Source organism: Halichoeres trimaculatus, unplaced genomic scaffold, assembly GCF_033239565.1.
Source record: "Halichoeres trimaculatus isolate MK-OKI-2021-1 unplaced genomic scaffold, fHalTri1.1 fHalTri1_scaffold_10, whole genome shotgun sequence".
NCBI classification, from domain to species: Eukaryota; Metazoa; Chordata; class Actinopteri; order Labriformes; family Labridae; genus Halichoeres; species Halichoeres trimaculatus.
In genome coordinates, this window is record NW_027437187.1 from 36787048 (window position 1) to 36910012 (window position 122965).

Here is a 122965-nt window from a genome sequence, read left to right on the forward strand (position 1 = left end):
CCTCCTACCAAAATAAAAACCATTCCGAATCTCAACCTTTCTAGAAACTTATGTTGAAAAAATGTCTCAATTGAAATATAAGAGTAATCTTATTATAGGTGCGGTGATTCAACAGTTTATCAAATGTAAATGTTTTACACCTCCTTTATATTTGATGGAAATAACTAATATAGTAATACTTTCTCCGGAATAATTTCTAAAAACCTGCAAAATTTTGTGAAAGGCAACACAAATATATTTTCTGATTAGGCGGAAACCTACCCAACTTGGCAACACCGATCGCCACTAAACCAACCTACGTGGCTTGTAAAGCAACCCTTGAGATAAAAAGTCACCGCCTATTGGTTACTGCTCCATGAGAGCTCGTTTCTGATTGGTGTAGAAACCCAAACAGCCAGTTCGCTGTGCTCGTTAGCTTGTGCTAACGGTTTGTCAGTGCTACCAGTCTGATGATCAACAGGTTGGTGTTTGACTGAATATACTTCAATTAGCACTAATTACACACAAATTAAAGATGCTTACCTCTTCGCGTAGCTCTCATGTGCTGATCTTTGTAGCGTGGCGTAATTTGTTTCCAGCTCAGCTTTGATTGGAGAGTTGCTAATTAGCTCTAAGTTAGCAGGGTTAACTTTGTGTCATTAGTCTGGAGTTTCCTTTAAAACACACAGTTTGAAGGACACCCGTGTTGTGTCTTGGAGTTTCAGTTTCAAAGCTGCGGCTTCACTCCTGGATCCTCTTGTGTGTGTGTGTGTGTGTATAATCCAGTTTGAATGTGGCGGTTTGTATCGTTTGTGAGGTGACGACGTGGGAGGCGCAGCACGGAGCCAACTAACGTAAACGATGCTAACGGCGTCACTGAGGCTAACGGCGATGAATAATAAAACAGAATTTATGAATGGTTCACTCTTAACTAAATAAATTAATCTTCTTGTGACATAAATGATCAAAATGCCGCCATATTTAATTGATTTAACCTTTGTAGATCAAATAATATCGTAGTCTCCGTATGATTTTTCCGTTAGCATACCGTTCATACAGTCAGTTTCCATGGTAACAAGCCACAAGCTACACCACTCGCTACAAAACAGTCATATAAACATCTCAAAGCAGCGTCAATGGACAGAGACACCCCGTGTAGCATGTTTTATTAAGTTTTTCCATATTAAAGACACGCTAATAGTCTTCATCCAGCTTCACCAGGCTCTGAATAACCTTGTAGAGGACGACCTCTTGTCAGGTACAGTCAACTAAATGTGGAAGCTTAGTTAGCCGTTGTTAGCTTCGTTAGCTGTGTTTCAACCGTTAGACTTCACGTTGAAGTAATTTCCTGGATGCTAACTGGTGTTAAAATGACCCTACTAGATGCAATTGTTGCTTCGCTGTGTGTTCCCTGAGCTGTCTTTCTGTGATTAACTGTACAGGGATGTATTTGTGATGCAGAGACAGATACATGTATATTTGGAGCATCGCTGCAGGGTTGCCCGCACGCTTTTATAGGCTCCTAATCCGCTTTCAACCTGTTATTTATAGGGATGGAAGAGCTGCCTGCTGTGATCCTCCAGCACCAGACGACTGTCAGGTAGTGACGGTGCAAGAGCAATGCTGAGCTGTCCTATACAATGAAGAAGATATTCAGCTTTACTAAGAAGAAGAAGCACCCCTCCGGCACCCCTGACAACGGGAGTGTGCTGTCTGCTGGATATGAGCTGAAGGACAAGGACCTCGGGAAGGTTCATAAAGCTGCCTCAGTGGGTGACTTGGCAAAGTTGAAGCAGCTCGCAAAGAAGAATGACATCAATCAGCTCGACAAGGAGAACAGGTAGGTGGCATTGAGGCATTATCATCCTCTGATCACCTTTTTATCTTCATGTTTCATCAACTATTCCAAGGATACAATTTTGACACCTATAAATTGTCCCTGCATTTCAACCCTCATAGCACACAGTACCTTTTGTTTAAAGTGCGTGACACCCTAGTGTTTTTAACTACTTGAGTTTCAAAGAAGCATCAAGTTACCACATACAATTAGTTTGACTCAGGAGTAACTGACCAGTGGAAGTGGAGTGCATGAGACATTTGCACAACTGTGCAGCACGGGTAAAAGATAACTGCTGACCTGCCCTTCCCAAAGACTTAGAGAGTGATAAATGCCTGTATAATTTCTCCTCTGGATTATTGTAATTCTTTGCACACAGGCTTAAAGCAATTGTCTATTCAGCACCTGCAAGTTTTACCCTTAAATAATAAGATCTGTGATGGTTTTGCACTACCATACTTTCTGGATCTTCTGAGTATTCAAGTCAAACACTCAGGTCCACAACATTGATATCCTGACACATTATTGGTTTTAATATTTATTTACAATCTTAAGTTTTTTACGGAAGCGTATTGCATTCACTTGAAGGAAAAAAACAACTCGGGTTTTTCAGAGTAATTTACTCTTTGTTTTTTTTATTGTGGTAATGAATTTTGTTTTTCTGATTAATATTTTTTATTGGTTTGTTTTTTGTTATAATTATTTCTGTTTTATGAGTATTTTTTTTCTGTTTTCAGATTACTTTTTTCCTGTTTTTATGAGTAATTTTTTCTGTTTTCAGATTACTTTTTTCCTGTTTTTATGAGTAATTTTTTCCTGAAGTATCGAGATACTTAGAAATCCCGCGAGAACATCAACCTGCTGTTTTTCGTGGTAAATTTTTCCTCCTGTTTTTAGGAGTATTTTTTTTTCTTGAAGTATCGAGCTACTTCTAAATCCCGTGAGAACCTCCAACCTGCAGACGGCTCCCGTGACGACTTTCTATCGCCTTTCCAATGTAGAAGCAATGCATTTTTTTAATGCCACATCTTCGTCTATTCCTTAAGTATTACATTGAACAATAGGCTTATATGAAATATAAGGATAAAGTTGAAAACATAACAAGGGTATCATACCCTGTGTGTGGCTAATACCTTACCTTTATTGTCCTGGTACAGACAGGTAGAAAGTTAAGGATAAGGCATATATGTGCCGAACAGGATCTCTGATCTGTGCGGGACACAGGAGCCACCACACATCCACAGGAGTCATCTGCAGGTTGGAGGTTCTCACTGGATTTCGAAGAAGCTCGATACTTTAGAAAAAAATTACTCCTAAAAACAGGAGGAAAAAATTACCACAAAAAAACAGCAGGTTGAGGTTTCTCGTGGGATTTCTAAGTATCTCGATACTTCAGGAAAAAATCAACTCAGAAAAACAGAAAAAAAGTAACCTGAAAACAGAAAAAAAAATTACTCATAAAAACAGAAATAATTATAACAAAAAACAAACCAATAAAAAACACTATCAATCAGAAAAATAAAATTAATCACCACAAAAAATTACTCGTCAAAACAGAAATAACTATAACAGAAAACAAACCAAAAAAAAATATTAATGAGACAAACAAAATTGATTACCACAAAAAATTACTCATAAAAGCAGAAATAATTATAACAAAAAAACAAACCAATACAAAAATATTAATCAGAAAAACAAAATTAATTACCACAAAAATCAAACCAAAGAATAAATTACTCTGACAAACCTGAGTTTTTTTTTTTTTTCTTCAAGTGAAAGCAATATGCTTCTGTAGTTTTTAAAGGTAGGGTCTACACAAATTTTAACATTCAAACTGGGCTCCTCCTCCTCCTCCTCTTTGGATCAACACACTGATGCTCACTAGCAACCACCTGTAGCATCGCATTTCTACAAGGGACAGACTCGAGAGCCGTGCACCTGACTTGGCATGCTAGCACAAGCTAATTTGCTAATTTGATATTTGACTCAAACCTGGTTAGCAGGAAGCTAACTTGTGTCGCTCTTCGTCCTGTGCTGCTCTCCAAGTTCCCGAAAGCGAGTTAAAGTATATTCATCCTCGTTAAGAGAATGCTTTATTTGTTTGGCATGTCATTTCACTTTAGTTGTGTTTTTCTTCCTTCGTGCTACGTCTGCTGTCGTAGCCGCTCTGATTAGCATCTTCCACTTGCTATCATCACACAAAGTCACTTGCACACTGGGCGTGCTGTTATTGGCTAAGGTAACCACGCTTATCTCTGCCCAGAAACATCCCTGAAACGTCCTGACACAACCAAAACATCAACATCCAGGCAGAGGAGGAGGTTGAAGCAAACACAGACACTGACACAGACGCTGACACACATGTACAGAGGCCCAGAGGAGACGACTGAGCAGAATTATTCCTGTGAAAGTTGACTTTTAAGTTTTGGGAAAATCCATTAAGTATGCTGTATAAATGAAGCAGAGTTGATTTTTTAAGGTAGCTAAAGAAGCTAAAACTGCAGTTGAGTCATTTAAATCTTATATTCCTTTAGATTTATCATTTTCTGACTGCAGGTGTAATTTATGAAGTAAGAATATTGCCTCCTCATGAAAAACTGTCTTCTACTCCGACAGGACGGCGCTTCATATCGCCTGCGCCAGCGGCCACGTTGACGTGGTGCAGTTCCTTGTGGAAAGCAAAGCCAAGCTTAACCTATGTGACAATCAAAACAGATCCGCCTTGATGAAGGTAATCCTCTGTCACCAACACACAACAAAATAATTCTTTATTGATGAAATGATCACAGTTTGCGTTCACATTGATCCTCCATGGTTTCAGGCGGTGCAGGGCCAGCATGAGCGCTGTGTGAGCACGCTGCTGGAGAATCACGCTGAGCCTAACCTGGTGGATATCAACGGAAACACAGCCCTGCATCTGGCAGCAAATATACCGTCTATATCTACAGCTGTCCTGCTGCTGGAGCATGAAGCTGACATCAATGCACAAAATAAGGTGATTCTGTTTTTATCCTCACATTTCTAATGCAGCTTCACAGCTCTGGGTACAGACTTTTTGAAAGAACATGACTTTATATTGTTTTGGTTCTGGTTTCAAGGTTTAAGGTAGCTTTAAAAATGTGATTTGCCGTTGATGAGTCAGCCTTAATTTAACAGTAACGAACAGTCAGCACGAGAAAATGTGACAAAGTGACAGTGCTCAGAAATGAAAAGGTGACTCCAAGAAAGAAATGAGAAATAAACAATCAAAAGAAAGAAAAGAAAAGACATAAAATCAACAGTCAGTCAATAAAAATAAAGTTTAACATGTCAGTAATAAAAGCAAGATCAAGACAAATGAGAAAAGGAGATCAACAAGTGAATGATGAATTAAAGAGAACTTGTTTTATTACTTAAAAGTCCCTGTGAGGAGTTTTAAAGTGATCTTGAGAAAATTCTTCCTAAAACACGAGCTGAAGGCTGGAAAAAAAAAGCTAAAGGCTAAAACAGAAACAAAATGGCTAAAACACAAGCTAAAGGTTAAAACAAGAGCTAAAGACTAGAACACAAGCTAAAGGCTAAATCGCAAGCTAAAAGTTGAAACATAACTAAAGGTTAAAACATGAGCTAATGGCTGAAACATGAGCTACAGCCTTAATATGAGCATAAGCTAAGGGCTCAAACACAAGCTAAATGCTGAAACATGAGCTAAAGGCAAAAACACAAGCTTAAGGCTAAAACAATAGCACAAGCTAAAGGCTAAAACATGAGCTAAAGGCAAAAACACAAGCTTAAGGCTAAAAAATTAGCACAAGCTAAAGGCTAAAACATGAGCATGAGCTAAAGGCAAAACCCCAAACTTAAGGCTAAAGGCTAAAACATGTGCTATAGCTAAAGGCAAAAACACAAGCTAAATAGCTGAAACACAAGCTAAATGGTTGAAAAACAAGCTAAATGCTACAACACAAGCTAAAGGTTAAAACACGAGCTAAAGACTAGTTAAGGTTAGACAAGTTAAAGGCTGAATCACAAGCTAAAGGCTGAAACACAACTAAAGGTTAACACAAAAGCTTAAGGCTAAAACATGAGCATGAGATAAAGGTTACAACACGAGTTAAAGGTTAAAACATGAGCATGAGATTAAGGCTAAAACACAAGCTAAATGCTAAAACATTAGCTAACGGCAAAAACACAAGGGTAAGGCTTAAACATGAGCATGAGCTAAAGGCTAAAACATAAGCATGAGGTGAAGGCTAAAACATGAGCACGAGCTAAAGGCTAAAACATGAGCAAGAGGTTATGGCTCAAACATGAGCTAAAGGCTAAAACCTAAGCATGAGCTAAAGGCAATAACACAAGCTTAAGGCTAAAACATGAGCACGAGCCAAAGGCTAAAACATGAGCATAAGGTTAAGGCTGAAACATGAGCACGAGCTAAAGGCTAAAACATGAGCATAAGGTTAAGGCTGAAACATGAGCACGAGCTAAAGGCTAAAACATGAGCATAAGGTTAAGGCTGAAACATGAGCTAAAGGCTAAAACATGAACAAGATCTGAAGGCTAAAACATGAGCTAACAGCTAAGACACAGTCTGAATTTAATAAATTACTTCTCAAAGCTGGTTTAATGTGACCAGTGGTGCAGAGTTTTTTTTTGGCTTTAATGGGGGAGTAGGATTTCAGAGTGTTGAGGTTTTTTAAAACCAGGTGATTTCATTTTCAGGAGGGCTTCATCCCGCTGACTGTAGCAGTCCGTGAGGATCACCTTGAGATGGCTGAGTTCCTCCTGAAAGAGGGAGCAGAAGTGAACGCAGTCGACCGAGACCAAAGGTCAGTTTGTGTTTCATGATCTTTAAAAATCTGAATTTGTTATCTGAAGTTTGTCACGCAGCTTGTATGTCCGTTTCCTTCAGGTCCCTGCTGATGATTGCTGCTGGAAACGGACAAATCAATATGCTACGGCTGCTTCTGCGGTTTAACGCCGACATCACACTAAAAGATACCAAAGGATGGTCAGCTGACGACTACGCAGGGATGAACGGGCACCACCCGTAAGCTTTGCTCTTTATCTGTTCACCCACCTGATAAGTCCTGAAAAATGTAGTAATACAGGATTTTAAAGGACACAATGCCGCCTGCATGCTTCAGAAAATCAACAAGTCATGTATACCATGAAGTAGGACGTTTTTCTGGACTTTTTATGTGAATGTACCTCAGATTAAATCTAATAGGATTAATTTTACTAAAACAAGACGTCCTCACTTGCTTAGAGTCCAGTCTTTGCTGTGTGCTCCTGTCAGATTTGCACACCTGAAACTGCAGGGGAAGGTCAGGTAAGGTCATGATCTAAAGGTTAAGTCTTCTTACACTGCCTGTTTTTACCTCCTGGTAGCTGCTCCCTCCTGATCAACGAGCACAGCACCCACAGGAGCGACGGAGCCTCCCTGTCGTTTCAGGGTCCGACCAAAAAGAAGAAGAAAGCCGTACTGGGCAGCCCCTCTCAGGACTTCGAAGCAGGCTTTTCCCTGGGAGGACCAGCCATGGACAAAGACGGTAAGGGTTGGAGCTCATCAGAGGGAAAACAGAAAATATTTGTGTCTGTTCTTTATTGACTGTGACTGTTTTATTCACTCCTCATGCTTTTCCACTCGGCTGGATCTAGCACATGGAGGAGATGAAGCAGGGGGAGGTATTACTCTGTTTTGGTGTAAAAGTTGAGAGTGATGTCAAATTAGATCAAGTAAATTCAGTTGTTGGATCGTCTTTTATCCAAGATGAAATCAGTTTTATCTTTTAATGACTTCGAGGGAGCAATTCATGCTTTTATATCTTCACAGTTGGTCAGTAACGCTGTCTTATCAGGCCTGTCTTACACGCTTACAGTCAGTCCAAAATGCTGCTGCTATTTTTTTTTTTGCGGTTACACGAAAAAATGACCACATCAACCCAATCATGGCGTCCTCTTCATGTTAAACTCACTTTAAGATCCCTGTCGTCCCAAAAACCCTGAGGCGATGAAAACATCTGTGCAGTGGCTCCAAAGATGTGAAACTATCTGCCTCTGGAAATAAAAACATCCCCCGCCCTACAGACTTTGAAATTATGTCTCAAAACACATTTTTATTTTTTGGCTTTTAATTCAGTACAACGAAGGATAAAGGCCATGAAAAAATAAATAAAAAATAAATAAATAAAGTAATTTTACAAGGAAAAAATTCATTCATTCATCTAGTCTGAAAAACTTGAGATTGCAGACGTTTCATTTGAACTAGAGCTGCTCTTTTAGAGGAAAGCACGCCTGTAGCTCTCCGTCTAAGTCGCTGTGATTGCAGAGAGGTGTGGATTTGTAAAATTAATGTTCCATTCACGAGTTATTAAACTGGAAAAGATGAATCTGTAAATTCCTTTCCAACTTTACTGGAGTCAAAGCCGCAGGTCGTTACAGGCTGTGAAAAGGTAGCCACGAAATACCAGCCTAACATCGTCGTACACTGGAAAATACTGAAATCTTATCAAGTGTATTTGTCTTATTTTTGTTGAAAAAGTCTTTTTAGACTTAATCTGAGCCACATTCACTTGACCAATCCAGAAAAATGTCTCATTTCAAGTTATTTAAAGACTAAAATGTGGCCTGAATTGCTGTAACTAGTTAGATTGTTAAAAACTAGAGAAAAGTTTCTTGCGCTAAGACATTATTCTGGTTCCAAGCAAATTTTCAAGCAAATTTCTCTGTACCATTGGGAGATTGTTTTAACTTGTTAAAGACCTTTGTCTTTAAATAACTTGAATCAAGACTTTTTTCTGGACTGCTCAGGTGAATGTGGCTCATATCGAGTGTGATAAGACAATTTTTACTTGAAATAAGATAAAAACACTTGATAAGATCTCATTTTTTTGCAGTTAAAGTATTTTACTTCTAATAATGCTGATGTGTCAAAAGATGAAATAATTCCTAATTTGTAAAACCTTTACTAAAGTCTGACTTCATAAGAAGCTCAGGCGCTCTCCTGATTAGGGATGGGTACCTTTCTCGTGTGAAACAATAAGGTACCGTTGACTACTGGCAATTGGTACCAGTACTCAACGGTACAAATTTTTGGTACTTTTTTGTGTTTATTTGCAAAAAAAAATTCAATTTGTTTAATGATATATGTTATTTTGTTTTTAAATTTGACATATTAATTCTTTAATATATAACTTTGCAATGCTGTATTCATGTCCAGCATGGAAAATCTCCTACTCTTTAACTCCCTCACAGTCACAAGGATGCATTTAGGTACCTAAACATGGTACCTTTTGATTTTGTGAATTGGTACCTGGTACTTTAGACAGATTTTGGTGGGTACCTATAAAAGTACCTAACTCAGTACCCATCCCTACTCCTGAAAGCCTGTAGCGAAAAAGTTATTTCTGTGAGTTTATTCCTGTGAAATAACTTATGATCTATTTTTCTTTTAACTTTTTTTTTCATGGTCCTACTCCTCCGTTGTAACTCAGCATGAGAGTTGTGTGATCTCTGTTCTTTTATTCTCTTGACCCCTGTGTTTTCATGGCTCTGATTTGTTTTGATGTGTTTTTTTTATTTCATTCAGTTTTTTTAATGTTCTGCAGCGCTTTGGTAAACTTGATTGTTTGTAAAATGTGCCGTATAAATAAAGTGGATTAGATTTTTGAGTCCATCTGACTCCATTTCCATCTGACGTTTTTTTTTCTTTTTTGCAGATTTTGAGGATAACTCTCAGTCTGAGTCTCTGAGCCAGTGAGCACACGTTTCTCCTCAAACATCATCGTCTCACTTTAAAAACCCACAGTCATTCAGCTAAACCACATTTCTTCTTCTTCTTCTTCTTCTTCTTCTTCTTCTTCTTCTTCTTCTTCTTCTTCTTCTTCTTCTTCTTCTTCTTCTTCTTCTTCTGACAGAGTTTCTAAAAGTGCTGGGGATGGATGGCTTTCATCAGAAGATGAGGATGATGAGTCCGCTTTGATTGAAAAGGTTCGTGGAGCGTTTTCCCAGCGTGTGATTGTCCCGTCGTGTCGTTCTGGTCCTGATGGGATCTGCTCTCTTTCAGAAACCACAGAAGGTGAACCTCAGGAAGCTGATGGCGTCAGAGCGGGTAGACGGTACAGAAACTCCTCCAACTTTTTTCATCTCTTTCACAGTTTGTGTGTTTTGTGTTAGTAACCTTTTGTCCCTGCCCGCCTTTAGCGTCTGCGCTGCCTGACAGATCCCTGAGCGGCTCCGAATCAGAGCCTGAGAATAGAGTCCAGAGAATCCTCCCGCAGACCTTACCTCCAGGCAGAGCTCCACAGCACCCAGTAGACCCCTCTCCTGTCCCCTTCCTGTCCAAAGCCCCCCAGATGAGCTCCACCCCCCTGCAGAGCTGTAGACAGGTAAAGCATCTCACCTGCTCGTCTAAGTCTCCTCCTTCTTTCCCTCTTTTCAACCCTTTAACGAGCAGAGCAGCCGTCAGGGAGCGCCAGAAGATCTGACCCCGACTCAGAGGAAGAGGAGGAGGAAGAAGATGAGGAAGAAGATTATGATGATGAAGAAGAGGAGGAAGAAGAAGAAGAAGAAGAGGAAGAGGAAGAAGAAGAAGAAGAAGAGGAGGAGGAGGACGAAAGTGAAGAAGAGGATGAAGAAGAAGAGGAAGAAGAAGACAACGATGACTCTGTTGAGGCAGACTCCACTGAGTCTGAAGCAAAACCCTCCGTTAGCGACGCCCTCAAGATCATCGACCCGGACGCAGGCGAGGACGTTCAGGATTCAGAAAAAGACGCCGACGCTCCAGCTGAAACAAACAGCTACGCCATACCAGCCACTCTGAACGTCACAGAGGACTGCGTCGTGTCCGCCATCAGGGTGGAGTCCAAACTCTCCGACGAAGATGACAGCCTCGGGAAAGAGAACACGCAGCCGCTCGTCCATGACGTGAATCCTGATTCAACAGATCGCTCCGTTAAAGAGGAAGAGCCAGAGGGAGAGGACGCCAAAGACGACGACGACGACTCCTGGATCGATGAAGACAACAGCGGGGAAACCGTGTGGAACGACACAGAGGACGAGGAGGATCACAAAGGGCGCAACACCGTCCTCGCCAAGCGGATGGAACCGCCGCCTGCAGACGAGGAAGAAAACACAGAAGGCTCCGTGAAGGAAGTCGAAGACGGGAAACGAAGATCCTCGTGGGGCTCGTCTTTGGAGGAGAGCGACGGGGAAGAAGAAAAACAGCGAGATCAGACGTCAGATTTACCGCAGACGCCACCTCACCGTGATGAAGATGGCATAAACAACTCCTGGGATTCTTCGTCACCCAAATGTGTCTCACCTCAGACGGTGGCGGATAAACCTCCGCCGCCCTCGGGGTTAACGCCAACACACACTCCTCGGTCCAGAAGCAGACTCAGTGTGACGCCGAGGGAAGAGTCAGACTGGGACTCTGCGTCAGAAAACACCCAACAGCCTCCAGACGCTGAAACGAAGACGCAGACAGAGTCAGAGGAGGAGCAGGGCCCTGACAGGGACAACCCGTCCCCCGCCGCGGCGCCAGAGCCAAAGGATGAGGAAACCACCGGAAAACAAACACCAGACGACGAGGAACTGGAACCAGCCAGAGAGACGCCACACGGAGAAGAACAAGAAGACTCAGAGAGTGAGAAAGACGATGACGATAACTGGGATGATGACGATAAGGGCAGCCAATCAGAAAAGCAGGAAGTGGAGATTGTCTCTGAAACACATCTCACCACCCACTCCAGTTCACCGTCTCCAAAGTTCAGAGAAACCAGTGGACCAGGTCCTGCAGAGGACCAGGAGAAGGATCCTCAGACTGTTCCTGACACAGACGGTGACATCAACAGGAAAACGCCGCAGGACGCAAACAAAGACGACGAAATCAGCGAGGACTCCGACAGCATGGACGCCAAGCTGCAGTACGATTTCGCCACCGCGACCGTGCAGAAGTCTGAGGACGAACACGGCGCCCACCTCATCGCTTACGTTCCTCTGGAGAGTAAAACCCAGGAGGAGGTGGAAGAGTCACATGACGGCCTCAGCAAAGACCCGTTAATGGAGGTCTCAGTCCCTCCCTCTAAAGATGGCGACGCTGCTGGTCAGGCGCCTGATTCTGACAGGAGCGCACTGTCAGATGAAGATAATGATGATGATGATGATGGTGTTGGCTCAGCTGATGTAGGGATTGTTGAAGAGCAGGTCGACCAGGTAAAAAACGAGTCAGATTCTTTGACCTTGGACGTTGTTTATGTTACGCGTCATTTTGACCCATACCATGTCAATCCACTCCCAACAGTCAATAAACGGGTAAAACCAAAAACAAATGTTTTTTAGATTACACTGCAAATAATGGAATTCTATCAAGTGTTTTTGTCTTATTTTCAGCAGAATGTATTTTTTTACTTAATATGTCCCACATTCACCTGACCAGTCCAGAAAAATGTCTTATTCAAGATACTAAGACAAAATGAGGGCTGAAAATTTACAAGTTTAAAGTTAAATTTTGAGCTAACTCCTTTTGTTCCATTGCTGATTTTTTTTTATTTGTTACAAGCATTTCAGACCTCAGTTTTTACTGCAGACATTTTTCTAGACTGATCAGTTAAATGTGGCTAAAACTGAGTATAAAAAGACATTTTTTACTTAAAATAATACAAAAACGCTTGATAAGATTTTAGGGTTTTTTTTGCAGTGTACAATACATTTTTAATCCTAACACTTTATTTAATTGGAATTTAAATTTTTTTCCCTTTTTTAGAAAAAATTGTTTTTTTCACTAAGCTCAATCTATTTTCTCTGAGCTACAGTGTTCTCCACATGATAGATACACTGCAAAAAACTGAAATCTTATTGAGTGTTTGAGGGTTTGTCATTCAAAAACCGCTTGAGAAACAACAAATTCCTGCATAAATTTTGTAAAGCAGGGTCCACTCTGTCATCTGAGTGAATTTCAAGCCGATACCATTTATGGCCGGGGAGTAGATAACTTTTGTTTCTGGCCCAAAATTTGGCCAGATTTATTTTGAAAGGCAAATTGCCGGCTTCCTGTTTCAGATAGGTCAGGGGTGTCTGTATATAATTTGTGCGGCTCTATGACACAAGCATTTTGACGTTAGTGTGATCCCTCTGTGACATTCCCACTGCCATTGAGGGCTGTTTAAGTGTGCCTAGGTGGCGCTATAGAGCACATTTTGGTAAGATGGGGTCAATTTTTGTATCATATTAGGTGTGCGGACAGAATAATAAGAAAGAAACAGAGCAAAGTGTCCTCTCCCTCTGGCAAGGACCCTAACAACTGGGCAAGGAAACTTCATTTTGGAACTTACCCGTATTAAAATGTCTGAGAAAACAGAAAAAAGTCAAACTGACCCTTAACGTAATACGAGGGTTAAGTTGTGTAACCTGGCCAACTCTTCCTCCACCTGTCATCGTCTCTCATGAGTCCTCAGAGTACGGCCCAGGAGCAGAAACAAGGTTTAAAGTACGAGATCATAAGGATGATGCCGTGATTTTGTTTGTGTTCAGCAGAAAGAAGAGTCCACTGATGATGAGGATGAGAATGAAGAGGAGGAGGAGGAGGAGGAAGACGAAGGTGAAACATCCGATAGAAACGATCAACCTGAGAGGAGCGGAGAGTCACCTGAAGCTACGTTACCCGTACCAGAGACGAACGGCTCTCAGATTAAGAAAAGAGGTAAAGCATCGCTCTCTCTGCACACCTGAGCGTTCACATCGTGCCGCTGAAACGGCGAGTTTAACAAGATAACAAGATCTGAGACTCATCCGGATAAGCGCCGTGTGGTGGCACGAGGCCGCTCAGAGGTGTTCGATGTAAGACGGATCAAAGGATCAGTTCCTGGTTTCGTTGTGTGAGGATGTTTTCTGCCAACAGGAAAATCAAACAAACCACATCAGAGACACAAAATTAACAGAGTTTGGTCAGTTTGTTCGTGTTCGTGATAGTGCCACCTCAAAGTAAGCAGGAAGAAAAGACTCCAACTCAAGGCAAAGAATCGCCCATAAGACTATTATATTTTAAAGTATAATTTTTACTTTATATGATGGAAAAAATGAAAGGCAGGAAGTAAAATCTTATCAGTATCATCCTCTGAACGTAATCTCTGCAGCTCCCTCTGCTTCTTTCACGTTAATAAATCTCCTCCTGTTTGAACAGATTTCCTCTCGGAGCTCGGTCTGGAGAAGGAGGACGAAGAGCCCAACTCCTGGGACTCTGAGGTACATTAGAGACCTACAGTAGAATCTGCTTTGGGCTTAGATGATGGTGGCAGAAGTCCTGACGGGTGTTTGTGTTTCAGTCCCGCTCTGAAAGTCCTCAAAAGCTTCACGAAGAGAAAGGAAGCGCACACTCTCTGGATCCAGAGGAGACGTCTGCTGTCAGAGAAGAAAGTAAAGACGGTGGGTTGGTTTTCTTTTTAGCCCAAAGGTTTCAAATCATTCCACGCACCATTTCATGCTGCAGGATATTCACACAAGATCATTTTCAACAACTTTCCTTTGTAGACCTGTTTTATACTCCCTCTTTCTTAAGAGGGGACTTTAGGACTGCAGAGCTAGATCCCCCGAGGAGTGTAGGCAGGCTGAGAGGCAGCCAGGAGAAGGGTATGGATGTCCTGATTTACAGAGATTGGCCCTCATTTATCAATCCTGCACAGGAATTGTCACAGATTTGGGTGTAGAAACAAGCTTACAGCAACGTTTACATGTGATTCATGAAGCGTGTGCTCCAGATCCAATCACAGTGTACGCATTTCATTCATTTCTTTCTTCTTCCTCTTTGAGCCATAATTTGACCCCTAAACATGCTCTAAAACTCACTAAAATCAGCGCACAACTCACATTCAGCCAAAAATTCAATGTTATACAAAAATTGACCCCAGCGTACCAATGTTTGCTCTCTAGTGCCACCTAGGCACACTAAAACAGCTCTCATGGGCAATAGGAATGTCATAGAGAGATAAAACCGACATCAAAATGTTTGTCTCATTGACACACACAAATTCAAATACCCCAGACCTTTCCTATAAAGGAAGCTGGCAATTTGCCTTTCAAATAAAATCTGGCCAGAAACAAAAGTTATCTCCTCCTAGGCCATAAATGGTATTGGCTTGAAATTCTCTGAGATGACAGAGTGGACCCTGCTATACAAAACCTCTGTATGAATTTGTTGTTTCTCAAACAGTGTTTGAGTGACGATCCCTCAAAGTCGGTGAACAAGAAGCACTTTAAGCCCCCCCCCTCCCAATTAGAATGAATGGGAGAGGAGGATCCAGCTCCACACAAGCTGCATCATTAAGCCTCTACACAAAAAAGTTAAAGTGATACAGCTCTAGAAATTACATGGATGGATTCCTGACAAAATTTGCTTCAAGAACATCTGATTTCAGAGAGATTTGGTCAAAATTGTGGAAGCTATGAGATGTTTCAAAACTTCAGTCAGTCTCTCTCCTGTGAGGGCAGCAGTTGGTGATGATGTCACTCACTGGTTGAGAGTTCCGTGCAGCTGGTCATGTGACTCACTGAAGGCGGGAAAATGGAATGTGTTTCACACACACATTATATAGGGATGAAACCTTGACAGTGGAGGTGAAAGCAACTATCTAAATATTTCTCTCTGAACCTCTGTTAGCCTGTCTGAGAATGCTCAACCCTCCGCCCACGTTCAGGTTGATAAATACCGATCTGTGTGTGGGTATTAGCGAACACCCATTTTATATACATACATACGCAGGTTTGATAACTGAGGGCCGCTCAGAGCAGCATGTTAACTTTAATCTAACTGAATGGATCATCACCATAAAGACTGCATGGAGCACAAACTGCCTGCTGCTGCTCAGGCTCAGCTGTCCTGGTTCCTGCAGGTTTGGGCTCAGCATGTGTCGGGATTCCTGCACATCGTCTGCATCCTTTGGCTCCATAACAACGAGCTCGTCAGCATGGCAGCGCATCGTACAAAGTCACATCCAGCTTGATCTAAAAATACTTGTTTCTGAATCATCACAAACATATTTTGTCTCTTGCAGCTGCTGTGGAGGAGGAGGAAGCTGTGCACAAAGAGGTAAACTCGTAAATTTAAACTTAAAGTAAAAGATTCAGTCCTCACATATGTGTGAATAAAATCAGAAACGTTTCCCTTTCTATCAGACGGAGAAAACAAAATGGGAACCTCTGAGCGTCCTGAGCAAACTTCAGAGTGATAAAGAGCAAACGACAGGTAAACTGAGACACCTGGCTCCTCAAATTTAACAGCAATAAGAAGAAAAACTGTTTGAACTTTTATTTAACTTTGTGTTTCTTTAAAGACCTGATGGAGGAGCTCGGGCTGGGGGACGTGGATGATTTGGAAGGTACGATCCTTCTTGCACTTAGAGATTTAAACCCTGACGTCAGTCTTGTTTACATTCTCAGGAGCTAAAGTTTTGTTTTGTGCTGCTAATGAAAGTTTTCTACATGCACACTGACTTTGAAACCTTTTGCATTTCTATCATCTGCATTTTGAAGCTCACAGAGCAGGTCAGTGAACGGTGACGCTGGTTAGCTGAGGGCAGCCCGTAGCTGTAGTTTCTCCGTAGCTCAAACAGCTCCTGTGATGAATTAGCTCATAGCTTCATAGACGGACGCAGCAGCGTATTATCTTATCGATCTAAACAGCTCATCTCGCTGACACAGACGCGTCAGACTGGGACTCTGCCAGCACCACCAGTAAGAGAACCCTGCCCGGACGCAGAATGGCCTCCCCGGGCCTCGAGGAGTTCCCAGAATGCTCGGTGAAAGAGGAGGATGAAGACGAGGCTCCAGCAGCTCTCCTGACCCCCAGCAGGACAGAGCCGGACACACCGCCTCAACCTGTGCCTCATCCCCAGCCCAGAGCCAGGAGGATGGTGCTGCAGAAACCGGAGAGTGAAGACGGTAAGACGGTGACGTCTCTTTGTTTTATTAACACACCTGTACAGTTACACCTGAGCCCTCTGTCACAGCGCGTTTCTTTTTCTTTCCATAACTCAGAGTCAGATTGGGAACAGGACAATGAGGCGTCTTCTCCGGTCGACAATCAGCTGCAGACGGTAGCTGAGCTTCAGCCCACAGTTACACCAGGTAGGGCTCACGTTCTCCAAGAAGTCTGCAGACGTTTCTGTGCTCTCGACCAGTGTTTCCCAAAGTGGGGTCCCAGGATCAGTTCTCAAATGATCGTGACATGTTCGATTCTTTCATATGTTTTGGGGTGCCAATTGTTTTTAAATTGCGGTTCTTCAAGTTTTTCCCATTTTTGTGATTACTAGTTTGCTTTATTAACAACCAAACAACATGAAAAACTTGAATGACAATGATTATGATGATGTCTATAAACTAGATCTGGAACCATATTTTCCCCCAAAAATGCTCTTCACATATGAATCATTTTTTAGGTTTTATTCAGGGCATCTGACATCTCAACTTTATCATACTTTTGAAACCACAGCTCATTGTTTTTCAGATGCTCTTTTGGGCTTTCAGTCTTTAAATGAACGGGCTTTCTGCTCCACATGCGCAGGAACGCGCTATCGCGTGTTTGCCCCTCAGCTTGTCAAAATAGTCTAGCATCCAGACTCGGGCAATTCGTGCAGCGTTTGGTGTGGCCGCACCATTAGAATACAGAATCTCTAGAATGGAATGATGCTTTCATGTCTGGCAGTTTGTTTGTTGTAAAGTTACCATGGTAACGGAACCCTACAGCTGCAGGTTACTTCCTGGAGGGGCGGGGTAAACCCAAGCTCATTTGCATTTTCTGTTCCAGAGGATGAAACAGCTCTGAAATAGAGGGATTTTCATCAGGCCTGGATTAATGATCATACTGTTTTTTGGGGGGAAAAAATGCCACATACATAAGTGTAATATTTCTTTAAGTAAAAGGCAAAAAAAATAGAAGACGAAATAATATTACTGCAGTTAATTTTTATTTAAAATTTTGAATAAATGTTTAAATGTTTAGATTTACATGTAAATGAGCAAAACAAAGCTTCAGAAGTTTTTGAGTTTTCCTCAAAGTTTACAAAACAAATCACTTGGAAAGTATAAATGCAGCCTGATTGTATTGTTCCACAATGCTACGAACTAACATTGAGCTTATCATTGAGATAAGAGGGGGTGTTTGGAAAAATGTCTAACCTGAAAGGGATCTGTGGTCTTAAGAAGTCTGAGAACCCCTGCTGTCCTTTCCCTCCCCAGCCTCCCCTGAGCTCTCTGCGGCCGTCACTGACAGAAGGAGCGATAAAGAGTCTGACGAGCAACCTGAGAAGGTAAGAAACCCCCAGAGTCCTGCTTTCATCCTGATATTCTGGTTCCCTTATGATATTTAGTTCTCCATCATGACAGCAGGCTGCGAGCTGCACTGGTGGAAGGAAAACTTGAGCATTAAAATCTTTAGAAAGAGGTTTTTAAACGGATCCCCTGATCTGCAGCAGGGTCAGATCTGTTTGGTGTCAGAGTGAAACATTTTCCTCAAACACTGGAAGTGCAGCTCGCTGTTTTATTCATTCACTTTAAGATGGAAATGTTGAGCATTTGTCTCTTAATCAAAGTCCCAAATTGTCTTTTTTGCATTGTCTTGTCTGTCTTGTCGTCCATTCATGCCATCGTAGGAGAAAGAGTCAGTAGATTCATGTGGGTTAGATCTAGACCGCCCATCGGGCCTCGTGGGCCCTGATGGCCGTAGGGATCAGAGCGGTCCTGAAGCCAGCGAGGACGTCCCGTGGGAGAAACGTTACGAGAAGCTCTGGGTGGAAGTGGAGAAAAGAGAAGTGAAATCCACCTTTAAGAACGTCGCTCACGAGCTGAAGGAGAAGTTTGGAGAGCTGCTGAAATCCAGATCAGAGGACGACACTGAAGACAGAGAGAGAACAGCTGATTCCTCTTCAAGTGACGAAGACGACGGAGAAGTCATCGTGCGCCCGACAGCCAGAGCGAGGAGCACCGTCCTCCTCACCATCCCCGAGCAGAGGGAGTCCGGTCTGGAGGACTCTGTGACCCCCAGCGAGAGCAGCGTGTGTCAGGATGACGCTCAGGAGGGTTTCAGGTCTCCTTCACCGCAGAGAGAAAACACCAGCACAGCTTCTCCTGCTGCTCACAACGGAGAAATATCTCTGATTGAAAAACCACACCTGGAGCATATCTGTGATGAAGGCCGTGCTCATCATAAAGACGCCAACACCAGTCTCAGGGAGGAGTCAGAGGAGCGCAGACGCTCGGCGTGGATCCCTGGAGTGTCTGATGAAGAGCTGGAGGACGACGTAGAGAGATTTAAACTGGAGGTAGGGATGCTGAAGGATGTTTTCCTGGATTTGGAGAAAGGAAAGGCCCAGCTCCAGAAAGAGGTAGAGGATGGCCGCTCCTCAAACAGTCTCTCAGACCGCCTCGCTTTCTCTTTCCTTCGTCCATGTCCTGAGTTTCACCTCTCCTCATCGTGTGTCTGAAGGGCCCAAACTGACCCGTCATCACCTCATGTCTGTGTCTATGGTTTGAGTAGAGGAAGCTGCTCGTGCATGTTCCTGTGTGTTTTTAACAAACTGTGAAGACACTTAAAGTCCAGCCTTGGCGTTGATTTGTCGTGATGAAAGTTGTTCCTGTGGTGTACGAGTCGTGACGTGTCGTTGCTGATGCATGAAGTTTGCTCGTTTCTTTGTGTTGACTTGTGTTTCGGGTGTTGTGGTGTGACGTGTGTGTATAAAAAGCCTTCTTTGTCCTTCAAAGAAGTGCTGTGGTGTTGATTTTTCAGTTATTGCTGTGTGTTTTCTAAGAACTGAACTTTACAGGAGGAAAGTTTTATATTGGGGCCAGCCTTTTGAGGTTTTGAAGGTCTGTTCACTAAAACTGGAATCTGAGCAAGTGTTTCTTATTCCTTGTAGACTTACAAGAAATACTAGACTTGGTCTAACAATGGGCCATAATTAACAGCAGGTTAAAGTCTCTATGATAACTCCACGCCATCTGACGAAGTTTAGTAGAGAGAAGAGAGATCTGTGTTTTTCTCTGCTGAAAACGATTTCTGTGATTAATGTTGTAGTGATGGTGGACACTGGAGCCTAACTGTCAGACAGAAAAAGGACAGAAGAGACAAAGAAAGAGAAACGGGAGAGAGATGGAGCACAAGCTAAAGGCTAAAAAGACAGGCCAAAGGCTCAAACATGAGCTAACGGCTAAAAAATACAGACTAAAGGCTAAAATGTGAGCTAAAGGCTAAAATGTGAGCTAAAGGCTAAAACATTAGCCAATGGCTAAAACTCAGAGCCAAAGGCCAAAATGCTAACTAAAAGCCAAAGACAGGCTTAAAGTTAAAACAGGTGCTAAAGGCTAAAAAATGAGCTAAAAGCTGAAAATTACAGACTAAAGGTTAAAACATGAACCAACAGCTAAAACTCAGAGCCAAAGGCCAAAACACCAGCTAAAGGCTTAATTTTTGGGCTTAAGGTTAAAACAGGAGCCAAAGGCTAAAAACACAAGATAAACGCTAAAACATAATGTAAAGGCTAAAAAAAACAGACAAAGGCCTGAAAACAAGCAAAATCAAAACATGAGCTGAAAGCTAAAAAAAAAAAAAAACAGGCAAAAGGCTAAGACAGGAGCTAAAAGCTAAAACAAGAGCTGAAGGCTAACAAGCATAAGCTAAAGGCCTAAAAACCCAGACTTAAGGCTAAAGGCTTAACTTTTGGCTAAGGGCTAAAAACACAAAGTAAAGGCCAAACATGTGCTAACAGCTAAGAATTACTGACTAAAGGCTAAAACATGAGTCAATGGCTAAAACTCGGAGCCAAAGGCCAAAACCTCAACTGAAGGCTAAAATATGGGCTTGAAGTTAAAACAGGTGCCAAAGGCTAAAAACACAGGCTTAAGGCTGAAACATGAGCTAAAGGCTAAAAAACAGGCGAAAGGCCCAATCAGGAGCTAGCAGCTAAAACAAGAGCTAAAGACTTAAAACAAGAGCTAAAAGCCAAACACAAGCTAAAGGCTAAAACCCAGGTTAACCTGTTAATGTTGGCTCCAACCCACAGTCAGCAGTTATTCTGCAGTGGTCTGTTCAAACTTGAGAGTCTATCAATAAAATGAAGAGCCAGGTTACGTTAGCTCTGCTTGGTGAGGTTGGAGTTGGTAGATGAGCTCTGGTAGGACAGAACCAGGATTCACTAACGTTACACGTTACAGACACGTCTCAGAGCACCGGGCTGTGAGTAGAGAGAAAACCGGCTGCTAAACTACGCTACAAACTGATAAAGTTAACTTGTTGTCACTTTTTGCAGTTTAAAGAAAGAAACAGTGTACATTTTGCTCTATAACCATAGAGAACAAGAAATGTTTTTAGAGTAAGAACTTAAAGTTTAGCTGATCTAGCTCACCATTCAAACCATCAGAGCTTATTTTGGATCCACATCATTATTTAAGCGTTTATCCCTTTTTTAGAAACGACTCCACAACGAGCACTGGTGCATCCTTCTCATTAAGTTAAAAATACCACGTCACAAAGAGTAACCACACTCAGGTGTTAGGTCTCCACAGGGAGGGGAGACTCTAAATTATGCATGAAGACGTCGACAAGTCTCTGCTCCATCACGCATCTTAAAAGGCTGGCCCCAAACTCTGTCAGGTGAAAATGATGCCTCAGATGCTTGTTTCACATTTCTAACCCTTTTTTCTTTCAGGCTGTCAAAGAGACCACAGAGACCGCCATGGAGGTGGAGCAGAAATCCACTTCGTCCTGGGACTCAGGAGGAGCAGCCCTGGAAGAGTCGAGGACTGAGAAACCTGAGAGCAGGTTGGGATCCCTGTCGAGTCCGGTCGGAGCTTTACCTCCAGAGCAGCAGCCTGAGACTATCAAGAGGTTTGTGCAGTTTTATAAACGCAGAGCTGAGGCAGGAAACTTTGAAAATGTTTTGGTTTTTGTCTGTATGAGTTCCCTGAATCAGAGACACACTCACCTCAGAGAGATCAGCCTCCATGTCTCAGAGATTTCAGATGACGGGGTCAGAAACTCCTCCAGGGCTCCAACATGTATTGCTCTCCATAGCTCCAACAGGGCGCCGCTGCAGCTCCGTCTCCAGCAGACCGTCAGTAGCATCAGACAGGAAGGGGAGGCTGTAGAGGAGACCGTACAGCTGGAGCTGGTCAGGGGGGCCCGGCACTGCAGAGCCCCTCGGACCAGAGCCCCTCAGACCAAAGCCCATGTTAACGGGGACCCTCCCTCAGTGTTTGATGATAGCACTTTAAGTGAAGTGTCGGACGATGAAGAAAGGTATATATGCAGTATGCCGCTTCCTCTTCCCTCTCTGTCGCTAACGTCACTAACCAAAGGTGTGTTCAGACTGAAGCAGAGATACAAACAGCACTGTAGAAGAAAAGATCTCAAGATTTATACCAATGAAACATAAAATTAAGTTCTTCAAGTGAGGAGCTTGACGAGAAAATGTGGCAGAGGCCGTGCAGTAACTCCGACGGTTAGAATTCACTACAGAAACTGGAATTCAATCAAGTGTTTTTGTCTTATTCTAGTAAAAATGTGTTTATAAGACTTAATGGAAGAATCTTTTCATTACTTGTTAGTAAACACAACATTTAAACTAGGCTCCTCCTCCTTGGCTCAGGGCCAGCAGCAGCACACACCCACAGCCTCTGACTGTGACTACGTAAACACACCCACTAGCCCAGCAACCACCTGTAGCTTCGTGTTTCTACATGGGAGAGACTCGAGAGCCGTGCACCTGACTTAACATGTCAGCACAAGCAAACCACAGGTATTTGACAAATACCTGGTCAGCAGACAGCTAACTCACATTGCTCTCCAAGTTCCTGAAAGGGAGTGAAAGTTGAGCCAAACTTCACCCTCGTTTAGGAAAAACTTTACCTGTTTGGAGTTTTTTTTCTTCCTTCGTGCTGCGTCCGCTATCATAGCTGCTCTGATTGGCTTCTTCCACTCGCTAATCAACACGCAAAGTCACTTCACGCTGTGATTGGCTGATGTAACCATGTTTACTCTCGGCCCAGAAACATCCCAAAACACCAACATGCAGGCAGAGGAGGGGGTCGAGGCAGACACTGACACTGACACACATATATAGAGGCCCAGAGGAGACGATTTAGCAGGATTTTTTAGAAAAATTCTGCAGACTGTACCGTTAATATGAGCCATATTCATCTGGAAAGTTTTAAAATTTTGTGTGTTTATAAATCATTACGCTCAAATCCAGAGGTTCCCAAACTTTTCAGCCAAGAGCCTCCAAAAATGGTATTGCATGTTTTGGCCTTTAGCTCTTGTTTTTAGCCTTTATCTTTTAGCTCCTGTTTTGGCCTTTAGCTTTTATTTTAGCTTTTAGCTCCTGTTTTAGCTCCTGTTTTAGCCTTTAGCACCTGTTTTCCCATGTAGCACATATTTTAGCCTTTGGCTCGTGTTTTGGCTTTTAGCTCTGCGTTTTAGTCTGTTTTTAGCTAGCGAGGAGCCCACTCTAGAGAAGTCTAACCTCATGTTCACCTCGATTTAGAGACACCCCAGCCAGAGCCAATCACAGCCACAGTGCAGAGAGCCCCCCGCTGAGTAAATAAGACTCTTTACAAACAATCCAGGCCTCATTTTAGAGTTCTAACATTTTGAAATCAGTCATTGTTTTTGATCCGTCAGTAGTGAATAGTGTGCTGAGTTAGGTAGTCTGTAGTTCTGAGTACAATCCATGTAAAATCAAATGGTTTCATGTTTAGGTACCTAAACTAGGGATGGGTACCTTTCACATTTGAAACAATACGGTTCCAATGCCTGGTACCTGGCAATTGGTACCAGTACTCAACAGTACCAATTTACAGTACTTTTTGTGTTTATGTGGTAAAATATATCAATGATTTTAATAATAAAACATAAAAATGTTTCAACTTGACATATTTATTCTTCAGTATATAAACTTATGATGCTGTGTTCATGTCCAGCATGGAAAATCTCCTACTCTTCCACTCCCTCACAGTCACAAGGATGCATTTAAGCCGCGTTTCCACCGAGCAGTCCGGGTCGGTTCGTCTCGGTACGGTGCGCTTTTAGCGGCGTTTCCACAGACTCATCCCAGGACGGATCCCTAAAAACCGAGACGAGCCGTCCCACTTTTTTGGGACCCTTTCGTATGGGTGCCAGACTGAACCGGTCCGCTCTCGGGAGGTGGAGCAACACACTGCAGACGGTTGATTGGTCAAAAGAATCGTCACTTACCCCGACAGCGGCTGCATTTCTCCTGGCGGCTCACAGACTTCTCTGAAACGAAGCTTGATTGCACTTTGTAACAGAGAGTTACATGAAAATCACAGAGAGGACAAAATGCTGCATGTCTTCCATCCGTGCTCTTTGTTTACTGTGTCGCGTTTTCTTTTTTGTTGGATTTAATTGCGGGGTAAGCTGCTACAGCGTCGCGCTATTGTTTACCAGCTGCGGCTTCCGGCATGCGGCTTACACGCTGCCCACCACGAGAGGACACAGTTTGCTGTGGAAACGCAAACGGGATGAGACTTAACTGTCCCAAACCATCCCAAACCGTACTGAACCGACCCGGACTGCTTGGTGGAAACGCAGCTTTAGATACCTTAACATGGTACCTTTTGGTTTTACGTGAATCGGTACCCAGTACTTTCGACAGAATTTGTTTCAGAATTCAGGACCCATCTCTAACCTGAACACATCATTGTGACTGTAGGCGAGTAGGAGATTTTCCATGCTGGACATAAACACAACATCACAAGTTTATATATTGAAGAATAAATATGTTAAATTGAAAAACTTTGAGGTTTTATTATCAAAAAAATAATATTTCTTGCTATATAAACACAATAAAGAACTGAAAATTGGTCCCATTGTATCGTTTAAAATGTGAAAACATCCATCCCTAATCGTCAGGTGAATGTGGCTCATGTTTAGTCCAAATAGGCAATTTATTATAAAAATAAGACTTGAACACTTGATTTGATTTCAGTTTTGGGAGTGTAGAGACCTCCAAAGTTTTCCAAAAAATTAAACTTTCTTTCCCATGAAGGTTAATTATTATGCGGCTTTATATTTTTACTTGAAATAAAACAAAAAACACTTCCAGTTTTCCTGCAACCTGAGTGCTAAAATCAGCTTGACTGAATCACCATGAGCGTTGTCTCTCCGTTCAGTCTGAACAGACCTCTCCTGTCTGGGTGGTGGGAATGATTAGGATGTGTTTTCCTTTCCCTGACTAACCACTGATACCCCCAAACTACAACCATATACTGCATTATACCGTCACACCTCAGCTCAGTGTTAACGACTGAAGATCCCTGCTCATGCTCTCCCTCTGTTCCTGGACTCAGGTTGTCGCCTGGAGGGAAACAGAAGAACCAGGTAAACCCTGATCTCTGATGAAAGTTTGAAGTTCAGGACGATGAAGCTCGATTTGAAGACTTCTCTTTGTTTTCACGCTCAGATCCCCGAAGACGCAGAAATGGCCGAAGACTTCGACGACCTCACTCAGTCATCAGACACGGCCACAGACGACATCGACTCCCCCACCTCAGGATACCGACACGCGTCGCTCCTCATCCAGAAGCTGGACTCGGCTACTCTGGGTCAGACCGCGCTTCCTGTCTCTTCTTATTTTCCTTTTTCCATCGCGTATAAACTCTCCCTGTCGTCCCCCACAGACTCCAGGAGCATGGTGAAGCTGCAGAACATATTCCACGAGTACGAGCGCTCCATCCAGAAGGCCAGGAGTCGACACGGCTACCTGACCGACAAGGTGAGCCAGCTGGAGATGGAGAGGGCGGAGCTAAAGAGCTCTCTGGAGGAAGTCAAAGACGTGAAGTCTGCTCTGGAGCGCAACCAGCTGGAGCTGCAGAACGAAGTCACAAACATCAAGTGAGACGTTTTTACTCCTTAAAGCTCCATCCACACGACGGTAACATCTCGTTTTTTAACACACGCTGACGTTTCTCTGTCCCGTGTTCCAGATTTCAGCTAAAGCAGGAGCAGGAGAATCGCCGTAACGCCAACATGATGTTCAACAGCTCCAAAGACAAGCTGAGGAGGACGGAGGAGCAGCACCAGCTGGAGGTTCAGGAGAGACAGAAAGTGGAGCTGACTCTGAGGAACCTGGAGCTGGAGATGAGGACGCTGGTCAACAACATGAAGCAGGTCGGTCCTCTTCGTTTCCCTGTCTTAACGATGTTTTTTCTGAGGAGCAGAGCGTGAAGGATGTGCCAGAGTTTCTCCTCCAACGCCAAACAGCTGATCGATATCACTTTCACTCTTTTGGATGTGAAGCAGCAAACTGAAATCTTACCAAGTGTTTTTGTCTCATTTAAAGTTAAAAAGGCTTTTTAGTCTTTATATGAGCCACATTCACCTGACTAATCCAGAAAAATGTCTTATTTTAAGTTATTTAAAGACAAAATGAGGAACAAGAGAAAAGTTTCTCATATGTAAAAATTTATTCTTGTTTTAGGCAAATTTTTTTTCTTGTTCCATTGGAGGATTTTTTACTTGTTAAAGAAATCCAGACCTCATTTTGTCTTTAAACAACTTGAAATAAGACATTTTTCTGAGCTGGTCAGGTGAATGTGGCTCATATCGAGTACAATAAGTCAATATTTCCTGAAAATAAGACAGAAACACTTGATAAGATTTCAGTTTTTTACAGGGTGATAGCACTTTGTATTCAGTGTGAGCTCTGGTGACTGGTGATGGATATCGAGTTAGGTAATTCTATAGGTACCGACCAAATTCTGTCAAAGGTACCAGGCACCGATTCACATGAAATCAAAAGGTACCATGTTTAGGTCCCTAAATGCATCCTTGTGACTGTGAGGGAGTGGAAGAGTTGGAGATTTTCCATGCTGGACACGAACACAGCATTACAAGGATATATTGAAGAATGACTATGTTAAATTGAAAAAAAAAAGTATTTTATATGATATTTTTTGACCACTATAGCACAGAAAGTACCGAAAATTGGTACCGTTGAGTACCGGTACCGATTGACAGGTACCAGGTGTAGGTACCAAATCTTTTCAGATGTGAAAGGTACCCATCCCTACTGGTGACGGCGGTAAGACAGCCGTGGATAAAAGCGCGCCTGAGCGTTGCCAACTTAGCAACTTTGTTGCTATATTTAGAGATTTGTCAGATTTCTCTGGCGATTTTTTTCTTTTTGGCGTTTAGTGAGGACGTCCCGATTCGATCACGGGATCAGAATCGGGGCTGATCACATCATTTTTAAACGATCGGAGATCTGGGGACAGGGAATCAGAAAAAGCCTGGGGCCTAAGTTCTTATTTTTAATTAAAATGTGTATAATAGCACATCATCATTCATTTTAGAACAGAACTTTATTTGTCATTATAACAAGTACAACGAAATTGCAAACCAGAGATTGCAACCTTATTGTCACACACAGATAATCTTGTGGTGCACCACTGAGAAACCTTATTTTTATTTTGTTGATCCAATGCTGCACCAAGTGGAGAAAAAAAAAGATGTATCCATGTTGGCTAGAATGATGTCTCTTCATCCTGGCAGACTACCTGCGTTTGTTTATATTCGGCACGCCGCGGCGAGCGCCTCGTAGCCAGCTGTGGCTCTGCAGCGGAGGTAGCGCCGTTATACGACACGATGAGAACTAGAGCCTTATTTAGTGGTGTTTTTGTGTGTAAGTAACGCACTGAAAATTCTCTAAATAAAGCGTGAATGCAGACTGATATCAGATTTTTTCGGTGGGAGTCCGTTTATTTGTGTTTTTGGTCAAGTAAAATATGGCCCCGTCTGAGTGCAGAGGAAACCTGCAGAGGAGCAGGGAGGGGGTGTTTGGTGCGAGCGCTCTGGGCTTCTGCTGCACAAAAACACTGCTGTAGGGGTAATTTCTGCCCTAAACCTTGTGATAGGACCCAACTTGTTCCATCCCAGAGTATCACTTTAATGATAACAGATTTTTCGACTTCTGATCAGATTTTTTCATGACATGTATCGCTGATCCAATACCGATCCCTTTCTCTGATAAACCCTGTACTCTGATGGGTGATTCTGTTGTATGTGAGGAATGATATTTGGTGTATTAAACTAAGCCCTGTTGGTACCTTCTCGAGGAACACTAACTTTATAAATGTTGCAGACGCTGTTTTACCATCGTAGAGAAGTAGTCCCACACAGCGGACATGTTTGCAACATGGTTTGATTTACAGCAGCCGTAAAGTGTGACGGTGCTGAAAACACGTAACGAAATCCGATGCTATCAGATCCTTCAAAAACAGACATATCGATACAGACCAGTGAATCGGATCATGACATCCCTACTATACCTCACATGAAAAAGAAAACTTAACAGTGGATTATCATCGAATATGGTAATCTGGGCTGTTAAAAACATCAACAGTGTACACAGAAATAAACCAAACCGAACCGATCTGTGTGTAACTGATGTTTTTTACTGTCTCTTCGTCCACATCCAGCTGGAGGAGGACCGCAGTGAGACCCAGAGACTGCTGGATCAGGAGCGGAGTGCCCGGACGCTGCAGGAGAATCTGCTCAACAGTCACCTCCGTAAGCAGCAGGAGATCGAGGACGAGAACAGGAGGAACATCAGCAAGAGCAGCGAGGTAATCCAGATGTTCAGCAGAAACAGGCTGTTAGGAAGTCAGAGTTGGAGAGCAGAGAGCCCAACGTGTCTTCTCTGGTTTCCGTAGGCGCTGTCTCAGCTCACCGAGGCCAGCGACAGAGAAAAAGAGCTCCACCAGCAGACGGCGGCCTTACAGGAGCAGCTGACCCTCCTCAGAGCCGAGCTGGAGAGCTCCCAGGCCAGCAGCAGCCTCAAAGAGAGCCACCTGGTGGAGGAAAACGAGACCCTGAAGGAGCAGCTGGAGGACGCTCGCCGAGACCTCAAACTGAACGGCGAAGCCCTGACGCAGACGGTCTACAACTGCAACAACCAGGTGACCACGCTGAAGTCCGAGCTCGCCATGACGGCGGCACGCTTCGAAAACGAGCAGCAGACACGTAAAACTTTGGAGACGGAGCTGGAGTCGGTTCGGTCTCGCCTGGCCGGAGCCGTGAAGGAGACGGAGCTGCGTTTGGCGGCTCACACGGAGACGGAGAGAGCTCTGCTGCGGGAGAAGGAGGAGCATCAGCGCCTCAGAGACAAACTCACAGGTTAGTGATGAATCAGCCGCCGTTTGAGCGTCCGCTGATCCAGGTGTCTATGTTGGTTTAACCCTTTACCTAAAACACCTCAGACTGGCTCTGGTCTGTGTGTGCAGCGGCTTTGGCTTCTGTTTAATGGCATTAGCAGCTCTTTGTTGCCTCTGTTAAGTAGATTATTGTCTCTCTGAAGGAGTAACAGGATTACAGAGAAACTGCCGGAAGAATAACCTGGCCACTTTAAGGGCGAGACGAGAGCTGAACCAAGACGTAAACGTAGAACAACGGAGATGATTAATCCTCAAAAAGTCAAACAAATGATATAAAAACCCTGCAGATTGTGCTCTTTCAACCATAGTTCATCAGATTTTACTTTCTAAAGACTTAGCATGTTAGCTTTCTGCTAACCATGGGTATTTGACACACACCTGGTTAGCAGAAGGCTAACTCACATCGCTCTTCATCCCCTGCTGCTCTCCAAGCTCCTGAAAGTTCCTGAAAGTCGAGCCAAGCTACATCCCCGTTTAGGAAAAAGCTTTTTCTGTTTGGAGTTTTTCTTCCTTTATGCTACGTCCGCTATCGAAGCCACTCATGCTAGCTTCTTCCACTTGTTACTATCATCACACAGAGTCACTTGCGCACTGGGCGCTCTGTGATTGGCTGATGTAACCATGCCTACTCTCTGCCCAGAAACATCCTGATACAACCAAAACATCAGCATCCAGGCAGAGGAGGGTGTTGAGGCAGACACAGACACTGACACACATGCTTAGCAGCCCAGAGCAGACAATTGAGCAGAATTATTCCTGTAAAAGTTGACTTATTATTTTTTTAGGAAAATCCTTCAGACTCTACCTTTAAAGCGTTTATTTATAGAGGATGAAAAATGGCCAAATAACGTCAAGTAAATAAGTTCAAATTCTTTTTTTCAACAACACAATACTCATGTTTTACATCATCAATCAACATTAGGTGGAATAAGGGTCGTAGCACTGAGTCCAATTTATTTTTTGGATGGCTTTTTTGGATCTGTAACCCGAAAAAAAAAAACTGAATCCGATACTTTTATTTTTCTATTAATTGCAAAAAGTCACACAAATGTTTTGCCGTGATCATGAAAACATGGTAAACATGACATGGGGTTAAATTTATTTTTTTATGTGCGTCGATTTTCGATAAAACAACAGACTCAGTGCGTGAAAAGCTTACCTCACACTCTGATGAAATACCGTACCGTATTTAGGTTTAGGGCAATTCTAGGTGTAATAGAAACATAGCAAGTGAAGACAGACTTGAACCCTTTGTTTCCTCACTTTGAACTTAAATTTTTAACTTTTTTTTCCATAAACAAGCCTTTTTTAAATCCAGTTCCTGCTAGAGGTGTGAAAAAATGTCCATACAGCAATATATGGTGATACCTTGACCGCTGATACGGTATCTTTTTTCAACTCCTAATAATGATTTTTTTTAATGTAAAAATTTAAATCTACATCAGTTTAGCCGAGTTGAACGTAAAATATATCCAGCGCCATCCACTGCAGTAGATGGCGCTGAAGAGCAACTCCGCTGCATGTTGCTACGACCTTTATTCCACCAATTGTTAATTTCTGAAGTAAAACATTAGTATTGTATTGTTAAAAAAAAAAGAATATGAACTTATTTACTTGACGTTATTTGGCCATTTTTCGTCTTCTGTAAATAAATGCTTTAAAATGCTTTGTTTTGGTTGTATCAGGAAGTTTCTGGGCGGAGAGTAGGCGTGGTTACATCAGCCAATCACAGAGCGCCCAGTGCACACATGACTTTGCGGGTTGATAGCGAGTGTAATAAATATAATCTCAAAGTATAATTGAAATATTTTATTTCTAAGCTTGATGATGTGGTTTTTGTTGGAAAGAGCAACTTATTTTTGTCAGACATCAACGTTAAAGTGTACTTTCAGGTCAGTTGGTTTAAAATCACTTAAAATTTCATTTTTTACAGTGTAGTAGACTGAAAAAAATCACATTTATTGTAACTTTTTTTTGTACAGGATCAGACTTTTTAAGAGGAACATTGGTAAAACCAGTTGACATTTATCAGTTTCACCAACTGACCATGTCTTTCACTCAACCATTTCTTTACTTTAGTTTGATGCCACAGGAGTTTATGTGACAAACTTGTTGCACTTTATGTTTTCAAGTTAAGAGCATCCATGTTTCAAAAACAATAAAATAGAAAAGTTGTTTTTAAAAAAGTTTTGACTTAATTTGTCCTTTCAATTTGAGTAATGTTGTGATATTTAAAATAATCATGTCTATATTTTCTTCATTAACGCGTTTGATTCCTCTAAAGTCGGCCTGTAACTCCTGAACTGTGTCTCCAGGTGAAGCAGCGAGCCAGCGTGAAGCCGTCAGCAGCCTCTCCCAGAAGTTATCCAAAGCCGAGTCCCGAGCCAACAGCCTGGAGAACGAGGTGCACAGAGCCTCCCTGCAGCTGACGGAGAAAGGCCTCCTCCTGGACGTCCTGCAGCGGGAGAAGGACCAGGCCTCCGAGCGCGTCAGGGAGCTGGAGACCACCCTGCAGGCCGAGCGGGAGCTGGTCAGCCGCGCCGGAGCACGCCAGGAGGCCACGCAGGAGCGGCTGGCCCAGGCTCAGAGCGAAGGCATGTTACTGAGGCAGCAGCTGGAGGAAAGCCAGAACAAAGGCGTCGCCAAGGAGCGGGCGGTGACGGACGCTCAGGAGCGCTTCAGCGACATCCTGTCCAAGCTGCGCGCCGACTGCGAGGAGCGGGTCCAGCTGGTGGAGGAGAGGAACAAGGAGCTGGCTGCCAAAGCTGCTGATCTACGAGACCAGATCTACAAGTTAGAGGAGGAGAAGAACGAAAGAGAGGTAAGAAGAGCTTTATTTCACCTCCCCAAACCGAGGATCTCCTCTCACGTCTGGTTTCTGACTCAGGCCGGGCTCAGGCAGCTGCAGCAGGAGCTCGCTGACTCCCTCAAGAGGTTATCCATGAGCGAGGCGTCCCTGGAGGTCAACACACGGTACCGCAGCGACCTGGAGGAGGAGAAGACGCGGCTGCTCAAAGACCTGGAGAGGCTGAAGGGAAAGGTAAAGGCAGGGAGCAGTGCCCCCCTGTGGAGATCCACCCTCATCACATCCCTGGTACCTGAACATGTCTGATGGTGGTTTCTCTCTGTGCGTCTGCAGCTGGAGGACAGCGAGGAGCGCTACGTGCAGGCGGAGAGGCAGATCCACTCTCTGAAGAGCGGTCTGGATGAAAAGGGAAAGGAGCTGAGCACGGCTGCTCAGAAACTGCAGGAGGCGCTGTCTGCCTCAGCAGCCTCTGAGTCTACCATCAAACAGCTGGAGGACGCTGTGCAGAGGTATTCACACACACTGATCACACACCAACCCTGAAAGATGATCTGTTCATCATGTTTGGTTGGCAATTATCTGTCGGCTACTCACAGATGAATCAGAGACTTTAGATTTTTAATGAAGCCAGAGCCCCAAAAACCCCAAGAATGCACCGTGCAGATACAAAACTTCACCAGAATCAGAGACATGAACAGAGCAGAGACAGACGACTAAGGAGAAGCTCGTCTACAACATCAGCTGCGTTTCTATTACACCTAGAAGTGCACAAAACCTAAATATCACAGTAAAAAATAATTTGGAAACAGCAAAATTTTGGTTTGACCAGTGAATAAAAGCATCATCATCAGTGCAGCATCCAGACGGACGCTACGTCTTACTTTGCTCAAGTTTAGATCAATTCTAGTCATTATGAAAACTCCAGCAAGGCTCAGTCGTTCTTTAGAGAAACTTTAAAAATACTGCCTTTCATTTTGCCAATAGTTGTAATGAAGACGTAGCTACTGAGAGTCCTGTGGTGATTTCCTCTTAGCGTGGATGTTGACGGGCACATCAAGTCCATTTCTGCACTCACTTGTCAATCAACCAACCGTTCAACCCAAGGAAGACTTAGGACCGCCCCTCATTTGAATAACATTTGCTTCTGTGATTCATGCTGACAGAGCCTGTCAATATGACAAAAAATAAGAGCAGATTGCTTTTTTTTAATGATTCATTGATATTTGATTCTATTAAAGATTTATTTTTGTATTTTTTACACATTTACTTTTCTATTTATTTTTGATTTTTGATTCATTTTTTATTTTTGTATTATTTTTAATTAAATTTATATATTTATGTATATTTTTTTACTTGTTTATCTTTTTGTATTTAATTTTTGAAGTTTAGTTTCTATTTTTGTGTTTTTATTTTTTTATTTTCACTTTCGTTTATTTTCAATTTTGGCACTTTTGGTCCTCCATAGAAAATATATTGTACAGACTAATTCCAATCTTCCTCAATTTTAAACAGGGTTAAATCAGAGAAAATCAATTCAAGTCTTTCTTTCTTTCATCTTCTTTCTCTCTCTCTCTTTCTTTCTGTCTTTCTTTCTTTTTCTTTTTTCTCCCTTTTTTCTCTTTTTTCTCTTTCTTCATTTTTCTTTCTTCTTTTTCTTTCTCTTTCTCCCTCTTTCTTTCCTTTTTCTTTCTTTCTCACTCTTTCTTTCTGTCTTTCTCTCACTTTCTTTCTTTCTTTCTTTCTCTCCTGTCTTTTTTTCTTTCTTTTCCTTTTGTGTTTTTCTTTCTTTCTTTCTTTCTTTCTTTCTTTCTTTCTTTCTTTCTTTCTTTCTTTCTCCGTCTTTCCTTTTTTCTTTCTTTTCCTTTTGTGATTTTCTTTCCTCCTTCCTTTCTTTCTTTCTTTTATTTTGAATGTTTTATAGTTTTTGAATGTTGTTACACTGCATGAAGACATAAATGAGTTACATCAGCCTGTAGCCATAGTTGTCCTGAAATATAGACTTAACATATGTATTAAGATTAAGTATTTAGATTTATATTTAACTTTGAGGTTTTGATTTTATTTCGTTTTTGATTTAACATTCAGATGTAGATTTAATATTCAGATTTAAATGTAAGATTTAGGTTTAGATTTTTTTTTTTACTGAGAAAAATGAGAGAAAGGTGACAGGAGCAAAAACCACCCAGAAACTGCCTGGGATTCTGATGTGTTCCTATATCTTCACTAACGCGTGTGTGTGCGTGTGTGACTGTGTGCGTGTGTGACTGTGTGCGTGTGCGTGCGTGTGTGCATGTGTGCGTGTGTGTGATCACATCAGGCTGGAGATCGAGAACGCCCGTCTTGAAGCCGCTGCGAAGCAACAATCCAATAAGATCGACGCTCTTCAGAAAGGAGCTCATGAAGCTACCATGGTGAGTCCAGTGACATCACTTCCTGTAGTTATTTATCTGACACAGGAAGCTTGTTATTTTACAGTTGTGCTTTAAACAAAAGTCTCTTTTTAGACAGTTTTTAAGGTGTCTGATCTTTTTGCAGCTCTCTGACTGCTCACCTGAAGGAGGGGTCTGTATTTAAACTAGGTGTAGCTTCTCTGTGTGGAGTAAATCTGATGAATCAACCTTTCTATGGATTAGTGGAATAGATTCACTCCGTTTTAGACTCGTGGGCTTTTTATAAACACTGTTAGAGCAGGAACTCATGCAAACAGAAGTGGAAGTAATCTCTCTGAGTTTTCACTGCAAAAACTGGAATCTAACAGGTGTTTACGTCTTCTCTCAGTGAAAATTATCTTATTAGACTTAAAATGAGCCACAGTCTGTGGGACAAACACCTGCTTTGGTTCCAGTTTCTGCAGTGGGTTTCCTCTTGGGTCTGATTCTGGTGGTTTTGGGTCTTTCCTCCTTTAGTCCAGAGCTGCATGCTGCATGTCTCTCTGGGTTTGAGTCTCTCTGGGTTTAAGTCTCTCTGGGTTTAAGTCTCTCTGGGTTTAGGTCTCTCTGGGTTTAAGTCTCTCTGGGTTTAAGTCTCTCTGGGTTTAAGTCTCTCTGGGTTAAGGTCTCTCTGGGTTTAAGTCTCTCTGGGTTTAGGTCTCTCTGGGTTTAGGTCTCTCTGGGTTTAAGTCTCTCTGGGTTTAGGTCTCTCTGGGTTTAAGTCTCTCTGGGTTTAAGTCGCTGTCTCAGCTCTGACAGATAAAACAGCAGAACAATCACCTGAAACTTGTCTGTGTCTGGTTTCTGTAGGTCAGGACTCATTTGGAAGACTTGGTTACAAACCTCCAAAGCAGTAAGATGACTTTGGAAGACCAACTCAATAGAGAGGTTGGTGGCTTTTTATTTCTCTGTTTCCTCATTTAGAAACTCAGATTACTCCAACTGTCAGGGAGCAGCGAGGTCTTATGTGTTTAAGAAGCTAACCAGATAACAGAGGTAGCACATCAGCCAAGTTAGTTTTTTTATTTACTCGTTTTTTAGACAGTACAATGAGACTTTGCTAAAGTCAGTTAAACAAAAATCACATTTTCAGATTGTGAAGTTTGTGGTCAAAGACCTGCTGCAGTTTCAAATGTTTCTACCTGAGTGTTAAAAACCTGAACCCATTTTCAGACAGTAATTTAAGGCTGAAGCAGCTCTTAGTGACGTCATTCTTAAAAAATTATATTTTTTTTCTATGAATGGAGCCTAACTATCAGACAGGGAAACAACAGAAGGACAGAGAAAGCTAAACAGGGGAGGGATAGAGCACAAGCTAAAGGCTAAAAAATGAGCTAAAACATGATCTAAAAGCTTAAACATGAGCTAAAGTCTATAGCACAGGCTAAAAGCTACAACACGGGCTAAAACAAAAGCTATAAGCTAAAACACGAGCTTAAGGTCAAAACATGAGCCAAAGGCTACAAGGTGAGCTAAAATATGAGCTAAAGTCAATGCACAAGCTAAGGGCTGAAACACAAGCTAACGGCTTAAACATGAGCCAGAGGCTAAAACACAAGCTTAAGGCTAATTCACAAGCTAAATGCTAATACACTAGCGAAAAGCTAGGGCACAAGCTAAAGGCTGAAACACAAGCTAAAGGCTTAAACATGGACTAAAAGTTGAAACACAAGCTTAAAGTCAAAATACATGTTTAAGGCTAAAAAAAAAACAGAATGGCTTAAACATGTGCTAAAACTATATAACAGGCTAAAGGCTGAATCATAAGCTAAAAGCTCAAACATGTGCCAAAGGCTAAAACACAAGCTTAAGGCTAATTCACAATAAAATTTTTCAGGCAGGAGCTTAAATTTTAGCTAATGGCTAAAATGTGGGCTAAAGGCTGAAAATATGCTGAAGGCTAAAACACAAGCAAATGGCTAAAACACAGGCTAAAGGCTGAATGTGGGCTAAAAAACTCAAATTGAGCTAATTGCTTTAATTCAAGCTAAGGCCAAAACATGGACTAAAAATTCAAACACAAGCTAGAGGTTAAAACACATGTTAAAGGCTTAAAAAAAAACAGAAAGGCTAAAACATGGGCAAAAACACAAGCTAAAAGCTGAAACACAAGCTAAAGGCTAAAACATGAGCTTAAAACTATATAACAGGCTAAAGGCTGAATCATAAGCTAAAAGCTCAAACATGAGCCAAAGGCTAAAACACAAGCTTAAGGCTAATTCACAATAAAATTTTTCAGGCAGAAGCTTAAATTTTAGCTAATGGCTAAAATGTGGGCTAAAGGCTGAAAATATGCTGAAGGTTAAAACACAAGCAAATGGCTAAAACACAGGCTAAAGACTAGAATGTGGGCTAAAGGATGAAAATTGAGCTAACTGCTAAAACTCAAGCTAAGGCTAAAAGGTGGACTAAAAGTTCGAACACAAGCTAGAGGTTAAAACACACATTAGAGGCCAAACAAATAAACAAAAGGCTGAAACATGGGCTAAAACACAAGCTAAAAGCTAAAACCCAAGCTAAAGGCTAATACACAGGCGAAAGGCTAAAACACAAGCTAAAGGCTAAACCCAGGTTAATGTGTTAGTGCTAATGTTTCCTCCAACCCACAGTCAGCAGTTATTCTGCAGTGGTCTGTTCAAACTTGAGAGTCTATCAATAAAATGAAGAGCCAGGTTACGTTAGCTCTGCTTGGTGAGGTTGGAGTTGGTAGATGAGCTCTGGTAGGACAGAACCAGGATTCACTAACGTTACACTTTACAGACACGTCTCAGAGCACCGGGCTGTGAGGAGAGAGAAATATAGCAGCTGCTAAACTACGCTACAAACTGACAAAGCGTGTGTGACTCTGGACCAAAAGGTGGCGCTGCAGTCTGGTTCAAACAGATTATCTCTACATATGAGAATAAAAAAAAACAGCTTCTGAAATTTGATTGTTGACTTAAATGTTGACCGGTCTGTGTGTGTCTCAGGTGCAGAAGCAGAGCATGCTGTCTCACACAGCTCAGGACTCTCAGGCTCTTTGGGAGGAGGAGCTGAAGAGCCGCTCCAAGCTGGGTCTGCGTCTGGCAGAGCTGGAGAAGGAGAAAGGAGAACTGAGCAGTCAGGTGATCAGAGCGAGGCGCTCATGGGGCTGACCCTCAGGATGGCGAACACGGCGAGCAGCGAGCGTCTAAAGATCTGTTTTTCTGTTCCAGATGGAGACGGAGAAGAAGAAAGCTAAGAGGGTGATGGAGCAGAAGAAGGCTGTGGACACCCGTCTGGACCAGGAGATGAAGAGAAACACAGAGCTTCAAAAAGAAATGTACAGGTGACTTCTGACCTCCTCCTCCTCGTGCACTCCTCACCCACGGCAGACCTCCCTCCGTCTGTAGAGACCAGCAGGATCCAGTAGAGCGCAGTCCTTCCTGGCTTCTGTGGCACCAGTCGGATTCTGTTTTTGAGGAAGTTTGTGTTTGTGCTTTAAGTTTTTCCTGTAATGTTTGTTCCTCTGTGTTTAAGGTTACGTACGTTACTGAAGACGGCGAAGAAGAGGATGCGTGATCAGGACGCAGGGCGAGCAGAGTTCGGCTCTCCCATGAGCAGCCTGAGGATGGACCAGAGCCGACAATCTGAGGGGTTTGGGCGGATGAAGGAGAAGGTTTGTAGCTCCTGAAGCTGAAACCGTTCTGCAGCTCCTCAGGTGTTAAACCACTCCTCCATCTTCCCCAGGTGGAGGACCTGCAGGTGCAGCTGGAGAAGGAGCAGTCGCGCCGCAGCCAGCTGGAGAGGCTGAACGGGGAGCTGAAGGACCAGCTGTCCTCCATGAAGAGTCTGAACCACAGCAGCGACCAGCAGGAGAGGAGCAAGAGGCAGCTGGAGGAGGAGGTGCTGGACCTGAGGCGCCGCATGGAGGCCGCGCAGATGGAGCAGAGCCACGCCGAGCAGTACCGCCGCGACGCAGAGGACCGGGCCCGTCAGGAGATCCAGCAGAAACTGGAGCAGGTCAACCTGTTCCTGCAGGTGAGGAGGAGCCACAGCGCCCCCTGCGTGTTGGAAACCAAAGGCGCTCGTATTCAGGACGTTACGGTAACCTAACATTTGTGTCCCAGTCTCAGGCGGCGTCACAGGAAGCTCTGGACCAGATCAAAGCAGCCAACGAGGCCAACCTGCGCTCCCAGCTGGAGCAGAAGATCCGGGAGCTGGAGGTGGAGCTGGGCCGGGCCCGGACCACGCACCACGACAGCATCACCCAGAGAGACTCCACCCGCACCGAGCTGGAGCGCTACCGACAGCTGCACGCCGAGGAGCTGCGCCAGCGCAAGTCCCTGACCGCCAAACTGGAACGGTGAGCTCCTGCTGCAAAGCGTCTTCAGGTTTCCGTCCCGGTCTCTGTGGTCTGTTCTGGTCCTGGTCACAGACCTGTGTCTCCTCCTCAGGGCCAACAGTCGTCTGGCTGAAGCCAACTCCAAGCTGCTGAGCGAGCGCAGCCGCTCCCTGATCAGCAGCAGCATCGCCAACGGGAGCCTGGCGGGGCCCTCGCTGGACGTGGGCTCTCTGGGCTCCCCCCTGAACAGGAGCCTGGGCCTGGGTCTGTCCTTCCTCAGCCCGGTCTCTGAGGCACAGAACAGCAGCGTGGAGGACTACCTCGCCAAGGTGTGTGCCGTCAGAGAGCTCTTCAGTTTCCTGTTACCTGTGGGCTGCTGTCATCATGTCGTTCTCGTGTCGTGTCTTTGATTTTAGAAAATCAGCTAAAACAGAAACATGAGACTTCACTTTTGAACCTCCCTGTCTCTCTGATAACCTGCTCATCGGTCTTTCCTCCTAACCTGTCTCTTCTATTTCTCGCTCTTTTAGCTTCTAGCTCAAAAGTCTGTCTCTCACCTGTCCTCTCTTCAGCCAGGCTCCTAACAGGTGTGTAGACGTGTTCAGCTCCTGCTGTTTCTCTGCTCACACGCAAACTGTGAGGTTCAGGGTCAGGCTGTGAGGAAACACACGTGGTAGATTACAAACCGTCCTGTAGGTGAACAGGAAGAGGAGATTAACTTTCAAATCTCTGATTCAGTGAAGCCTGAAGTTTATAACTCAGAAAAACCTAAGGGGTTTGAACGGTGAATATACTCATCAAAATTACAATCTGACTGAAAAAAATGACACGTTTCTGAGTGAAAACGTACAAAATAAGCCAAAATTAAAAGGATAAAACTGTCAAACTGTAATTTAACGAGCAGCAGCAGAAAACAAAAAGAGCTCAGAGTTTGCATCATGAGGTTTCTTATGGAGTAGTGAGAGTGCCAAATTACAAAAATAAATCTATAAAAGAATAAATGAATAAATTATATAGGAATTATAAAAGAATAAATAAAAAATGAATTAATAAATAAATTATATAAGAATCCACAAAAGAAAAGGCTAATAAAAACAGAAATATAAAGAAAAAAAATAGAAAAGTGCTTAATAAATAAATAAATAAGTAAATGAAGAAAGAAAGAAAGAAAGAAAGTAGCTATATGAAGTGATATTAATCAAAGATTAAAGCCTTAAAATAAAAGGCTAATTAAAGTATAAATATAAAGACAAATAAATAAAAGTATTTAAATCACATTATAATATCACTTTAAAAGTGAAGGAAATATGCGCAGTTATGCAGTTATTCTTTTATAGATTATTATATATTTATTTATTTATTCATTTTTTATTATTCTTTTATAGATTATTATGTTCTTTATTAATTTTTTTTAAATTATTTTATAGATTCTTATATATTTTTTATTGATTCATTTTTATTATTCTTTTATAGATTATTATATTCTTTTTTTTTTTTTTTTAATTCTGTTATAGATTCTTATATATTTTTTTATTGATTCATTTTTATTATTCTTTTATAGATTATTTTATACTTTATTAATTCATTTTTTTATTATTTTATAGATTCTTATATAATTTATTTATTAAATTATTTTTCCTTCAGTTTTTTATTCATTCATAGATTATATTTTTTATTAATGTATTTATTCTTTTATAGATTTAATTATTTATTTATTTTCTTCTTTTATAGATTGATTGTTGTAATTTGGCACTCTCACTACTCCATAGTTTCTGCTTTAACTTCTGTTTTTGCTAAACCCTCATTCCCTCCTTCAGGCTCTGCTCCTGCTCCCTGTCTTTTTAAGAACTGGTGATGCTGAGGTTCTAGAATGTTCATCGTGTCAAAGACAGAGAGCATTCTGCCCTGATGATGTTGAGGTTCTAGAATGTTCATCGTGTCAAAGACAGAGAGCATTCTGCCCTGATGATGTCACAACCCAGCAGCAGCCTCCAGTCTAAAGGCATTTTCACACTGAGTCTGTTTTTTTTTGTCCCAAACTTGTGCATGTTAAAAAATAAATATGTCAGTCATGTTTGCACACTTTCTCCAAAACTTTTGTCCGTCATTATTTTTTCAGAACAGGTTTGATTTTTCACGTCTTTTTCTCATCCGCCCAGCTCGTTTCCTGGGTAGTTTGACTCTTCAGAGACACCGTAGGCCACTTGTAACATCGCATATTAACATTTTCTGTCATATTTTCTCTTTGTGTGTGCACGCCGCTCATACCTCAAACATACAGACAGTCTCTGCTCAGGATCAGTTTCTTGATGATTCCATTTTTCTCATACTGCGAATTTTTGCAATTAATACAAAAATAAACGCATCGGATTCAGTGAGCAAGGTGTCTGTGCGTGAAGTTTTTTTTTAGGATTACGGATCCAAAAAATGCATCGAAAAAAAACAGACTCGGTGTGCAAAGACCTTAAGAATATAAAGCAATGCTGAAGAGCTAAAACCTGCTGTTTCTCCACTGCCCTCTTGTGGCTGGCTCTGGAAGTACAGGAAGTCACAAACACATCAAGCCAAAAAAAAAAAAAAAGGTTTCCACAGCATAAACAAACATATATATATAGCCTTGACTACATTATTCTACAAAAAGAAAAAAAATGCCACACTAACTAAGGTTTTCTCTTCCGTTTACTAAATTCTTGTGTTGTACGTTGTTTGGAAAAGCGTCAGCTAAATTAAACTGAAGAACCATAAAATAACAATAAAAAAGAACATCTCTCGTCTGAATTGCTAATTTCACTATGAGCACACTGTATGGCACATGTCAAACTCAAAGCCGCTGGATGTTTTTGTATTTTCTCATGATGTTAAAAACCTGCAGAGGTTTACACTAAAGCAGTTTGTGCATGTTTAGCATGTCCTGCTGCTCTTTCACCAACTCCTCCTCTTTATTTCCTCATGTTAAAGTGTAAAAAGTTTGTTTCCATCCCGTGTTTGTGGTGAAAACATCCTGTGTCTGACTCCTTGAGTCTGTTTTTTAAAGGTGGGGTTGGCAGCTTGTAGAGCTTTTCTCTGTGGTGTTAAATGTGGGTCAGACACCCAGAGAAAGTTGCCTCCCTTTCTTTAAAATCTGCAGCCCTGATTCTCTAAGAGTTGGGATGCTGAAATCAGAATTTAACGGTTTGGAAGTCGTATTAAGTTTATATTTAATGTTCAAACTAAAAAATTGGAAAGCGAGTCATGTTTTTCGAACTCCCAGCTCTTACAGAGTGACAGGATTTGTATTAAGGCTGTGATTTTTAAAGCTGAAGCTTTTTTATGTCGTTATCCAGATCTCTCCTGTGACTGAAGCTTCTCCTGTTTTCCTCCAGATGCAGAGCGAGCTGGAAAGAAGCATTTCTAAAGAACTCAACAGCGGTGAGTCTGAGCTGAAACGAGGGTCAGAGCTCCTTCAGTCAGACACCTGTAGCTGTCAGACCATCACTGTGTTTGAGCCTTTAGCTTATGTTTTAGCCTGTAATCCATATTAAAGCCTTTAGCTAGTATTTCAGCTTTGTGTCATGTTTTAGCCCTTAGCTCATGTTCTAGCCTTTAGCTCGTGTTTTAGCTGTCACTCATGTTTTAGCTTGTAATCCATATTAAAGCCTTTAGCTAGTGTTTCAGCCTTGTGTCATGCTTTAGCCTTTGGCTCATGTTCTAGCCCTTAGCTCATGTTCTAGCCTTTAGCTCATGTTTGAGCCTTTAGCTTGTGTTTTAGCTGAGCTCATGTTTTAGCCTTTAGCTAGTGTTTTAGCCTTAACCCTGTATGTAAACCTTTGTTTTAGCCTTTAGCCTGTGATTTAGCCTTTAGCCTGTGTTTTACCTTCTAGCTTGTGTTTTACCCTTTAGCTTGTGTTTTACCTTCTAGCTTGTGTTTTACCCTTTAGCTAGTGTTTTAGCCTTAACCCTGTATGTAAACCTTTGTTTTAGCCTTTAGCCTGTGATTTAGCCTTTAGCCTGTGTTTTACCTTCTAGCTTGTGTTTTACCCTTTAGCTTGTGTTTTACCTTCTAGCTTGTGTTTTACCCTTTAGCTTGTTTTTTAGCCTTTAACTCGTGTTTTAGCCATAGCTCATGTTTTAGCATGTAGCTCTTGTTTTAGCCTTAAGCTTGTATGTAAACCTTTGTTTTAGCCTTTAGCCTGTAGTTTAGTCTTTGGCCTATAATTTAGCCTTTAGCCTGTGTTTTACCTTTTAGCTTGTGTTTTACCCTTTAGCTTGTGTTTTAGCCCTTAGCTTATGTTTTAGCCTGTAATCCATATTGTAGCCTTCAGCTTATGTGTCAGCCTTTAGCTTAAGTTTTAGCCTTTAGCTTGTATGTTGACCTTTGATTTAGCCTTTAGCCTGTAATTTAGCCTTTGGCCTGTAATTTAGCCTTTAGCCTGTGTTTTACCCTTTAGCTTGTGTTTTAGACTTAAACTCTTGTTAAAGCCTTTTAGCCTGTGTTTTAGTCTCCAGATTATATGCTAGCCTTTAGCCTGTGTTTCAGCCTTTAGCTCATGTTTTAGACTTTTGCCTGTTATCTTGTGTTTTAGTTTTTAGTTTTTTTGCACTTTTTTAAGCCTTTTGCCACTGTTAGCCTTTAGCCTTGTTTGAGCCTTAAGCTCCTCTCTGAGTCTTTACTTCATATGTTAGCCTTTTGACCATGTTTTAGCCTTTAGCCTGTGTTTCAGCCTTTTCTTAATGTTTAAGCCCATGTTTTAGCTTTTACCTTTTTTGAGCCTTTGGCCTGTATCATAACATTGAACTCATGTTTTAGCCTTTTCCTTTTTTAAGCCTTAAGCCTGTGTTTTAGCCTTTAGCTTCCCAAACAAATCAAAAGAACTTCACAGTGTTGACTTTGAGCTGAACAGGCTGTCAGAGCTCCTCCTGTCAGACGTCTGTAGCTGTCAGACCATAACTGCGCCTCCTCTTCCTCTCTCCTTCAGCCACAGCCGAGCTCTACGTCTCCTCGGCCGGGTCGGCCTCCAGAGCGGAGCTGGACCCGCTCAGCACAGCCACGCAGCAGTACTTAGAAGTCCTGAAGAAGAACAACATGATCTGAGTCCCCTGCTGTGTTTTTAGCCATATCAGAATAATTCACAGAGGAGGAGTGTTTAACACACCACACACCCAGCTCTGTGTGTGTTCACTCCTTTATAAACAGACACAATGCACGTTGCACTTAACCACTCAGGACGGTTGTTCCTATGTTTCATTATCCATGAGAGAGCCTCTAAAGTGTTTGTTGGTACTGGTTCTGTTCTGTATAATCTGGGTTTAATCCGTGGATGTGGGTGTTACTCTGAGCTGACTCTAAGTATTCGACGACTGCGTCATGACCAGCGTTTCTGAGATATCATGTTTGATACGTGCCATCCAATGGTGCAATATGCGTCCTGGTGTAGTTTGGAGTTTTGTGTTTATATTGATTTTATTTATTCCTTTTTTATTGAGCGTGATATACTTGAATAAGACGAGCTGGAGCCCTCCCCGGCTACACAAACAGGGTTAACCACATTTATACGTCCATCACCCAGCTCACGGCCGGCTTGTTTTTAGGGCCAGTCAATCATAAACACTACTTTAATGTTGCTATCAAACATACTCTGTGTAGAAACATGCTGTATATGAACTGTGACGCCTGTACATTACAGAAGACTCTAAAGTTATGAATAAAACTGAAAAACCCTGAAACAGACGTCTGTGTGTGTCCATGAGAAACACCTAAACACATCCTGTTTGTCTTTGTTTACATCTCTTCTTTAGATAATAGTTGCCAATTTTTTTACTTTCTTTACTCGGCAACATAAAGAGGCAAAGTGATAAATGAAACCTCTCTAAGGTGAGTCAACTTTTTCCCAGATCCAGCTCCACGAGGTATTTATCAACAGTTAGGTAGAGCTACACTTTGAAACCTGACAACAAGCTAACTTTGTAAGTTTGTAGCGTAGTTTAGCAGCTGCTATATTTCTCTCTCCTCACAGCCCGGTGCTCTGAGACGTGTCTGTAACGTGTAACGTTAGTGAATCCTGGTTCTGTCCTACCAGAGCTCATCTACCAACTCCAACCTCACCAAGCAGAGCTAACGTAACCTCACTCTTCATTTTATTCATAGACTCTCAAGTTTGAACAGACCACTGCAGAATAACTGCTGACTGTGGGTTGGAGGCTACATTAGCACAAACTCATTAACCTGGGCTTTAGCCTTTAGCTTGTGTTTTAGCCTTTAGCCTGTGTTTTTGCCTCTAGTTCATGTCTTAGCCTCTATCTCATGTTTTAGCCGTTAGCTCATGTTTTAGCTCACATTTAGGTCTTTGGCTCATGTTTTATCCTTTCTGGGGGTTTTTTATGCCTCAAACATGTTTGAACCTTAAGCTTGTGTTCTGGTGTCTAGCTTGTGTTAGCTTTTAGCACTTATGTTTGCCAATAGCGTGTGTCTTAGCCTTTATCTTGTGTTTCAGACTTTAGCTTGTTCATAAGCCTAAAGCTTGTCTTTTAGTTTTTAGCTCAATTTTAAGCCTTTATGTTGTGTTTTAGCCTTAAACTCATGTATTAGCCTTTAGCCTGTGTTTCAGCCTATAGCTTGTATTTTAGCCTTAAGCTCATGTTTTAGCATTCAGCCTGTGTTTTAGCTCATATTTAAGCATATTTAAGTAGTATTTTAGCTTTTCTGTTTTTTTAAGCCTTTAGCTTGTGTTTTAGCCTTTAGCTTGTGTTCTAGCATCTAGCTTGTGTTAGCTTTCAGCTCTTATGTTTGCCTTTAGCTCATGTGTTAGCCTTTAGCCTGTGTTTCAGCCATTAGCTTGTGTTTTAGCTATTATGTTGTGTTTAACCTCTAGCATGTGTTCTCTACTTTGGCTCTGTTAAAGCCTATACTTCAGCCTTTAGCCTGTTTTTAATATTTAAGCCTGTTTTTTTTTTTTTGTTTTTTTTTAGTCTTTAGCTAGTGTTTGAGCCTTTACCTCATGTTTTAGCTTTCAACCTGTGTTTTATGTTTTGCCTGTGTTTTAGTTCATGTTTTAGCCTTTTGCTAGTGTTTTATCTTTAAGCCTGTGTTCAAGCTCATATTTAAGCCTTTAGCTGGGGTTTTAGCCTTTCTATTTTTTTAGCCTTTAGTGTGTTTTTAACCTTTAGCTTGTGTTCTAGCGCCTAGCTTGTGTTAGCTTTTGGCTGTTATGTTTGGCTATAATGTGTGTCTTAGCCTTTAGCCTGTGTTTCAGCCTTAACCTCATGCTTTAGCTTTCAGCCTGTGTTTTAGCTCATGTTTCAGTCTTTCTGGGGTTTTTTAAGCCTTTAATGTTTGTTTTAACCTTTAGCTTGAGTTCTAGCCTCTAGCTTGTGTTAGCTTTTAACTCTTATGTTTGCCTATAGCTTAAGCTCATGTTTTAGCCTTTAGCTGTGTTTTAGCCTTTAGCTTGAGTTCTATCTCTCTCCTGTGTATCTTTCTCCTGCTCTTCTGTCCTTTTTCTGTCTGACAGTTAGGCTCCAGTGTCCACCATCACTACTAAATTAATCACAGAAATCGTTTTCAGCAGAGAAAAACACAGATCTCTCTTCTCTTTGCTAAACCCAATCAGGAAGCTAAGAAGTAGCATTTAGGAATAACCTGTATCGATGCTGATAATCTCATTTTAAAGTGTGGATTAGGATCAGTCGTGGTTTAATGGTTTTTGCTCAAACATAAACTCACATAATCAGAGACATAAAGACACAAACGTGATGAAGAGCGTTGATAGAAGGTTTTCTCTTTCTCTCAGCAGCTGTTTGCAGACTTCAGGTCCCATTAAAGGTGAGCTTTATTAGAGATAAAAATGAGTCTTTGGATCAATATTTGATACAGAGCTGTTTTTAACCCTTCCCTCATTATCTGTGTTTTGATGTCCTCCTCTTCCTCCTCCTCCTCCTCCTCCTCCCAGACTTGATGAAGCTGCTGTGGAGAGCGATCCCCTGGCTTATTGAAATGAGTGGATGTGTTTCTCCCCCCACTCCTGGGCTGTCTCTGCTGCCTTTGATCCGTCCTCTCTGCGTCAGCCTCAGACTGAACACATCCACATTTATTTTTGTTTTCTCTTCAGGAGACGGGCGCGTCTGACAGACTGACTATTAGCTGTTATTATTTCTCTTCACACGCTGCATGTAAACCTGCTTTTGATTGAGGAGGTTACAACCGGTGGTGGTAAAGCTTTGCAGGCAGGCGAGGAACACAAATAGACAGACGGAGAAGAAAAAGGTTTGTTTTTGAAAAGCAGCTAATGTTTAAAACAAAGCGCACCCCACTGGGTCACCCTCCATCACTGGTGCCCAGCCGTCTCATCTCCGGCTGCCAGCAGCACGAAAACAAGGCGTCAGTCTCCAACCCCACGCCGCCTCACATGATGAGGCTGTCATGGTAACGCTCCATTAAACCTATAAATCTTTATGTAGTTAAACAAACACGTCAACACGTCTCTCAAACTTTGATGGTGCTGCAGAAATGTTTGACTCTCTCCTGCTCCTGTTCGGCCCGCTGTTCGGCCCGCTGTTCGGCCCACTGTTCGGCCCGCTGTAGGCCGCCAGTCAGGATGTTGATCTCACAATAAGAGTCTTTAAAGAGGTGGTGTTATAGTTAGATTTCATCTTTCCCAATCAAATATAACCTTAAAACGCTGGATGCAACAATTAAAAAATATTACTGAAATAAAGAATAGTTATTTTTCTTCCAGAGGGTATTGATGGTTAAAGACTCTGACACTAAATAAAATCCTGTGTTAACATTTAGTTGAACTAAATCTTCATCCCATCTGTCAATAAAGCCTGCCACCGCTCTACTTCACCTCCTACAACATCAACAGCCCACCAACTTTCCATGCACCTGTGGCTAACCTCAAGTTTTACAGCCCTGGGAAGATAACTACATCTACAAAAAGACTCATCTGGAAGAAAATACAGATTTTAATTCTGTGTGGATTCATTTAACTGACAACGTACTGGATTAATATACATGCTTTATATGTGGCAAAACATGAGCAAAAAAAAAAAAAAAAGAGTTGAGCAACATTATCAGTATATCCTTTGAAATTCAATAATTGTTTGAAAGTTTTGGATTCTTTTAAAATTTATTAAGTTTCATGTTTTTTATGAATTCTTTTTGCAATTTTTTAAATTTCAAAACCAACAAAAGTTGATAATTACAGTTTTTGGCATATTCTTCTAATTAAAAAATCTGAATATATAAAAAATTCCGTAATTTTTTTTTCAAATCTTCAAAGCTCCAAAAAATATTTGAAACTTTTGCAAGTTTTTTGAATTTCTTATTTTTATTTTTATTTTCATTATTTTTTTACATTTTCTACATTTTTCCATCATTTTTTTTATTTAATTTTTTTTCAACATTTGCAAGAAAAAAAAAGGATTGAAAAAATATTTGCATATTTATTAAAATAATATTTCAGATAACTTTTCATATTTAAGAATTATTTCAAATTTAAGAAATGATTAAAAATGTATTTAATTTTTTTTCTTTTTTTTTTATTTGAAAATTGTTCAAAAATGTTGTGTAGTTGTGTTTCAAATTATTGTTAGGTTTTTGCAAATTATTTTGAAATTTTTGCAATTTCTTTTAATTTTAATTTTTTACTTTTAAGATTTAAATAATTTTTCCAAATTTTTGGAAGATTTTGCAAGTTATTTGAATTCCCTTTTTAGAAAAAAAAAAAAAAAAAAAAAAAAAGAAGTGCAAATTTCTGAAATTCCAATGATTTTATGATATTTTGAAGATTTTTGAAACTTCAAAACTTTTGGAATTTTTGCAAGTCTTTGGACATCTTTTAAATTCTATTTTGTTAAATTTTGCAAACTTTTGAAATTTCATAAATTTCGCAAAAATTATATCTAAAACATATTTAATTTTGAGTAATTTTTTTTTGATGTAAGTAAAAACGGGCGGTTTCCCTCACTAATGGCTGGACATGCTTTACAGGCCCAGGTCGTTTCACCAGATCCTGGTTCTTTTGGCGCTGCAGGCAGGAGCCAGGGTTGGCTGTGGAAACACAAACAGGATCAGACTTTCCTGATCTGATCCGTACCAAACTGAGCTGATCCAAACTGGACCACCCTGGCTTCAGAGACCGGTTTAAGGCCCTGGAGGAGCTGCTGGTGTAGCCTGTCGCTGGTAGCGTGTAGCATGTAGCATGTGTTTGTGCTTGAGGTGGATCTCTGCTGAGGGGAAGTCGGGAACAAATTGAGGGGGACAAGTGGGACAAACCTGCGTGTTTATTTGTTGCCGTATGCTCGCCGCGCTCTAAATTGGACGTCAGCGCTGTTTCTCGTCAGCAGCACAGTCCGATCGTGTCGTGGGCAAAGGAGACGCTTACATTTCATTTACGCTCTAACGTGATTTAATGGAGCCTCTCTCGGCTCGGCCGGACAGATTGACAGCGTCGCCGCCGTCGTCGTTATCAACGCTTTGTTTTATTTTTGGCTGTTTACTCTGCCTCTCTGCTGTCAGCTCATGCCGCTACTTTAAAGGAGGCCGCTCAGATATCTGGAGCTGTGCAGACAATCAGCTTCCTTTCATCTTCTAAGTGCTCCTCATGACAAACAGAAACAGAGATTGGAGAGGGAGATGACACGTTTCCTGTCGCCCCGTTCCTCAGCTGCAAAGAGCGGCGCAGAGAGGAGTCAGACCTGCAATCTGACGACACGAGAACCCAAAGAGAAGACGACCTGCGGGGTCAGGGCGTGTTGGGTCAGAGTCATTAAACGCAGCTGATTGTTCAGACAAAAGACGTCGTTTCTGTGGGAGGAAACTTTGGAGGCGCCGCGGCTGGTTTGAGTTTATGTTTTGATGTGTTGAAGGAAAAAACAGAGGAGCCTCAAACGGCTTCAGTTTGAATCAGTCTGAGGATCCACACGAGAAAAGGAAATAAAACAACTTCCTTTATCTTTTCATATGAGGCTGAAGAATCTTATCCAATCAAAAAACACGAAAAACACAACCAAAGTGAAACGAAACGCCAAACAGATCAACCTTTTTTCAGAGTCTCTCTGTGGATCGTATAGAGTTAGGTAATTCATTCACCATTTGGGAACGACAGAGGAGAAGAGTCTGGCTAGTGATTTGGAGCCACGCTGGGCAGATCTGGTCCAAGCCTCCATGGGGCCCTAAGCAGTTTGGGGCTCTTTATACTTAATACCAGTTCTTTATACCAATCACTGCCTTTCTTTGGAGGCTTTTATGTCTTTAATTGGATCGTAGAGAGGACAGTGGATAGAGCGGGAAACAGGGAGGGAGTGGAGGGATGCAGGAAAGGTCATCTGCTCTCCTTAACAACTGCTCTTGGGAGCCCCCTGGTGGCCATGGGGCTCTAAGCAGGCGCTCAGTGCACTTACGCCTGGCTCGGCTCAATATGTCGATCTGGCGTCTGCACAGTGTTTTATTTTGAAAATCAACTGGATGTTGTAATCTTGTTTTGGTGATCGACTTCCTGTCCAGCTCAGGCTGCTCTGCTGTTGTTACTCGGGCATATATCAGGATCAAAGATTTTTAAGATTGGTTTAAATATCAGATTTTTAAAAAAATTTTTGTTTATCTTTAAAATAGAGAAATAGATGAATAACACAGTATTTTGAATTTTTATGACCCAGAATGTATTTTTTTACTGCAGAAAACTGAGCCAGTCTTTTTTTCCCATCTTCATGGATTTCATATACACTGTCTTAGATTTATACAAGAATCTTAAAAAAGGAAAGTTTTTCAAAAATTAAGTTTTTTTCTTTTTTTTTTCAAGTGCTTTTTGTCGCCTTAAGGCTCTGTTGTTCCTCCATCTTACATTTAGACAAGGGTCTTCAACCTGTGGCTCTGGGGCCTCATGTGGCTCTTTAACTCCTTTGCAGTGGCTCCTCGTAGTTTTATTCATTTATTTATCTATTTATATAAATATCATTTAAATTAAAATAAAGTATGTTTTGAAAATGAATATTGAACATTTTTTAAACCTCAACATTTTAAATTTTGCAAATTTCAAAATTGTTCAGATTCCTTACATAGATTTAAAAATTAAAATATTTTTAAGATTTACCACATTAAAAAAAAAATCTAAATTTTTTAAATTTCAAATTTTTGACATTTTGTCTTATTTAAAAAAATCCAATTTTTTAAATATTTTGCATATTTTTAATTTTTTTTTGCAACTTTTAAAATCACATTCAAAGTAACATTTGAATTTTTTTTATTGAATTTTTTGCAAATGTTTGAAATTTCGAAATTTGGGGATTTTAAAAGCTTTTATAGTTCATACATTTTGCAAATATTTGAAATTTATGACATTACATTTTTTAATTTTGTTTAATTTGCAGATTTATTAAAAATAAAACTACTTGACATCATTTTTATAGATAATAATTTACTAGATTTCAATAAAGTGTAAAAAAAATTCTTTATCGTGAAGATAAAGTAGATCCTGTCTCCTGAATGACTTTAATCCAGGTGAGCTGAGGAAAAATAGCTCCTATGAAAGTAAAGGTTGCAGACCTTTGCATTAGGACATAGATACAAGATTTTTCAAGATTGGATTAAAAGATCAGTTTTTTTAAAAATTGGTTAGTTTAACATTAAAAGAAAATAAATAAATAACACAATATTTTGAATTTTTTGACCTGGAATTTATTTTTTCCTGCATCAAACTGAGTCTTTTCCCCCCTCTTTGTGGATTTCTGCAAACACAGTCTTGGATTTTTACAAAAATCTTGAAAAAGGAAAGTTTTCCAAAATTAAGGACAAGTGTTTTTCTAAGTGCCTAACGTCACCTAAAGGCTCCTTTAAAACTGTGACGAGAGACTGCATCAGCTGATGTCCGTTAAATTACACGCTGACAGTGACGTCAGACTCCTCCTCAGTCAGGTCCCGCCCCTCAGTCCTCTGCTCGGCGCTCTGACCTCGGCTCAGCGCTCTGACCCCCGTCAGCTGCGGTGGCAGATCTCGCAGCACTCCAGACAAAACTCCAGGCACTCGGTGGGCTCGCAGCAGGACTCAAACATCACCGAGTGGCAGTGGGCGTTACAGTTCAGCTCCTCCACGGGCGCCTCCTGCACGGCCGAGCAGCAGCGGGCGCAGGCGTGGCAGCAGGAGGAGCAGAGGCCGTGCAGGCAGGAGGAGCAGGCCTCCAGGAGGCCCAGGAGCAGCACGGAGCCCTGGCAGAACAAACACGCCAGCAGCAGGTGGAGACAGGAGTCTGTGAGAGGAGAGAGGTAATTATCAGAGGAGGAGTCACAGAGGAGGTCAGGGAGCTGTCAGACTCCTTCAGAGGAGCAGATTAATCAGCACATTAACCCAAATTAATCTCCTGCATGTTTGTTTGTCAACCAGCACTTAAAAGAGGAGCTCGCTCCTCCGCTGCAGCGATGATTGTTTGTTAATCACAGCTCACTCCTCAGGGAGAATCAGAAAGGCCAGCGAGGCTGCCGCTGATGAGCAACAACCAGGAAGGAGCTGTCACACAGTAATTGCTCCTCCAACCAAATGAGGAGCAGATGAAATTGCATACATTAACCTCAGCGGTGTGCTGCGGAGCATCTTTCTGGATCCTCGGTGTCGTTTTCTTCCTCAGCTCCTGTTTTCAGCGTCACCAGGAGCAGGCGGAGAGTGAGCTCACGCAGACGGAGCCGTTTCATCCTGTTTACGCCGAGGAGGCGCCGAGGAGGAGGAGGCAGAATTCCCCGGGGAGAGGGGTTCAGCGTTTCCTGCTCAGCTGCTCCAATTATACACCTCCTGCACATAACTTATGCTAATGTGTCTATATGTGCAGATGAAAAGGAGCTTCATATGTGGCCACCGTGTTGATTTAATGCACAACTTCATAGAGATAACAACGCAGTGATCAACGCGCCGGGGCTCGCCGCACGCTTTGATACAACTGAATGAAAGTGCAGCTCAAAAGTCTCCAACAGAAACTTTTCACTGCAACGTTTACAAACGTTCCTCGTTAATCGTAATTATCACTCAAAGCAAAGTGAAAATAATAAATCGTGCATGCAAAGAGTTAAATTTAAAGGTATGGCTCTGTTCTGGGAGCCTACATAGAATGGCAAAGCCCGAGGCAGGGCGAGCACATCTCTACTCTTTCTGATAAATGAAAAAGCCAAGGCAGGTAAGCAGCAGTAAAGACCCCAAGGAGAGCAGAACAGAGCAAGCATCAGTAACAACAATAGGATGCTATAGCCTGGGCTGGCAGAACACACCTCCTTGATCTTCCATGTGCTCACATGAAAAACAAAGGAAGGTACCAGCAAAGACCCCTGGGGTGAAGAAAAGAGCAAGCATCAGTGACACAGTGGATTCTCAAGCCCAAGGCAGGGTGAGCACATCTCCTCTCTCTTGTATTGAGGAAAATAAAAAGTCTGGGAGAGCAGCATTAAAGACCCCAAAGGGTGAAGAACAGAGCAAGCATCGGTAAAAATGATAGGATGTCAAAGCCTAGGCAGACACAATCAGACAAAAGGCAGGTAGAGCACACCTCCTCCATTTTTCATGTGCTCACATGAAAAATCAAAGGAAGGTACCAGCAAAGACCCCTGGGGTGAAGAAAAGAGCAAGCATCAGTGACAAAGTGGATTTCCCAAGCCTGAGGCAGGGTGAGCACACCTCCTGTCTCAAAAATACATGAAAAGCCAAGACAAGGGGAGCAGCTGTAAAGACCTAAGGAGAGCAGAACAGAGCAAGCATATGTGACAGCAATAGGATGCTAAAGCCTGGGCAGGTAGAACACACTTCCTTAATCTTTACTGTTTTTACATGGGAAGTGAAGCAAGGGAGAGTAACAGCAAAGACCCCTGGGGATAAGAAAAGAGCAAGCATCAGTGACACAGTGGATTCTCAAGCCCAAGGCAGGGCAAGCACATGTCATTTTTATTAATGAAAATTAAAAGACTGGGAGAGCAGCAGTAAAGACCTGATGATAAGCCACTAAAGCCTGGTCAGGTAGAACACACCTCTTTGATCTTTCATATGCTTACATGAAAAGCAAAGGAGAGGACAATACCAGCACAGAAAAAGCATCCTTGACAACAGTAGAATGCTTATGCCAAGGCAGGTAGAGCACACCTCCTTGATGTTTTTTGTGCTTACACAAAAAGCCAAGAAGGGAGTGTCAGAAAAGACCCTCAGGGTACAGAACAGAGCGAGCATCAGTGACACAGTGGATTCCAAAGCCTTAGATGGGAGAGCACAACTCCCTTTTCTGTCATGCATGTTTATGAAAGTCAAGGCAGGGGGAGCAGTAACGAGATTCTTATAAGTACAGAAAGGAAAAAAGTAAGCTATAGTGACAGTTGAATGCCAAAGCCTGAGTAATGGAGAGCACAACTTGGTTTAATTTTATGTGCATTTTCAGAAACAAAACAATAAATTAATAAATAGGAAAAAAAGGCCAAGGCAGGGAGAGCAGCTTCAGACTCCTTAAAGGTACAGATCAGAGCAAAAGTCAGTGACTTTAAGAAAATGACAAAGCCTTGGGCAGGGTGTGCACACATCATCCATCTTTTAAGGAATCACAAGAAAAACCAAGGCACGGGGAACATCAGCAAAGAAGATGAAGGTTTGGAACAAGGTGAGCATCAGTGAAGAAGTGGGAGGCCATAGTCTGTGGCATGGGGAGTGCACATTCCAGCTGTTTTCTAAAAGCCAAGGCTGAGAGAGGAGCAGCAAAGATCCCAAAATACAATCAGAGAAAAAAAAAGTGGACTGCCAAAACCATAGTCAGGCAGAGCACACCTCCCCTTCTTTTTATTTTTTATTTTTGTATAGATGGAAAACCTACAGTGAGCAGGGTTGTAAAGCGGTTTGAAGCAGGAAGAGTCAGCAGGAGGAAGACGTTTAGATTTAAGGAACATTTCTGCAGCAGCTGATGTTCTGTCAGCCAAACCCACCAGGAGTAACACAGCTCAGTCTGTGTTCTCAGCAGCAGATCGTCTGTTTATTATTTTTGTTTTTTAGTAAACTCTCTCTCACGGTATAAATCTTATGGTCCTTCTCCAACACGTGAGCCTCATTATTTCTCTCACCAGCAGGAGGTCGCTGTGACCCCGCCGCGCTGCTCCTGCTCCTGTTGGTGCTCCTGCTCCTCCTGCTGCTGCTGCTGCTCTGCACCGACAGGCTGGATCCCTGCAGGCGAGTCAGAGCCGGCAGGACGGGGGACGGTCTGTGTTCTGGGGCTGTGAGGCCACATCGAGGGCAGGAGGTTGGTTTCTGGTTCTCCGCTGAGGTTTCTGCTGGTAGAGCTGCAGCTGGTCGAGGCTGAGCTGAGGAAAACAGACGAAAACACTCTGAGGATTCACCACTGAGCGTTAGAGAGCAGGAGCAGGATGAGGATAGTTAGGATGATAACACAAAGAAACAGAGGAGCTGTGTTTGAGTCTTTTTTATTTTGTTCCTGGGTTCTAAATAATATTCATGATCAGGAGTCTGCAACTTTAACTTTAATAGGAGCCATTTTTCCTCAGCTCACCTGGATTAAAGTCATTCAGGAGACACAAAATCTCCTTTATCTTCACAATAAAGACAAAAGAGTGTAAAAACTTCCATACATATTTAAAATATAGTAAATATTAATTCAAAAATGAAGTTTGTTGTATTTTTTTTAATTGTACATGTAATGTCTAGGTTTTTTTTTTGTTGCTGTTGATGTTTTTTTTCTTGTTTTTTTTTATTACAAATTTTAAATATATATGTATATCAAATATCCTTTGAAAAATAGATAGTATTAAAAATTGTTGGAAAAAGTTTAAATGAAAAAATGGTAAAAATTAAAAAGTTTTTGAAATTTCAAAAGTATCCAAAAATTTTAAAATCTATTTTCGAGCTTTAAAGATTTGCAAAAATGTATGGAATTTAAGCTATTATCAGATTTTTGAAATTGAAAGACTTTGATATATATATATATTTTTTTTAATAAAAAAAATTTGCATAAATTGGATTTTTTTTTTAATTACAAAAATGTTTTCTTAAAGAATTAAACTAAATTAATTCTAAAGGAATCCAAAATGATAACAATTACAACAACAACCATAATAATAATAATAATAATAATAATTATTATTATTATAATGATAATAATAATAATAATTTATTATTATCAATTTTATTATTATTGTTATTATTATTGTCATTTTTATTATCATAATTTTTATTATTATTATTATCATTATTATTATTGTTATTATTATTATTATTATTATCATTTTATTTTATCATCATTTTATTTTATCATCATTTTATTTTATTATTTTGTATGTTATTTTTATTGATATTATTATCATTATTATTATTATTATTATTATTATTATTGCTTTTGTATTACTATTATTATTGAACTTGATCATTTTAACTATTAAAATTAAGCCCATGAGTAGAGCTAACATTGCTCTCGCTGTCTCAGCTCACTAATTACTTTCACAGCTTCCATCAAGTCACAACAATGACTCTGGTCTCTATTGTTTGCGGCTCCGTCTCAGTGTTTCCACTTACTGCTGATGAGGTCAGGAAGGGTATTTCCTCTGCTAATAGAGTCACGTGCTGTCAGGGTTTCCTGTTCGGGTTTCAGAGACGCCCTGCCTGAGGTAAAGCAGAAGAAAAAACACGTTAACTGAAGCGTTTCTCACTTTAAATTCAGGAAATTCTCACAAAAAAGTTCTAAATGTTTATGAAAACTGGATTATTCAATCTGCACCACCAAGGGTTCGAGTAGGCGACTCACTTTGTGAAACATGGCAGCAAAAACTGTCAACAGAGCAATTTGTCTTTGCTATCTTAAAATGAGACATTTCTTCTGGTCGTGTCAGGTGAAAGTGGCTCAGATTAAGTCTAATCAGACTCATTTATACTAAAAATGACTCACGTAAACACCTGTTGTTGTCCAGTTTTTGCAGTGTAAATGTTTCCTTTGTTGAAGCAGATATTTCCTCTGAGTACTCGCCTTCAGTCTGGTCGCTCCGTCCTCCCGTCCCCTCCACAGGTGGATGTTCTCCAGGTGACATGTTTCAGACTCATGACTGCTCCGGATCCCTGCGTCTCCTTTTCAACCCGTCACTCCGTCCATCTCCAGCGTCTGTCGGCACACAGGGGTCAGGAAACCTCCAGCAACACCCAAAACGGCGGCCTGAGTCACCGCTCAGCAGCCTGTGAGCTGGACTCTGTGTTGGTGTGTGTGTGTCGGTGTGTGTGTGTGTGTTTGTTGTTGTTGAGGGACTTAATAACACACCCTTCCCTGCGCAGAGCCTTGAGTGTTTGCTCTGAGCGTGTGGATCAGAGCGGAGGCCTTGAGGTTTCAGTGTCCTCACACAGCACAGACACATGCCCCAGGAGTGTGTGAGCTCATTACTGCTGGTGATAAAGCTGCTCTGCTCTCTGATGATACACTCTGATACACTCACTCTCTGATAATCCTGTCACTCTCACACCTTTTCAGGGATGAAAACGCATAAAAAGAAGTTTCATTTCTTTTGCTTTTAACCTAACACGCTCTGTGACAGAAACTGATTTATTAAAGAATTAAATCAGGCTTTGTTTACATCCTCCATTCAGCTCATTCAGTGAGGATCTAGAGAAGTTAACTTGTGTCAGTAGTTCAAATCAAAAAGGGAAATTGTAAATTTATGAGACCACGTATTTATCAGCCAATCAAGCGCAAAAATAGTTATAATACAGTGATATCATCTTGATGGAACAACCTTTTGGTTCTTTTGGCGCTGTCCGCAGGAGCCAGGTGCAGTTACCCATGTTTTCTTGTTCACCCATTCTTTCCATTCTTTCTAGTCATATAAATATTGTTGAGATGCAGTATCATTATCAAAAGATAGTGGTATAGATTTTTTCTGCTCCTTAAGTTTTAGCCTTAAGGTCGTTTTTTAGCCTTTAGCTCACATATAAGCGCGTAGCCCTTGTTTTCACATTCAGCATTCAGCATTTAGCATTTAGCATTTAGCGTACATAGCCTTTAGCTTCTGTGTTAGTTTTTAGCCCAAGTTTTAGCCTTTAGCTCGTGTTTTAGGCCTTAGTTGTGTTTCTGCATTTTGCTTGGGTTTTAGTCTTAAACTTGTGTCTTTTCCTTTAGCCCAAATTTTAGCCTTTAGCTTGTATTTAAGCCTCAAGCTGGTGTTTTAACTTTTTCTTTGTGATTCAGCTTTAATCTTTTGTTTTATCCTTTAACTTTTTTTATAGCCTTTAGCTCCTATGTTAGCAGGTAGCCCTTGTTTTATCATTCAGCCTGTGTTTTAGCCTATGACTCTTGTTTTTGTTTCAAGTCCCAGTTTCAGCCTTTAGCTTGTGTTGAGCCTTTGGCTATTGTTTAATCCATTAGCCTGTGTTTTAGCCATTAGTCTGTGTTTTAGCCTTCAGCTTGTGATTAAGCCCTTAGCTTGTGTTTAGCATTTTGCTTGGGTTTTAGTCTTTAACTTGTGTCAATGCCTTTAGCCCAAGTTTTAATTTTAAGCTTGTGTTTTAGCCTTTAGCTAGTGTTTTACCTTTTTCTTTGTGATTTAGCTTTAGCTTTTGTTTTATCCTTTAACTTGTTTTGTGGCCTTTAGCTCCTATGTTAGTGGGTAGCCCTTGTTTTATCATTCAGCTTGTGTTTAAGCATTATGCTTGCAATTTAACCTACAATTCTGATTAAGCTCTTAGCCAGAGTTTTAGCCTTAGGCTTGTGTTTTAGGCTTTAGCTAGTTTTTTATCCATTAGCCGGTGTTTTAGCCTTTAGCTTGTATTTTAGCCTTTAGCCAGTGTTTTATTCATTTGGTTGTGTTTTAGCCTTTAGCTTGCCATTGAATCATGGTTCTGTCCTACCAGAGCTCATCTACCAACTCCAACCTCACCAAGCAGAGCTAACGTAACCTGGCTCTTCATTTTATTGATAGACTCTCAGATCTGCTAAACTCGACTGACGTGATCAGGAAGCTAAGAAACAGTATTAACTTATAACCTGTATTAGAGCAGATAATCTTTCCTAGAAACTCCTCTCAGTCTCTTTAAAGCAACGATTGTTTCTGTAACAGGAAGTGTTCACGGCTCTGTGAGAGTTTAAGGTGATTCACAGAAACTCAGATGTGACTAAATAACCTGATCATGGTTTAATTTGTCCTTGTTAAGACCATGTTTGTTTGTTTTCCAGGTCGTTTGTCCCAGGTTCAGGTTCCTGAGCGTTCATGAGTAGGATATTAGAGTAACAACAGTCTGGAAGCTTCTCTCCTCCTCCTCCTCCTCCTCCTCCTCCTCCTCCTCCTCCTCCTCCTCTCAGAGACTTCACATTAAAAACAGAACAAAGGCCTCACATTTCACAGCGCTTTGTTTTGACTAATGTCAGTAATTGTCTGAGCTGATAAGCAGTTTGCTTTAAGTTTGCTGTTTCCTCTCAGGGCTCCCTTTGATTCGCTGTCAGCCCATTAGATGACATCTCCTTCTGATTGGCTCCACACGCCGCGCTGGCTGACTGAAAGTTAGCGCCGCGCTCGACAACTTCAACAGCTTCACTTATGTGTGGCTTTGATGTGCCGTAGCGACGTGTTTTTCTTTTGACAGCGCTTAGTCGACTTCCCTTCAGAGGGGGCTGCTCTCTGTTCGACGTCTTCATCAACGTGAACCGACAGTGACGAGGCTGTCGACCAGGCGTCCGACGCGTTCATGAAATCTGCCTCAGAGGAAACAAGAAAACTCACCGATGTAGAGTTCAACATCGGACTGTTGGTGAACAATTATTCATTAATGAGTTTTTACTCTTCACTTCGGATCACACGGAGTGAAACATTTTTCTGGAGCCGATGGAGCTGAAGTTGAATTTAAGTAACCTCAATCTTTTTGTTGTTGAGTTAAAAAACTTGCATTTTTGGATCTGAATTTGAGGTGAATTCAGGACAAATAAATTCAGATACCTGGTTTTCATAGTAAAATAACCCAGTGCCATGAATTCAGTGGTGTTTTTGTTTCAGTATTTAACATTCAGTGGCTGTTAAAACTCAAATAATTATGTCTCTTATTTGCTTCCATATTTTTTTCGCCAATTCCTCTTCTCTGATGAGTGCGACCAAGAATTCATGCCAGAAATTGTTCATCACACGATTTATCACAGTGATGTCATGCCGTTATCACAGCAAAAATCCCCCACAAAAAGAAAAAAAAAACAAAACAAAGGGGAACGTTGAGCGTGAAACAGTTCAATGAGTGGAAAAGCTAGAGAAGAGAAACTGAAACTTAAGTATTGCCTGCCCACCTCCCCCTTTTGTTTTTCTTCAGAAAATTTTCTTCTTCTTTTGCCCTCACACCAAATCCACCCTGGCTGGTTGCCCACATTACCCATAGCAAAAATCATCCCTGATTTTTAAAATCCAGACCCTAGGAATGACGTCATTCCGTCACATGAAGCGGGCCTCATAGACACATCGAGCATAAACAAAGCTTAAATTTCCCTGCTAAAGAAGCTTCCTGTTCACAGAGTGCGAGATCCGAGTAGATTAGTGAAAAGAGGAGAGGAAGGAGAAGGTGAGGAAAGAAAAGATGAAGAAGAAACAGGGAGAATTGCAGGATGTGGCTCCTGCCGACGGCGCCAAAAGAACCAGGAACTGGTTTAATGCAGGAACACATACTAAAGGATCCCAGACCAGATTCTGAGTGAAAATAAATGAACAGACTTTTCAGAAGACCAACATTTCTGTATTAAAATCCTTTTTATTGCTCTTAAGTAACATTTTAGAATATTGTTTATTCTTCACGGCTCATTCACCGACTCAGACAGGCGACTGAAAACAGAGACATGATTTTATTTCCAAACATCTATCATGTTGAATAACTCCATCAGGTGTTTGAAGGTTTCAGGAGCCCGACATGTAAAGGGGGTTACATCAGTTACATTTAGTCTGAGTGATCACAGAGTAAACAACTACACAAAAAAAATAATCAGACAATCACAGACGCCCAATTTAACGAGGAATCATCGCCAAAAATATGGAAATATGTGAGAAAAACATTCGGAAAGATGATTATTAACAGTGTTGCCAACTCCTTAGAAAAAAAGTCGTTATTGGCTTTCTCAGAAGTAGCTAAATGTTAAAGACAGCTTGGGCTAATTTGCAGAAGAAGCCGTTAAGTTGGAAATCACAGTAAATTTTGTTATACGAAGGAACACTCTTCAGTTCATTCCTGTTTTTGTTGTTTTTGTGTCCAAATAACACCGCTCCTCCTTGATCAGGGCTCAGGATCAGATGCTGGCTCTGGCTGCAGCTGGGAGGGACTGCTACGAGCGAGGAGGATTCGTCCGCCTGTGAGTGTTTTGGAACAGGAGAGAAGTCCAGATCGAAACGAGCTTTCCCGTGAGTCTCAAAACTTCAGAAAATTTTTGTCACATTTTTGAAACAGAGTCGTTAGTGAGGTCTGAAAGTCACAAAGTCGGCAAAACTGTTTATTAAAGACACAGAAACAGGAATCGACACACAGGACATGTTTTTAATGCTAAGACAACAAACAAGCACAAACTGTTCATTTCTTTCCACCTCAAACATGATTTCTGTACGCAGAGAAACAACATTCACAGTCAACCTGTTTTTTTTTTTTCTTTGAGTTTTTACAACGAGCAGACTGAATTTCACTGATTCACATCATTTAACAAACACTTTGGCCTCAGGAGGGAATCATTTACACAACCTCAGGTCTTAAAATGTGAAGCTGATGCTGAGGTGTTTTAAACCGCAGTTCCAGGAGTGTCCACTAGAGGCTGGCTGTACAAACAACAGAAACCACATACACACCCATTCAAAAAGATGATCTTTACAGCAGAAATAAACATGTTTAGAGTCTGGTTCAGAACATGATTTCCATCTGAACTGATCATTTCTTTATGGTTTGTGTATTTCTGGTAATTTGATATTTCAAAAAAAAAAAAAAAAATGTAAAAAGTTTAAAATTCAAAGCGTTTTTCTTTGTTGGGGTCAAGACGACTTAAAAGATTTAAAAATTGTCAATTTTCATTTTCTTTTTCTAAAAAATAGGTAAAAAATGTTGGAAGACGGAAACAAAAAATGCCTGTATTTTATATTGCCCAACAGGAAGTTGCTTTTCAAAGTAAGAGTGCATATAAATATGGTGCTGTGTTTCTGGCAAAAGCAGTAAAATAAGACTTTTATCTGTGTCCTGTCAAAAAAGTCTTGCAGTCAGGATGGCGCTTCTGCCTGAAACACGGCACCAACTGATATGCGCTTTTTTTTTGAAAAGGCAACTTCTGGTCACCCTTTTTTTCTCATTTGGGTTTTTTGTTTCTGTCGACTAAAATTTTATATTTTGTTTTAAGAAGCAGAAAATAAAAATTAATGGTTTTTAAAGTTTTGTCTATCTATTCTTGACCCCGATAAAAAAATGTTTTAAAATTAAATTTCAATTTTAATTTTTTGATTTTCAAAAATGAAAAGGGAATAACCATTTTTTATTTATATATTTATTTTTTTAATGTCTGTTTCCAATAACCAAAACATACACAGACCCTCTATCAGCTCACACTGAATGAATGAATGAATGAATGCTTTGAATCCAAACCATTTAAATCTGTTAAGGCCCAATAAATTTCAGATTTTTAGTCTTAAACTCATCTTAAATTTCGTAAACAGGATACATCTCTGAACGTGTCATCTTGATCCGTCATTCAAGCTCGTATGAGTTTTCTTCATCCTGCTCAGTCTCGTCCTGCAGACCGGTCACCATCGCTGATTCTTGGTGCGTCGTATTCAGAGTTTTGTCCCTCAGGAGCAGAGACCTGTGAGACGTTAAAGGACGGTTAAACTTGTTGCACCTCGTGCGTGTTAGAGGTTATATAAACTATGAGATCTTACTGCTGGACGCTGCTCCTGGTTGTCCCTTTGCTCTGCTGGATCTGGCTCTGGGAGTTTGGACTCACATGGTTCCCTTTCAGCTCTGGCAGAGACGCTTCAGTGAGAGCCGTCTGTGACAGAGTGAATAAAGAGTGAAACAGAGACTTTAAGTGGTTCAAACCCTGAAACCAGAAGCTGAAGCTCCTCACCTTCAACCCAGCGTTCAGAACGGCCCCGAAGTTCAGGCCCGAGGACACGTGTTTCATCAGAGACGGACTCCTGCAGGGTAACAAAGAAAAACATGATCACATTCAGACAAATTTACAATAAATAAATCAGTATGTCTGAAATTTTTGAAACACAAACCCTGTGATCTTCTGGGATCTCCTCTTCTGGTACTCCACCTCGTCCACCGTCCACACGGCGCCTTTCACGTTCTCCACACGCACAAAGCATTTGTGCAGGCTCAGGTTGTGTCTCACGGCGTTCTGATGAAATCACAGAGAAGAGGATCAGCGTGAACTCAGGTGTGACACCGAGCAGGATCAGGGGAGGGGATAATCTGAGCGTTCGGTACCTTCCACGTGGCGGCGTTCCGTCGGAAATAAGCGAACGTGCGTGTGAACCAGTTGTAGATCTCGTTCAGCGTGAGCTGCATGTCGGAGGTTTCCATGATGGCCTGAAGACGACGAGGAAACAGAGAGGAGAGAGTAAAAAAGAGAAGTTACACAGCTTGGTTTTTTTATTTTATTTTTTGCTTAATACGACAGGTGCAGCCTTTTTTCCTTGATGCACAATTCTTTTTCAGTAATCACAGATTTGATCTAAAAACTATCCATAAAACAAAACTAAAACATCATCAACGGTTTGGATTCTGAATTAATTATACAATTTTATAAATGTGTAAATAAATGATTCTTTGTCAATATTTTAACTCAGTGTTGAAGCTGAATAAATAAACGTACATAGCAAACAATGTAGACATAGATCTGTAATTCTAAATTAATTGGCTTTTATTTTGAAAAAAAAATAGACACTGTTTAAAATAGTTAATCAAAGAAAGTTAAAATATTTTTTCTTTTGTGTTTTTGTTTTTGAACTTCTCAAGTGAGAAAAAAACACTCTTTTTCTGTTTATCACTGAACAAAACAACTTCAGATTTAAAAAAAAAAGGTATATTTTAGCATTTTTCTTCAACATTATGTCTATCGTCTGAAGATAGGGGAATATCAAATTGTTTAGCTCCCACATGTCGAAACTTTGGGATGCTAAGCTAGATACACATCACATCAACTGCGTGAGTTGTGTGGTCCTTCTCCTAATTTTATCTATTTTATTTGTATATATTATTTTATGTACTATTTATTGTTTTAGTGTATTCTTGATACTGTTACTTATTTTTATTACATTAATGAGAACTGGTGGAGCTGTTTTACGGTTTTTATTATTATGTTTTTGATGTGCAGCACTTTGATAATGCTCTGTTTGTAAAATGTGCTTTATAAATAAAGTGGATTGGATTGGATTGGATCTAAAACATTTTAAAAATTAGAAAAAAAAAAGATTAACTCTTTTTCTATCTTGAAAATCCTTGATTTTAAGAAGGAAAATATAATCTAAATAAATAAATAAATAAATAAATACATAAATAAAAACATACATTAAATAAATAAATAAATAAATAAATAAATAAATATATAAATACATTAAATAAATAAATATGTAAATGAATATGTCAATAAATACATACATTTAAAAAAAAAAAAAAACTAAACAAATGATAATTTAACACCTTGAGTCTTTTTTTTTAATGTAGAAGTCTATTTATTAGCAGTTTGGCCTTTTTCTCTATTTTCCATAACTTTATAATTTAACCCAACCCCAAATGTCATAACTGTCCGGTTCACTACGTCACTTCCTGTCCCACCGTCCGTCTCCATCACTCACTCCACCTGTCAGAGAAAACAGTTTAAATCTGATCTAAATCCTGAAAACATACAGCGGTGAGTTATTTTTAAAGTTGTATTGTTAATTATGTTTGTTGTGTTTGTTTGTGTTTAGTTGATTTCGACGATTTATTGTGTTTTTGGTCTTCTGTGAAAGTGGCGGGAAGACGCTAGCACCAAATCTCCTTTAAAAAAGTGTCAATTTAAGGATCGCAGTTTCGGTCAAAAGAGCGACAGTTTTTTGATTGTTTTGTGATCATTTTAAGTTAATAGAGCCTTTAATTAGAGCCGTTTGATTCTGATAAAAGGAATATTTGAATATCTATGTTACTTTACGTTAAATTTTAACTTTTATTGAATTTAGATGAGATAATCCATAATTTGCTTATTTTCTGAGGAGATTTGGTTTATTTGGGAAACGATTACTGACGTTGATTCTGGCAAGGAATTTTATTTGATCATGTGACCCACTTTGGGAAACACTGGTCTTGTATCGTCTGCTTAATGTTCACACACACACACACACACACACACACACACACACACACACACACACACACACACACACACATTTTCCTAATCTCCTCTTGTCAACTCGCTCTCGCCGTACCTGTCTGATCAGGGTTGCGTAGGTGAACGGCGGCCTGATGTCCGTGTTCTTGTAGAGCTCGTATTCATTTTCTGAAATAGACCAAACACAGGAAGTGGAAACTGAAAGCGTGTTTAACCTGCTGCTTTAACTTCACCATCCTTCACTGATTTACCTGTTGAGAGCAGGTATGCCAGAGGGTGATGGCGATGATGCCTCATGGCCCCGGCACATGACGTCTGAGCGGGCGACTCTTCCTCACACGCCTGTGACGGCGTGTTGAGAGGTCGGGGGGACACCGGGGCAGAGTCTGACGCTGAGCTGAGCTGAGAGCGACACAAACAGACGACTTGGGTTAACAAAGAGCGGAGCGCGACGGCGGCGGCGGCGGGGGGAAGTGTAACAGAGCGATTGGACACGCCTCTTCAGAGGTGATCCCACAAAGAGAGGAGACAATTATGGTTAATTAGAGGGTGAAATTGTTTGCTGCGTGTTGATGATGGAGAAATATTTGCAAGATTAACAAATGATTAGCGTTAGCGATTAGCATTAGAGCATGTCTGCTGTCTGGAAACACTGACGGGAGCTGAGGCTGCGCTGCGTGGCGAGGAGAAGCGCTCAGGAGAGATATGATTGCGGTGAAACTGAGCCAAAAAGTCACTTTTAAAGGAATTCATCCAAGACCAGCTGTGACTCTACGTCTCGACTTTTATCTTTCCGAGTAAAACAATATTTCCGCACTTGCGTTGTCTGTATTGAAAATAAGATTACATTTCCACTAAATTACTGAGTTCTGCTTCCTCCAGTGTTTGGATCAAACGCTTTCTCTGCTGCTCGCTCTGCTGTCTCTGAACATTATCTACCTGCAGATCTCGCGGGTCAGCGGCTCCATCAGACCGCGGTGACGGCGTCAGAGCAGGAGCTGAGATTGACTGAGCCTCCACACACGGCAGGTGAAGGTGAGCCATCATCGCTCTCAGACGCTCCTGTTCTTTGCAGAGCTGGAGGAGGAGGAGGAGGACAACGAGAATCAAACTCTGTGAACCAACAAACATCGCAAGAAAGGCTGCATGAATATAAAACAGGAGGACGGAGTTTTATAGATCAACTTGATACCGAACATTTTAGAAACCAGGAAACTTCAATCAACTTGTGCAAAGTAAACTTTAGACACACCTGAAGCTCCAGCTGCTGAACCACCTGCATCTGGACTCTGCACTGTGCTGTGCTCCGGTCGTCCAGAGCGTGCTCGCTGCACAAGTGTCTGAAACACAAACACAGGAAATCACATGGCAGCAACTCAAATAACCACAGGTTACAACCGAGGTCTGCAGAAGAGCATCTCTGAACACACAACACGTCCAACCTTGAGGCAGATGGGCTACAGCAGCAGAAGACCACACCGGGTGACCCTCCTGTCAGCTAAGAACAGGAAACTGAGGCTACAATTCACACAGCAACACCAAAACTGGACAATAGAAGATTGGAGAAACGTTGCCTGGTCTGATGAGTCTGGATTTCTGCTCCACATTCAGATGGTAGGGTCAGAATTTGGCGTCAACAACATGAAAGCATGGATCCATCCTGCCTTGTATCAACGGTTCAGGCTGCTGCTGCTGGTGTAATGGTGTGGGGGATATTTTCTTGGCTCACTTTGGGCCCCTTAGTACCAACTGAGCATGGTTTTAAGTCCACAGAAAAAAAAAGAAAAACAAGAGGGGCAAAATAAAAAAAGAAAGAAAAAAGGGAAAAGAAAGTGGGGAAAAAAAAGAAAAAAAAGAAAAACAAGGGGGGACAAAAGACAAAAAAAGGAGGAAGGGGGGAAAAGGGCAGAAAAGAAAAGAAAGAAAGAAAAAAGGGAAAAGAAAGTGCGTAAAAAAGAAAAAATAGGAAAAAATAAAAAAGAGAAAAAAAAAGAAAAACAAGGGGTGAAAAAAGAAAAAAAAAGAAGGAAAGGGGGGGGGAAACGAAAAGAGAAAAAAAGAAAAAAAAGAAAAACAAGGGGGGACAAAAGACAAAAAAAAGGAGGAAGGGGGAAAAGGGAAAAAAGAAAGAAAAAAGGGAAAAGAAAGTGTGTAAAAAAAAGAAAAAAGAGGAAAAAAGAAAAAAAGAGAAAAAAAAGAAAAACAAGGGGTGAAAAAAGAAAAAAAAGAAGGAAAGGGGGGAAAAGGGAAAAAGAAAAGAGAAAAAAAAGAGAAAAAAGAAAAACAAGAGGGAAAGGGAAGAAAAGAGAAAGAAAAAAGGGGAAAAAAGAAGAAAAAAGAGGGAAAGGGAAGAAAAGAAAGAAAGAAAAAAGGGGAAAAAAGAAGAAAAAGAAAAGAGAAAAAAAATAGAGAAAAAAGAAAAACAAAGGGGGACAAAAGAAAGCGGGAAAAAAGGAAAAAAGAAAGAAAAGGGGGAAAAAAGAAGAAAAAAAAAAAGTGAAAAAAGAAGAAGAAAAAAAAAAAAAGTCCCCAGCCTTCCTGAGTATTGTTGCTGACCATGTCCATCCCTTTATGAGCACAGTCTACCCATCTTCTGATGGCTACTTCCAGCAGGATAACGCTCCATGTCATAAAGATTCTCATCATGGATGTTCAGACCACAAATCTGCAGCAACTGTGTGATGCTATCATGTCAATATGGACCAAACTCTCTGAGGAATGTTTCCAGGACCTTGTTGAATCTATGCCACCAAGGATTAAGGCAGTTCTGAAGGAAAAAAGGGTCCAACCCGGTACTAGCAAGGTCTACCTGATGAAGTGGCCAGGGGAGTGTGTGTCTTTTCGTAAACCATCTAAGATTTGATGAGCATAAAGGCTAACCATGTCGGTGGATTGAACCATTTCCTACTAATTCTTAACAGGAACCAGTTTTCTGTCAAACCTGAACCCCTGCTAATAAAAAACAGGGATAACTGCTGCCTGAAGGGAATTGTTCAGCAAAACTCGTTCAAGAATTTGCAGGAACTTCACACAGAGTGGACTGAGTCTGCGGTCAGAGCATCAAGATCAGATCGAAGGGTTAAACTACAGCTGATGGACTCAGTGAGTTGAGTTGCCTTGAAAAATAAGTAATGAAATAAGTTAATTTAACTGAATATCTGAAGTAGTTATGATTATCATGGAAACTCATTCTACTGAATGTCTTTAATCAATTTGTTACAAATTAAAATATTAATTGATGTAAAAAAAAAAGTTGCATTTCCCTGTAAAACATAATAAGTTGACCCTACTCACAACTAAAAGATGTGATATCAATAAATCTACCTTAAGAATTAAATAAATGTTATGATAAAAAATTGAAGCAGATCAAACAACTGAATTAAATAACATTATAAAGAACAGCTGGGTCTCATATCCACAGCGTTCCCTCCTCACTCATGGTTACAAACGCCGTCACAACAAAAATCAGCTCTGATTGAATAACTTTAGTAACCGTGAGTGAGGAGGGAAGGCAGTAGATATGAGATCCTGCTGTACATTGAAATATTTTTTTTCAGGTGGCACAGGTTGTCTGTGCTCCATGGCACTGACTGGTGATCTGTAAATATATTTATAAATGACATTTTTGACTCTACTATCGTGCTATTTAGGCCAATTTTGAAAAAGTTAGATTATATATTTATTAATTTTTGACACAGACAGCTGGTCCATGTTGTGGCTCACAGACAAACAGTCCATGTCATCTGGAGCACAGACAACCTGTGCCACTGCTGCATGTCTAGGGCTGGTCCACTTGTTTGGTCCGGACCAAAAGCTGACTTTTTTTCGTTTTGGTGAGGTTCGTATTCAGATTGTACTTTTTGCAAGTGGACTATATTCTGTAAACACATCCAGGTGTGTGAGGATCAGTGCTCTCATTGGACAGCACTGACAAAGGGTGGCACACAGAGTACAGACCTGGAAATGGAGGTAAACGTGTGTTTGTGCTCTTATTAGAGCTGCAAAATCATTTTCAGTTTCAAGAGCAGCTCCTTCAAAGCAGCTTAACAACACCGTTTACAATTTAGGAACAGGAAGACCAATGATCGCAGCAAGGAGGCGCTATGCTCTGCGTGTCCTGACCCACAACATGCTAGCTACAGCGTGGCTAAACAGAAGACGGAGGATCAGGTATGAACCAAAGACGGTTAGGTTACGGTGGCTCTATATGCCCAAAAGGAGCATGTATCCTGTAGTTAGTTCAGATGGACCTTGGTTTGTATTCAGACCTGCACCGGGGAACCACGAATACGCCCTAGAAGTACAACAGGGTCTCACATCGACTGCATCCCCTCCTCACTCACGGTTACAAAACACAGTCACAAACTAGTTAAATCTACTCAGAAATCATCAGTTTTAGCACTGAAAACCCAGACATTTGAGTAAATCGAACTAACTAACAAATCTTTAGTTTTAACGGATGACTTGCTCCAGCGTAGGATATAAGGTCTACAACGTTGAAACCGCCACCTCCTCCTGACCAATCAGCGATCTGGGAAAGTGACCTCCCATTCTCATCCTGTCAAAGCCGGTGTAATCTTTTTGAAGACATCCTGAATGAAAATAAAGGTTTTCATCAGATGGACTGAGCTACACCTGTGAAGAGGTGGGGTCAGACCTTACCTGATAAACTGGCTGACGTTCTCACACACCCACTCACACCCAGGCCAGTTACACACACCGTGAGCGTAGAGAGCGTGTGCGGCACCCCGCTCTGCTTTCACAGCGCTACACGAAGAGGAAGAGGAGAAGAAGAGTAAAGGTTTTATTCAGATTAAAAGCAGGAGCCAAACGGCAAACAACACAAACACGCTCCTTGTTTTCTTCACAGGGAGGTGGAGAGGAGCACGGAGAATAAATGGAGAACTATTTACTTTTGATTTGGGACATGAAGCCGTGTAAACTTTTTCCTTCAGGTAGCAGAAATAAAGCAAACAAACAGGACTAAATATCTGCTCCCAGGGGGAATTAAAGCGAAGCCTCGCCTCAAAGCAAACACCTCCCCACCCGCACCTCCACAGAAAGGAGACGTCTACACATGAGGAGTCTTTGATGTTTACAGGAAAGGCAGCTCTGATATCAACGGCACAAACAGACAACGCGTACCAGTCAGGCCTGTGAGGAGGAGGCGTCTGCTGCTGGGACGCCGCCGCTGTTTTCGTGGCTTTGGTTGACATGGCGTTGTCGGCAGAGTCCTGATTGACCTTACACGAGGTTTTCTCCTCAGGTGTTTCACGGACGAGCTCTTTCATGAGCTGCTGCATCTCTGCAGGGCTGAGTGCGCCTGAAACACACCAAAAAATCATGATAAAGAGACTGAAAACAAAGAATCATGGCATGTGAAGAGCTTAACACCGAGAGCGACCTGGAGGGAGAGCCGGTCTCTGCAGGAGCTGCTGCTGCTGGAGCTGGAGGAGCTGCTGGAGGAGCAGCTGTTGAGCAGGAAGCTGGGAGATGAAGACAGGAAAGGAGACGAGTTACTCCTTTATTCAACAGACAGGTTACAGGTCTTTATCTCACCGCGAGTGCTGACCTCTTTGAGTTTCTTGCTGGGCTGACGCTGGAGCAGCTGGAGGTGAATCTGTTGTTGCTGCTTCTTGTAAAACTCCTTCAGATGTTGCTGAAAATAACAACCCAGTTTATAATCATTAGACTTTACAATCTTAAAACACTTATGATAGATATAGAGATAAAAAAACATCTGATTTAGACACTTTGTTGTATTTGGAAAGGGCTGCCGATAGCACTACATAAATCCGGCTACTACAACGTTTGCTTGATGTCACGTTTGAAGCCGTAGCGCTACGTAACTGAACTGATGAGTCCCTTACCCTGGCCCGTTGTACTCAGTAAAATGTTGCCTCGAACAAAGAAAATTTGTTTACAACAGTGTGCGGAGACTCCAGGCCAGCAGGTGGCGAGGCAGTCCAATCAAAACAGATCCTCCTCAATGCCTTAGCGACAAGACGGCACCACATACTTACAGATCCACCTCAATAAAAGTGAACATGGTGGGAAAGTGAATGTACTTCAGTAACTAAAATATATTAAAAGATAAATATTGTTAACCAGTGATGTCACAGTCTAATCAGAAAATTAGCCGCACAGCAAAAAAATGACATCTTATCCGGTGTTTTTGTCTTATTTTCAGTGGAAAATTTCTTTTTAGACTCAATATGAGCCACATTCACCTGACCAGTCCAGAAAAATTTCATATTTCAAGTTATTGAAAGACAAAAATGAGGTCTGAAAAAATCTGCCAATGGAAGAAGAGAAAAGTTTCTTGTATTGAGACATTATTCCAGTTTCAAGCAAATTTTCGAGCAAATGTTTCTTGTTCCATTGGCAGATTTTTAATGCTTGTTACAGAAATGCGGACCTCATTTTGTCTTTAAATAACTTGAAACAAGACACTTTTCTGGATTGATCAGGTGAATGTGGATCATGTAGTTTAAAATAAGATAATTTCTACCTAAAATCAGACAAAAACACTTGATAAGATTTCAGTTTTTTGCACTGTGGACTTAGCTCCTGCCGACACCGCCAAGAGAACCAAAAGCTAGGTGATGCCCTACATAGCCGGGTGTTTTCAAAACGAATACCCCCTCCTAATTTGTTTTTAAAAATACTTTCAACCAGACGCATGGGGCAAATCTACCAATAAGTGCGGCTCCAAGCATGCCAAACCCTAATCCTGTGCCAGCCAATTAGAATGAGCTCCCATCATTCAGACATAAGAAATTTCTGTTTTGAAAATGTACTTAACATCAACTTTTACAATTTTTTTTTGCAAATTTTTAAAATGTTTGGAATTGTTCAGATTTTTGCACGATGTTAACATTTAAAATATTTTAAAAATTGCTCATTTTTTAAAATGTATGTAATATTTTGAATTTCAATTTTTGACATCTTTTGAAATTTAGAAAAAAAAATTAAGGTTTTGCAAATTTTTGATTTTTTTGTAAATTATTTTGATTCCAATTTTTAAAAAAAAGATTTTTGTTATTTTTTTTTTTAACTTTAATTTAATTTTTGGAAATTCACATTTTGGGGAATTTTTAAACTTTTTGAAACTTCATACACTTTTGATATGTATATTAGATAATTTTACTTTTGCAAATTATTTATTTCTTAAAATGAGTAATTTTGGTGACTAAGACACCCAATGTTAAAATTTTATTAATCAAAAAACATCATTTTGATAGTTATTTACATGATTTTAGCTTGGTCTCAAATTTTATTCACTTGTTTGTCTTTATAGTGAAGATAAAGTAGATTTTGTGTCTCCTGAATGACTTAAATCCAGGTGAGCTGAGGGAAAATGGCTCCTATGAAAGCAAAGGTTGCTTACCCCTGATCTACACGAAACCATGAAATCAGTTTTCCAAAATCTTCACTTTGGCTGGAGTTTTCAGAAAACATCTTTTCAGTGACGTAAAGCTGTGGTTTTACAGCTATGACGAGAACAACCTGCTGGGTTAATTATCGTGTTTTCGTATGATTGGTGTTTGGTTACCTGCTGAAGCATCAGAGCCTGTTGCTTGTGTTGGATCAGAGCCTGGAGCTGGTTTGGAGACAGAAGCTGCTGAGGGGCCATCATCGCCAGAAACACCTGGAAACAGGAGGAGGAGGAGGAGGAGGAGGAGAGATAACAAAGAGTCATCAGAGAGGAGCGCAGGATGAGAAAGAAGAGTCCAGGAAACCTCCAATCCAATCACAGAACAGCGGCGTCCTCTCTGCGTGAACATCATCAGTCTGCACGAGGTCAGTGACCCCTAACGAGGCGGCGACGGGCTGACCAGCTAATTAGCAGCTCAATGACACGCTTGTTGTGACTCCTGATAGAAGTGTACGGGTGTTAATCAGGAAAAACCCTCTCTGAATAATAACCGCCGTGGGTTTGAGGTGTTCCTGCAGGTCAGCGCTGGTCTTTAGGGAGAAACACAGAAAACTCAGCTTTCAGCAGCTGATGCTTTAACAACCGCTCACATCAGAAATTAAAATCTATTAATCTACAGTAACAAAGTTAATCTGTCCATCTCTGAGTGTCTGTGTTTTACTTTACTGTGATTTTTTTCAGTAAACTTCTGACTTTTCTTCCTCTACGTTTCTAACTTTGCTGTCGTTTCTGTTTTAGGGTAAATTCTGAATTTTAACACAAATTCAATAAACAGTGCAACTTTAGCTCAGGGGGTCTTCAGCAAAGGAAAACAGATCCAGTCACGGTTTGGTTTTTCAGTTGGGTTTGGATTTCAGGGTTTTGTGTTAGTTGTTTATGATTTCTGTTTAGCGTTTTCTGTTTCCTTTTTTATTCTGTAGTTTTTCTCCTTATAGTTTGGGTTTGGGTCTTTTTGTTCTTAGTGTTTCTGTGTTTTGGTTTTATCTGGTCTCTATCTTTAGTTTCCCTGTTTGGTTTTAGTTGTCTGTTTTCTCTCTCATGTCCCCTGGTTCAGTCCATGTTTTCTTGTGTGAGTTAGAGTGTTTTTTTTTTGTTTGTTTTTTCTTAATTTTGAAACATTTCTGATTTTTTTTTTTGAGTTTAGTCTTTTTTTTTTTCTCCTTGTTTTTCCTGTGGATTACCTGGAAGATCCAACACTTTTGGTTGGCATGTTTTTAGACCAAATTTAAACTTTATTTTTCTGTTATAGATAAAAATGTGGTTACACACTGCAAAAAAATTGAATCTTATTAAGTGTTTTTTTTTTCTTCTTTTTTTTTTTTTTTTGGTAAAAATTGTGTTATCATACTTGATATGGGACACATTCTTCAGAACAGTCCAGAAAAATGTCTTGATTAAAGTTTTTTAAAGACAAAAATTAGGTCTGAATTGCTTGAAAAAAAAAAAAGAAGAAAGAATGAAAGAAAAAAAAAGTGCTGATAGAACAAGAAAAAAAAATTTTTTTTTCAATAACTTGAAATCAGACTTTTTTGGCTTAGTCTGGTGAATGTGACTCATTTTTACTATTGGACATTTTTTCAAAAACAAAAAAAGGGGGAGGAAAAAAAGACTAAAACACCTGATAAGATTCCATTTTTCTGTAGTGTATTATCACGTTTTTTTATTAATTATTGTCAATAACCAAAAATAGAGTTTAAATTTGATTTAAAAACATGCAAACAGAAAATGTTGCATCTTTCAGGAAGTCCACAGGAGACATTTTCAACTAAAAATAAGACAAAAACACTTGATAAGATTTCAGTTTTGTGATGTAAATGTATTTTTTTTACTTTAGGGGAATGTTGATTTTATCTGACTTTTAACAACATGCAAAGTAGGAAAATGTCTTCATGTGACGGGAGAAACTCTCACAGGTTTTTATTTAAGCTGGTGAGTGTGGATCACCACGTTCTCCATAACGAGATAACTTTCATTATCAGATTAAGAAGATTAAATCCTAACCTTAGTTTGGTTTCTATCATTTGAAGAAGATGGGAAGAAATCAGTCTACCTTTAATTAACTTGTTATCTTGACAATCAGACCTTTTAAAGGTTTATACAACAAATATAACGTCCATCTTTGGCCCATTGTTAATGTCCTGTTTTAGTAAGAGCCAAACATAAAGAGAAAAACATGAGAAATGATTTATGTAAGCAGCTTTCTGATGATTGTGAAATGAACTCGTCTTGAAACATTTTGATCTCAGTCTTAAAGAAAACGGTCGATGATCAGATCTGGAATTTCTGTAAAAAAAACAAACAAACAAACAAAAAAACTCAGAATCTCAGAGGAAGCCAGACCATCCTTCACTGAGCTGATGGTTTCAGCGTTAGAGGACTTTGCAAAAACACCTTTAAAAGTCAAAACCTGTTCACAGCTTCAGATTTGATCCATAACAGTTTTTGAGCCCTGATCCAGATGAAGACTTCCTCCTGTTCTCTCCCCCTCACACGTGGAGGTCTGGTCCTCCCTGACCTGCTCCTCCCTGACCTGGTCTGACAAACTAATAGTGGAGGACAAACACAGGACTCCCTCGGACCAGATCTCATATGAAACCTGGACCAGAGTCAACAGAGCTTGACTGGTTTTTTCCTGCAGGAGGCCGTCCAATAAGGAGCAGCTGTATTTCCCCTGACGTCTGTGTCTGTCCTCCTCTCTGCTTATGAAGGAGGAGGAGGAGGAGGAGGAGGAGGAGGAGGAGGAGGATACCTGCTTATGGTGCCAGCTCTCTGCGCTGACTCCTCTGCAGGAGTCCCCGTTAGCTGCTCCTCCCCCGGCCCCGCCGTCCGTGTGGCTGAGGAGGCTGCTGGCCGGGGTCTGCCGCGCCGCTGCAGGACTGAGAGGAGACTCCGGCATCCTGCTCCTGTGCTGAGGAGGAGAAAGGAGCCGACATGAGCCGATGGAGGAGTTCAGCTCTTTACAGACTGATTATAACAGAGCCGTGTGTTAAAAGAAGAGCCGAGCATCAACAAATATTAAGATTTAATAAATCTTATCTTATTGTAGTAAAAAAAAAAGTCTTATTTTTATTTAATTTGACCCTGATCACCTGAAAAGCCCTGAAAAAAGTCCTGCTTCAAGATTTCAAACAAGAAAAATATGTTTATCAAGAATCTTAGACTGAGACTTTATTTTAAGTCTTTGCAAATAATTTCCCATCGTTTCTCTTTAAACTGGGGACAAGTCTCTGGACTGCTCAGGTGAATCTAGTTAAGGCATTTTTACTGAAAATAAGACAAAAAACACTTGATAGGATTTCAGGTTTCGGTGTAGAAACAGACATAAATTAGTAAAACCATAAAAAGCTCAGAGAAAAAAACATTTCTGCTCAATAAATCCTGATTTAGAGACTCGTTAAAGACGACTCGTATCCCGTGCTCCAGTTATCAGTCAACATCTTCAATATTTTCAAGATTTTAAGCTGGAAACAATATCGTCCTGTTTTTTTTTTTTTTTTTCGTCTTTGATTATCTAAAAGTGGAAGAAAGTTAATGTCAGAAAATAGTCTGTTTCCACTTCTCTACAGGGTGAAAACTGTGAAAACTGAGGCTTTTAAAGGTTTAATATCAGTGACTTTAGATCCGTCTTGTGTTTTTATTTCACATCTTTTACATCTTTTACTTCTTATCGAAATTTAACATCCCTCAAGCAAATTTAGTGACAAAACAGTGAGCTTTAAAACAGCCTCACAAGCTTTTGTGAGGATCTGCTCCATCACGAAGACGTATCTGTCTGTCTCTGGATGATAAAAACGTCTTTAGGTAAAGCAAGGCATGCAGACAAACTGCAAAAACTGAAATCTCATTAAGTGTTTTTGTCTTATTTTTAGTAAAGATGTCTTTTTAGACCTAATATGAGCCACTTTTACAAATATTAGGTCTGAATTGCTTGAAAAAAGTGTGGTCAGAGAAATGTGTTAAGATTAAAATAATGTCTTAATACGAGCACATTTCTCTGCTTCTGCAAGTAAAAAAATTGCATCAAGACATTAGTCCAATATTTTTAGCACATTTTTTTAACAAATTTCTCTTTTTCCATTAGCAGATTTTTTTGATTATTTTTTTAATTTTTTAATTTTTTATTTTATTTTATTTTATTCAATTTTTGTCTGTAAATAACTTGAAGTAAAACATTTTTCTGGACTGACCAGGTGAATGTGGCACATGTCGAGGTTTTTTTTTTTTTTTTTTTTTTTTTTTTTTTGTATCAAAACATTATTCCAATTTTTTTTGCAAATTTTTTGAACAAATTTCTCTTTTTCCATTAGCAATTTTTTTTTTTTTTTAAATTTAATTTTATTTATTTATTTATTTATTTTTTTATTTATTTATTTTTCATTTTTTGTCTTTTAAATAACATGAAATAAACATTTTTCTGGACTGGTCAGGTGAATGTGGCTCATATCGAGTATAATAAGATATATTTTTCTTAAAAAAAGACAAAAACACTTGTTAATTTAATTTTTTTTGCACTGTTTGTCTCAGTTGATAATCAAGTGTCCTCTTAGTGCACACTGCAAGAAAAAAAACTGAATTCAAATGTTAACGTCTTATTTTAAATCAAGATGATCTCATTATACTAAGCATGAGTCACATTCAGCTAAAATAAGTCTTATTTTAAGATATTGAAAGCTGAAACTAAAGTTCTTAAAATAAGAATAATGTAAAATACAAGAATCTAAACCAATCAGAAGCAACTCAGGCGTCTCTTTTTTTTTTTTTTAGTATCCAGATATCAGACGTTGGTCTGGACTTAAGACAAAAAAATAAGACACGAAAATAAATATGAAAATAAGACAAAAAAAAACACGATAAGATTCCAGTTTTGCAGCAAAAACAGTCAAAGAAAAATTAGTTAAACCATGATAAAAGCTTCACAAGGAAAAAGCAAGAAAAACGGACATTTCTGCTCAATAAATCCTAAATCAAAGAACTGACTTGTTTTCATGCAAATAAGAAATTATATGACCTAAAATCAGACATAAACAGTTGGTTAGATTTCACTTCTTGCAGTAAAAACAGATGAAAATTAATCAAAATGCTTTTTCTGCATGGAGAAAAAGCAAGAAAAACTGACATTTCTGCAAAATTAATCCTGATTTAGAGACGTAATAAAGTGTCAGACTCGTATAAAGACTAATGAGACAGTTTTACTGAGCATTAGACGTAAACACATGATCAGCTGGGATCCTGTACGTACCTCAGAGAAGTTTGGATGGATCCAGAGCCGAGGGAGCGTCTGTGTCTCCACGTCAGGCGGTTTGAAGTGAGGATGGAGGATGGATCTGTGCTCCTACCTGAGGGGGCGGAGCCACAGAGTCACTCAGAGTGATACAGACGCTCAGAGACAACATGTGTGACCAGATCTGCTCCTCATCCTCCTCCAACACGTGTGGTGTGATCATCCATGTGGGTCACAGAAATCTGAGCGTGTAGCGTGGCCTCAGGTGAAGGAGGAACATCACGCTGGGTCTAAAAGAAGCTTCAACGCAGACATCACTTCTCTTTGTCCATATTCATAGACGTACACATTAAAAAAAGCATTAAACGCCTGAAAACAAGCATCATTTACCGTCTTTCATGCCTGAACAAATGCTCCAAGTTTAGTCTTCAGTGACTTTATTTAGATATGCAGTAAGTTCTGAGGAGCTCTGCAGCTACACAGCTGTCAAACTGTTATCAAAGAGCTATTTACAGTCCTGCCTGCTCCTGCCTTTGAAAAGCACATCAGTGCATCTGTTCACAACAAATAAAAGAGTTTTAATTTGGGCTGTTTATAACCGCAGCGGACCCCAGAGGGTCTGAGCCGAGCAGCCTGTCAGACTCAGCCTGAGACGACTCAGCGCGACGTTTTCTGCACAGTCACCTCTTCCTGCTCCGCTGTTCTCCGTGTGTTTACTCCTTTAGCTTCAGGTTAGAGCAGGAAACCTCTGTGTGTCTCCAACCTGCAGGTGAGCAGGAGGTGGGAGAGAAATCTCCTTAAAGGGGGAGACCTGCAGCCGAGAGCAGCTACGAATAAAAACAGGTTAAAACAGAAAACATTGAACGCACAGATGAGAGTTTAATCATGGTCTGAAACTGGCCTCAAATACAAAAGTCAACTACAAGAATAATCCTGCTCAATCGTCTCCTTTGGGCCTCTTTACATGTGTGTCAGTGTCTGTGTTTTCCTCAACCCCCTCCTCTGCCTGGATGTTGATGTTTTGGTTGTTTCAGGATGTTTCTGGGTGGACAGTAGGCCTGATTAACTCAGCTAGTGAGTGTAAGAAGCTATTCTTAGCGGCTATGATAGCGGACGTAGCACTAAACTCCAGATAAAGCTTTTTCCTAAACGAGGGTGAAGCTTGGCTCGACTTACACTCACTTTCAGGAACTTGGAGAGCAATGTGAGTTAGCTTTCTGCTAACCAGGTATGTGTCAAATACCCGTGGTTTGCTTGTGCTGACATGTTAAGTCAGGTGCACGGCTCTCGAGTCTCTCCCACGTAGAAACACGATGCTACAGGTGGTTGCTGGGCTAGTGAGTGTGTCACATAGTCAAGGAGGCAGTGGGTGTGTGCTGCCGTAGTTGAAGCGAATAAATTCAGTGTAGGGGAGGTTGAGAGAAACAGGAAGTCGTGCACTTATCAACAGAGGGGGAAGAGCTTGAAGTCCTTGGTCTGAGACTCCAGCTGTCTGTCGGTGACTTAAAGAAAGCTCTCTGTCCTTGGTGTTGGAGGAAGATAAAGAGACACTGCAGAAACCCTCTAGACCAAGGGTCTTCAACCTGTGGCTCTGGATCCTCCTTTGAATCCGTTTAAGTGGCTCCTTAAACAAAAATAACTGAAATAAATTATTTTGAAAAAATTATGATAAATGATTTATTAAATTTCAGCTTTTTGATTTTTTTTGCAAATTTTAAAAATTTGAAGATTGTTTTAACATCTTTTTTTTAATTTTGCACATCTTTAAAAAAAATGCAAATTTCTTTTTTTTTACTTTTTCAGATTTAAAGAAAAGTTTAAGGTTTTGCGATTTTCTTTTCCTTTTTTTTTTTTTTACAAATCATTGAAATTCCATTTTTGAAAAAATTTGACTTGTTTTTTAAGTAGAAATTTTAGCAAATTTTTAAAAATTCAATTTCTTTGGGATCAACTTTTTTTAAATTTGATACAGTTATGAAATTTATGGGATTGCTTTTCTTTTACTTTTTTATATTTGCAAATTTATAAAAAAATAGAAAAATAAAAAAATGTAGACATCACAAAAAAACTTCCTGTTTCAGTAGGTATTCTCTAGATTTTAACAATGTGTATTTTTTTCTTTATTTTTAGTCTTTATAGTGAATATATAGTAGATTTTGTGTCTCCTGAATGACTTTAATCCAGGTGAGCTGAGGAGAAATGGCTCCTATGAAAGTAAAGGTTGCAGACCCTTGATATAGAACCTCACTGATCCAGGTCAGTACTTTAAGGACGTTTTCAGGTCTGGACCCTGACTGCACTGTTTAAATATATCAAATTAAATTTTAACGTGTCACAGTTTTGATGTTCATTAAACGGTTGTGTTTGGTAAATACAGTGTCTCTAATGGAGGGCAGTTATAAAGCACATTTCAAAATACAAAATGAATGACATGAAATAACTGCTTTAAAAGGAACTTGTGTGCAGAGTAAAAACATTTCTACACATTTATCAGTAAATCAGACTCATTTAAAGCACACAGAAGCTGCACAGTCTGTTCCTCAATCAGAGTCTCTAAACTGCCCTCGCCTTGAAAAAAGGCTAAAAGACATTAAACGATTGCATTTGAAAATTACACAACTAAACTGCAAGCTAATGCTAGTTAAAGACAATAATAATGACTCAATGTTACTCGACTGCTTTTGCTGTGAATAAACTTCGTGTGCTTTACTCCTAAAAACATGCACTTATGGTTCACCGGATACAATCAATCATGCAATCAAGACCTTCTTCTTAAGTGTTTTATTTTCTTCTTAATTTTTTATTTATTTATTATTATTATTGTTGTTGTTGTTGATGTTGTTATTTCTTCTTCGTCTTCTTCTTCTTCTTATTATTATTATTATTATTATCATGACTATTTTTCTTCAGATATTTATAAAGTTATAAACATATTAACTCATTGGACTACATCTGCTCCAGCAAACATCATGAATGAACATAAACGTTGTAAACAAATGAACAAAATAGTGCTATTGGTAATTTAATGAATGGGTATTTTATGCTTTACAAAGACATATTTTCACACATTTTCATTTTTATTTTTTAAAGTTGATAAGCTTTTTAACCCTCTCATGCATGTTTGTAAATTTATGAGCAAAAATCAAATATATATTTTTTTTAATGCCCAAAGAAGAATAACATCATGTTTCATGCATCAGAGAGAAAAGTTTTATTTTAATGGTTGAGGATTTGTCTTCATGTAATCTGTCATAATGTAGGATCATTTCTTCTGGAGGGAACTTTCTGCCACCTGCTGGATCAGTTTTTACCTGTCCTCATGTTTCCTCTGGAGGGAATTAATTCATTTCTGTTTTTTTTTTTTTTCAGAAACTCCTGCAGTGCATCAGCATTTTCTAATGTTTGAAACGAATCCCTCAGACGGCTCAGAGGTGGATTTGGAGGTGGACTCTGTGGGTAAAGGCTCCATCAGCTCTCTGAAACACCACCAGCAGGGGGTCATGACCTTCAGGTCATGTGACTCTGACATGCCTGTGAAGTCGGTCAGGGGTCTACAGGTCACGGGTTCACCGTCAGGCCTTCCTGCAGCTGTAGCTGGGCCGTTAAGAGTCCAGCAGACTGAGTCTGGCAGACTGAACCCAGCTCACACTTAGAGTCTGGATGTGTGGGGTCTGGTACCTCGCTGGATCCTGCAGAGGGCGCTGTGGCTCCACCCAACACAGACATCTCATCTCGTCCTGTCTCAGAGAGCTCTCTCCTGAACACCCTGAAGTCCCCTCTCTGGAAGTGTCCCAGGTAGACCTGATGGACGGCCCAGTACTGACCGTCCCCACAGCGGTATCAAGGCGATCAGGATGTTTTAGAGTCCAGATAATCCACGCTGCTCTAACACATGCTCTGTTTGCTCAGTGGGATCCAAGAGGAGCAGTTTCATCCAGCTGGTCGTACATTTTTCAGACCACAGGAAGTACAATAAGCACGAAGCACAACTTTACACTGGATAATCTTTAGATAAAACTAGATTTAGACTCAGTCAATAATCAACATGAGTTCTTTCTCTCAAATCACTCAAATCTTCATTCACACCAGTCCAGTTTCAGTCAGATCATAGCACAATTTAGGCCTTTAAATCAATTAACAATAACATTATATCAGCATAGGATCTGGCTCAGAGATTATCTGTCTGAGAGGTCTCAGTGTGTTGAGGTGGGTCAGGTCTAATCTGACTCTTTGTTGACAGATAGAGGTGTGCCACAGGGGTCTGTTTTGGGCCCGATGCTGTTTTTTTTATTCAGATGATGCTGTTGTTTATTGTATCACAGTTTCTGTAATATATTTTTCTATATATATCTATATATATAGATAGATATTATATATATAGATATTTTACTTAACAATAATATTTGGCCTCCATGTATCCATTGCTTTGTGTTTGAAGAAAATACCATAAATAATTATTTGAATATAAAAATATAAATGTAAAAAAAAATTTAATCAACCAAAAATGTCATAGACCCCCTGCTGTAACTCCATGGACCTCTAGGGGCCATGGACCCCTTTGATCAATTCTGGTCTACAATGTCCTTTTTTGTTTATTTATTTATTTATTATTCATCTATTTATTTATTTATTTATTTTTTTGTTCATTTATTTATTTATAAAAAAAAAAAAATTGTGCTAATTTATCAATTAAACATTTCTGGTATACAACATTCTTTTTAATCTATCTATCTTTTTATTTTTATTTTTATTATTTTTTATTTATTTATACAATTTTTAAAGTTTTGCAAATTTATCAAATTTATTTTTTTTGTAAAATTTCTGAAATATTTTTTACATTTTTTGCAGTTACAAAATGTCAAAAATTTTGAAATATATGCAAAGATATTTAGAACAACAAAAAACATAGACATCACATGTACAATTTTACAAACACAAGATTTTTTTTTTAATCACCGGGCTCTCACAGAGACTTTATTTGTTGCCCTGTTCCTGTTTTTACCTGATACTGAAGTTAAAGTACAAACACATGAAGTGAGAAGTAAACAAACATGTTTAAACTGACTTTAAAGTATGATTAACCTAAAGCAGGATGGAGCAGTAATTTTAAAAACTGAAGCAAGTCTTCTAGCTAGTGTTAGCAATTTAGCTTCAAAGTTGCAAAAAAATGAAGACACAAACAATTTAAAGACGAGATACCTGAGCGATTCTCTGTATATCACTGACAGACACTAATTAATCTCTGCCATCATAACACCGTTTGCTGTTACGAAGTGATTCGTGCATAGAGCTTATAGCTACTTTCCCCATTTTTGAATTAATCTTTGAGTTGTGAATATTTCTCTGTTTCCTTGTTGTTAATCGTGCTGTGACTTTGAGGATGTTGAAAATGAAGGAAAACCTCAGGGAGAATAAAAAAGGTTTGAATGAACGCATGTGACAAACGGATTAATCAGTTTCCTGAGGGCATTTGTTGTCTTTTAAATCTCCTGTGACACAGTTTGGACCAAAAACAGCCGAACATAAATACTTCCCATGGTCACTCTCGTGTGTTTTATACACAGAGCTCTCTGGGGGATATTTGGTGAAGTTGAAATGAGGTAAAACTCAACTTTTCTTTCAGAGAAACTCTCAGACATGCTCCAGGGAGGAGCACTCTCCTCCTGAAGTTGGACACATAGCTGAAGTCTCCTCTGGCCTATTAATAGCGCTGGCCCTTGCAACAATGTCATCCGTAACTCGACTCCATCTGTTAAGTCAGAGCATGTTGAATGTCAGTTGCCAGAAGCGGCTCACTTCCCGCTGACTCTCTCCTCGGGAGCCCCATGGACTTCTCCGGACAGCTGAGACCCTCCGGGGCCTGCCACCTCCTCGGGGTGCCGGGCCTCGGCTCGCTGGACGTGGACGACGACGAGGGGGACATTGTGATCGGCATCAGGCCTAAATCCTCTCCTCTCCCTCGCAGAAAGAGCTCTCTGAGCGACGAGGACGACTTGGAGCTGGTGCCGCCGCTCAGTGGGTCCAGGAGGGTGTCGTTTGCAGACGCCGCGGGCCTCGACTTGGTGCAGGTGAAGGAGTTTGACATTTGGGATGTTCCCAAGCTGCCAGACTACGACCCCGGCGAGGGCAGGGAGAAGGATTCAGAGGAGTACTTCATCTCTCCTGCTAACTTCTCACGTCCTCTGCCGGCTGAGGAGCTGTTCGCCAAAGTGCGGGATCAGAAAGTGGCGTTAGAGACCGTGGAGTTACTCCCAGGGACGACCATACTGAGAGGAGTGATCCGTGTGCTCAACGTGTCCTTCGGTAAGGCGGTGTACGTCAGGACCTCTCTGGACTCCTGGTCCAGCCACTTCGACCTCCTGGCTGAGTACGTCCCCGGGTCCAGTGAGGGTCTGATGGACTGTTTCTCGTTCAGACTCACCTTAATCCCCCCGTTCGGCGAGCAGGGGGCCAGGGTGGACTTCTGCCTGCGGTACGAGACTCCCGTGGGGACGTTCTGGGCCAACAACGACAGCAGGAACTACACGCTGTTCTGTCATCGGAGAGCGAAGGAGGAGGTGGAAAGGCCGCCGAGGGAGTCTGTGAAGAAGAAGAGCTGCCTGAAGACCGTCAGGTGAGGAGAGGAGGAGAGGAGGAGAGGAGGAGAGGAGGAGAGAAGGAGTTTCTCCTGAAGGGGATATGAGGTGTTTAACGTAAGGATGCTGATTGGTTGATTTCCATACCATCAAAAATGTTAGCGCCTGTTTCAACCTGATGAAAACAACTTATTTCTTGTGTCTACACCACAGAAGCTAAATCTTAATCAAGTGTTTCTGATATTTTTAGTCAAATGTTCTGATTAGATCAATGAGTCTCTTTCACCTGACAAGAGTCATAAAGTCTGGCTATGGGGCGCAAACATGGAACTGTTTAGTTTCTTCTATTAAAGACATTTTTACAAATATTTGACAAACAAATCAAGCGTCATTTTACTAAAACTAAAATGACTACTACATTTTACAAGCGTCTTTACTAAAAATGTAACAAAAACTTGATAATAGTTTCAGTTTTGGTAGTGTACCAAAAGCGTTTGTATCAAAAAGGGGATAAATCCTATTCACATAAAGCCCCTAAATCAGAAGGCCAGTTAGTCAAATCATTAGGTCTAAAAGTTAAAAGGCCCATTAGTCAAAAGGCCTGTTCGGCATAAGGCCAATTATTCAGAAGACTCGACAATCAGTAAGAAAGATGGCCCGTTAGTCAGATAGCCTTTGAGTCAGAAGGCCTGTTAGCCAGAGGGCTCGCTGGTCAGAAGGCCCTTTTTTCAGAAGACCCATTAGTCAGAGATCTGTTGGTCAGATCACTAGGCCTAAAACTTAAAATGCCAATTAGTCGAAAGGCCTATCAAGGTTAAGGCCAATTACTCAGAAGGCTTGTCGGTCAGTAAGAAAGATGGCCTTTAAGTTAGAAGCCCTGTTAGCCCATATACTCATTGGTCAGAGGGTCCATTAGTCAGATAGCCTTTCAGTCAGAAGGCCTGGTAGTCCAAATGCCCTTTAGTCAGAGGCCTGTTGGTCAGATCACTAGGCCTAAAAGTTAAAATGTCAATTAGTCGGAAGGCCTATCAAGGTTAAGGCCAATTATTCAGAAGGCTTGTCGGTCAGTAAGAAAGATGGCCTTTAAGTCAGAAGCCCTGTTAGCCCATATACTTAAAAGTCAGAAGGCCTTTTAGTCAGAAGCCTGCTGGTCAGAAAGCCAGTTTGTCCAAATGTCCTTATGTCAGAAGCCTGTTAGTCAGAGGCCTGTTGGTCTGATCACTAGGCCTAAAAGTTAAAATGTCAATTAGTCGGAAGGCCTATCCGGCATAAGGCCAATTACTCAAAAGGTTTGTCTGTCAGTAAGAAAGACGGCCTTTGAGTCAGAAGGCCTGCTAGCCAGAAAACCTTTTGGTCTGAATGCCTATTAGTCAGATAGCTTTTGAGTAAGAAGGCCTACTAGCCAGAGGGCTCGCTAGTCAGAAGGTCCTTTTTTCAGAAGACCCATTAGCTAGGGGCCTGTTGGTCAGATCACTAGGCCTAAAAGTTAAAATGTCAATTAGTCAGAAGGCCTATCAAGGTTAAGGCCAATTACTCAGAAGGTTTGTTGGTCAGTAAGAAAGATGGCCTTTAAATTAGAAGCCCTGTTAGCCCATATACTCATTGGTCTTTTAGTCTGAGGACCCATTAGTCAGAAGGCCTTTTAGTCAGAAGGCCTGCTAACCAGTAGGCGCGCTAGTTAAAAGGCTCTTTTTTTAGAAGGCCTCATTGTTAGAATCCTGTTAGTCAGGGGCCTGTTGGTCAGATCACTAGGCTTAAAAGTAAAGAGGCTCATTAGTCAGAAGGCCCATTTGGCATAAAGCCAATTATTCAGATGGCTTGTCGGTCAGAAAAAAAGATGTCTCTGAGTCACAATCCCCGTTAGCCAGAAGGCCTGCCAGGCCTGTTAGTCCGAATACCCGTTAGCCAGAAGGTCCTATAGTCTGAAGGGCTGCCAGCCAGAGGGCTCGCTAGTCAGAAGGCCCTTTTTTTAGGAAGCCCATTAGTCAGAAGGCCATTTGGTCGAATCCCTCGGCCTAAAAGTTAAAAGGTCCATAAGTTGAAAGGGCTTCTAGGAATAAGGCCAATTATTTAGAAGGCTTGTCGGTCAGTAAGAAAGATGGCCTTTAAGTCAGAAGCCCTGTTAGCCCAAATACTTATAAGTCAGAAGGCCTTTTAGTCAGAAGGCCGGTGAGCCAGAAAGCCCCTTGGTCCAAATGCCTGTTAGTCAGTAGGCCCTTTTTTCAGAATGCCCATTGGTCAGAGGGTCTTTCGGTCAGAAGGCTTGTTAGTCATAAGGCCCATTAGTCAGAAAATCAGAAGGCCTGTTAGCCTGAAGACTGGTACATCGCAAAAACTGAAACCTTATCTAGTGTTTTTGTCTTATTTTAGCCAAAAAAACGTTTGGAATTAGTTCCAAACTGTTTTTCTGACTTACAGGCCTGTAGACTAACAGGCCTTCTGACAATAAGAGTGTCTCTGTTATAAAGACTGTTTAAACCATGTAGAAATCTTTACGTAGGTTAAGATCTGCTTGTTTTACTGAGGCCAGCAGGGGGGAAATAGTCTCAATCTGTAGCAGATGAACTCAGTAATATAGACCATCACATCTCCAAACTACATGGATGCTTCCACTACAGAGGGGGGTACTGTTTTAGTCTTTATTCTGTCCCTCTGGTGCCCCCGTAGTAGCTTTACATGATCTTGTGAATCTGTATCTCTCTGTGTGTCCAGCATCAGTATTTTATATCTGTGGGAAAAAGGGACACACTCTCTAAGGATCCGATTTTTCTTCTTTTGTTGATCGACAGTCAAAACTTCCCCTCTGTGGAAAACATCCCAGCTGTGGAGGCTGCGTGTCTGGAAAACAACAGAACAGGTGAAGACAGACTTTACTGTTAATAACTGAGACGTTAAAACATGGCGGCTGTAATCCGAGCTTAATATTTACATCTGATGTTTCCAGATGTGTCCAAACAAGGAGAGGAAGACGTTCCAAAGGCGAAGGAAACTTTTGATGAACAGTCGGGGACATCAGAGGGAGACGATCAGCTGTTACCGGTGAGAGAAACACTCCGCAGACGTCTGCGGCTGCAGCACAGACACACTGCAAAGACCATTACACATTACTGACCCGTCTGCAAAGAACAGTCAGAGGGGCTTACAGACATCTGTCAGGGAGGTACAGGAGGAGCAGAAACATTAACATGACTCCGCTGCACTCTCTGAAAGAATGTCACATGACCAGGGTAGAGTAGCAGCAGGGTAACATAATGTACTGTACACCTAAAGGACACTTTGTGCTGTTCACAGCCTGCAAACCACGGCTCTTCCAGTGTGCATGCATGCTTTTTATAAACCTCTAAGTTTTTCTTTCATATGCAAGGTTCAGAGTGGTTTAATTATCAATTCTGAGGACTGAAACTGCAAAGCTCAAGGGCCCATGGTGCTACAGTTAACAGCAGTACAGAATTAGTGGAATAAATCAGTTGAAAAATATGATAATGCAAAATATAAAAATATCAAGGAGGAAGGAAACTGTGCAAAAAAAGATGGCGCAACAAGCCAAAAAAGTAGGAGTACCTGGGCACATGGAAGGTCACCTTTTTACATAGGACATTCTGCGTTTCCACGGAAACACAGATTTTATTTTCTCTGGGTTTTGGGGCGAAATGTTGTTGTGTAACTGGCCAGGAAACCAGAATGCCCATTAGTCAGAGAGCCTCTCAGTCAGTACGCTTGTTACTCAGAAGGATTTTCAGTCAGTACGCTTGTTACTCAGAAGGCCCCTTAGTCCGAAGACCTGAGTCAGAAAATCAGAAGGCCTGTAAGTCAGAAGGCTCATTGGTCAAATCACTGGGCCTAAAAGTAAAAAAGGCCAATTAGTCAGCAGGCACACTAGTCAGGAAACCAGAATGCCCATTAGTCAGATAGCCTTTCAGTCAGAAGGCCTGTTAGTCAGTAGGCTTGTTAGTCAGAAGGCTCCTTGGTCAGAAGGCTTTTCAGTCAAAAGGCCTGTAAGTCAGAAGGCTCATTGGTCAAATCACTGGGCGTAAAAGTAAAAAGGCCTTTTAGTCAGCTGGCCCACTGGTCAGGAAACCAGAATGCCCATTAGTCAAAGGGCCTTACAGTCAGTAGGCTTATTAGTCAGAAAGCCTGTGGGTCAGAAGGATCATTGGTCAGATCTCTGGGCCTAAAAGTAAAAAAAGGCCTATATGTCAGTAGGCCCACTCATAAGGAAACCAGAAGAAACCCATAAGTTAGACTGCCTGTCAGTCAGAAGGCCCATTAGCTAGACGGTACATTACTCAGAAGGCCTTTCAGTCAGTGGGCTTGTTCGTCAGAAGGCCCCTAGGTCTGAAGACCTGAGTCAGAAAATCAAAAGGCCTGTAAGTCAGAAGGCTCATTGGTCAAATCACTAGGCCTAAAAGTAAAAAAGGCCTTTTAGTCAGCAGTCCCACTAGTCAGGAAACCAGAATGCCCATAAGTTAGTGGGCCTTTCAGTCAGAAGGCCCATTAGTCAGAAGGTACATTGGTCAGAAGACCTTTTAGCCAGAAGGCCTGTTATTTATAAGGCCTTTCAGTCAGTAGGCTTGTTAGTCAAAAGGCCTTTTAGTCAATAGACTTGTTATTTAGAAGGCCCCTTTGTCAGAAGGCCTGTTGTTTAGAAGGCCTTTCAGTCAGTAGGCTTGTTAGTCGGAAGGCCAGTTACTCAGAAGGCTTTTCAGTCCGAAGACCTGTTCGTCAGAAGGCCCCTTAGTCCAAAGACCTGAGTCAGAAAATCAGAAGGCCTGTTGGTCAACAGACTAACAGGCTTTCTGAGAATAGGGTGGATCCCCTTTCGAATACAAGGCTTCTGGTACACTGCAAAAACTAAAAACTTACTCAGTCTTTTTATTTCATTTTTTGTTAAACACAATTTTTGGAATTAGTTCCAAACTAGTTTTCTGACTCACAAGCCTTCTGACAATAAGAGTGTCTCTGTTATAAAGACTGTTGACACCATGTAGAAATCTTAACGAAGGTAAACTATCTGCTTGTTTTACGGAGGGTTCAGCTTCCTGAAAACTGTTTGTCAGTCGACTGGTCCTGGTGTGAACATGGTTGTATGTGATAATGAAGAGTGATCAGGTATATGGGGTAGATGGGTTGCAGGGGCCAAATGAGAGGGAGACTGGGGCTTTTAAGCACCACATGGCCAGGTGGCTCACCTCACTTCTGGAGTCTGTCTCATTTACGTTGCTGATGAGACTTTGGGATTGAGACGTGATGAGATACTTTCCAAAAGGAGATACCTTTTTAATCTGCTTAAATAAAATCTCCTTGGTGTAAAAATCCCAGTTCAGTAAAATGAACGTGTCTTTGTTGTTGACAGACGAAGACCAGACGGAGCATCAGCCGGAGAAGTCGCCGAAAGGCCGCACGCCTGGCGCGAGTCAGGGACTACTTCTCTCAGAGTAACGGATCAGATGATCCCGAGAAAGATGGACCCCCTTCAGAGACTAAACAGAAATCCTCTGCTGAGTGTCAGCTCGTCTCTGATGTCCTCCAGGGAACGCCACCAGGACGAGGCGACAACTCCAACAACCACGCAGAGAAATCTGAGAGCGTGGATTCGTTTGACTTGTCAGATACGCCGATCGAGGTTCTGCAATCAAGGGACGAGCCTTCTACTGAGAACCAGAACATTAGTGGGTCTAAGTCTGGAGTCGAGGAAAATACTCAAAAGGAAGACATTTGTCATGGAAGTAGACATGACTCTGCGAGTGAACCACCGGAAGGTTTGGTGTCAGCGGCGAGCAGTGACAGCTTCACATTTGGGACTGTAGTCGCTCCTTTGTACCGTCAGGCGTTTGTCTCAGCTGATCAAGGAAATACAGCTCAGAATGTCGACGATGAAAGACAAGGAGGTGGATGGGCGACCCCAAAAGATGCTAACGATAGCATCAATGACGCTCCTGTACCTTGCACGGATGACAGCGAAACAAGTCAGCGCCGTGTGGAGAGTCTGCAAGTTTCAGACCAGGTCATACGCCCAAACCAAACACATACTTCCCAAACCATCCCAGCAGAGAGCGAGGAACATCCAAACACTGCTGGGATTTCAAGGACAGATGTGTTGGACGCGCTAATATTAGCCGAGGGTTCAGATCTCCAGGGAAGACAACAGGAAAACGACGTAACCTCTGATCTCCGACCCCAAATAACCGCAGAAACAAGCACACAAGTCCAAAGCAAGACAGAAGAAACACAAGGTGGAACAAAGGAAAGTTTAGACACTTTGAAATCTTCTGAATTTTCAGAGCGGGATCATGAGACTGAGCAGGAAGAAGATAAAGACGAAGTTGTGGAAGATTTATCTCCTAAAGCAACGTTAGAAAGCTTTGACCCCTGTCCAGAAACGTTGGACGGAAAGGACACCACAGAGCTTCAGGGATCTCAGGAGGAAGTGGAGTCACTGAAATACGAAGACGTGATCGGTTTCTGTTCGGCAGAGGCCGAAGAGTTCAAAAACTGGGAGATGATGGTGGAGGAAGACGAGATGACCCTGTTAACCGACGATGAGGAGATAAGTATACAAGCTGGAGACATCGAGGCTGTGGAGGAAGACGACATCGAGCAGGTGGAGGACACAGGGAGGGAGACCTCAGAGGCAACAGTGGAGGAGGAAGAGAAGAGACAGGATGATGAGATGGAGGATGAAGTTGCAATTTTTCCCAAGGAGGAGCAAGTCGAAGATCAGAATCAAGAGACAGCTGGAGAGGATATCGAGCAGTTTGAGGACACAGGGAGAGAAACTGTGTTGGAACTCAAAGATGCAACAGCGGAGGAGGAGTTAGTCATGTCGAAAGAGACGGAGGATGAAGCTGAGACTGTTCCCGCAGAGGAGGAGCAAGTCGGAGATCAGATCGAAGAGACGGCTAGAGAGGAAGACGATATCCAGCAGGTGGAGGACGCAGGTATAGAAACCGTGTTGGAACTCAAAGATGCAACAGCGGAGGAGGAGACGGAGGATGAAGCTGAGACTGTTCCTGAGAAGGAGAAGCAAGTCCGAGATCAGGTCGAAGAGACGTCTGAAGAGGAAGAAGTGACAGATCAAGGGACGAGAGAAATGGATCGAGACTTCACCGGGACACTGGCGGACCTTGAGTTTCACGCCAGTCCAGAGATCGAGGAGACAAAGCACGTAGAGGGGGATGAAAGGTTAGACGGCGTGAGAGTGGAGGACGGTTCATCTGCTCAGCTGAGTGGTGTGAAGGAGACGACAGACGTGTCTGAGACCCTGCAGACTGCTACTAAAGACGACGATGGAAGCACCTCTGCAGACAGAGCTCAGTGTGTTTCTTACGACAAACTGGACGACGATGAAACAACCGTCGGCAGCGCCTCCTCCGACTCGGACTCAGACGACGAGGTGGAGCTGTACATGCACTGTTTGAGAGCCGTCCACACCGGGCCTCAGGTCGGCAAAGACTCAGGGTTCGGCACAGGAAGGAGGTCGTCTGGGAACAGAAGCAAACTGCTCTCCTCGCCCATGCCGTCCATCAGCGAGTCTGTGGACGAAGAGCAGAACGTCGCCGCTCTTCAGGAAGATTTTAACGAATCAGAAGAGTTCTCAGCCGTAGAAAGCGAAGGAGACAACCTCAGCCGTGTGTCGTGGTGGAGAGAGACTTTCTCCTGCAGAAACATCGGGAAAGCTTTCCTGTACGCTGCCTTGTTCCTGCTGTTTTTAGTCGTGGCCCATCACTACGATTTCCTCGCCTGCTTCGGCCTCTATCTGATGTCTCTGGTTTGGCTCTGGTTCCAGGGGGAGCGGCAGAAGGTGAACAGCAGCAAACGGATCAGCTGAGCCGGAGCTTGAAGTGCTCAGACATTTGCTGATATCACTAAAGTTTCTAAAGATTTCAAATCTTTATTTTTCTACTTCACGTTATCTGAAACAGCTGGAAGAAAGGCTGTCAGAGCATTTGGTAAAAGCAAAGTAGAAGGAAAAACCCACCAATGAGTGACGACGGGCATTAACGTACAGCACATATCTGATGAACTTCTCTATATTCCCTATGGGAGGATGCTAACTCTCTGTTATCAAGAGTATAATCCAGGTTTTTACGCTTCAGTGTACAGATTAAGCACAGTGTGGACTCACGGTCCACATTTATCACACAGCGCTGCATGCTAAGCTAACTGCAGGTGTAAATAAAAGTCATGTGTGTTGTGTGTGAACACATAGGTTGCATTTAGTCCCAGGCCTGAGTTTAATAAAGTGATATGGACACCTGTTGAATGTGCTTTTTAATATTCATAAGAGGATGTCCTCATGGTTATATTTAGGGATGTGACAGATTTCAACCGTAGCGTGCACAGGCTATTTGAAGGGTAGGAAAGGTACATACAACACGTTTTCACCACTAAAGAGGGCACAAAGTTTCATGTGTTTTTAAGGCCACTTTAGATGTGCTTATCATGTTTTGACTAGCAAAGAGTACACTTTGGCACACATTTTGGATTCTAAGGGGGCACTTTAATTGGCCCCTAGAGGGAGTTTACTGAAAGTTGTTTACTGTGTGAAATGCAATAAGAGACAAGTACTTATACACTGTGATGTTTTTATCCAACTTTCAAGTAGGAAGGAAGTAGGTCAAATAGGAAGAATTATGACTTTTCCAGTCATTTTAAAGATCAGATTGAGTAATCTGTGTTAAAGACGGGCTGTAATAACAGGATCCTCAGCTCATGCTGAGTTTGGGTTCAGGTTTTTATTGTCTTTAACTCAGGTGGAGTTTTGTACTGAAATGTGTGGCTCCAGCTTTGCGCGTTGTAAGACATGATATTGGTTTATTGTTTGTGTTTTAGGCTGTTTTGTTGCTGTTAAACTATGGCTATAACCATGAGTGGTTAATAAGTGAATTCTGGAAATTGATCAGCAACTAGAATCTAGCCTGAACTCTGGACCTAATTTCACATTATTAATGTTAATTTTCTAAATAGATATTTGACATGGGTAAAATCCTTCATCTGTGAAATATAACTGAAGTTCTATAGCCCCCAGTAGGTGGTAGTAGACACCGCTGTCCACCTCAGTAATGGCGGCCAGCCACGAATCAGCTGTATGTTTAGTCTACAGCTGTTAACCCAAAGCCCGCCCCTCTACCAGTTTGGCCGTGCAAGCCGATTTGCTTCAAAATTCTGTTTCAGAAACAAACAGGTGACATCAGTGAGACTACGTCCATTTATTATACAGTCCGTGGTCCACATGTAGCCGGGTATCTGGGATTTCGTGTACATGCCGGGAAATAAATGTCACGGCTAAATGACGAGGTTCATTCTGATTGGCTGGTTGATTGGCACTTATTGAGAATTTGCCTGGTTATGTGTGGATGAAAGTATTTTTAAAGACAAATGAGGGGGGCATTCATTCCTGAAAAGCTACGTGTGGACAAGGCCTCAGAGAGCTTATTGTTTTCATGTCCAGGTGCAGAGAGTTCCGGAACGTTGTCTCTGTCCTTGGGGAACATTATGACAGAGACATTCTAGAACCTCACTGATCCAGTTCAGTACTCAGTGCTTTAACAACATTTTTTTTTAAAAAAGGAATTTTTACTTTGAGTTCAGTAGATTTGTTGACTGAAACTTTTCATCAACATTTACCTTTACTTGAACTTGAGTGGAATATTTCAGTACTCTGGATTCCACAAAAACACAGCGTCCAGATCCTGACTGGACTGTTGGAGTCTTGGTGTTCCAGACTTTTTTTTTTTTTTTTTAAATCTCGTGCTGCATTCTGATCAAACCTGTTATCTCCTCTTATCAGCGTTAAAATATGTTTGGCATCAATCTGACCTGCAGGAGTATTAACCTCCACTCAGAGTGTTTGGATAAAAACAGTATTTACACACGAACTAACTGTTTGTAGTGTTCAAAGATTATTTCCTTTCCTTGAACATTTCTCTTCTACTTTGAAAGAATGAAGCACTTTTTTCCACAGTCAAAGTTAGTCTACATGGGAAAGCTCTGGGCTAAGTTTGGTTACGTGTCTGTCTTTAGTTTTACTCCAGAATAAATTTAGTTACACAGAGTTTTCCCTTGACAGCCACAGAGAGTCACAATGAGACACTTTGAGTGTTCCTGCTGCCGTGTGAACGTCTTGAGCTGAACACAGCTGCGGTAATGTTTTCACCCAGTTTCCAGCTCATCCTGAGGATCAAGACTCATGGAGGAAACATTTCAGGAGACTTCCCATCTCTGCAAAGGACGCAGTGAAATCTAAAATACACTGTAGCAAAATACTGTAAATGTATGAGAAAAGTTTAACAGTAAAATCCTGTTGTGTTTAAATACAGCACTGCAAAAAAGTTCCCCGTAAAGCAACAGTAAAATAACGACAACCTGCTGCTAGTGCTATTATTTTACAACAAAGTATTTTTTATTGTGATGGTGTTTTGTAAACATTAGTAAGGAGGAGACAAAGAAGATATGAGACCCTGCTGGACATTGAAATTCTACACTGCATGGAAGACAGGCTGTCTGTGCTCCACTTAGCACAGACCGGTCATCTGTGCTTCACATGGCACATACCAACTGTCTGTCCTATAAATGGCACAAACCAGCTGTCTGTGCTTCACATGGCACAAAAACAGTTGTCTGTGCTCCAAATGGCACAAATCAGTTGTCTGTGCTCCAAATGGCACAAATCAGTTGTCTGTGCTCCACATTGCACAAATCAGTTGTCTGAACTCCAAATGGCACAAATCAGTTGTCTGTGCTCCACATGGCACAAATCAGTTGTCTGTGCTCCACATGGGACAAATCAGTTGTCTGTGCTCCAAATGGCACAAATCAGTTGTCTGTGCTCCACATGGCACAAATCAGTTGTCTGTGCTCCACATGGGACAAATCAGTTGTCTGTGCTCCAAATGGCACAAATCAGTTGTCTGTGCTCCACATGGCACAAATCAGTTGTCTGTGCTCCACATGGCACAAATCAGTTGTCTGTGCTCCAAATGGCACAATTCAGTTGTCTGTGCTCCAAATGGCACAAATCAGTTGTCTGTGCTCCACATAGCACAAACCCAATTATTTTTACAGTGTGTTGTTAACTGGAGCAACGATAGTCTGTTCCCCCTGCAGTGCAACATCTTAATGTTTAACAGGGTGTCATATCCACTATTATTACTTTGCTTTAAAATAATGGTCAAAATACTGGCCACAGTTTTATACTGTAATCAAACCTACAGTATTATACTGTAAAAATAAATCACAGTACATGCACTGTATAATAACAGGGAATTACTGGATATTTCTGATGGCAGTACTTTGCTGTTGTTTTGCAGTGACAATTTTTTTTTTTACAGTGTAGCTACCATGTTGTACTGTGTTCTCTCTACAAATACTCTTCCTATGAACTGAGATTCCAAGTTCTGCTCTGCCTCTGAACCCTGCCTGGTATTTCTGTCCGTCAAAGGTTATAAGTAAGACAATAACAGAGGGATCTGTCATTTCTTCGAAAGTGCTAAGTAACTGATGTGTTAGCATGAACACATCAGATTACCTGGAACAAAAAAATTGCAACCCCTGATAATGTCAATGTAATAAATCTGTAATATCAGTGCAGGTGTAGGTCGCTTTGGTTTCATATCAGACCTGAACCTTACACCTGATCCTTTGCGCACTCTAATAACTTTAACAGTGAAGCATTCAACAGCAGCAGCCAGGTAAACATCTTCATACTGGCTGGACAGTGTCACAGTGTGTGCACTAGGCCGTCCTGCAGCTTCAGTTAAAACTAACAATGATGTGACCGTCATGTGCTGCGTGTTATTTTTGGAAGAGAGGGATGGTTATGTTCTGGCAACAGGGGGTGTCAGAGAATTTATAAATACAGTCTGGAAAGGGAATCTCCGAAGGCAGAAACATTTACACCGTGCACTGGGAGGGCTTCTTAAAGAGTGTGTATTCTGCTTCACCATATTGTAAAGATGTTTATCAAAAAATAGCATCAGATCTTCACCAGACCTGCTGTATTTGTATGTTTGGTTGCACAATTTTTGTAAGTAACCATAGTTTTGCCCTTCAGCAGTTAAGTGATAGATAGAGAATACTTCCTCCATTACTTTCTTCCCTAAAATAATAATTTTATTCACTTATTCACACAAAGATTTCTATATTATTTAAGCAGGTTTTTGTAATATCGAGGCTTCTTGTTACCTGCAAAAAGAAAAATTTAAGAAAGTTTTTCATGTCTCATTTTTACTAAATTTGTCTTATCAGACCAAATTTGAGTCACAGTCATTTTACAAGATAAGAAAAATGTCTCATTCAAGATATTAAACAGCAAAAATACCACCTGACTTGCTTGTAACGAAATATGCCCATAGGTTAAAAAAAATGTTGTCTATTTTTAAAATTATCAAAATATCATTCTTATTTTGATAAACTGAAAATATTGGTTTCTTACCCCACTGGCAGATTTTTACGCATTTATTTTTGTCTTTTTATACCTTAAAAACAATTTCTAAGATATAATTTATTCTAATAACATGTTTTTGCAGTGCAGATAACATAATTTCACACATCTAGTTTTCATGTTTTTTGTGTTGCCCTGGCTCTTATTCTAAATAAATGAAATAAATAATTACAGAAATACCTCTTCACCAATATATCTGTGCATGTCCTTAAAAGCTTCTGTTGCAAAGCTTAAATTAACTTGAAATTTAAAAAATAATAGAATAAAAAATACATAAATTATTTTTGACGTCTACATTAGTGCTGATTTATCTTAACAGGATGTTTAAGTATCAATTCCAACTTTTGACCAAGAAATATTCAGAATAAGAAACCTTTTTCCGTCATTTAACATAGAGTGTTGGGATTTACAATGTGCACCTGAACGCCCCACAGCATGCGCGCAGAACCAGGCAGAGGCCAGGCTTGTTTCCTGCCCTGTGATTGGACAACGGACTGTCAGTTCTGTGGTGTGTCTGTCAGAGCCAGCCAATCAGCGCGCGCTTTATTGGTCGGTGCACCGGTTCGCCGGTCCGTTCGCAGCTGGGAGAAGGAGAAGGAAGGAGGGCAGCTCGGAGGAGCGGAGCGGAGGAGCGGTGCTATGGAGCTCAGGGACAATGTCGAGACAGGAGAGACCGAGAACCAGAGAGAACTGTTCTACATGTCGATCCCTGAGGAGGCTCCGTTCAAGAGGGAGCAGGAGAAGCTGTCAGGGGTGGTGAAAAACGTCCACAGAAAACTGCGCAGGAAATACAGAGAGGGTAAGAAGGCTCACAGGGCCCCTCTGGGTCTCTCTGTGGCCCTGCAGCCTCACAGGGCCTCTCTGGGTCTCTGTGGCCCTGCAGACCAGCACATAACTGAGTTTTAACTCTGAAAACCTCCAGTAACTCCTCAGTGTTAGCATGAATCTGTCTGAAAACAGTGTTCTCTGAGAGCTAACGTTAGCCTCCAGAGCTAACTAACGGTCACATATGAAGCAGAGCTGCTGAACGAGGCCTTTAAAGCTTCTCTAACAACAACAACAACAACAACACTCTCTCCTGCTCCTGCTGTTTATTATCAGAGAGTTTTAACTCTAACTTCAGAGAGCTGAGCCTGTTGTACATGACTCATGACAGATAGCAGCTCAGCCTATCTGTGGATAAATGACTCTCTATTGCTCTGAAGAGATAACTGTGGACTCAACAAACAGCTGCTGTAACTTTTACAACCACGATGAGTTCATGTGTTATTTATTTGACATGTTGCATCAGAGATTTGATAGTTTGTTTTCAGGCAGGAGGAGGTGGTTAGGAATTAGCTTTCATGAAACTGGATGTTGAGGTAAAAACTGGCGTAAAAAGAAACAGATGGAGCAGAAACTTTAGTGCAGTGTGGTTCAGAAACAAGTTCCTCTTATGTCACCTGAGGTGTTTGCAGCTCAAAGTGTTTGCAAATAATATCTCTACCTGTCTGAGTCTAAAAGCATCTCAGTTTCCAGAAAGCTCTTTTTATGAGATTGTATGTGTTTAAGTGTACACATTGCTATCTCTATTCTATTGTATTATCAAAAGTAATGATAATAATAAAAGTACACTTAATTTGTATCGCACTTTTCAAATGTTCAGACACTTTACGGTTGCATAAACCCGTACAGAAAAGACAAATTAAAAATAAAATTCAATTTAACAATAATTTTATTTGATAAAAATCCTAGCTGTGGCCCCTTATGTCTCTCTGCATCTTTATTCTACAGCACCTTTCACACAAATAAGCAAAAATGCTTCACAAACAACAACATAAAGCCATAAAACAACAAGAATTTTAATTAAATATTAAAAAAATCAAACAAGAAAAAAAATTGGAGCCATACATTTTTTTAAAGATATGATCGCCTGCTTCAAAGTTGTAGTTTACAAAAAAAGAACGAAAAATAGAGAAAAAATTATTTAAAATAATGATTTTAAAATAAGTAAAAATAAAGATAAGGCTTTACAAAAACAACAATAAAAAAAAAATTAAAAAAAACTGACTTTTGAATCTCGCCCCTGATCCCATATTACCAAAAAAAAAACAAAAAACTAAATAAAAAAACAGCTATAAAAATAAATTCAAACTAAACTGAAGTTGAGACAAAAAGTTGAAATGAAATGAAACTAAAGAAAAATGCTGAGTTGCATTAAAAATAAGGCCTGAGGTGGGGATGTGAATGAAAGTAAAATGTGCTGGCTTTAGGAACTCGGCAGTTAAAATCATGAGACACAGCAGCTCTTAAAAGCGTCTGTTAAAAAGATAAGACATAAATCAGTAGCCAGTAAAACTTGATCAACTGTAAAAACTGTTTTAGCTCACTGGTATTTCCAGCTGCTGCCACCTGCTGGTTCATTCTTATGTGAAAGCAAAATATCTCTGAAATTTGAACATCATACAACAACAAAACTTGTTTTATCGATTGTGTTTTATTACTTAGAGACGTCACCAAAATTAGATAATTTTTAAGTTTAAAGGAAACTGAGATATTTGTACATGTGTTTATATGGTCACGCCTGGATTAGTGTTATAGTCTTTTCACCTGCCTGAGTCAGAGAGACATCAGTCGACCACAGTTAGCTCAAAACGATACATTTTAGACCTTTTAACACCTTGAGTCCTTTGTGTCCATTGAGGTCCTCGGGCAGAGGTCTTTTTAATGAGCCAGTAACTCGACTTAAAACTAAAGGAGACGAGATGTTTCTAGTTTGTGCTCTGAGGAAACAGTCTGCTCGATAAAATCCAGTTTTTCGAGTCAGTATCCTTTTTTTAAGGCACTTCTTAAAACATTTTTTTTATCGGAGAGCCTTCCCTGATTCTACTTAGGTTTCGTTTTCTATTCTTTCAAACATTATTTTATAGGGGTGGGAGAAAAAATCAACTCACATAAGAATTGAGTTTTTTTTGTCTCAGGATATTCAAATTGGGAGTCTTTATTAAAAAATTGTTTTTTTCAAAAGTAAATTCTTCGTTTCGGTCTTTGTTTATAAACTGGATTGGAAAAAAGTTACCACTTTTCACCAGCAGAGGGCGAAATATTTCTCTCTGACTCATGAGATGTGCATTTTTTGGGAAAACTTGGCTCCTGATGTAGTCTGAAGGTATCAACATTATAATTCAACTTTTTCATGTGGTCTGGTGAAAAAAAACTCAAAATCGCAAAAATCGGGAAAATCAAGGAATTGCAATTTAAATCGAATCAGCATCCCAAAAATCGGAAAAGAATCAAATGCCGAGAATTAGATACTTTTATTGGTACTGACCGAATTCTGCCAAAAGTACGGTTACCGGTTCATGTAAGCGCATCCTTGTGACTGTGAGGGAATGGGAGAGCAGGGTATTTTCCATGCCGGACATGAACACAGCATTGCAAGGTAATAAATTGAAGAATAAATATGGCAAGTTGAAAAAAAATAGATTTAATTATTAAACAAATTGATATTTTTCACCACATAAACACAAAAAAGTACTGAAATTGGTACCGTTGAGTACTGATACCAAATGCCAGGTACCAGGCATCGGTACCACATTGTTCCAGATGTGTAAGGTACCCATCCCTAGCAGGAAAAGCATATTATCCCAGCCTGATTATTTTACCGTATTGTCTCAGTATTCTATTTATATTTCTATCTTCCTATGTGATCTTGTTTTGCTGCCTGATTTTACCAGAATATCAATTACTTTGATGGTTTAGCTGCCCCTAAATCACTTTGAAACTTGGTTTGAAAGAGTGCTATTTAAAAAAAAGCCTTTTATTATTATTATTTATTTTTTCTTGTTATTATTATTATTTATTTTTAATATATATATATAATATATAAATTTTTAATATTATTTTATTTTTTAATATTATTTTATTTTTTAATATAATTATTTTATTTTTTAATATTATTATTTTATTTTTTTTATTAATTACAGCTCATATGGTGACGCAAGGTCAAGGTTGACACATTAAAACTTTTAAAAAATTCACAATAACCTCAAAGTTTGAGCAGATAATACTGAAACCCAAAATATTTCCACAAAATTTTGTACGAGATAAATCTGTCCTTCCATGTAAGTGCAAATGAGGTAAGATAGAAAGGCCTGTTTCCTGTCAGTACAGCCAGAGAGAGCTGATAGATGAGTAACATCATGCAAACTGGGAAGTTTGGAAAATAACTTTTTTGCGACACCGAGCCGCGAGCTCTGACATCTGACATCTGAGTTCCTGTCAGAGCGCCTGGAGAAGGAGAAACTGACATTTCCCTGCCACTAAAGTTGGTTTAAGCTCAGAGTGAAATCGATTGTAGCTGGAGTAAACTTCCAACCAGAACGGCTGAAACTCTGTGGATTAAAGATCTGTGAAATGGCCACACATGCAGAGACGCTTTTCAGGGAACAGTTAAGTCCTGCAGGAAGAGAGGAAGCTCAGAGCGAAAACACTTTTTGACACACATGAGTTTTTTTGACTCTGCACAGCCTGACCCTGGCGCTGAATGTTAAAATGTTGGACTCAGTCACATTTTGACTCTGCTTGTTTTCGAGTCGGGAGCAGCACAGAGAAGTCATCGTGCAAACAGACCTCATGATTGATTAATAAGTAAAGCATGATCTGCGAGGCTTGGCATTGGACCACAGCGGTCATGCTGCTGTTTACCACCGCTCCTGTTGTTGTGCTTTCATTTCTGTAAAATCTGATAAAGACTTTTTTCCTTCTGGTCATGGGGTTTCTCCCTCAGCTGCTGTTTCTGCTGAACTTCTCAGCGGCTGCAGAGATGAGCTGAAGGGGGTTTTAATGTGCTGATTATCATAAGAGAGGAGCAGTTAGTCTCCTGTGCCGGCAGAGATGGGCAAACATGCAGCAGCCGGAGTGGACTGAGTGGTTTTCAGCAGAGGAGCTGTGTCCAGAGTCAGGGAGTGAGTGTTTGTGGATGGAGGCTTCATGTGTTCCCGTCTTTGTCGTTTCTTATCCTGATTGTTGGTTTTTCTCCTCAGTGGGCGACTTCGACAAGATCTGGCGCGAGCACTGTGAGGACGAGCAGACGCTGAGCGAGTACGCCCTCGCCATGAAGAATCTAGCGGACAACCACTGGACCAAAAACTGCGAGGGGGAGGGACGCATCGAGTGGTGTCGCAGGTAGAGTTCAGGTTTTATCTTCTCTTCAGTTTGTACAGAGAGTAAAGCTGGAGAAAACATTAAATCAGATTTTATGGCACTTTTAAAGGTACTCAAGTATGCTTTATAAGAAACAAAAAAAAACAGAAAAATTAAAGCAGCAAGCAGCGTTGGACGGGCCCTCGCACTCTCACCCAGTCCCTTCTGCCAATTTTAGCTCCACTGTCAGGGTTTCATTCCTTTCTGGTCTATAACAGTTGATACAATGTATAATTTCCTCTGCTGAGTCACATGACCAGCTGCACGGAACTCCTAATCAGTGTGACATCATCACAGAACTCCTAATCACTGTGACATCATCAGTGTTGGGAAAGTTCACTTTCTATATGAACGAGTTTAAAGTTCAGTTCAAACCTTTTAAAATGAACTAGTTCAGTTCATCGTTCATAATTCAAAATTGTGAACTTAAGTTCATGCTTCTCCAAAATGAACAATTAAGTTCTTTTTGGTTCTTTTTTTTTTTTTTACGTTGCCGCAAGCTACGAGCTAATTTGTCAACATTATTGACAGAGCCTGCGTAGAACCAAACTGTGTTAATGCTGACACCATATTCATCTTTGTATCTAGTTTTATGCCGACATGACTCTAACACAATATAATCTGAAGTGGGAACCTGGCTGAGGTAGGAAACTATGTTGTACCTCAACCTTAAACCACTATATTCAAAGAAAATAAAAAAGAGAAGTTGCACTTCAGCAATGTGTTCACTCAGTGGATTGCAAGACCTAAAGTCTAGTATACATTTTAAATAGGAATGGATAAGTATCCCCAAAAAAGCAGCACCTCCAAAACTTCAGATCACTGCAGGAAAAAGTACGGTACTCACTAGGGCTGAACAATTTATCGTTTTCAGATCGAAATCGCAATTTTAGACAATGCAATTTTGAGATCGCCAAAGGAGCAATTTTTTGCAGCGCTCCTGACTGACTCAGGATCTGTTGTGTCAAGTATTATACACATTCTGTTTTACAAATTTGTAGACAATCTATATGTTTAAAGTGCTGGTAAGCAGGACAACAACACAAAGCCTCTGTTTAGGAGTAGAAGTTGATGAAAACAGATTATTTATCATCACTATTGAGGATTAAAAAATCGTGAATTGCAATATCTGCCAGAAAAATTAGATCTTTTCCTAAAATCGCTCAGCCCTCCACGTGAATATCCCAAAGCTTGATTAGAAGAAAATCGTGAATCGAATTGAAATCACAATATCTGTCAGAAAAATCAAAATTCAATCTTTTCTTAAAATCGTTCAGCCCTAGTACTCACATTTCCACTATTTATTGGCAAACACCAATAAAGACCTCTTATAAAAGTGCAAAACATTTAACAATCCCTATCAAGTCAGTCACATGCTTTTTTTCCTGACTGGTCTTCTCAAACATATATCATATATATATATATATATATATATATATATATATATATATATATATATATATATATATATATATAGCACTTTGAAAAGCATTTTATTTATATATATATATATATATATATATATATAAATTGCACTTTGAAAAGCATTTTATTTATAAATATAAATATAAATATAAATATAAATATATATATATATATATATATATATATATATATATATATATATATATATATATATATATATATATATATATATATATATATATATATATAATGCTTTTCAAAGTGCAAAATATTTAACTTTTCTTTCCAGTTAGTCTCATTCTTTTTTCCTGCCTATAAGGAACACTTATCAAAGTGCAACACATTTAACACTTATTTCCACTCAGTCACTGCTTTTTTTTCTCACCCTCTCACTTGTTTGCTTAATCTAATACAAACATAAAGTGCAATATTAGCCCATATGAGGTTAGAATTTTGTAAAAAGGTAAAAATGAGGTAGAAAAAAAACACAGTGTGCTGTTTAAGATTGGCTGCTGACGTCGCTGATGTACGGACTTGTTTCTTTAATCCCAGTGGACAGAGTTTACAATGGTAGGTAAGATTTTTACCATCAGCGTCAGTACTGACTTTTATGTAAAAATCCTTCAAGTAGTCAAATGGGTCTGAGCGCGAGTATTCTAAGTTGCTCGTGCTGGCTTCCTCGTCCATGCTGTCCGACTGTATGTTTGTTTCTCAGTAAACGCATCCTCTTTCCTTGCACACAATGTGAATTGTGACGATACTGACGACCGCTGATGATCAAGTTGGTAGAGCAACAGGCAGGACTTGCGGTTGCCAGAACGGGTGATTATCCGTGACATTTTAATGATTGTTACCATGTGTTTTTACTGTTTTAGCTTGGTTTTTCGCCTGAAGGGCTCTTGAAATCTGACACGAACGTAATCTGAACGAAATCCGAGCGCCGTTCAAGAAACAACAGAATGAGTGCGTTCACAATTTAGCGTTCATCTAGCAAAAATGAACGGGACGTTCACGTTCACCCAAAATATGAGTTAGTTCATAAACGAACGTTCTTTGAAAACGTTCGGGTACAACACTGGACATCCATACAGGACTGCTGCAGCAGAGTGAAGGGTGAAATTAGTCACAAAAGCTTTGGAAACATCTCCTCATAGATGGCACAATTTTACCAAAATCTGCGTAAAAAATATGATATTTTTGTAGGAAATTTTGTCAGGAATCTATCCATGTCATTTTTAAAGCTGCACGACTTCTACTTTTTCGTCTAGAGGCCCTAATGCAGCAGCATGCATGAGGCTGGATTGAGTAACACCATGTGTTTTAAATGGAAGGAGCTGAGAGGGCTTCTTTGGGGTTCACCGACTTTGAGGGCACGTCATTCAGAAAACGGGTCCCAAATAACAACTTCCATAAGAGCTTTTGTAAAACAGGGTCTTTTCTGTCATTTCAGCAATTTTCAAGGAGACACCACTTATGGTTTAAGAGGAGATCATTTTTGAAAGAATGCTAAAATGTTAAAAAATCTTATTTTGAAAGGCAAATTGCTGGCTTCCTGTGCAAGATAGGGCCGTGGTGCCCCAACTTTTTGTGTGTCTCAATTAGACAAAGATTTTGACGCTGGTTTCATCTCTCTAGGACATTCCTACCGCCTTTTAGAGACATTTTCGTGTGTCTTAAAGTGCCTAGGTGGCGCTAGAGAGCAAACTATGGGACATTGGGGGTTAATTCAGCATTTCAACAAATTTTTCGCGGTTATTAGGTGTGTGACAATTTTGCATCCAGCTTACACATTTCCTACCACAAGGGGGCACGGTTGGTTGTGGAAACACAAACAGAATCAGGCTTTACCGATCCAACCCGTACCAAACTGAACTGATCCGTACCGGACATCCAGGCATCTCAACATCCAGGCAGAGGAGGGGGTTGAGGCAGACACAGACACTGACACCTTTAATGTTGAGTTCACGGTCAGATTTTTTTGTTTCTTCCCTCAGTGTTTGTCAGGAGTATTTCTTGGACGGCGGGATGAAAAGAATGTTAGAGAAGGATGAGAAAAGTGCTGCGCTCGCCGTCGGTCTCACTGCAGCGTCTGTAAGTGCCCAGCCGCACACCGCCATCCCCAGGTAAGCCCAAACCTCCTCCAACCTTCACGCTTTGTTTTCTGTCTTTGATTGGAGGAGCTGTTGCTCTGTCTCTGTGTAAACTTTTAACATCGAGGTTAAAATCCAGCTCTTACACTTCTGCTCTGTGGTTTCACATTAAACTCTGGGCGCTGACGTTTCTTCCTCTTCCTGTTTCAGTTCGATCTCTCAGCTGGGAAAAATGCGCCTTCTAGACGTGGGAAGTTGCTTCAACCCTTTCCTGAAGTTTGACGAGTTCCTCACAGTCGGTATCGACATAGTGCCTGCGGTGGAGGTACGAGCGCTGCTGTTGTTTCTGATTTTACAAGTTTTAGATGTTAGAGAAAGACGGGGGAGTTTTTCCTGTTTGGTTGGAGCGTCTGTGTGAAAGAGGAAGAAAGCGCGGCGTGCGATCTGCACCTGCACCAAGACAAACTTCTGTGCAAAGAAAATCCTGTTCAACCACATGAAAGTGCTGACTCTGCATCTTTTCTGTCCTCAGAGTGTGTACAAGTGTGACTTCCTGAACCTGCAGCTCCAGCAGCCGCTGCAGCTGGCCGGAGACGCGGTGGAGGCGTTCCTCCGCCAGCTCCACAACCCCATCGACGCCCTGCCCGCCCAGCTGTTCCACGTCGTGGTCTTCTCCCTGCTCCTGTCCTACTTCCCCTCCCCCTACCAGCGCTGGATCTGCTGCAAGAAGGCGCACGAGCTGCTGGAGCTGCACGGCCTGCTGCTCATCATCACTCCAGACTCCTCCCACCAGAACCGCCACGCTCTCATGATGCGGAGCTGGCGCGTGGCCGTCGAGTCGCTGGGCTTCAAGCGCTACAAGTACGTCAAGTATTCCCACATGCATCTCATCGCTTTCCGCAAAGTGTGCGTGGCCACCAGCAGCGACCTGGTGTCACGCAACTACCCTGAGATGCTCTACATCCCTCAGGACTTCCACTCCAACGAGGAGGAGGAGTGCGCCGACGTGCCGGTGCAGGCGCGCTCGGAGTTCGAGGACGACCAGCTGGCGTGGGGCTTCACGGAGCTCCCCGACACGCCCTACGATTCAGATTCTGGGGAGAGCCAGAGCAGCTCGGTGCCCGGCTTCCACGAGCTGGAAGACCCCATCCTGCTGCAGAGCTAGAGGACACCAGCGCCCCCTATCTGCCCTTCCTCCTCCTCCTCCTCCCCTTCAACTGCTGCGCTGCCAAATTTAACCTGCTGCATTTTCTCCCCTCTCCTCAAACTAATGCAGTTTGCACAGTGTGAAAGAGCAAAGTTTACAGATTATTTTCACAAATGCACACACACACACGGTACACACACACACACAAACACACACCCACACACTAAGATGGATCTATTTTGATAAATATCTAGGTTTTTTAAAAGTTGGAAAGCGAATGCCCTGAAGAAACCGAAACTCCCTTCTCCTTGATCCCAATCTCATCTTCCAATCAGCACTCAGCATCAAAGCCAGCTTGTCTACATTCTGACTCTGTTTGAATAAGCTAGTGTGACAGTGGGCGGGCGACGACGACGAGACACAGACGCCACCCGGAGCGGGGTGAAGGCGTCTGTTTGCACTGGAGAGACTGGACTGGTACGCTTGCTTGTGTCGCGCCCGTGCAGCTGGATTCTCTGAAACTTCTCAATGTGCAGATTTTGAAAAACCCTGAGCAGTGAAACATTGGTGTTGTCCGGTGTCGAGTGTGGCTGTGCCATTTTTCACATGGCATCATCCGAATGATTTGTGTATCTTTTACATGAAAGTGGTATTTGTAGCATTTTAAACATTTTCAGACGCATACAGTAGGTCGGTAGGTCGGTAGGTAGGTTAGGAGTATAACTAGTTTACTAATGTGAAGCTGTAACTGTGTTCATGTGTAACAAGGTACGAGTGTTTCAGAGTAGGTTTTATTACACTTCTGTTTATCTCTCCTTCTCTCTCTGTCCGCGCTTATATCAACACTGAAGATACCTTTTTGTTCTCAGGCAGAAAATTACACTGTAAAAAATTAACACCGTGAAACACTGGCAGCAGCTAGCAGTTATTTACAGCAAAGTATTTTTTGTTGTGATGGTGTTTTATAACCATGAGTGAGGAGGGGACGCAGTGTAAACAAGAGATTGTGTTTTAAATTAAGACAAAAGACAAAAAAACCCTAAGTTTATCTTTTAATTCATTTGAAAAATTGATAAACACACTGTAAAAATCATGGGGTACATGGTCCGTGCAATTTAATGCACAAAAAGCTAGTTCGTGCTATGTGGAGCACAGACAGCGTGTCTGTGCTATGTGGAGAAAATACAGCTAGTTTGTGCAATTTAAAGCAGAGACAGCTCGTATATGCCATGTGGAGCACAAAAAGCCAGTTTATGTCATGTGCAGTGCAGACAGCTGGTCTGTACATGCCATGTGGGACACAAAAGTTTGTGCTATGTGGAGCAGAGACAGCATGTCTGTGCTATGTGGAGAAAATACAGCTAGTTTGTGCAATTTGAAGCAGAGCACCTCGTACATGCCATGTGAGGCGCAGACAGCTGAACTGTGCCATGTGGGACACAAAAAAGCCTGTTTGTGCCATGTGAAGCACAGACAGCTGTTTCGTGCAATTTGAAGCTGAGACAGCTGGCATATGTCATGTGTGGCACAAAAAGACGGTTTGTGTCATGTGGAGCGCACACATCTGGTCCGTGCCACGTGGGACAAAAAAAGCTGGTTTGTGTCATGTGTTGCACAGAAAGCCGGTTCGTGCCATGTGGAGAACAGAAAGCTGGTCTGTGTCATTTGTAGCACAGACAGCTGGAACATGTTGTGTTGCACAAAAAGCCGGGGTTGTGCTGTGTGGAGCACAGACATCTGGTCTATGCCATGTTGAGCACAGACAGCTGAACTGTGCCATGTGGGGCACAAAAAAGCCCGTTCGTGACATGTGAAGCACAGACAGCTGGTTTGTGCAATTTGACGAAGAGACAGCCTGCATATGCCATGTGTGGCAAAAAAAAGATGGTTTGTGTCCTGTGGAGCTTAGACATCTGGTCCGTGCCATTTGGAGCACAAAAAGCCAGTCTATGCCATGTGGAGCAGAGATATCTGGTCTGTTTCATGTTTTGCACAGACAGCTTGTACATGGCATTTAGCAAAGGCAGCTGGTCCACGCCATGTGGAGCACTGATCGCAGGACTGCTGCATTTAGAGCAGAGACAGCTTTTACATGCCGTGTGTGACACAAAAAAAACTATTTGTACCATGTGGAGCACAGAAATCTGGGCCACACCATGTGGAGCACAGACAGCCTGTGCCCCTCTGGAGTGTAACATCTCAATGTACAGCAGGGTCTCATATCCACTGTATTCCCTCCTTACTCATGGTTTTTTAAAATGCCGCCACAACAAAAATGACTTTGCTGTGAAATAACGGTGAAATACTGTCAGTATTATGCAGTATAATTTTTTTACAGTGCTTTATTTAAAGATAACAGGATTTTACTGTTGCAATTTTCTCGTAAATTCACAGTCATTCGTTACAGTGTGACACTGCGAGCCAGTGACCCAAACCCCCGTTCAACCTCTGATACATTTTGTAACTTGAAAACATATCCGAGCTCCCCACAGTGAGAAAAAAAACCCCACCTGGACTGAATAGATTTGCACTAATCGACTCTTTTTCGTCAGACTGAGCCTCCGAGCAGGTGATAATCGAGGTTTTAGCAATAGAAGCGACGTCGGATTTGAGGAACCTGGAGGTTTTAGCTGAAGAGACACTACCTGGTGAATTGTAAGTGTGTGTGTTCTTGCTCCTCTCTCTGAGCGGGATGAGTGTGTGCTGTGGTCCGGTTTGTCCGTGTGAATGAAGGAATGAGTTGTTGACATGTTTTGTGTTGGTGGCACTTTATAATTGATCCCAAAGGGTGCCACGAAATGTAATTATTTTCCTATGATGACAGTTTTACAAAGAGTTGGAGCCCGTGAAACCAGAATAAGGTGCCTTCTTTGTTCTTATTTGCTGTTTGTTGTGAGCAGGCTTTCACGTCCCTGGAGAAACAAGAAAACACCCTCTAACAGAAAAATATCAAGCTTCTCTGGCCAAACAATCGACCCACTTCTCTGTCATTTTAACGGGAACATTCCCAGTTGTGATGTTGCGCAGTGTGTTGTTGCCATCCTCATATCATCTCCCAGTTAACCTTTCTCTCTGCTGAGCGCTCCAGGATACAGAAATCACACATATCCAGACTCTGAAGCAGCGTGTTCTGTGATTTAACGGTGCATTTGTCTTCCAGTGTTTCTTTTGACCCGTTTGCATGAAAATGGTTCATCTTCATATCATCATCATTTCCAACAACGCCGAACAACGTGTGCTTCTAGTATGGTTGTATTTCTCTTTTATAAATGAATGTAAATGTAAGGTGTCTGTGTGCGTGTTTGTTGTATTGTTACCTCTTCAACAATCAAAGTATTACCGTACGGCTTTGGACGTGATGAAGAGGCTGGTGTGCTTCAGACGGTGGATCCAGTCATTGATTGACAGGTCTTTGTTGTCAACATCAGCAGCTGCAGAAAATATGAATAAATCTGGATTTTCACAAGCAGGAGAGAGGGTTTATTTATTAAGTAGTACGCCTGGACATGAAACATAAAAAGCAATGAAAGACTCACCTGTGGGGGTTTGTACAGGTGCATCATTATTTCAGGAGTTCAATTCATTAAAGGTAAATAAATTTGGTACAGTGTCTGATAAATTTAACATAAAAATATTAGAAAAAGGATTTTAAGACTCAAATGTTAGCCTCTGAAAAGTATGTTTATGTATTTTCACTCTTGTTTTATCCAACCAGCTTTTGATTGTTTTGGCGCTGTGGGCAGGAGCCAAGTCCCATTGGAAAATGAAATGTCCATAAAGCTTGTCAGCAGAAAAAAGTTTCCCGGTACTCTTCAATTTCATGCAACTAATAAACTAATTTGATAGTGAACAATACTAAAATGTGACAGGAAGTGTAGCCACTTTTGATTTGTAAGTTTACGTTTTGCTGGAACTGGACCTCATATACACACTTCCTGTTTGAGCTTTGTTGACAGAAGTAAGTAAGAAGAAGTAACGGGGTCTGAATCACTGTCAAACTAAGAACCCAGGTTGAAATAAACAAAGATGGTGCCAAAACTTTACAATCTAAGAATAATTCAGAAACAAAAGATTTCTTATTTACACATGAATTGATGAGAGTAAGTTGTAAAAGTTGACTTATTTAAGTACAATCAAAATTATTAGGGGCAGAAAAAGTAAATCAGCTTTATTAACGTAATATTAATTTTTATTTTATTTTATTTCTTTTTTTGGATCATAGTGATAAATTACAACAGAGAATTACGGCCACTTAAAAAAGAGTATTTATGAAAAAAAAGTCATACATTTATTAGGAAAAAATATGTAATTTTTTTAAAGTTTTTTTGTCGGTCATTACAACTAAAAATGAATTTTCACAAACTGTTTTAATTTAAACTTAATTTGTTATCATTTAACAGCCAACGTCTGAACCCCAATGTCCAAACATCATGCATTTTTTTTTACCAAGGTGGAGGAATAATAATAATAATAATAATAACAATAAAAAAATATAAAATAAATAATAATAATAATGATCTATTAATTATTATTATTATTGTTATTATAATTCAGATATTTCCCACTACAAAAATAAAACATTAATATACAATATGAACAAAAATGGTCCAAATATTGAACCCTGTGGCACCCCACACGTGACTTTGACTAGTGTTATAGTTAATATTAAAATTGTTAGTTGGTATTATAAAAATACTGACTATTTAAACATTGTTTTTTTTCTTTTAAATTGAAACAAATAAAAATCACAACCAATACAAGTGTACAAAAAGATAAACAAACAAAGAACCCCCCAAATAAAAGAAAAAGAAGAAGAAAAGAAAAACTAAATACATAAATACAAAAGGATCAAGAGAAAAAAAATCGTTTTTCAAGCATGAGTCTGGATAAAAACTATGTCTATTTTCAAGTTTTCTTTGAAATAAATGAGAAAAACAGATTTGTTTACGTTGGGATAGTTCTGCGTTTCCTTCCACTCTTTTGTCCCTCTGCGCTTGCCGTAGCCAAAGGGAGCGTCATGGCGCCGGTCATAGGACTACAAACTTTTGACTACAAACTTTTTAAACTGTTATAACTGTTAAATTAAGCGCCCAGTCTTTGATATTTGACCAGAAGATGTCGGAGTGATACAAAGAGGAGCAGAAACGTCGACGGTCGGGATGTGAGCGGTTATTTCTCCCGCCTTTGGCCGGAACGAGGATGTTAACTGCTAACGGTAACTAGCCTGACTTTGTTTGGCTGTCTCTGGATTTTAAATGTCAAACGGACGCGGTTGAAGTCACCGAAGTGTCTGGGTTTGGCTTCGAAGTACCGTCGAAATGTGTCGTTTCCTCCGGTACTGTGTCAGCCACTGCCTGCACGCAGCGCTGACCCGGCTGGAGGAGGTGAACGGGGAGGTGAGCGTGTGGAGCTCCGTCAGGTGGCTCGGTTACCTGTCCAGCCTCAACCTGCTGGTGGCGCTGTGTTTGGGGCTCTACACTCGATGGGAGCAGACAGCAGAGTCCATCCTCCTCATCGTACTGGTTCTGGCTCTGGTGGTGTTTGCGGTGGCCAGTGTGGTGTATTATTTCTTCCACATGGAGCGGGTCAGTCTGAGCCTGCTCCACCTGTGGTTCGGCTTCCTGCTCGGGCTGCAGTGTTTCCAGAACAGCGCCGCCCTGCGGAGTGACCTGAAGGAGCAGGCTGCCAACTCCCTGCTGCTGGTCAGCGTGGCTCTGAGGACTCTGTGGGCCCTCCTGGACCGGCTCTTTGGATGCACGCGGTACCGCCCTGCCTTCCTGACCTCTGCGGAGCGGCTGGAGCTGGCAGGCTTCGCCGTGGCCAGCACGGTTCTGCTCATCCAGAAGTCGTTCAGCGTCATGGTGCTGGTGGTGGCCCTCGGTCTGGTGATGGTGGCCCTCAGGATGAAGGCTCTCCTGGCTCTCCCTAACCTGGTGTGCTTCGCTGTGGTCACAGGCGTGCTGTTCTTCAGGTCTCTGGGGATCAGCACCAACCCCTTCGCCCTGTCCTGCTTCTTCAGCCAGCTGCTCTGCGACCCGCTCCTGGACGTCTACTTCAGCGGTCTGTCCGTCACCGAGCGCTGGCAGCCCTTCCTGGTGTGGCGAGGCTTCCTTCGCCGCCTGTCTCTCCTTCCTGTTCTGGTCCTGGAGGGGGCTTTCATCGCCCTGGCCGGCCGGAAGCTGACAAACCTGGACCAGTGGTACCTGATGATCCCGGGCTTTGTGGTCTGTGGACTCCTCTGGTTCTTCTGCCACTTGGTGTTTGTGATCACAGTGTGGGGCTTTCACAGCAAGCTCAGCGACTGCCAGAGGCTCTGCCTGTTCCAGGGGTCAGGGGTCAACGGGCTGGACAAAGTGATGGCGTCCAAAGGGATGAGACACTTCTGCCTCATCTCTGAGCGCCTGGTGCTGCTCACGCTGCTGTCCACTGTGGCTGTGGCCGCTCTCTGCTGGCAGGTGAGACCCAGTTCACACCTTAACCCAGGGATCTGCATCCTTTACTTTCATAGGAGCCATTTTTCCTCAGCTCACCTGGATTAAAGTCATTCAGGAGCCACAAAATCTACTTTATCGTCACATTAAGACAAAAAAAAATTAAAATCAGGTGAATAATGATCTAAACGAGAAGTTTTGTATTTATAAATTTGTACATGTAATTTCTTAGTTTTTTTATTTTTATTAATTAATTTATTAAATTTATTTTTTAATAAATCTGCAAATTTAAGAAAAAAAGGAATTCGTAGTGTCATACATGTTATAAATTTAGCAAAATTTGAAATTGAAAAAAAGATCAAAAATTTGCAAAATAAAAAGAAATGAATTCAAAAAATGTGCAAAATTTCAAAGAAATTGATGAAATGTCATTAATTTGCAAAAAAAAAAAAAACCTAAATAATGCAGTTTCAAAATTTTGCTTAATTTCCAAAATTGTAAAAAAAAAGATTTATATAAAAACATAAAAAAATTAGCAAAATCTTTGAAAAATGTGGAATTCTTTTTCTTAATTTGCAAAAATGTCAAAAATTGAAATAAAAAAAAAAATTCCCTCCAAAATCAAAAAAACAACAAAAAAATTAAAGCTTTGTTTAAAGAGGTGATGCATTTTTAGTCCAAATTTTATATTATGATTTTACTTAGTGTCTGTGTCGTTATCATTAAAATATTAAAAGCCCTTTATTTTAATAATATTTCCAAGCTACAAGGAGCCACTGCAAAGGAGTCAAAGGACCACATGAGGCTCCAGAGCCACAGGTTGAAGACCCCTGCCTTAACCAGTGGATAAAAATCCTAAAGAGAAGTGTCGGACATCTCATTTTACCTGAGTGATTCTATAATTAGGGAACATTTCAGGATTAGGAAAAAGTGAAAAAAAATCTGTTTTTTTTTTTGCTTCATATTTTATTTGTTTGCAAAGTATATACATTGAATGTACTAAATTCATTAATTACCTTAAGCGCTAATGAATTCTTAAATATTGAAGTAATTAAAAAAATGGTGCATTATTTTGTCAACTGAAAAAAAAAATCCACCAAATCCATATTATACTGAATTTAAAGTTATTCAACATTTCTCTGTCAGACTACGCTCCCTAGAAATGTCCCTCATCATTTATTTCACAGTTTAGACAAATTTTAACTGACTCAAAAATCCCAGTGACACAGCTGACAGGACAAGAAGAGAGAATAGAGTAGAAAATACTTTATTTATCCCTGAGGGGAAATTCTGGAGGAGTCACAGCAGCAACCAAGAAAACCAAAGAAAGAAAGTGAATAGAAAGTGTAAAAAGCTCCATAAGAAAATAGATGCTGACAGCTTGTCCATCATTGTCCAGTCAGCCAGCCTCCACCTCCACAGGGTCCAGGACTGAGCTTCTTCAGCAGTCTGTTCAGTCTCTGTCTCCTGGATCCTGTCTGCTCACAGCAGGTGAAGCTCTTCACATGTGGCGTTGGTGTCTGCTGTTAGCTCTGTTAGCCATGTCTGTGAATAGCATGATGCTACTCTGCCCTCTGGTATTCCCTCTGTTGCTGGGTTAGCACAGCTAGCTCGTCCATCTTATTGGAGATAGATCTTACGTTCCCAATAACGATGGATGGAAGGACAGGTCCATGTCGTCACTTCTTAGCTCACACCTGAGAACCAGCACGTCGTCCTCACCTCCTTCTCCTCACCTTGTGGGGAAACATCTGGCCTAGCACCAGTTAGCATTGACATGCTACAGGCTGCTAAAAGCTGATTTCACATGTAAACAATGAAGCCATGGTTACATGTAGGATCTCCAGACAAACACAGGAGAAAAGTAGTAAAAATATCACTGAAGACAAAACCAGTTTGGTGAGCCATACAAAGTAATGACCCACTCCAAAAGCAAAAATGACAGAAAAATGACAAGAAATGAAAGTGAAACTTCATCCTAATGACCCACTGTAAGATTGGTTGTTGCTTGAAATTATCATTTGGTAAATTTATCTACTTTAGAAAGTGTTTGGGATGAATTTTGTATTGATTTCCCTGTGTTTTTGGACCAATATTTAATCCACAGTGAGGTTTTTCTCTCCTGTCGGTAAATCTTGAGTCTGTTTAAACGGTTTTGATCCCTGATCGTTCTGTGCAGGCCTCCAGCAGCCTCTTCGTCAGCCTGTTCCTCCTCATCCTGCCTCTGGAGTCCCTGTTCCACGGTCTCTTCCACGAGCTCGGCAACAGCCTGGGAGGAACGTGTGTGGGCTACGCCGTGGTCATCCCCACTAACTACTGCAGGTACGTTCACGCCATGCTCATGCTAAGCTCACGCTAACAGATCAGAGTCATTAGCTGGTGTTTCTGTGCTGAGCGTCTGTTTCCTGTGCCTCAGCCCTGACGGCCAGCCCATGCTGCTGCCTCCTGACCAGGTCAACGAGCTGAACAGACGCACCACCGGCATGCTCAACAACATGCAGCGCTTCTTCGGCCACCACCTCATCGAGACGTTCGGCTGCGACTACTCCACCAGCGGGATGACGCTAGAGGCTCTGCAGACCAAGATCAAGGCCTTCCTGGAGCTGCGCACGGCCGACGGGCCGCGCCATGACACCTACATCATCTTCTACAGCGGGCACACGCACCGCTCAGGGGAGTGGGCTCTGGCAGGTGAGGGGGTCACACTGCAGCAGGTATTTTAATAACGAGCTTTACGCAGGTTGAAGAGAACAGTCCAGAAATTCACAGGAAATTAACTAAAAATTATATTTTAAAGAAATTCCTAAATGAATAAACCACAGAGTCGAAAAATCTGTATTTTATCCATATGATGGTCCTCAGAGTTATACCGATGAGCCTGTTAGGAAAGATGGAGATCAGGAACAGGGCAGGATGAGGAGGAGTAACAGCTGTAGGAGAGCAGAGGAGGTGTCCCAGTCAGTGAGCGCTGTTAGCTAGTGATCTTTAGCCTAATGCTGTGTTCACATCAATAAATGTAAAGTTTGAATCAGATTCACTGACTTTAAAAATAAGTAAAAGTGTAAGAGCTGATCAGGCTTTTAGCCTGTTTTAGCCTTTAGCTCTTCAGGTTTTAGCCCTTGGCTAGTGTTTTAGCCTTTAGCTCATGCTTAAGCCTTTGGTCTGTGTTTTAGCTTTTAACTCGTGTTTTAGCCTTCACTTCTTGTCTTAGCCCTTAACCTGTGCTCTACCCCTAAGCTTGGATTTAGGCCTTTAGCCTGTTTTTAGCCCTTAGCTTATGTTTTAGCATTTCACTCTTGTTAAAGCCTTTAGCCTGTGTTATAGCTTTTAGCTTGTGTTTCAACATAAAGCTAGTGTTTTGGCCATTAACTCATGTTTTAGCCTTCAGCTCTTGCTTAGACTGTAGCTTATGTTTTAGCATTTAACTCTTGTTTAAGCCTTTAGCCCGTGTTTAAGATTTTAGCTTGTGTTTAAGCTGTTAGGTAGTGTTTTAGCCTTTAGCCCATATTATAGCCTTGAGCCTGTATTGTAGCAATTAGCTTGTAGTGTAGCATTTAGCTAGAGTTTAAGTCTCTAGTTCGTGTTTAGCCCTTAGTCTGTGATAATGATTGATAAATGATAATTTTCCGACCATGCTAAGAGTTAACTTTTTATAAAGTATCCTGCGTGATGCTCTTTAAGCTCTGGTTGAATCTAAAGCTCTGATGTTAGCGTGGTGTGAGGGTCTTAGACTCGGTCTCTGTGCCCCTCAGGAGGAGACACTCTGCGTCTGGATCAGGTCTTGGACTGGTGGAGGGAGAAAAACGGCTCCTCTTCCTCTCGCCTCATCTTCGTGCTGGACTGCGACAACTCCTCGCTGTGGGTGAAGGAGGTCAGGCGTGTAGAGGGGATCCACGTGGCCGTGCAGGGGGCGACGCTCGCCAGGGTGACGGACGTGGAGCACCAGGACCCGCCGCAGCTCGGAGACTTCACGGCTCAGTGGGTGGAGTACAACTGCAACTCAGGCAGCGACATCCAGTGGTCGGGGAGGGGGCGGGCGGTTTCCGCCGCCTACGGCGTCTCTAGACACTGGAGCGACTACACGCTGCACCTGCCCACAGGAAGTGATGTCACAAACCACTGGAGCATGTACTTCCCGCGGGTGACCTACCCGGTGGTGCAGCTGGCGCTGTGGTGCGGCGGTCTGAACCTGCTGGGGCTCTGTGGCTTCTGTCTACGGTGTCTGAGGAGGGTCAAACTGAACTGGTTTCCTCCGGCTGTGCTGGACACGGGGCAGGGCTTCAAACTGGTCCGATCGTAGACTGGCGGGGCGGTTTCTGTTCCAGTTTTTCTTAAAGTCTGGACCCTGGGTTAGGCAGCTATCACTCTAAACCAGCAGCTTAGTTACTGATGAGGCTTTTAAAGGAGTAGTTCCTGTTTTTTACGCGCTCTACAGATGATTCTGTTTTTATTTGATGTTTTAGCTTTGACACGTGATGAGAGAAGCACACTGAGACTGTTTGCACGCCGTCACTCCTGATCCCACAGGGCAAACACGTTGTGCCTTCACGATGACGTCTGCCGACCTCTTCGACCTTAAACCAAAGTTCCAGGTGATCTCAGGTGTGAGTGTGACTCCTCTTTGATGCACTATGCTTCCTACACTCCGCTTCGTGCCTGTTTTCAGCCTTTTCTCGAGCTGCGAGGGTTTCCTCTGTACCAGCTGCTTCAGGGAGTCCTGCACTGATGATTGCACTACGAGCAGACAGAGAACTGTAGTATTTATGAGATGATCGACTCCACACGGGGCTGAGTTTGTGTCCTCTTTGTGAAATATGCAAGATTTTTATATCGGTTTGATGAGTTGGTGGAGAGAAAATCAGATGGAAGTCGAGTTAAACTATGCAATAAAGAGGAAGTGGGACTTTGCTGCTTCATTTATGAACTCAACGGCTCTTTATTTGATTTATGATCCTTTAAATTTACATATTCTACCACGTGGAGCTGCTCAGCTGATCATTCACTTTTACACACACTTCACTTACACTTTTATTCTTTAACAGTTAGGTAGAGCTACACTTTGAAACCTGACAACAAGCTAACTTTGTCAGTTTGTAGCGTAGTTTAGCAGCTGCTATATTTCTCTCTCCTCACAGCCCGGTGCTCTGAGACGTGTCTGTAACGTGTAACGTTAGTGAATCCTGGTTCTGTCCTACCAGAGCTCATCTACCAACTCCAACCTCACCAAGCAGAGCTAACGTAACCTGGCTCTTCATTTTATTGATAGACTCTCAAGTTTGAACAGACCACTGCAGAATAACTGCTGACTGTGGGTTGGAGCCAACATTAGCACAAACACATTAACCTGGGTTTTAGCCTTTAGCTCGTGTTTTAGCCTTTAGCTCAGATTTAATCCTTTAACTCATGTTAAGTCTTAAGTTCACAATTCAGCTTTTGTTTGTATGTAAGCCTTTAGCATGTGTTTTAGCTTTAAGCTCATTTTTTGGACTTAAGCTCAGATTTTAGCCTTTAGCCCATGTTTTAGTGTTTAGCTCATGTTTTAGCCTATAGCCTGTATTTTTCACCTTTAGCTTGTTTTTTAGCCTTTAGCCTGTGTTTTTTTTTTTAGCCTTTTGACAGTGTTAAAGCTTTTAGCTTGTGCTTAAGCCTTTAGCTAGTGTTTTAGGCATTAGCTGTGTTTGAGCATTTAGCTTATGTTTTAGCCTTTAGCTTGTGTTTTATCCTACGTTTTAGCCTCTGGCTCATGTGATTGCCTGTGTTTTAGCCTTTAGATAATGTTCAAGCCTTTAGCCTGTGTTTAAGTCTTTACCTTGTGTTTTACCCTTTATCTAGTAATTTAGCTTTTGGCTTGTGTTGTAGCCTTTAGCTCACATTTAACCCTTAGTTTCTGTTTAAGCCTTCAGCTCTTTTTTTAGTCCTTTGCCTGTGCTTTAACTTTAAGCTAGTGATTTAGCTTTTGGTGGGTGTTTTAGCCTTTAGCTCATGTTTAAGCCTAGAGCTTGAGCTTTAGCCTTAGGCCCATATTTAAGCCATTTCATTTATTTATTTATTTTTATTTTAAGCCCTTGTTTTAGCTTTTAGCCTTCAGTTTTTGATTTTGGCCCTTAGCCTGCGTTTCAGCTTCTGGCTAGTTTTTTTTTTAGCTTTTGGCTAGTGTTTTAGCCTTTAGCCCACATTTTAACCTTTAGCTAATGTTTTAGCCTTAAGCCTGTGTTTTAGTCTTATGGTCCTGTTTTGACCTTTAGCTAGTTATTTAGCTTTTGGCTAGTGTTTTGGTATTAAGCCCATGCTTTAACCTTTAGCTTCTGTTTTAGCCTTTAGCTAGTAATTTAGCTTTTGGATAGTGTTCTAGCCTTTAGCCCATATTTAACCCATAGCCTTTGTTTTAGCCTTTAGCCTGTGTTTTTACCTTCAACCTGTTTTTAGCCTTTAGCCTGTGTGTTCGCTTTTAGCTTGTGCTCTATCTCTCTCCTGTTTCTCTTTCTTCTGCTCTTCTGTCCTTTTTCTGTCTGACAGTTAGGCTCCAGTGTCCACCATCACTACAGAATTAATCACAGAAATCATTTAAAGCAGAGAAAAACACAGATCTCTCTTCTCTCTGATGTCATGGAGACTTAGACGTGTTGTAAATCAATCTGGTCCTGCTCGACCTGATTAGGACGCTAAGACGTAGCATTTAACAATAACCTGTAATATTTGAGCTGATAATCTAATTTTAAAGTGTGGATTAGGATCAGACAGATATCTAGAAGAGAGACTTTTTCAAGATCGCTTAAGGATAAGACAAAATCGACTCCTGGTTTCTTTAAATGAGCAAAATAAATCTGTAGTGTACTTGTTTACATTCTTAGAATAAGAAAAATGTCTAAATACAAGAAACTAAATATGAGCTTGTTTTTTTAACTCCACAGGAAAACCTTTTTCAGCAATCCACCTTTCATTCTTTGTATGAAAATTAGACAAACACTTGTGCTTAGATGAGATTTCTTGCAGTGGATCTATCCTGAAGGAAGTTTATACAATTTGGGAACCACTTTTATTTATAAATGTGAAAGAGGAAATATTTACAGCTCTGAATGAAACCAGAGTTCATGCCTCTAGAGGATTTGTTGGACTTTTTAAACTGGAGGAGAAAAGAAGAAGCTCTTCAGGATCCAAAAATACAAAACACATAAATAAAAACAGGTGAGTTTTAAAGTAAAAAAGAAAAACTGAAGCGTTTCTTTTGGTTTTCTTGTAAATTTTATTGAAAACATTATAAAATTATGTGGCGTAGCAGCATATTTCAGTTCGTATGATCTCTTACATCTTCACATTTACACAAACCATGTTGAAAATGGCTTTTACAGCAAGGTGTGAATGAATGATCAGAAAGCCAGAATACATCTACCGCCCTCGTGTGGCTGCAGGTGGAACTGCACTGAAACCCTCACACACACTGAAGGAGAATGTGGACTCAGTCTCAAACCCGCGGTCGTGTGATGTGCAAAGTCCAGACTCCAGCTGGGGTTAAGTTTTCGGTGATCTCCCATCGAAGGCAGGTACACGGTGAATCCTCAGCACGCGTGGTTTCATGAAAGGAGGAAGGAAACGATGCAAACTGCGCTGAACGCAGCTTTACAGCAGAGGATCACGAGTACAAGCATCTCTGAGCACGGAGAACAGTCTGGATCTGCAGAATCTGCAGAAGAAGAGTGAAAAACGAGGACGTCTGCAGCCTGAGTACACCACAAACATCCGTGTGGAGGTTCACGGCGTGATGACCGTTTGAGCCAGCAGCGAGTCGAAAGGCGAACAGCTGACCACGCGTCTCCTCTCAAACGTTGTAAATGGACAGAAGAGAGCTGGATTTACATTCACAGGAACTTTTACTAAAGCTACAGACTCTGAGGTCAGAGGGACGTAACGCACTAAATGATTCTCTGACAGCAACAAGACCTGAACCAGCAAACACTGAAACCTTCAACAGAGATTAAAGAGGGACTCGTCTTTTTAAAGAGGGGGTATCGTGCAGATTTTCAAACCACCAAATCCCCATATATTGAAGAAGTACCTGAAATGCTCTGTTCTAAAAATATCTCCACGGACAAGACGAGATCTTAACGAGATTTTGGCGTGACTTGCCGACATGATGAGGTCATCACATAAGGATGGAAAACTGACCAATCAGAAGTCGGTTTGTCGAGCGGGGAGCCTTAAAGAAACAGCATCTTCAGTCAGAGGCTGACATAAAACACCAGAGACGAAAAAAGATGTATATTTTTAGAGCTGGAAATGATGTAAAGATACTACGGGGGCATCAAGGGGATCAAGGAATTAAGACTAAAACAAAAAAAACAAACAAACAAAAAAAACAATACCCTCTCTTTAAAATAAAAAATGTCAGTTACAGTTTGAGAACAATTTTAAGGGGCAGCAGCTTCGGACAAAGGCTGACACAAAACACCAGGGATGAAAAAAAAAATATTTTTTTGGCTGGAGATGATATGAAGAAACTACGGGGGCACTAGAGGGACAAAAAGACAAAAAAAGCACTATACCCCCTCTTTAGTGTAAAAAATGTCAGTTACAGTTTGAGAACAATTTTAGGGGCGGGCCTCAACTCTACATTCTCTCATTGCTCCACCTACCAATGGACGGCTAGAGGACTGACCAATCAGAAGGAGGGTGGCCTGGGGCCTTGAGAGTAGAGCCTTAAAGAGACAGCAGCTTTAAACAGAGGCTGAAATAAACAACCAATGAGGGAAAAAAAATACATTTTTTCTGAGTCGTAAAAAATAAACAAAGACAAAAAAAAAATAAAAAAAATACCCCCTCTTTAAAATAAAAAAAAAAAGGTCAGTCACAGATAGATAACAATTTTAAGGGGCAGCTTTTTCTAATTGCTCTGCTCCCTACTAGACCTTCAGAGGACTGACCAATGACAGGGAAGGGGGTTTTTGGAGCAGGAAGTCTTAAAGAGACAGTATCTTAAGATGGAGGCCGAAATAAGTGGTTTAAAAAAAAAACATAGAATTGTTTTTCTGAGCTGGAAATAATGTAAAGATGCTTTTGGAGAACCAGAGGGATAGAACAAAGACTGACAAAAAGCACAATACCCCCTCTTTAAATAAAAAAAAAGACAGTAAGAAACAGTAGCTTCAGACAAAGCCTGAATTAAAACACCAGATTGAGAAAAATTGTTTTTTTTCTAAACAGGAAATAATGTAACGATACTACAGGGGAACCAGGGGGACAAAATAAAGACTGAAAAAAACACAACACCCCCTCTTTAAAGTGAAAAATTTCAGTTACAGTTTGAGGACAATTAAAGATACTTCACATTCTCTCATTGCTCCACCTACCACCAAACCTCCAGATGACTGACCAATCAGAAGGAAGGGGGGTTTTGTGGAGTCGGAAGCTTTAAAGAGACAGTAGCTTTAAACAGAGGCTGAAATAAGTGTTTTCTGAAACGCCAGAGAGATTTTTTTGAGCTAGATATATCGTAAAGATAGTACAGGTGAACCAGTGGGACAGAATTAAGACTGAAAAAAATCACAATACCCCCTCTTTAAAGTGAAACATGTCAGTTACAGCTTAATAACCGAAGCCTAAGAGCCCAAAAAGCAGAGATATTTGGTTTACAGAGAAAGACGCTCTAACTGTTTCTGAATTCTTCTCTAACGACTTAACGACGCGCATGAAACTGATGAACACTGAGATGAAACCTCGCTGGGACGGAGAGACATTCAAGAAGCAGGAAGTCGGCCCAGAAGACGCTCCCATCGTCCTGACCTGACCCATCCTTGCTTCCACATGGAGGACCCTGATGGCTTTGGGACTGCGGTGAAATCCAGGAGGAGTGTGGCTGAGGTTTAGCAGCAGAAAGCTCAGGCGAGTCAGGTGTCGTATGGCTTTAGCAGGAATGGATCTGAAGCTTTGGCTCGATGCGCGTGTGCAATAAGAAGCTGCTCCTCCTTCCTCCTCCCAAACCAAAGCACAGAAACCTCGAGGAGGCGCTCATTCAGACACAGCAGAGCAGTGAATAAAAGGATTTGGCATAAAAAGGAGTCAGACGTCAGATAAAAGCTCTGACGTGGCTGAATGAGCGGCGCGGAGGTGTTCAGGTAAGTGCTGCTCATAAAGAAACAAACTGCAGTACAATCTAGAGTTCATGACCCATTTCACCGAAC

The 122965-nt window shown here is 41.2% G+C and overlaps 6 protein-coding genes and 1 long non-coding RNA gene across 16 annotated transcripts; 5 read left to right on the top strand and 2 right to left on the bottom strand.

The window, feature by feature from the left end:
* Positions 1–377: 377 nt before the first annotated feature.
* Positions 378–44247, top strand: ankrd26 (ankyrin repeat domain containing 26). 9 transcript variants are annotated; one of them, XM_074677294.1, is made up of 45 exons: positions 890–1237; positions 1531–1819; positions 4433–4547; positions 4638–4811; positions 6518–6624; positions 6708–6845; positions 7187–7347; positions 7457–7483; positions 9517–9553; positions 9715–9787; positions 9864–9915; positions 10001–10185; positions 13331–13499; positions 13980–14041; positions 14122–14221; positions 15847–15881; positions 15968–16037; positions 16126–16170; positions 16493–16732; positions 16829–16918; positions 18029–18099; positions 18442–19173; positions 21493–21671; positions 21858–22082; positions 25151–25181; positions 25264–25405; positions 25481–25694; positions 25787–25970; positions 28280–28426; positions 28514–28976; positions 31330–31835; positions 31902–32054; positions 32154–32329; positions 34138–34231; positions 34356–34382; positions 35060–35137; positions 37219–37353; positions 37444–37556; positions 37748–37886; positions 37958–38248; positions 38338–38573; positions 38665–38881; positions 39083–39139; positions 41915–41960; positions 43508–43599. In XM_074677294.1, the coding sequence occupies exons 2-43, from the start codon at positions 1620–1622 to the stop codon at positions 39134–39136; spliced, it is 6687 nt and encodes a 2228-aa protein (XP_074533395.1). In that variant the 5' UTR covers positions 890–1237; positions 1531–1619; the 3' UTR covers positions 39137–39139; positions 41915–41960; positions 43508–43599. The 9 variants fall into 9 exon arrangements, with proteins under 9 accessions (XP_074533389.1, XP_074533395.1, XP_074533388.1 ...); XM_074677288.1 differs by lacking the exons at positions 890–1237; positions 39083–39139 and adding an exon at positions 378–460 and having other exon boundaries at positions 43508–44247; XM_074677287.1 differs by lacking the exon at positions 39083–39139 and having other exon boundaries at positions 43508–44247.
* Positions 44248–51359: 7112 nt separating this feature from the next.
* LOC141797061 (myoD family inhibitor domain-containing protein-like) lies at positions 51360–56694 on the bottom strand. Of its 2 annotated transcripts, none has more exons than XM_074678460.1 (4): positions 56510–56694; positions 56062–56148; positions 54600–54836; positions 51360–51772 (listed from the first exon to the last, which is right to left on the bottom strand). In XM_074678460.1, the coding sequence occupies exons 1-4, from the start codon at positions 56568–56570 to the stop codon at positions 51501–51503; spliced, it is 657 nt and encodes a 218-aa protein (XP_074534561.1). In that variant the 5' UTR covers positions 56571–56694; the 3' UTR covers positions 51360–51500. The 2 variants fall into 2 exon arrangements, with proteins under 2 accessions (XP_074534561.1, XP_074534560.1); XM_074678459.1 differs by having other exon boundaries at positions 56432–56694.
* Positions 56695–61583: 4889 nt separating this feature from the next.
* On the bottom strand, positions 61584–75270 carry LOC141796697 (forkhead box protein P2-like). The gene is made up of 15 exons (XM_074677944.1): positions 75025–75270; positions 72393–72488; positions 70410–70496; positions 70242–70323; positions 69983–70160; positions 69500–69604; positions 66090–66177; positions 65777–65914; positions 65089–65239; positions 64935–65005; positions 62956–63057; positions 62745–62866; positions 62588–62657; positions 62400–62509; positions 61584–62323 (listed from the first exon to the last, which is right to left on the bottom strand). The coding sequence occupies exons 1-15, from the start codon at positions 75169–75171 to the stop codon at positions 62209–62211; spliced, it is 1662 nt and encodes a 553-aa protein (XP_074534045.1). The 5' UTR covers positions 75172–75270; the 3' UTR covers positions 61584–62208.
* On the top strand, positions 64299–81646 carry LOC141796698 (uncharacterized). The gene is made up of 3 exons (XR_012598899.1): positions 64299–64381; positions 72432–72640; positions 80866–81646. It is a non-coding gene; the product is annotated as an uncharacterized LOC141796698 (long non-coding RNA).
* A 756-nt stretch (positions 81647–82402) lies between these two features.
* Positions 82403–92318, top strand: ppp1r3ab (protein phosphatase 1, regulatory subunit 3Ab). The gene is made up of 4 exons (XM_074677877.1): positions 82403–84109; positions 86861–86928; positions 87016–87110; positions 89425–92318. The coding sequence occupies exons 1-4, from the start codon at positions 83268–83270 to the stop codon at positions 91897–91899; spliced, it is 3480 nt and encodes a 1159-aa protein (XP_074533978.1). The 5' UTR covers positions 82403–83267; the 3' UTR covers positions 91900–92318.
* Positions 92319–97066: 4748 nt separating this feature from the next.
* On the top strand, positions 97067–108831 carry samtor (S-adenosylmethionine sensor upstream of mTORC1). Its single transcript, XM_074678097.1, has 5 exons — positions 97067–97312; positions 101538–101679; positions 105117–105245; positions 105423–105537; positions 105745–108831. Exons 1-5 carry the CDS (start codon positions 97153–97155, stop codon positions 106375–106377), a joined length of 1179 nt encoding a protein of 392 aa, XP_074534198.1. The 5' UTR covers positions 97067–97152; the 3' UTR covers positions 106378–108831.
* A 2509-nt stretch (positions 108832–111340) lies between these two features.
* Positions 111341–117688, top strand: tmem168b (transmembrane protein 168b). The gene is made up of 4 exons (XM_074676834.1): positions 111341–112814; positions 114970–115112; positions 115207–115481; positions 116543–117688. The coding sequence occupies exons 1-4, from the start codon at positions 111678–111680 to the stop codon at positions 117088–117090; spliced, it is 2103 nt and encodes a 700-aa protein (XP_074532935.1). The 5' UTR covers positions 111341–111677; the 3' UTR covers positions 117091–117688.
* Positions 117689–122965: the final 5277 nt, after the last annotated feature.

Excerpts from the sequence above, each read along its gene's own strand:
- tmem168b (XM_074676834.1), top strand. The coding sequence starts at position 111,678 with ATGTGTCGTTTCCTCCGGTACTGTGTCAGCCACTGCCTGCACGCAGCG. Across the intron at positions 112,815-114,969 it reads TGGCCGCTCTCTGCTGGCAG|GCCTCCAGCAGCCTCTTCGT; the intron begins GTGAGACCCAGT and ends CGTTCTGTGCAG. Across the intron at positions 115,113-115,206 it reads ATCCCCACTAACTACTGCAG|CCCTGACGGCCAGCCCATGC; the intron begins GTACGTTCACGC and ends CCTGTGCCTCAG.
- ppp1r3ab (XM_074677877.1), top strand. The coding sequence starts at position 83,268 with ATGTCAGTTGCCAGAAGCGGCTCACTTCCCGCTGACTCTCTCCTCGGG. Across the intron at positions 84,110-86,860 it reads AGCTGCCTGAAGACCGTCAG|TCAAAACTTCCCCTCTGTGG; the intron begins GTGAGGAGAGGA and ends GTTGATCGACAG. Across the intron at positions 87,111-89,424 it reads GAGACGATCAGCTGTTACCG|ACGAAGACCAGACGGAGCAT; the intron begins GTGAGAGAAACA and ends TGTTGTTGACAG.
- LOC141796697 (XM_074677944.1), bottom strand. The coding sequence starts at position 75,171 with ATGCCGGAGTCTCCTCTCAGTCCTGCAGCGGCGCGGCAGACCCCGGCC. Across the intron at positions 69,605-69,982 it reads CCTCCTCACAGGCCTGACTG|CGCTGTGAAAGCAGAGCGGG; the intron begins GTACGCGTTGTC and ends CTCTTCGTGTAG. Across the intron at positions 65,006-65,088 it reads GGCATACCTGCTCTCAACAG|AAAATGAATACGAGCTCTAC; the intron begins GTAAATCAGTGA and ends GGTCTATTTCAG.
- samtor (XM_074678097.1), top strand. The coding sequence starts at position 97,153 with ATGGAGCTCAGGGACAATGTCGAGACAGGAGAGACCGAGAACCAGAGA. Across the intron at positions 97,313-101,537 it reads GCGCAGGAAATACAGAGAGG|TGGGCGACTTCGACAAGATC; the intron begins GTAAGAAGGCTC and ends TTTTCTCCTCAG. Across the intron at positions 101,680-105,116 it reads CGCATCGAGTGGTGTCGCAG|TGTTTGTCAGGAGTATTTCT; the intron begins GTAGAGTTCAGG and ends TTCTTCCCTCAG.
- ankrd26 (XM_074677288.1), top strand. The coding sequence starts at position 1,620 with ATGAAGAAGATATTCAGCTTTACTAAGAAGAAGAAGCACCCCTCCGGC. Across the intron at positions 19,174-21,492 it reads AGGCCCAGCTCCAGAAAGAG|GCTGTCAAAGAGACCACAGA; the intron begins GTAGAGGATGGC and ends TTTTTCTTTCAG. Across the intron at positions 31,836-31,901 it reads AGGAGAAGAACGAAAGAGAG|GCCGGGCTCAGGCAGCTGCA; the intron begins GTAAGAAGAGCT and ends TTTCTGACTCAG.
- LOC141797061 (XM_074678459.1), bottom strand. The coding sequence starts at position 56,570 with ATGTCACCTGGAGAACATCCACCTGTGGAGGGGACGGGAGGACGGAGC. Across the intron at positions 56,149-56,431 it reads GGACAACAACAGGTGTTTAC|GCAGGGCGTCTCTGAAACCC; the intron begins GTGAGTCATTTT and ends GCTTTACCTCAG. Across the intron at positions 51,773-54,599 it reads GTCACAGCGACCTCCTGCTG|ACTCCTGTCTCCACCTGCTG; the intron begins GTGAGAGAAATA and ends CTCCTCTCACAG.